The sequence below is a fragment of the Tenrec ecaudatus genome, chromosome 8 (assembly GCF_050624435.1).
Source record: "Tenrec ecaudatus isolate mTenEca1 chromosome 8, mTenEca1.hap1, whole genome shotgun sequence".
NCBI classification, from domain to species: Eukaryota; Metazoa; Chordata; class Mammalia; order Afrosoricida; family Tenrecidae; genus Tenrec; species Tenrec ecaudatus.
The window spans coordinates 22,259,216-22,403,394 of record NC_134537.1 but is presented as its reverse complement, the minus strand read 5'-3'; the positions used below and the strand labels follow the sequence as shown (position 1 = coordinate 22,403,394).

The 144,179-nt window shown below is 39.2% G+C and overlaps 2 protein-coding genes, 1 long non-coding RNA gene and 2 pseudogenes across 9 annotated transcripts; 4 read left to right on the top strand and 1 right to left on the bottom strand.

Moving 5' to 3' along the window:
• Window positions 1-33,939: 33,939 nt before the first annotated feature.
• On the top strand, window positions 33,940-42,953 carry DNAJC19 (DnaJ heat shock protein family (Hsp40) member C19). Of its 5 annotated transcripts, XR_012785712.1 has the most exons (8): window positions 33,940-34,080; window positions 34,847-34,898; window positions 34,994-35,067; window positions 36,077-36,156; window positions 36,746-36,816; window positions 37,420-37,497; window positions 39,329-40,451; window positions 41,389-42,953. XR_012785712.1 is itself a non-coding variant. In XM_075556089.1 (7 exons), the coding sequence occupies exons 1-6, from the start codon at window positions 34,078-34,080 to the stop codon at window positions 37,488-37,490; spliced, it is 351 nt and encodes a 116-aa protein (XP_075412204.1). In that variant the 5' UTR covers window positions 33,940-34,077; the 3' UTR covers window positions 37,491-37,497; window positions 39,329-42,953. The 5 variants fall into 5 exon arrangements, 4 of the variants coding, with proteins under 4 accessions (XP_075412204.1, XP_075412203.1, XP_075412202.1 ...); XM_075556089.1 differs by having other exon boundaries at window positions 39,329-42,953; XM_075556088.1 differs by lacking the exons at window positions 39,329-40,451; window positions 41,389-42,953 and adding an exon at window positions 37,753-39,322.
• A 2,653-nt stretch (window positions 42,954-45,606) lies between these two features.
• On the bottom strand, window positions 45,607-114,328 carry FXR1 (FMR1 autosomal homolog 1). 3 transcript variants are annotated; one of them, XM_075556086.1, is made up of 18 exons: window positions 114,172-114,328; window positions 82,451-82,503; window positions 81,266-81,359; window positions 72,738-72,809; window positions 72,176-72,324; window positions 71,833-71,926; window positions 71,103-71,219; window positions 70,105-70,275; window positions 67,151-67,229; window positions 62,801-62,910; window positions 58,140-58,226; window positions 56,118-56,175; window positions 55,968-56,030; window positions 53,057-53,260; window positions 51,268-51,468; window positions 50,295-50,375; window positions 47,369-47,460; window positions 45,607-46,649 (listed from the first exon to the last, which is right to left on the bottom strand). In XM_075556086.1, the coding sequence occupies exons 1-18, from the start codon at window positions 114,220-114,222 to the stop codon at window positions 46,479-46,481; spliced, it is 1,947 nt and encodes a 648-aa protein (XP_075412201.1). In that variant the 5' UTR covers window positions 114,223-114,328; the 3' UTR covers window positions 45,607-46,478. The 3 variants fall into 3 exon arrangements, with proteins under 3 accessions (XP_075412201.1, XP_075412200.1, XP_075412199.1); XM_075556085.1 differs by lacking the exon at window positions 50,295-50,375; XM_075556084.1 differs by lacking the exon at window positions 50,295-50,375 and having other exon boundaries at window positions 55,968-56,175.
• LOC142454572 (large ribosomal subunit protein eL37-like) lies at window positions 107,016-107,326 on the top strand (annotated as a pseudogene).
• LOC142455652 (U2 spliceosomal RNA) lies at window positions 108,820-108,981 on the top strand (annotated as a pseudogene).
• Window positions 114,329-114,340: 12 nt separating the features above from the next.
• On the top strand, window positions 114,341-135,401 carry LOC142454803 (uncharacterized). The gene is made up of 3 exons (XR_012785711.1): window positions 114,341-114,885; window positions 115,511-115,644; window positions 135,176-135,401. It is a non-coding gene; the product is annotated as an uncharacterized LOC142454803 (long non-coding RNA).
• Window positions 135,402-144,179: the final 8,778 nt, after the last annotated feature.

The window sequence follows — 144,179 nt, the reverse complement described above, 5'->3', positions numbered from 1 at the left end:
GTGATCCAAAATTGATGGTGAGGAGGGTGATGGAGGCCTGGTCGGGCTTGCTCAGGGCAATATAACCAAGAGGAATTACTGAAACCCAAATGAAGGCTGAGCATGATAGTGGGACAAGAGGAAAGTAAACGGAAACAGAAGGAAACAGGAGGCAAAGGGCATTTATAGAAGTCAAAATATAGGCATATACAGATATAAATATATTTATATATGACAATGGGGAAATAGATCTATATGCATATATTTATAGGTTTAGTATTAAGGTAGCAGATGGACATTGGGCCTCTACTCAAGTACTCCCTCTATGCAAGAATACTTTGTTCTATTAAACTGGCATTCCATGATGCTCACCTTCCTGAAACAATTGCTAAATAAAAAGTAGTACATAAGCAAATATGGTGAAGAAAACTGATGGTGTCCAGTTATCAAAAGATATAGCATCTGGGGTCTTAAAAGCTTGAAGCTAAACAAGCGGCCATCAAGCTCAGGAGCAGCAAAGCCCACATGGATGAAACACACCAGCCTGTGTGATCACGAGGTGTTGATGGGATCATGTATCAGGCATCAAAGAACAAAAAATAATATCCTTGTGAATGAGGGGGAGAGCACAGTGGAGACCCAAAACCCATCTGTAGGCATCTGGACATCCCTTACAGAAGGGTCACAGAGAGGAGAAGAGCCAGTCAGGGTGCAGTATAGCACCGATGAAACATACAACCTTCCTCTAGTTCCTTAATGCTTCCTACCCCCACTATCAAAATCCCAATTCTACCTTAAAATCCAATTAGACCAGAGGATGTATACTGGTACAGATCAGAGCTGGAAACAGGGAATCCAAGACTGATAACCCCTCATGACCAATAATGAGAGTAGAGATACCAGGAGGGGAGGCTAAGGGGAAGGTAGGGGAGAAAGGGGAACCAATCACAATGGTCTACATATAACCCCCTCCCTGAGGGAAAGACAACAGAAAAGTGAGTGAAGGGAGAAATCAGACAGTGTAAGACATGAAAAAAAAATAATTTATAACTTATCAAGGGTTCGTGAGGATAGAAAGGTGGAGGAGGGAGGGGAAAAAATGAGGAGCTGATACCAAGGGCTCAAGTAGAAAGAAAAGGTTTTGAGAACAATGATGGCAACAAATGTACAAATGTGCTTGACACAATGGAAGGATGGATGGATTGTGGTAAGAACTGTAAGAGCCCCCAATAAAAGTGAATACACATAGAAGGAGCACACGGGTCAGTCTGTGTGATCCAAGAAATGTAAATAATATCCAAATCTGGAGGAGGAATAGTATCAGAGATTTAAATTCTGAGCATCTAGTTTGCAGAGGCTGTGAAAGACACGGGAAACCCCAAGTCCATTTGCAGGTTCCTCATGTGGTGAATCTTCTCTGACCACAGTTTATGGATGTGAATGACCTGGCTTGAGAGAGACAGCCCATTATGATGACTTAGCCAAGTTAAAATGCAACATTTTATCAATTGATCTCCCCTTTGACCCACTTTAAAGTTGTTTCACTTTTTAGTAGTATCTGTTTTCCTTTCAACTGAGGTTTTTTCTATGTTTTATATTCTTTTTTTTCTTCTTGTTTTTTTTGTATGATTTTCTCTATATGAAATCCAGGACAGTTATGGATTAATAATTACATTGAATACAAGAAGGAAGAAAATGTTCTAAAATTGATTGTGGTGGCGACCACACAACTTAATATAACAGAACCGTTTAATTGTATTATATATTTTTAATCATTTTATTGGGAGCTAGTACAACTGTTATCACAATCCATACCTCCATGCATTGTGTCAAGCACATTTGCACATCTGCTGCCATCATCATTCTCAAAACATTTGCTTTCTACTTGAGCCCTTAGTATCAGCTCCTCATTTTCCCCTCTCCCTTCCTGCTTCCCCCTATCTCATGAATCCTTGATAATTTATAAATTATTATTTTGTCATATCTTACACTGTTTGGTTTGTGTTGTGTTGTGTTGACATGTAAGCTGAAGCTAAGGTTTTTGCAACTAGGGAACATATTCAAAATCACATACCACATGGAGTGAGCTTGAATGAGAGCCCCGATCACTGTCTTGTACCCCAGTTCTCTTTCTGTGAAACTTCTTCAGAAGTGTCAAAGTATTCAAGAAAGAAACAGGATGTCCCATCGATAATGTTCTGGACTGCCAGGGGATCAATCAAACCCCACGTGAGCAAAATGGAACAGTGCTCCGTAGGGTTTTCAAGACTGGGACCTTTCCGAAGCTGAGCGCCTGGCCTACCTTCTGAAGTGCCTCTGAGTGGGTTCGAACTGACAACCACTCAGCTAGAAACCATTTGTGCTACCCAAAGACTCATCATCATTAACTCTGTTTGAAAGGTCTCAATGAAACATGGAACTGGAAGGGTGTTAAAACACTGCTTGCAGATATTTAATGTTGCTGCTAGGTGTCACCGAGTCACTTCTGAGTCATGCAACCCGAACCCGTGCCAACCTCACAATTGCTGTTGTATTTGAGCTCAGGGTTGCAACCATTGTTTCGGTCCATCTCAATCAGGGTACTTCTCTTTTTCCCAGATCTTCATTTCTAGGGGCTGGCCTCTAATAATAACATGTCCAAAGTACACGAGATAAAGTTTCACCATACTTGCTTTGAAGGAGCATCCTGGTTGTACTTCTTTCAAGACAGATTAGTCCTTCTAGCAGTCCAAGGTACTTTCCAGATTATTCTCCAGTACCACAATTCAAGTACATCCATTCCTCTTCTGTCTGCCTTATTCAAAGTCCAACTTGAAAATACATATGAGGCAATGGAAAATTCCATGGCTTGTGTCCATTGCACCTTAGCCCCCAAAGTAACACCCTTGGTTTAAATACTCTATGGGGTCTTGTACAGCAGATTTATCCACTGCGACACTTTTTTTCCCCCTTGACTGCTGCTCCCCTGAGTATTTTATTGTGGATCCAAGCAAGGCAAAATCCTTGACAACTTTATCCTTTTCTCTATTCATCATGATGTTACCTATTTGTCCAGTTGTGAATATTTTGGTCTTCTTTACATTGAGTTGTAATCCATACTGAAAGCCATAGTCCTTGATCTTCATCAGCAAGTACTCCAAGTCTTCTTCACTGTCAGCAAGCAAGGTTGTATAATCTGTATATTATAGGCTAATAAGCTTATCCCGGCTTATAGGGTCACTATGAGTTAGAATGAACTCCACACAGTGATTTGGAGGGGAGGGGGGAGTGTGGCAGTGATCCCCACCCCCAACCCCACCGCCATGTCTAGATAATTCACTGGGGAGGTTGGATGAAGTTGAAGATGGGCTAATTCATGGGCTCAACATTAAAGAGTTTTAATTAACTTTTACTATTTCTGAGACACAGTCATGTCAAAGAAAACAATTAAGAAGTAGCATATGCAAAATGCCTGTCACAAGTTTTAAGAAGACAAACCCCCTCACTCCCCTCTAGAAGCCCACTCAGTGGGTAGGCCTCTGGTTTTCACGGATGCTATCACCACTTCAGGCAGCTGCAATTGTGAACAATTGCCATTGATTCTTTGGTCACATTCTTAAAATAGGGACATTCTAAATAAGTGCGTTCTTAGGTCAAATAACAACAAACCCCACAAATGGAATATTTTTAGTGATCTTCAGAAAGAGCAAACAGTTAATCTTTTCTGAGCATGGGCTATGGTGGGCACTCTAAATGTAGTCTGTTCCTGCCAGTCGCTGCTAGTTTTCACAAACTGTGATGATAAACTCTGGTCTTCAAGGCTACTATGGAGCTGGGGAGACAATGATGTGAATATGGCAAATATGTGAATATGGCCACAAAACTCAATGTTCTCTCTGACAGTCAGATATTTTTGGTTTTGTTTTTCCAAAAAAATATTCTTCAGAAGGTTGCAAACATTTAGCTAATTTACAGAACTCTGAAAAAATTGATTTTTACGGTTTTTGCCAAGGTACCCATTGTTTTGTTGTTGTTGTTGTTTTAAGGTACTGTGTTAGACATGGTTCTCTAGAGAAACAAAAACAGAACGCTAATATTTTACATATATTTATATAGATAGCTGTATAACATAAGAAATAAATAGTTAATTAAAGTATAAAGCAGTACAAATGGCTCAATGCAACTCACTCCTGTAAGACAGTTGTGAAACACTGGCAGTCCTTCAAGTCTTCAGGACCACTGGGTTGTCCTCTGTAGAGCAATTTAGGCTATCCGGGAACAGGCAGCAAACAGCAAGGCAGGTCCCCAACAGTCCCCAGCTCAAGAGATGTAAATTCCAATAGTGTAGTGAAGAAGGTCTTGAAGGAACCTCAAATTACAGTGACACAGTCCACGGGTGAGGTGTCCCACAAGTAGTGTAGCTTGCAAATTGAGACAGAACAAGCAAGGCAGCTGCACACTGGTGTGATGATCCAAGAGCAAGAGAAAAGAGAGGAGAGGCTTGTCTGACCCCGAGGTGTAGAAGGGACCAGTTATCAGACATCAAAGAATTAAAAATCTTATCAGTGGGTGCCCACCTTCCTGATACGATCACTGAAGACAAACGTGTGCATAAGCAAACGTGGTGAAGGAAGCTAATGGTGCCCAGCTATCAAAAGAAATAGCATCTGGGGTCTTAAAGGATTGAAGATAAACAGGCGGTCATCTAGCTAAGAAGCATCAAAGCCCACATGGAAGAAGCACACCAGCCCGTCTGAACACGAGGTGTAGAAGGGACCAGGTATTAAGCATCAAGGAACAAAAAAAATCATATCATTGTAAATGTGTGAGTGCAGAGTGGAGACTCAAAGCCCAATGGTAGCCAACCAGACACCCCCTTACTGAAGGGTTGTGGGGAGGAGATGAACCAGTCAGGGTACAGGGTAGCAATGATGAAACATATAACTTTCCTCTAGTTTTTAAATACCTCCTCCCCCCAACACACACACACACACACACACACACACACTATCATGATCCCAATTCTACCTTACAAATCTGGCTAGACCAGAGGATGTACATTGGTACAGATGGCAACTGGAAACACAGGGAATCCAGGACAGAAGACTCCTCCAGGACCAGTGGTGAGAGTGGCAATGCATGGAGGGTGGAGGGAATGTGGGGTAGAAAGGGGGAACTGATTACAAGAATCTGCCTATAGCCTTCTCACTGGGGGGATGGACAACAGAGAAGAGGGCAGGGGGAGATGTTGGACAGTATAACATATGACAAAATAATAATAATTTATGAATTATGAAGGGTTCATGAGGTAGGGGGAGTGGGGATGGAAGGGGAAACGCACAGCTGATATTAAGGGCTCAAGTGGAAGGCAAATGTTTTGAGAATGATGATGGCAAAAAATGTACATATGCACTTGACACAATGGATATATGCATGGATAGTGATAAGAATTGTATGAGCCCCCAATAAAATGATTTTTTAAAAGAAATGTGTGGGGGTAGGGAGGAACCTGGAAAACCACTTGAGTCAGCCTGAGATATAAAGTAGACTTCTCCCTTTTTTTTTTTAGTCACCAAGTTGCTGGTTGATCTCCCCGAGGAATGGTCCCATAGCTTGGACTTAACGTTGGTTTCTGCTGCTGGCAAATGGGGCACTCAGCAGTGGCAGTGGCCAAGTCAGCCTTGGTGAGTGGAAGTCCATGTTTCTGTGCCCACACATAACCTCCATCCCTGCCACCATGTCCACTTTGTACATGTGCCCATTGGGCAATAACAGGAGTGGCAGAGCAAAGAGGAGGACCAGTCTCCACAGTGCGTGTCATCTTATCCACTTGATTATTAAAGTCCTCCTCTTCAGAGGTAACCCTTTGGTGAGCGTTCACATGAAATACAATTACCTTCACTTTCTTGGCCAATTTAGACAGGTCCATCTACATACCTCTTCCCCACACCTCCTTGTCACCAATCTTCCAATCATGGTCCTTCCAATTACCTGACCATCCAGCCAAGCCAATAGCCACAGCCTATGAATAAGTATACAGTCTCACATCTAGCCATTTTTCCTTGTAGGAAAACTGAATGTTCAGGTGCACTGCTCGAAGTTCTGCCCATTGGGAAGATTTCCCTTCACCATTGTCCTTTAGGGAGATCCCAGAAAGGGGCTGTAGTGCTGCTGCTGTCCACTTACGAGTGGCACCTGCATATCATGCAGAGCCATCCATAAACCAAGCATGACTTTTTGTTCTTCAGTTAAAGAATGGTAGGGAACTCCCCAGGAGGCCATAGATGCAGACTGGGAGAAAGAAGGTAATGTGACAGGAGTGGAGATCGTGGGCATTTGGGCCACTTCTTCATGCAGCTTACTTGTTCCTTGAGGTCCTGCTTTGGCCCAATCTTGTATATACCACTTCCATTTAACAATGGAGTGTTGCTGCGCACATCCAACTTTATGATTACGTGGGTCAGACAATACCCAGTTCATGATAGGTAATTCAGGCCTCATGGTGACTTGGTGGCCCATGGTAAGGCGTTCAGTTTCCACCAAGGCCCAGTAACAGGCCAACAGCTGTTTTTCAAAGGGGGAGTAGTTGTTTGCAGAGGATGGCAAGACTTTACTCCAAAATCCCAATGGTCTACGCTGTGATTCACCAATAGGGGTCTGCCAAAGACTCCACACTGCATCTTTAGCTACAATTGACACCTCTAGCACCATTGGGTCAGCTGGATCATATGATCCCAGTGGCAAAGCAGCTTGCACGGCAGCCTGAACCTGTTGAAGAGCCTTTGCTTGTTCTGGGGCCCACTCAAAATTGAAGGCTTTTCATGTCACTTGATAAATTGGTCTAAGTAGAACACCCAAGTGAGGGATATGTTACTCCCAAAATCCAAAGAGGCCCACTAGGCAGTATGCCTCCTTTTTAGTTGTTGGGGTGGGGGACCCACAAGCAATAGCTTATTCTTCAGTTTAATAGGAACATCTCGACATGCCCCACACCACTGGATGCTTAGAAATTTTACTGAGGTGGAGGGTGCCTGAATCTTCCTTGGGTTAATTTCCCAATCTCTTGCATGCAGATGTACCAATGAATCTAGGGTCTTTGGTACATCCTCCTTAGTGGGTCCAATCAGCATGATGTCATAAATATAATGGACCAGTGTGACATTTTGTGGGATAGACAGGCAATCAAGGTCCCTTCATACTAAATTATGGCACAGGGCACAAGAGTTGATGTACCCCTGGGGGAGAATTGTGAAAGTGTATTGATGCCCCTTCCAGCTGAAGGCAAACTGCTTTTAGTGGTCCTTTGAGACTGGTATGGAGAAGAAGGCATTAGCCAGATCAATAGCTGCATACCAAGTACCAGGAGAAGTATTAATTTGCTCAAGCAATGAAATTACATCTGGAATGGCAGCTGCAATTGGAGTCACCACCTGGTTAAGTTTAAGATAATCCACTGTCATTCTCCAGGATCCATCTGTCTTCTTTACAGGCCAAATAAGTGAGTTAAATGGTGATGTGGTAGGAATCACCACCTCTGCATCTTTCAAGTCTTTGATGGTGGCACTGATCTCTGCAATTCCTCCAGGAATGTGGTACTGCTTTAGGTTTACTATTTTCCTAGGCAATGGCCATTTTAATGGTGTCCACATAGCCTTTCCTACCATGATATCCCTTATTCCACACTTCAGGGATCCAACATGGGGGTTCTGTCAGTTACTAAGTATGTCTATTCCAATGATGCATTCTGAAACTGGAGAAGTAGCCACAGGATGGGTCCAGGGGTCCACTGGACCCACAGTGAGGCGTACCTGAACTAAAGCTCCATTGATAACTTGACCTCTACAAACCCCCACTCTGACTGGTGGGCCTTCAAAATACTTTGGGTCTCCTGGAGCTAGTGTCAGTTCCAAGCCAGTGTCCAGTAGTCCCTGAAAAGTTTATTTCCTTTCCCGCGATGAACAGTCACTCTTGTGTAAGGCCACAGGTCCCTTTGGGGAAGGCTAGAAGAAAGACTAACAGTATAAACCACCCGGTCTCCCCCTCATTCAAGGGGTTGTGGGTCTGTAAACTGGCTCGGGTCTGGGAATTGATTGATTGATTGTGACTGCCTATTCTGCTGTTCACTTGATCTAGCATTCTTCTGCCTGTATAGATCATGTAAATATTTAGTAGGCTTCCCATCTATTTCATTCCTAGGAACACCGTGGCTAAGTAGCCAATGCCATAAGTCCACAGGAAACAGGTTGCTTTGATTATAATTGAAACCTTGTTGTCTTTTATAACCACGCCCACCCTGTCTTTGTTGATTCAGTGCTGACACCTGCCCTCTACCACCACGGGGACCAATCAGCCCCATTGTGGGAAAATATCGGAGTTCAGTTAGGGAAGTTACCAGTGTTAATCCTGGGGCACATAAAATAGCAATTACAGGAGCCTTAAGAGATGCTGGGACCCACTTCACAAACTTGTTCCTTATGGTTGTGGTAAAGGGTATGTCCTCAGGACACCCCCTTTTTGGATCTATGGGAATATCCTGATAGGTCCATTCCAACGTAACAATTTCCCCAAGCTTTTGGATGCCTTCCTCTACAGTGTTCCAAGTTAGGTCAGGTACCTCAAATTGGTCTAATCTACGCCATCTGGAAGTCCATGCTCCAGCGAACCAACCAAATAAAGAATTAGATCCTCTCTTAGCTTCTTTTGCAGAGACATTGAAAGAAGAGTCGGTGCTTAGGGGGCCCATATCCAGAAACTCAGGCTGGTTTAATATTACATTTCTTGTGCCCATATCCCACACCCTTAGTAACCATTCACAGAAATATTCCCTAGGCTTCTGCTTGTACGTATTTGCAAACTTGAGCAGACCTTTGTGAATATAGCATGCTTCTTTTTGGGTAATCATCTCAACCTCACTTTTAGGAGCTTTCTGAGACTTTAATTTTAGTGACAGGTCTAGAGGAAATAATGGGTAGTGAGGGTGTTTTCCGGGTGCTCTCAGCAATATCTTGTAAGGCATCTCCCTCAGGCAATGCTACAGATGCAGCCCCACCTGGCATTTCTGTTTGAACAGTTTGGCTACTCTGCTCAGGTGTGGATTGTTTAATTGATACTGAACTAATACCATCAGCTGGAGGGGGGTCGATCTATTGACTGGGGTGAGTCAATTGTTTCTAGGGGCTCAATATCCTCCTCTTCCAGATCATCAGCCAATATGTTCCCATCCCGTTTCAGGGTCCTAACTTTTGTGATCAATGCTCTCACTTTGGTATCAGACACTGCTCTGGAGCTGCAATTCAGCTGACACTGTAATTCAGCCACGCACATAATGAGACTGACTCTGGACCTGGTTCTCAGCAATGTCAGCTCTATTACCAGAGGAGAGAAGACTCTCCTTTGTAGCACAGATGGAAGCTTTCAAATCTGTTAGCCTGCACCTGAGGCATGCTTCTGAGGCTCTGAGACCATCCCTCTCCTTAATCACACTTTCCATTATAAGAAGAACCAGCCAACCAGCTTCCCTATACTTTTCATCCTGACAAAACTCCTAGAAAATGTCAAAGATATGATCACTCAGAGCCTCTCCTTTCAGCAGCACCTCATCTATCGGTGGTGCTACTGTAGGTATTCGCTCTGCTATTTCACACCATGGGTTAGTAAGAATGGAAGACTTATCCATGCCTTTGGGTATAGAAATAGCATTATCAGTGTTGTTAAGATTAATCAGAGCCAATTTAAGAAGCCCTTATTTATGGTTTTATTTCTCTAGAACCACTCTCCGTACAAATTATGTTAGACAGGGTTCTCTAGAGAATGCTAATATTTTTATATATTTATATAGATAGATGTGTAACATAAGAAATAAAACATTAATTAAATTATAAAGCAGTACAAATGGCTCAGTGCAACTCACTCCCAGAAGACAGTTGTGAGACACTCGCAGTCCTTCAAGTCTTGATGGCCACCGGGTAGTCCTCTGTAGAGCAATTCAGGCTATCCAAGCACAGGCAGCAAACAGCAAGGCAGGTCACCAAGAGACAGCCAGATGACAGGGTCTTACAGTTCCCAGCTCAAGAGATGTAAGTTCCAATAGTGTGGCGAACCTGGCCTTGAAAGAACCTCAAATTATAGTGACACAGTCCACGGGTTATGTGTCCCACAGGTAGTGTAGCTTGCAAATTGAGGCAAAGAACAAGCAAGGCAGCCGCACACTGGTGCAATAATCAAAGAGCGAGAGACAAGGGTGGTGAGACTTGCCGAGCCATTTATCTCTCTGCCCGTCAATTAATCCCACATGTGTTCATTGGCCATGTTGGCACAATAAACGTTAACTATCTCAGTGCCCCTTGTTTTTATGGTGAACTAGGACTTGGCAATCTTTATTCTACCATTCAATCAGCCAAGGTAGCCACTCAGGTAAACAGTTTGAGATCTCCTGAAAAGATTCAACAAGAGGACCACATCACTCAGAATTCCACTCATAAATACATTCAGAAGAGAAGCAAACACATGTACATGCAAAAATGCCTTCAAAACTTCATAATAATGTTTTTCATAAGTCCAAGAACAAAAAACAAAAGCTCACTCACTGCCATCAAGTTAATTCTGATTCATAGCAACCCTATAGGGCAGGGAAAACTGCCCATGTGAGTTTCTAAGACTAGCTCTGTCTTGGAGTAGAAAGCCTCAGCTCTCTCTCTCTCCCTCCAGACGTGGCTGGTGGTTTCAAACAGCTGACCTTGTAATCCACAATCCAACCCGAAACCACGCCACCTGAGCTCCTTCAGCACAATTTTTAAAAAGCAAACAATCCATTCCATCAAATGATGATTTTCAAAACCCTGTGGTATGTCTATACAATGGAATATTATTCAATAATTTAAAATAATGGTTGAAATTAGTCAAACACAAAAGGGAAAAGAGTGTGTGATCCTATTCATATGTAATATCAGTTATTGTTAAATGCTATCAAGTTGGTTCCAGTTCTTAACACCCCTACCTGGTCCTGCATCATCGTCATAGTCGTACCTAGGTCTAAGCCATTGTTGCAGCCCCAGTGTCAATCCAGGTCATTAAGGCCTTCTCATTTCCCACTGCCGTTCTGCTTTACCAGCATGATGTCCTTCTCCAGGGACTGGTATTCCTGATAATATGTCCAAAGTACATGAGAGGAGCATTCTGGCTGTACTTCTACCACAGATTTGTTTGTTCTTTTGGCATTCCATGGTACTTTCAATATTCTTTGCCAACACAGTAGTACTAATGCACAAGTTTTTGTTTGGTCTTCCTTATTCAGTGTCCACCTCTCATGTGTATATGAGGAAATTGAAAATACTATCACTTGGATCAGGTGCACCTTAGTCCTTAAAGTAACATCTGTGATTTTCAAGATTTTAAGAAAGTCTTGTGCAGCAGATTTACCTAATACAATGTGGCTTTTGATCTCTTGACTGGTGCTTCCATGAGCACTGATTGTGAATCTAAGCAAGACAAAATCCTTGATAGCTTCAACATTTTCTCCGTTTATCATAGTGTTACCTATAGGTCCAGTTGTGAGGATTTATATTTTCCTTGCATTGAGTGGTAGTCACACTGGAAGCTACAATCCTTGATCTTCATCAGCAAGTGCTTCAAGTCCTCCTCATTTTCAACAAGCAAGGTGTGTTATCTGGATATCGCAGGTTGTTAATAAGCCTTCCTCCAATCCTAATGTCACATTCTTCTTCGTATAAGCCAACTTCTGTGATAATTTGCTCAGCATACAGATTGAACAAGTATGGTAAGAGGATGCAACCCTAACTCACAACTTTCCTGATTTGAAATCATGCAGTATCCCTTTGTTCTGTTTACACAACTTATTTTAGATCCATGAAAAGATTCTCCATGAGTAGAATTAAGTGTTCTCAAATTTCCATTCTTCTTAAGACCATCCAAAATTGGTTATGATTTATACAGTCAAATGCTTTTGCATAGTCAATAAAATGCAAGTAACCATCTTTGTGGTATTCTCTGCTTTTAGCCAAGATCTATCTGACTCTGCAATGATATCCTTTGTTCCACATCCATTTCTGAATCTGGCCTGAACTTCTGGCAGTTTCTTGTCAGTGTAGTGCTGCGACCATTTTTAGGTGATCTTAAGGCAAAAAATTGGCTTGCATGTGATACCAATGATATTGTTATATTATTTAAGCATTCTGTTGGGTCACCTTTCTTTGGAATGGACACAAAGATTAATGTCTTCCACTCAGTCAGCCACGTAGCTGTCTTCCAAATTTCCTGGCACAGATGAATGAGTTCTTCCAGGGCATCATCAGCTTGTTGAGACATTTCAATTGGTAATCCATCAATTCCTGGAGCCTTGTTTTTGGCTATTTCTTTCAGTGCCACACCTTTAGTCCTTGCTCAGATGCTCCCTCTTAAAATTATGAAATCTCAACTCGTTCTTTTTGGTACAGTTAATCTGTGTATGATTTCCATTTCTCTTGATGCTTCCCCAATCATTCAATATGTTATCAGAATATGGAGAGCGAGGGAAGGTAAAGTCATGCCTGACCTCTGCCTGGTGAGGAGTATTCTTCTTCTCCCTCCTGAAGCTGGAGGAGGTCAACATGGCTTTCCTGTTCAGTCATGAAACACATTGGGAAGCAGAATTGGATGGCAGTTGCACAACATGTGAATGTAATTAATACCACTGAACTGTTTATTTTTAAATGCTTAAAATTTTTATATGTTTTTTTCTATATTACCATAATGAAAAGGAAAACCTATATTATTTTAAAGGTTAAAAAATTATATTCTCAACAATAAGATTTAAATAAAATAATAATAGTTTAAAAAGAAATGCAATGATGTACTGATCCATGCTACAAGTTGTATGAACCTTGAAAACATTATGGTAAGGAAAACAAATCCATCATAGAGTACCCCATATTTGTACAACTCCATATGTGACGGTTTCATACATGAAATCCAAGATTGATGAACCTATAAGGACATCAAGTAAAATAAGGGCTTGGGGAGCAGGGGATATAGTGGTGCTGGTAGTGGGGTAAGCAGATGAGGTCAAGGAGTCCAGGAAGGAAAATAATATTTGGAGCCTAATTGTGGTAGCAATTGTACAGTACTGCTTGATGTCTTTGAACTATAGAATGATATCAAATATGTATTAACTCCCAATTAAAGTTTTTAAAGGAGTATATATTTGTCTAACTCAATATGTGAGGGGATTGCAAAAAGTTCAGAAAATGGAAGTGTGAAAATGAGCAATATTTTCCATGAATTTTTGAAGCTGTCTCACATATGAAATGTTCAGAATAGAGAGACACACAGACAGAATACACAAGATCAGGCAGTGATTCATTCTGTTTCACATAAGGTCGCCATGAGACAGAAGTGAATCAAGGGTACCTAATAGCAACCTGAATTGTTCCGGCACCCCCAGGGAGCATCACCCACTTTGGCAACCACTGTTGTAATGCAATCTACCCTTGCTGAGCAGAAATCATTTCAAATACTTAAACCAGTATTGTCATTGTTAACCCTAGCTCTGCCCCTTACCTGCTATGTGACCTGGGCAATGTGTTCTTTGTTTCTGTACCTCACTTTCTTTATTTGTACAATCATGATAATAATTCAACTGATGGAAATCTGAGACTTAGATGAACATACGATACTGTCTGTTGTTGCTAGGTGCCAGCAAGTCGGTTCTGACTTACAGTGACCCTATCTACAGAAGAACAAAACTCTACTGCAAAGCCAAACGCAGCCTCACAATGGTTTTGAGAGTGACTGCTGTAGCTCCTGAGGCGATGTGTCTTGTTGAGGATTGTCCTCTTTTTCACTGACCCTCTACTTGGTGTAGTGGATAAGCATTGGACTGCAGTCATCATAGTCAGCAGCTAGAAACTAGTAGCCGCTCTCCTGGAGAAAGACTGGGCTTCCTACTACCATAAACAGTCACAGTCTCATAAAAACAAAGGGAAACTTCTACCCTGTCCAATAGAGTGGCTATGAGATGTCATCAATTTGATGGCAGTGAGTGAGTTTGGTGGTGATTTTTTTTCTACTTTACCAAACACAACGTTTAGCAGGCGTTGGTCTCTGTCCAAAGTACATAAGAGGAAGTTTTGCCATCCTCACTTCCGGCTGTATTTCTTCCAAGAAAGATTTACTTAATCTTTTGGAAATCTGTGGTACTTTCAATATACACCATAATTCAAATGCATCGATTCTTCTTCCATTTTCCCAATTCGATGTCCAACTGTCACGAGCATATGAGAAAACACCATGTCTTAGGCACACTAGTCGTCAAGGTGACATCCTTGCTCTTTGACACTTTAAAGAGGTCTTGTGCATTAGATTGGTCCAATGCAATGCATCCTTTGATTTCTTGACTGTTGCTTATATGAGCTTTGATGGTGGATACAGCAAAATTAATCCATTGACAAGCTTGGACCTATAATCATGTTTTTAATTAGTACACTTGTGAGGATTCTTGTTTTCTTTACATTGAGTTGCAATCCATACTGAAGGCTGTAGTTCTTGATTTCCAACAGCCAGGGCTCCAAGTTCTCCTCCATGTCCAAGGTTGTGTCATCTGTATAGTGTCAGTTCTTAATAATCCTTCTTGCAGTCCTAATATTGTACTCTTCTTCTTATACTCCAGATACTCAGATTATTTACTTACCACACAGATTGAACAAGTAAATACTTGCTTGTTGACTTAAGTTATTAATGTAAATTAATATTCATTATTCAACTTGTATGCAGAATTAATCATGTATCTTATCTATATAAAACATACCTGACCCTAGTAAACATTCAATATATATTTATTATGTTTATATTTTGATTATAGTATAATAAGGATTGCAGCCATCAGTATGGACTACATGGACTACAAGTTAATGTAAAGAAAACTAAAATGCTCACAACCAGACCAGTAAGTAATAGAGAAAGATTGAAGTTGCTAAGCATTTTGTCTCGCTTGACTCATGGAAGCAGTAGTCAAGAGATCAAAGGATGCATTGCATTGGGTAAATCTGCTGCCAAGACCTCTTTAAAATGTTGACATGCAAGGATACTACTTTGAGGATTAAGGGACATCTGGTCCAAGCCATGGTATTTTCAATTGTCTCATAGACATGTGAAAGGTGGACACTGGATAAGGAAGTCTGAAGAATACTGGATGGATGGCTTTGAATTATGATGCTGGCAAAGAATATTGAAATTATCATTAACTGCCAAAAGAACACAAATTTGTGTTGGATAAGTACAGCCAGAATGCTGCTTTGAGGCAAGGATGAGGAAATTTGTATCACATACATCGGACATGTCAGGAGAGACCAATCCCTGAAGAAGGACATCATGCTTGATAAAGAAAGTAGCAGGGTAGCAAAAAAGAGGGACATTCTTCAACAAGATGGATGGACACAGTAGTTGCGTCATTGGGCTCAAACGTGAGAACAATTGTGAGGATGTCACAGGGATGAACAATGTCTTGTTCTACTGCATATAGGGTTGCTATGGGTTGGAACCAACTCAATGGCACCTAACAACAACAACACTATTATTATTAGTATGTAAGCATGCTGAACTCTGCTTTAGAGCAAAATATTTAGATTCAGATCTATCAATGAAGTGATTCGATTACACGATTCTTCTTTGTATGTTGTTGTTAGGCGTCAGCATGCCAGTGCTGACCCACAGCAACCCTGTGCACAACAGAACAGGCGCTGTCAGGTCCTGCACTGTCCTCACCAGGCTTCCTGTGCCTGAGCCCATTGTCACAGCTACTGCGGAAACCCTTCCGAGATTTATCCCTTCATCCTCTCCGAGTATACACATAGAATGTTCCAAAGGCATATAGAGCCTTTCCAACATGGACTCCTTATGAATTAAAGTGAAATGAATTTGATTGATACAGACAATTCATGAAAGGGTTGTATTGCATTTCATTTCCCATGATTGTGTGACAGTCATCCTACTGGAACCAAGTTGAACCCTTTCTCTCTCTCTCTCTTTTTTAAATCATTTTATTAGGGGCTCATACAACTCTTATCACAATCCATACATACATCAATTGTGTCAAGCACATTTGTACATTCATTGCCCTCATCAATCTAAACACATTTTCTCTCCACTTAAGCCCCTGCCATTAGGTCCTCATTTTTTCCTCCCTCCCCACTCCCCCCTCCCTCATGAACCCTTGGTAATTTATAAATTATTATTTTGTCATATCTTTCCCTGTCTAGTGTCTCCCTTCACCCACTCTTCTATTGTCTGTCCCCAAGGGAGGAGGTCACATGTGGTTAAAAACTAAAGAGAAAAGGAAAGGGCAGATTGAGTAAATAAAATTATATGCTTGTACTTAGTTGAAGTCAAATAACATTCAAGTTTGCTGTACACACACACACACACACACACACACATACACACACACTGGAAATTGGTTGAACGGCTGAGTCATGATGTGGCACTATTAATTCACAGATGCCAAATTCCAAGAAACTTTTCTCTTAAAATCCATGATCCAACTCAACTTGTAATCAAACCAGAAAATCAAACCCACTGCCAATATGTCTATTTTGACTCATAGTGATAGGGTTTCTAAGGATATAAAACTTACAACTGTTGGTTTTATTTTAGCTATACAACAACATTCAACTAAATAAAGTAAATTATTTTAAATTTTATTTATGTTTAATTAGCCAATTTGATTTAATTTTGTAAGAGCTATAAACATAGTGCATGCCTAATTTTTTGTTTTAAACACTTAAATAATTTACATCTAATTGCTTAAGTCATCAACATCAGGAATCTAAAGTATTGTATCCTTTAGAAACAGGCTTTACATTATTCAAGTTTTTAAAACAATGACATAGTTTAACATGAACCAATAATTAGGGATTTTAATTAGCTTCTTAAAAGACTTACTGTATACACCTGATTTTTAATACTACTGTGGTTCCACTTTCATTCATTAAAGTGGGGGTAACTTGAGAATTATTCTGAGTAATCATTTCATTAAACGGAAAACCTAAGAATCTGGGGGATGAGGGGGAACATCCAGTCCAACCCTTTATTTTACAAGCCAAGAAGTTCAGAGGCTTTAGAGTGACTTGCCTATGGTCACCCCATAAGTCATTTTATGAGTGGGCTAAAACCTCAGATCTAATCATTGCATCCACTGAAAAATCCCTAGGATTGTGAAAATATCTCTTAATGATAGTAATGTTCTAACTCAAAAGCTTATTGTTCTAAAATTGATTCCTGGACACTGTTCTGGCTACATTCTTTAAGTACAAAAGAAAAGCAGCATACTGTTCTGGAGTTATACAATCAGATCTCGGGGCTGACATTATTGTAATTGCCTGGTCCTTGCGTCAATTGGCAGCACATAAGCCATTAAAATCAAAAGTATGTAAGGAAGCAAGAGGATCTTGGCAATGCTTAAATGCATTGAAGAAGAAAAGTCAAATGTGAATTGATCCATCGTGGCAGGATTCCTTTTAAGAGAGCGAGAAAAGTCAAGTGACCAAGGAAATTAAAAATGTGTCCTAAATGAATGAAAGGTATGAGGAAGTGGTAGGAGTAGGCAGATATGAAGAAACAGTAATAAGCAGTTGAAGCCTCTTCACGGCAATGAGGGTATTCAAGATACATTCGAGATTCTATGTAAGACAGAGGCATTGAAGTGATTTAAAACACCACACTATAATAGTAATTCCCTCTTTCTCCTACACTCAATCTGCGTGGCAGTGCTCAATTTTTATTTAAACGGAATTTTTAAAATTAATGACAATTTCCAAGTAGCAGGCACGATGCAATTAGAAACACAAAAGAAAAGTCTATTCAGTTTGCTAAAAAGATTTTAGAAAGTAGCCACCATTCATCTGTCACTTATCTTACTGTGATGCTGGAAGCTATACTACTGGTGTTTCCCAAAGGAGCAGGGTCCCTTATGCTGGACAGCTTTCCCATAGGAGCGGGGTCCCTTACGGTGGACAGCTTTCCCATAGGAGCGGGGTCACTTATGGTGGACAGGTTTCACATAGGAGCAGGGTCACTTACGGTGGACAGCTTTCAGCGGAGCTTCAACACTCCAGCAGACTTAGGAAGACGGACCTGGCAATGTGCTTCAGAGAAACGTGTCCGGTGTAAAGCTTGTGGATGTCTGCGTAGAGTGGGGCAAGATGGAACCCTCCGATTGCGAGCACGCAAGTCCCACTAGAGCAGTGGCTCTCGACCTTCCTCGTGCTCAACCCTTTCACACGTTCCTCCCGCGGGAGGGACTCCCAACCATAACATGATTTTCGTTGCTACTTTATCACTGTCATTTTGCTACTGTTGTGAATCACAATGTAAATATCTGATATGCAGGATGTATTTTCATTGTTACAAATTGAAGACAACTAGACATCATTAAAGCATCGTGATTAATCACAAAACAATATATAATTGTATATTGGAAATATTTATGTGTTTCCCGATGATCTTCGGCGACCCCTGTGAAAGGGTCGTTTGACCTCCAGAGGGGTCGCGACCCACAGGTTGAGAACTGCTGTCCTAGCGAAAAGCTGCCTTTTCAAAGAATACTTGACCTTACTTAATGACTTGGATGAACTGAAGTTTTTTAGGAATGTTTTTCAGGAAGTTGGTCTGCTGACCTAGGGAGCTTGAGCTGGATGACACCGGGTTGAGGCTGGAAGCCTCAATGGTAGGGCCCTTTGGGCATTTATTAGCAGACCTGAAGCTTTGTAACATGCATGGTAAACAACCACCCTGAGCATTTATCACTGGCATTACAATTTGTATGTTAACTTCCTTAATAAACTCTTTATTCATGATTTTTTTCTGTTTTTCTCTGCAGTCATTGCAATGGCTATTGGGGGGAAAAAAAACAAAAATAGAGAATACTAACTAAGTCAGTGTAGCAGTGCAATAATGAGCTGAGATTGACTGGTATTGGCTATTTTAAATCAGACAGTTAGTTATACGGTCTACTACGCTCAGAATAACCAACTGAGGAGAAATGGAGCAGCATTCATGGTCAGAAAGATGTATCTTGAAGTGCAACATTGTCAGTGTTAGGATAATATCTATATGCCTTCAAGAAATAAACATTAATATGACTGTTACTCAGATGTAGGTACAAACCAATCATGTATTAATATCAAAGATGAAGAAATTGACATTTTAACCAATTTCTGCAGTCTGAAATGAAGGAACATGAAAGTAAGATGCATTGATAATTCCTGGTGATTGAAATAAGAAAGTTGGAAACAAAGAAAAAGGATCAGACAGGGAATCCAGGGTGGATGATACCTTCAGGACCAAGGGTGTGAGGGGCGATGCTGGGAGAGTGGAGGGTGAGTGGGTTGGAAAGGGGGAACTGATTACAAGGATCCACATGTGACCGCCTCCCTGGGAGATGGACGGCAGAGAAGAGGGGGAAGGGAGACTCCGGATAGGGCAAGATATGACAAAATAACAATCTGTGGATTATCAAGGACTCGTGAGGGAGGGGGGAGCGGGGAGGGAGGGGGAAAAAAAAGAGGACCTGATGCAGAGGGCTTAAGTGGAGAGCAAATGCTTTGAGAGTGATTAGGGCAAAGAATGTGCGGATGTGTTTTATACAATTGATGTATGTATATGTGTGGATTGTGATAAGAGTTATATGAGCCCCTAATAAAATGTAAAAAAAAGAAAAGGGAAAAAAAGAAAATGATTAGGGCAAAGAATGTACAGATGTGCTTTATACAATTGATGTATGTATATGCATGGATTGTGATAAGAGTTGTATGAGCCCCTAATAAAATGTTTAAAAAAGGAAAACAGAAAAGAAAAAGGATCAGGAGTTGGTGGGGGCGTGTCTTATAGATAAAAATGATCATGGAGATTTTTCACAATAGGATTTTGTGGGAGCAATGACGGAGTCTAAACTGCAATTACATTTTTCAATAACACAAATGGCAACATTACTTGTGGACCTTGCCAGGTGGAATACTCAGGAATCAACTTCATCTGTATTAAGTGACACAAGAGAAGCTTTGTATCCTGTCAGAATAAGACCCGAGGCCAACTGTGGAACAGGCCATCCATTACTCCTATTCAAACTCAGGTGAGTGCTGAATAGAATTCAATAAGTCCATGAATGAAAAATATAACCTTTAGCCTATCCTACCTGAAGTTAGAGACCATCTCAATAGTAGATTTAATGCTATGAACACTAATGACAAAAGACAAGTTATGGATGACAAAAATAATACATGTATGAAAAAATCAAGAGGTCATTAAAAAGTGCAAAAGGTCATGAAATGTGCAAAGTCAAAGAGCTGGAAAACCCATGGAGAAGAAAATGCTCAGCATTTCTCAAAATGAAAGAACTGAGAGAAAATGTCAAGCCTGGAGTTAAAATATTGAAGGATCTACAAGTAAAATCTTGAATAGCACAGAAATCATTAAAAGAAGAGGGAAGGATTATAGTCACTTTACCAAAAGCTATTGGTCAACACTTAAATAACTCAAGATAGGATCAAGAAAAAGTGGTATTGAGGGAAGAATTCTAAGTAGCATTGAAGACATTAGTGAACTCAAAAGCCCAGGAATTGACAGATCAACTGAACTATCTCCACAAACCAATGCATTGATGGAAGCACTCACTCATGTATGCCACTATACTTAAGACAGCTACCTCACCCACTACTGGAAGAGGTACATATTTATGCCCAATAAAACACAGAAAATATTCAACAATATCACTAATATCACAAGCAAGGAAAATTTTGCTGAAGATGATTTTTAAATGTTCGCAACAGTACAATGAAAGGAAGCTCTCAAAAATTCAAGATGAAACCAGAAGGACATGTGGCACAGGGGATACCTTTGCTTAAGGATCTTGGCTCAAAGCAGAGAATACCCAAAAGATGCTTACTTGTGTTTTATGGACTATTTCTCTGGTTCCTTGCGGTTTCCTCAATCTCCACTATTATGACCCCAGTCCTGCCTTTCACTGTGGGCTAGACCAGAGCATGTGCACAGGGACAGATAAGAGCTCACGACGCAGAATCCAGGAAAAAAATGGGGGTAATGAAACCAGAAGGGTCGGGGGAAGGTGAAAGAAGAGGGGAGGAAGGGGGAACTGATCAGTGATCCACACATAACCACACACACACACCCCTCCAGGGGGATGAACAACAGAAATTGTGGAGGAAGGCAGATGGAGACAGCAGTTGGTATAAGGTATGAAAATAATGATCATTTATAATTTAACAGATGTCACGAGGGTGGAGGGAGAGAAAAAAGAGGAGCTGATATCAAGGGATCAATAGAAAGTAAATGTCTAGAAAATAATGATGGCAACATATGTACAAATATGTTTCATACAATTAATGTATGGATTGCTATAAGATCTGTAAGAGCCCCAATAAAATGATCTTTTAATTAAAAGAAAAGAACAGCCAGAAAGTTCCTTAGAAGCTAACATGGTGAGACTTCCTCTAACATACTTTGGACATGGTATCAGGAGAGATTGATCCTGGAAAAGGACATCAAACTTGGTAAAGAAGGTCAGCAGAGAGAAAGAGCCCGGATTGGCACAGTGGCTATAACAATAGGCTTAAACATAACAATTGTGTGCATGGCACAGGACCAGGCAGAGGTTCCTTCCTGTGTACACAGGGTCGCTGTGGATCAGAATAAACTCATCAGCACCTAACAATAACAGGCTCTGCTAAAATAATCCCGTTTCACCTTTTCTGGCTGGGGAATCGTGACCTAAGACTTCTTTAGGGGGCTCCCAAATCCTTGAGGCTGACCTAGACTTGACATTAACACTGATTTCTTGTTAACCATCTTGTGGAAGTGAAATTCCTGGGAAGAGATCCAAGGGATAGTGATAGGTAGTACATACTACTGGGATTCTCGTATCCATGGACTGCTGAGTCCAGAGCACTCTTCCATTCTGAAGACTTTGCATTTCACTAGCTGTACCATGACTAAATGCATCTGTCACAGCATGACATTATTGACACCACTGTCTGAAGTATCTGTGCTCAAAGAACATTCTCTAATTTAAGTAGTATATGCACTCAGGAGTCCTGGAGCTGCAGTGGTTTCAAGTTGGGCTGCAATCCCCATGGTCGACAGTTAGAAACCACCAGCAGCTCCGTGGAAGAAAGACTGGGCTTTCTACTCCTGTAAACAGTTACAGTCTCAGAAACCCACAGAAGGTTGCTATGAGTCAGCATTTGCTTCACAGCAGTAGGTATCATACGTTTAATCATTTGCTGAACTGCCAGGCTGCTTAACAAAGTGACCAAACAATTTTAAATTATAACCCATGGTGCATTAGAATTATGGGTTTATTTGTTTTCAAATCCTCACTAATATTTGTTAACTGAGTTTTATTTTAGTCTTCCTAGTGAATGTCACTTGTCTGTCAGTTTGTCATACAATGGTGGCTTGTATGTCGCTGTGATGCTTGAAACTATATAAATGGTATTTCAAATACCAGCAGGGTCATCCGAAGTGAACAGGTTTCAGCAGAACTTCAAGCCTAAGAACAGACTAAGAAGAAAGACTAAGCTGCTCACTTAGGAGGAAGCAGCCACTGAAAACCTATGCATAGCATTGGAACATTGTCAGATACTGGAGGTCTAAGGAATGGAAGCAGAGCATTGTCAGAGAAAGTGTTGGAGGATGGGCCCCTCGGGCCTAAAGGCTCTCAAAATGTGACTGAAAAGTCGTCACCTCAAAGTTGCATTGACCGTGGTGACATGGATGAAGTAAAGCCTGAAGAACTGATGGAAAACAACTCAGAAAAAACAGCTGCAAAAATTTACTAAAAATTGAGACTTGGAAGGTCCTATGAATCTAGGAAAATTGCAAGTTGTCAAAAGTGATTGTACGTGGATTGAAAAGCAGTTGTGCTGACCGAACATTGCATGGTTTAAAATCAGGAATGTGGTGTGAGAGTTGTATCCTATCATTCTACTAATTCAATCTACATGATGAGCAAATCCTCAGAGAGGCTAAATTATATGAAGAAGATAGTGGTAGCAAGATTGGAGGATGGCTTATTAACAACCTATGATATTCCGAGGACATAACTTTGCTTGCTGAACTTGAGGAGGACTGGAGGCATTGCCGATGAAAGGCAAGGATTACAGCCATGAGTATGAACTGGAGCTCACTGTAAAGAAGACCCAACCCCTCAGAAGTAGATTGATAGGTGACATTATGATATATGGAGAAAGATTGAAGTTGTCAATGACTTTGTCTTGCTTGGCTCCACAGTTAATGCCATGGAAACAACAGCCAGGACATCAAAAGACTAGTCACATTGAGGAAATCTGCTGCACAAGACCTCTCTCGAATGTTGAGAAGCAGGAAGGTTACTTTGAGGACTAAGGTGCACCTGACCTAGGCCATGGTATTGGATGAGATTCACATTATAATCATGTGAAAGTTGGACACTGAATAAAGAAATTGAAGAATGTATGTGTTTGAATTGTGGTTCTGGTGTAGAATATTTAAAGTACCATGGGTTTCCCCCAAATATATATATATATATATATATAGTGAAGGCTGGCCAGAGTGATCCTTAGAGCCAAGGATGGCAAGCCTTAAAAGACTTTGGCCATGTTGTCAGGAGAGACAAGTCCCTGGAGAAGGACATCATGCCAGGTAAAGTAGAGGGACAGTGAGAAGAGGAAGACCCTCAATGAGATGGAGTGGCACAGTGGCTGTAACAATGGGCTCAAGTGTAGGAACAATTGTAACGATGATACAGGATAAGGCAATGTTCTGTTCTCTTGCGCATGGGGTCACTGTGGGTTGAAATCTACTCAATGGAGCCTAACAGCAAGCAAGCAAATGTGACATCAGAAAGCACTGATCCAGTAGATAGAGTAGCTAAACCAACTGGAAGAAGTGATGAAATGAAAGCATCGTGTAGAAAATTTCACAGGTCAGCCTGTGAAGAGAAAGTATCTGCATGTTGTAATGAAGCAAGCAAAGCTCTGGAGTTCAAAAACCAAATGGGCATTTCTCAAGCTGAAAGAACTGAGGAAAAAAACAACAGTTTAAACCTCAGGTTGCAATACTGGAAGATTTTATGGGTAAAATATTGAACAATGCGGGAAACATGTAAAGAACATGGGAAGAATATGCACAGTCCCCATATGAAAAAAATATATTGTTAATGTTCAACCACTTCAAGATATTGTAGCATTGCGTGAAAAAAAACTAACTTGCACTGAAAGCGTTGGTGATTAATAGGGCCCCAAGAATTTGTCAAAATATTCACTGAAATGTTGCAGCAAGCTAATGAAGTATTAGAAGCAATCATTCATCTATGCCAGTGGTTCTCAAACTTCCTAATGCTGTGACCCTTTAATACAGTTCCTCCTGTTGTGGTGACCCCAAACCATAAAGTTATTTCTTTAAAAAAAATCATTTTATTGGTGGCTTGTACAATTCTCATCACTATCCATACATACATCCATTGTGTCAAGCGCATATGTACATTTGTTGCCATCATTCTCAAAGCATTTGCCTTCTACTTGAGTCCTTAATATTGGCTGCTCATTTCCCCCCTCCCTCCCCACTCCCCCCTACCTCATGAACCCATAAAATTACTTCATTGCTACTTCATAACTGTAATTTTGCTACTGTTATGAATTGTAATGTAAATCATAATGTGTTTTCCGATGGTCTTAGGCAACCCCTGTGAGAGGGTTGTTTAACCCCAAAAGGGGTTGCGACCCACAGGTTAAGAACCGCTGAGTCATGCCAAGAAATTTGGAAGACAGCTATGGATTGAAAGACCAATGTTTGTGTCCACTCTAAAGAAATATGACCAAACAGAATGAGGAAAACATAGAACAATATCATTAATATCACACTACAATAAAATTTTTCTGACAATAGTTCAACAATGGGTGCATGATGAAATGCTTCCAGAATTTCAACACAGACTCAGAAGAGGATGTGGAGCAGAAGGATATTCTTTGGCTGATGGGTCTTAGCTGAAAATGCCACCAAAAAAAAAATGTTTATTGACTTTTCAAATAGCTAGATTTTTAAAAATTAAATCATTTTATTGGGGGCTCTTATAACAATCCATACATCAATTGTATCAAGCACATTTGTACAAATGTTGCCTTCATCATTTTCAAAATATTTTCTTTCTATTTAAGCCCTTGGTATCAGCTCCTCTTTTTCCCCCCTCCTTCTCCCACCCTTACTGCCTCATGAACCCTTTATAATTAATAAATTATTTTTATTTTCATATTTTACACTGTCTGCTGTCCCCCTTCACTCACATTTCTGTTATTCATCCCCCTGGGGGCGGGGGGGGGGAGAGGTATACACCAATCATTGCGATCAATTCCCTCTTTTTCCCCCTTTTCCCCCACCTTCCCCTATCCTCATGGAATCACTACTCTCATTATTGGTCCTGAAGGGTTTATCTGTCTGGTCTAGCCATTTTTGTAAAATAGAACTCAAGTCATGATAATGGGAGGCGGGTGAGGAAGCATTAAAGAACTAGAAGAATGTTGTGTGTTTTTTCAGTGCTATACTGCACCCTGGCTGGGTTGTCCCTTCCTTGTGACCGTTTTGTCAGTGGATGTTCAATTGTCTACAGATGGACTTTGGGTCTCTATTCCAATCCCCCTCATTCACATTGAAATGGTTGTATTTTTGGGGTTTTCTGATGTCTGATACCTGATCCCATCAACACCTCATGATCATACAGGTTGGTGTGCTTCCTCCATGTGGGCTTTATTGCTTCCTTGTTATATGGCTTCATGTGTAACTTCAAGTCTTTAAGACTCCAGAAACTATAGCTTGTAATAGCTGGGCACCATCAGCTTTCTTAACCACCTTGGCTTATGCATCCATTTTGTGTTCAGCAATCATGTTAGAAAGGTGAGCATCATAGAATGACAGGTTATTAGAACAAAGTGTTCTTGCATTGAGGGAGGATCTGAGCAGCTAGATCTTACTAATCTATGGTAATACTGTTAACAATGGAGTTCCAGAAGACTTAACTGTTCTTATACAGAACCTGTGCATAGACCAGGGGATAGTGGTTTGAACAAATCACGGGGATATTGTATGGTTTGCATTCAGGAAGGGTGTTTGTCAGAGTTGTACTATTTTCAATCTATATGCTGAGTAAATAGTCCAAGGAATTGGACCATATGAAAAAGAGTATGAAATCACTATTGGAAGGTTTGCAAACAACCTGGAAATGGATATGAATTACAATGCTGTCTGTGACCCAATAATATCTATTCACCTACAAGTACAGTTAGTACGACTATTACTCTAATTTATGCACCAACCACTAACGCTAATAATGAAGTGGCTGAAGAATTCTACCACCATGTTCAGCCTGAAATTGATAAAATGTGCCATCAAGATGTATTGATAATTATTGATGATGAAATGCAAAGAAGTGGAAACAAAGGAAAGTATAGTAGTCAGAAAACATGGTCTTGATGATAGAAATTAAACTGAACATCATATGATGGCCTTTCACAAGACCAATGATCAAACTGACTACATCTAAAGGGAGTGGCGATGGAGAAACTTAATATCATCATTTTCTTGCCAGTTGTTGAAGAGCTCTGGTAGTGCACTGGGTTACACATTGAGGTGCTAACCAGAAAGTCAGTGTTTCAAACCCACCAGCCACCGGGAATAAAGGTAAGGCTGTCTACTCCTTAAAGATTTAACGTCTCAGAAATCCAAAGAAGTTCCATAGGGTTTCCATGAATAGGAGTCAACTCAATGGCACACGTGTCTGTTTATCGGGGGTTGTTCTCAGTTCTGACAGGCCACGCTCAGATTCTAGTCACATAGGCTTCCCACTACATGGCAGCCTACGGCTTCAAAACCCACAGAAGAATCTCTCTACAGTCTGCTATTTTCTTCCTAATAATATGTCCAAAGTAAGCAGGTGAAGTCTGGCCATCCAACTTTGATGTCTTACAGAACATCATGCAATTACAGGAGTGACTATCTCATTATATTTGTGATACTTTATAAACCAGCCAAGAGAACAAATATTCCACCATATTCACAGTGGAGACCACACTTCAGGGGAAGGAATCACGCACTGGGCGTGGTAATCTTGATGACCATTTTATGAGTTGGCTTACTACATTATGCATGGAATGGTGGGAGGGGAAAAAGAGGACAGGAAGAAAGAACTGAGATGACAGAGGCCCAATTGCAGGCAGGTGTGGAGAAAGAGGAAGATAAGGAAATCCCTCTATTAAAACTCTACTCCTCTTAATATTTTTAGGGGGTACTATTATTTATATTCATTTCTTTTAAAGAGTTTGAATGGCTAGCTTGTTTGCATTTTTAAATGTTTTGCTTCATTGTTTTGGGCTTTCTACTCCCAGAAAGAGGTGCTGTCTGGGAAATTCCTACAGGGTCGCTATGAGACGACACTGGCAGTGTGTCAGTATGTGTCTGTTCAAGTACTGGCGGTATAATGATCGAAACACTTGGCTAATCAAAACACTAGCAGTTTGAACCCACAAGCTTCTACGAAGGACAAAGATTTGAAATTCTATGGGCAGTTCCTTCTAGCCCTATAGAGTAGTTACGAGACAGAATTAACTCAACAGCAATAATATCTATTCTAAATAGCTCCTCATTTTGTCTTAATTTAGCTTATGATCAAGGTATTACTCCAAGTAGACTGTAACCTGATTGAGTGACATCTACAATAATCTATTTATTCATATTTGTAACAAACTGAAATATAATTACTCCATGCTTTTATGTAACTATGCATAAGTAAAAGTATGATGTTTGTAACTCTTAGGTGCCACAGAAGTCAGTTTCTATGATAGTAATTTTCATTTCTTGCATCATGATAAACCAAGCAACAACTACTATTAAAGCCCATGATCTAAAAAGTTGAAAAGTAAAATTGAAATATGTCAGGAACAGAATCCATACTGAGTTCAGGCTTCTAAGCCTGTGAAAGATCTGAGATTTGTATTTATCTTCTCCATTGAGGCTCCCTCAGAGCCTAGAGATGCCTTACACATAGTGCTCAAAAGCAAAATATCTAATGGATCTTTTCCATCCATTACATGGCCTTTCTGGTGCACATAGCCTTAAAGAATATGGTGGAGGTACTGTGGAAGAGCTTGAAAGAGCTGAGAAAGCGATTTTGTGTTTTTCTAGAAGTTGTTGTTGTTAGATGCTGGTGAGTCAGTCCTGACTCACAGTGAACCCATGTATGACAGAACAAACCTGCAACAATGGCCTCAAAAATAGAAACAACTGTGAGTGTGACACAGGACAGGGAGGGCTTCTCATTCTTCTAAGCACTGTCCATAATTTTCATGATCTGCATAGTCAAATGCCTTTGTGTGGCCAACAAAACATATATATATATCTCAGATACCCTCTGGAAGCTATAATAATTAATTCATTCACATTATAAGTATTGCTTGGGAGTTCCTATGTTTATGACACTACAGTAAACATGGTAGGGAGTAAAAGAGTATGAGACATGATGTCTACTTTGGAGGATCTTCAGTCTAATACACATGATAACTGTTTACCAATCCTTTCCGTACAAGACTAGATGTGGTAAGTGACACGGTAAAGAACAAACCAAATTGCACAGTTCAGAGAAAGGAGACATAAATCACCCTAGACTGGTGGTTGGTAAATTCTGGACCATGAACAAACTCATTCTGGACCTGTTTTTATGGCCCATGAGCTAAGGATGGCCTTTACATTTTAATCAAACAAAGAAGATAGCAAGAACTGTGTGTGACCTGTTACATAAAACAGTTTCTGAATCTTTACAGAGTGCATTTGCAGACACGTGCTCCAGAGTGCTTTACAGAAAGTGCATTCGGCCTGGGCCTTTAAATGATGGACGGAGATGGGCTGGGGCAAGGGTGCTTTGGTGGTAGGGAACCACATGGATAGAAACACAGGGGAGAGGGGACTGTGGACCACATGTTAAGAAGAGTGAAGACAAACTGCATTTGGCAGGGTATTTGAGGTTTATGAGGAAGAGAATGGTTGTCTCTGGCAGGCGACTAAGGAGGCTGACTTGGTAGTAATGGAGGACATTTAATCAGGGGTCCTCAAACTATGGCCCACAGGCCACATGCGGCCCACTGAGGACATTTACCTGCCGCCAGGTGTTTTTGCCCCGTTTGTTTTTACACTTCAAATTAAGATATGTGCAATGTGCATAGTAATTTGTTCATAGGTTGTTTTTCTTTAAAAAACTATTGTCTGGCCCTCCAACAGTCTTGAGGGACAGTGAACTGGCCCCCCGTTTAAAAAGTTTGAGGACCCCTGTATCTAACTGCTCTGAAGCATTGCATGGGACTTCTGCAGGGGCTTCTCTTCCAAAAATCAGAGTGCGGATGGCTTCTCACAGTAGAGTCTAATAGTAACAAGATTTAATTGATAATTAGCCAATTCATAGTACAATTCGAATCCCACACCTGATTCTGGCCACCAAAGAACTCCTGCTGGCAACGGGTGTCCTCTGACCTGCAGCCTACTTGGAGCGCCGACTCTGAAACTAGTGCTTAAAGATGCCTTGCTTTATTCTCATCTCCTGGGCTATATAGCCCCTGAAAGCGTGATTCAAAATAAGACCTCACACAGACCTCCAAGTGTAGCTTTATTTCACACACACTATGTTATTAATTCATGACACTATATTATTAATAATATTCAACAAGTCCCAGGCCCGCTATTTCACTCTCATTAGTGGCAATCTCCAGCAATCCAATAATTGTGCTTGTCTGTCTGGTCCAAACACAAGATGCACTTACAGACTTTTCTCTTGGTCAGTCCCATTTACTGACAGCTCCGTAGGAAGATCTCTCCTTATTCAATGCATAAAGCTGCTGCATACAAGTGGAGCTCTTACTACTGCAGAAACAAAACAATAAGGAAAGGCAGGATAAGATGGAATGCAATGGAGGGTCAGTTGGGAAATCTCAATTAGAGAAAAACCCATTGCCTTGAGCTGATTCCAACTCACAGAGGCCTCCTAGGATAGAGTAGAACTGTCCCGTGCGGTTCCCAAGACTGTAATCTTCATGGAAGTCAACTGTCACCTCTTTCTCCAGTGGATTCAAATCTCCACACTTTGGGGACAGCCTAGAACTATAACCACTGTCCCAGCAGGGCTCCTTGAGTCTATCCCTACTAAAATTTCCCCTTTAATCCTGAGTGCCTCCATTTTTTCATCCTCACAGCCAGAGAAGTTATCCCAAAATGCAAGCTTCCTGGATGCTGTCACTCTGGTCAAGCACATGGCAGTTCTGCTTGACTCTCGACCCACGTGCTCCAATCTGAAGAAGGGCAACACGCTTTCCTATAACTGGGAAGGAAAGTCAAGAGTCAGATGGAAACAGTTGCTGTGGGGAACAGAGAAAACCCAGTAAGGAAAGGAGAGTGAAAAGAACAGGAGGTCTTATTACGGTCATAGGTCAGGGTGTAGTCGCCTTACATGGATGTAAGCAGGACCAGTAAGAGGAAAGAAGCCTTTTCCTCCTTCCTTCCCAGAAGCTTCTCCTCTTCTTTAACACCCTAAGTCATGCCCATAGCTATCTTCTGGCCTCCTTGCTATAAATCTCTTTTCACTTTTGCTTTCTTTCCCCACCCAAATGAGAGTCGTTCATGTACTAGATATAACACTGAAAGAGCTCTTGAAAACACCTCATAGAGGAAGCTGTCCATTAGAGCTCACTGTGATCCCTTGGCAAGAACATTCATACTAAAGGATGATTGGCAGGGTCCTTGGTGAAAAGGAGGGAAAGAGGAGACAAAAGGCTGGGATGGAGGAAAGGGAAAGGTTATTGAATACTGTCTATCTTTAGGCCAATAGTGTTCACATCTAGCAATATGTAAGCAGATGTTTACCAGAGATTCCCAGGGCTAAATGTCTGTTGGCTTTTGAATAACTTAAAAATAAAATAAAATCACAGTTGCCAACGAGCTACTTCTGACTCATGGCAACCTCATGCGTGTCAGAGTGGGACTGTGCTCCATGGGTTTCTAGTGCTGATTTTTCAGAAGCAGATCACCAGGCCTTTCTTCCAAGGTCCCTTTCGGAGGACTGGGACCTCCAAGCTTTTTGTAAAGAGCTGAGCACATCAAGCACTTGAAACACACGGGCCTCCTTGAATGACTTGCTGTTGTCGTCGGGTGCCACTGAGGTGGAGCTGACTCCTAGTAACCCGTATGTAACAGAACAAAGCATCGCCCAGTCTGGCTCCATTCTCACAATTGCTGTGTTTGAGTTCATTGTCGTGGGCCCCTATGCCAATCCATTTGGTTGGTGGTCTTCCTTTTTATGGCTAACCCTCTGGTTGACCAAGCATGGTAATTCTTTTCTAGAATCTGGTCCTGCCCAAAGTACATGAGATGAAGTATCAGTAGCCTCTCTTTTAAGGAGCATTCTTGCTGTACTTCTTCCAAGACAGACGCGTGTGTGTGTGTGTGTGTATGTGTGTGTGTGTGTGTGTGTGTGGCGGTTCCTGATTGTCTTGCTCTCAGTTAGCTAAAGAAATAAAACCAGTGAAACCTATATATGTATATATAGAGAAAATTTCTACCCAAAAACTGGCTCACAAAATTGAAGAAACAGACAAGCTAAAAGGCCTCATGCTAGGCTGGAGGTTTCTCTGGACTCTAGTCGCTGCAGGGGTTAATGAGTCCAAGGTCGGCAGCACAACAGCATTGTAGCTGCAGAGGTGAATTAATACAAGTTTGGCAGGTTAGGATGGTGGCTGCTGATGATTTCCAGGATTGGCAAGCAATATGGCTCACATTCAAAGAATTAGAGGTCAACAAACCAGGTAAAAGATCCAGGCCCAGCAAAAAAGCAAGCAAGCTTTTCCACAGCATCTACTTTTATGGAAAGCAGCTGATACCATAGAAGAAATCTTAGTATGGGAATTAATAGGTCATAAATGCTGCAGTTTCAGTGCTGTCCTCTGAAGTGCATTCTTCGGGGGGGGGGGGATTTCGGTATGTGTTCTACATTGTAGGGCTTTTCATTTGTTTTTAAAGAAAGATTGAGTCTGAAGAATTGAAAGCACCTTCCATTTCAGAGACAGACTCAAACAGAATACTTTTGTAATATGTAAATAATGTACAAAATGAAATGGTTTTTTAATATTAAGAACTGAAACGTTAGAGTAGTTCCAAAAACAGATGAAATGATAAGGTGTTCATTTGTACGTAACTACATCATTCGTAATCCACCTTACAATCCTCTACCTGACAGAAAGACTCTTCATATCCCTAGACTATGGTCACAGGGAATTCGTCGGCGGATTGATCCATAGAGAGGATGCTGCAAATGGATTTTGAGCTTCCACTGTCGTCCAGAGCCTTCTGCAGAGCTCTGATACCATTCCCTCTCTGGGTGCTCCTAATGAAAAAATGTTATTTCGTTGTAAAAAGCATTCTTAGTTGAGAGGATTTTGAAATCTCCTGATCAGTGGTAATCTCATCCTGCAACACTGAAAACCCAGACACATTCACACAAGGTTCTGTCAAGTAACATGTTTAAAAAAGATTATTGCCAATAAAAGGAATTACTAAGCAAGCCCTGGGATACCCTGCGGCGTGTCCGTCTTTACATTAGCTGGTGGCGTAGCAGGTTAGATGTTATGCTGCTAACTAAGCACAAAGTGAACAATCCAGAACCACAAACCATTCCTAAGAGAATAATGAGACTTCCTACTTCCATAAAGGCTGACAGTCTCAGAAACCCACACAGGGCAATTCTACTCTGTCCTATAGAGTCTCTGTGAAGTCCAGGCCCACAGAGAATTAGCATGCTTTAGATCTTATGATTTGTTAGGGTCCAGAGAGAAGGTACACTCCTGAACACACACACCACCACCACCGCCCCACCAGCAGAGGTAAGCCAGTTTTATTAAAGCATAGTCACTTAGAATGAAATGAAGCGAGTTCCTCTCACCAGGTGAAGAAGGGCCTCGAGCAAGGGAGATGCCTGTAGTTTTTAAATGGCATTTTCAAAGGGGCTGGGGTTGCTGCTCTGCACAGGGTCAAGCGACTTTCTAACCAGCCATTGCATTCGTCCTTGGGTCTCATGAACGGTTTCTTTCCGCTGTATCTGGGCTGTGGCTCTGGGCCCACATGCTCCAGAATTATCTGAGTACAGTCGTCCTGTGTCAGGATTCTCACCAGAGTCCTTTGTTCATTCCGTTAGCAGGCAGAGCCGAAGACTTTGCTCTGTTCCTGTCAGTCTGTCTGAATTGTAATCCACTTGATGACAGTTTTTAATGAGTATTACATGTTGCCTACAAGAAGTCCACTTTACATATAAGGATATAGATTATGTAGTGGGCTACTGTACATTAGTTTGGCTTCAGAGAGCTACTTGTTGCTGTAGATTGCTGTAAAGATACAATCGCCCTTTACAATTACAGGAAGGTCCCTGAGCAGCGGCACCAACCGAAAGGCTGACAGACTGAACGGAGTGACGGCAGGGCAGACAGCAAGCCTGGCGCTGGGCTTCCTAGGCTTGGGATCAGTCAAGCAACCCCAGTACTACTTTTCAACACACGAGGTCGTCAGGAGTTGGAATGCACTCCCTGTCCAGGGTTTGGGGTTTTAAGTCTCTTTTTTTTTTAAGGGCGATTATAGACAAAATAAATAGGAAGGCAAGTAGCGAGAGAAAACTCGTCCAAGAAAAGTCGGCCGTGTAAAGGACAATCCTGCAAGCACACCGCAAGGGCTCCGACGCGGGACCGGCGAGAGGGACGCGGACCGGAAAAAGCCCACACGCTCGGCGCCCAGAAGCCTCGCCCTTCAGCGCGGAGAGAAGGCGAGCCTCCCACGCGCCAGCCAATCCCAAGTCGAGTTCTGCGCCCGCCCCCTGCGTGAGCGACGTCTCTCCGCCCTTCAACCCCCGTTTGCGACAGTTTTCCGGCTAGCTTTGCAGCCGGTGCTGGTGCCCCGGCGGTTGGGACTTGTCGCTTTCCGGTAGAGACGCGGGGCAGGCGGCTCGGGCCCCGGGGCTGGCATGAGCCGCGCGCCCAGCGGGGGCAGCGCAGCCGACGCGGAGCCATGGTGAGTGCGGCCTCCGGGCCGACCCCGGAGACCTCTCTGGGGCGGGACTGAGCGACGCGTGCAGGGCCCTGGGACGCCGCGGGCCGAGGCTCGGAGCGGTGGGCTAGCCACACCCGCGACTTTGTGTGTGTCTTAACCTCGCTTCTGCGAAGGTCTCTAAGCCCCTGGGCCGTCGTGTCCCCTCGCAGCCGGTTAAAGGCAGACGCTGCCCGGGACGCCGAGAGGAGCGGAAACTCTCTCCATTCTACCTGCATTCACCTTGACGTCCTCGCGGCCTAAGTCCAAACGCTTGGCCCTTCCTGCCTGTCTCCTGCGGACCTAGAACTCTTCCCCCGGCTCCTGCAAGTGGTGATGCCAAAGGCACTCCGAAAAACCAGTGTTCTTGAGCCCACGGTTGTCTTTGGAAAGGCTTTATCAGAACCGCGCGAGAACCACCCGAACTCGGTTCTCGATTTTCCAACTCAGCCCTGATCTAATTTGGGGACTTCCATTGCCCGGGGTTGAAAGAAGAGTTTTCAAAGGTAGCCATCACCCATGTCATTATTTTGGAAATAAGTAGACTTACCATCATTTTTCCGGAGTGAAAATCCCAACCATCAGTGGTTTCAGGATAGGTCGATAGTGGTTTCAAGATTGGGCAGGATAGGTCCGACACCTTAAAAGTTTTACCCATTGAGTTCAACCTTGTCATGGGTTGAGGTTGGGTGCACAAGGAGCGTGCGGAGGCAAGGCTCAGCTCACTAATGTCCACTGTTTCCTGTGCCAGGCCAGCACTGTGGTGGCAGTTGGACTGACTATTGCTGCTGCAGGATTTGCAGGTGTGTTTGGTTTGAGGTGGAGGGCTTGGGGAGGTGGGCAAGAGTTTGCAGTCAGGGAGATGAGGTTTTGTTTATTCTTTTGCTTTTGTTTTTAGGCCGTTATGTTTTGCAAGCCATGAAGCATGTGGAGCCTCAAGTAAAACAAGTTTTCCAAAGTCTACCAAAATCTGTAAGACTTCCTGAACTTTTTTTTCAATTAAAGAGGGTAAATTTACAACCTTCTCCTTTGGCCCTTTCTGCAAGACTAGTTCTGAGCTCAATAGTGATAAAAATCAACGTTATGACAGTATTTGTGGGAGGGGTTGTTGGTAGCAATTCTGGTTTCATGTCAGTGTGGGTTCCCACAAAGGATGTACTCCAGTATCTTCTCTACATTCTTGCCCTCTTCCTTGCCTCTGCATCACATCAGTGAGGCATGTTGTCATCTGGCTTGATGTTCCTATTGGCTGGCCTTGTGGCCTAACTCCCTATGTGATGCTGGGGTTTGCTCCAGTGAGACATGACTGGTTGTGATGGTACCATGGTACGTACCTTCGTGGGCACAGTTCAGGATGAGTTTGGCTGTGATAGCCTGTTCTGTAGGTCATTGTTTTGTGTGATTGAATGTGGCAGATGGTTGGCTTTACCAGCAGCTTTCTGAGAGAACCTGATTGCCTTATTAGTTACCCTGAGGCTGTAATATCCTTGCACCACTTGCCTCAGGAGACCTCAAAATCTTTTCTCTTGAGGAACTTCGTTTTGAAACAGTGTCTCATATTCTGAGAGCAAACTTTCACCCGGACTCTGTTCCAGGAGAGTCCTGGTGGTGTAGTGGTTACACACGGGGCAGCATGGTCAGCATTTCAAAACCAGCAGCAGCTCCATGGGGAGAACTGGACTTTCTACTCCCACAATTGCCCATAGAGGGTCGCTATGAGTCAGCATTGACTTAATAGCAATGAGTTTTGAGTTGTTTGTCCCAGAACTGATCTTGAGTCACTGTTCATTTGTCTTACATTTCCAAGACATTTTAGAGTGTCTAGAAAAAAAGTATTTTATGACATTATTTGTTGCTACTTGTAGATACATGTGAATTTGAATTACAGGTCTCTGAAATGGCTGCTTCGGTTCTCTGAACATTACAGGCATTTCCTTACCTGCTTTTCCATTTCTTGATGTTTTCCTATTTCCTCTTACAGGCCTTCCGCAGTGGCTATTACCGAGGTGGATTTGAACCCAAAATGACTAAACGGGAGGCAGCATTAATTCTGGGTGTAAGGTATAATGATCCCTAATGGTTTTTTAATGTTTTTCTACAATTTTAGGGATATAAAGACATCTAAGAAAACATTCTCTCCTTAACTAGAGGGCATTAATGAGGCATATTGCTCCCAAAAGGTGGATCGTGACTCTTCAGTGCTGGTGCTGAAAGGATTCCTTCCATGTCACTGTTAAAGCTCTAGGCATTCCCTACAAGGTCCAGAGAAAGTTCATTTTATTAACAAACGTACCAACAGTGCTCAGTAGTATCGATAACCAATTAACATGTCCTATGATAGAATTCTGCCTTCATTTTAGAATACTAAGTAGGCCTACCTTTTCTGTAAAGACTAAGGAATATTTACCAGTTCAAGTAGGTTTTTCAGAATGTATTTTTAAAGGAGTTCGAGTGTCTAAGGAGCAGCTAGTTCTGATTCAAATATGCATCTTCCTTGTATTGCAAGAAAGAGGTTCTTAAGCTTTTCCTAATGCCATGCACTGATTTACTGGTTTTGTACCACCATTAATTGACTTTTAGGGACGGGTTTTGTGTGTGTGTGTGTTAGTGTTAAACAGACTAAAGTAGACAATACCTTTTTTTTAATTAGTCCTACTGCCAATAAAGGAAAAATAAGAGATGCTCATCGACGAATTATGCTCTTAAATCACCCAGATAAGGGTAAGTAGTCTTTGAATTGTTGTATATTCTCATGAATTGAGAAGTTGTGGTTAATGGATTGAGGTTTAGCTGTAATTCTTGGTGGTATTACAAGAGAAACAGTCAGGTAGAAGTGTGCTATCTCCAGAATGGATTGCTTTTAAATTTTTTTTGGTGTCTTAAAAGAATAAATTCTGAATGAATGTCTGTTTACAGTATAATGAGCAGATCTATTTAGGAAGTAGTAATGAGCATTGTCTTGATATCTGCAGTTCTGAGAAATGTGATTTATAATACTGACAAAGTTATAAACCCTGTTACTATGGTTTTATTGTCTATATTCACAACTGAATAAAATTTAAAATGTAACTTCAGCATCAATCAGACCCTTTGGAACTAAAGGCGTAGACATTTACATAGAATGCCATTGACTAGTTTCTAATACACTTACTAGTTTCCTACTTCCTTGGTTTTGATGAAAAGCAAACAGATTTTGCCCGAGTACTTTTGGAAGACTCCTATACTTTCATTTCTTCTAATTTCACTAATTGGGTAAGCAGTTAGTAGGAGTTTCCTCTAAGCAGACATTAAGATCTCTTTAAAACTTTTTTTTTCTTCCTGTAGGAGGATCTCCGTACATAGCAGCCAAAATCAACGAAGCTAAAGATTTTCTAGAAGGCCAAGCTAAAAAATGAAGTAAATGTATGATGAATTTTGAAGTACCTGTTAGTTTATATGAGTTGACTTTTTATAATAAAATGCCTCAAAGCTTTGGTTTTTAAACAATGGTTTAGCATAAATTGAACCAAAATCGCGCATGTGTATGTGTGTACACATACATGTAAGTTTAAATTTGAGTCTTACCTCATATTAGACTAACTTGGAATATATAAAGGTGGTTATAAATGTATACCACTTGAAATTAGTCATCTAGCAAATCATTTGGTTTCTTTGTAGAGCTGTACTGATGGGTTTTGAGACTAAACCTTTATGGGAGCAGCAAGGCTCGTCTTTCTCCTGGAAAGAACATACTCTACGGCCGTGGGTTTGGTCCGCCTCGGTGTATTCTACACTCAAGGCTAAAAGAACATACTCTTCTTTTCAAGGGATCCCTGGGATACTGGAAAACTGACAAGACTTGAAATTGTAGGTCCTGTTTTGAAATAAAGTACTTACCTTATAGACCCCGGTAGAAACCGAGTTTTTCAACACATTCTAAAAGTAGTTTTTGTGGTAAAATTAGGTGCCATGGCTGATTTCAGATCTGCTTATACTCGAGTATATACGGTACATTGTACGCAACTCTTCAGAAATTTCAAATTCACTGCCATCAAGTCAATGCTAACACATGTCGACCCTGTAGGACAGGGTAGAACTGCTCCTGAGTTTCCAAGGCCAACTCTACGGAATTGGAAAGCTTTATCATCAGTGTGTCTGGTGGTTTCAAACTGCTGACCTTATGGTTAGCAGCCTAACATGTTACCAGCCCCTTCAAATGACTCATTTGATTTTTTTTAAAATGAAGCTTTACAAAGGTCATCACCAAACTTAACCTATTCCTAGCCTTCATTTTACATTAAGACATGTAAAACGGTATTTTGTGCATTTAATAATAGGCATCTGTCAGTAATGTGTAGGTGTGAAGCAAGAGTAATGCTGGCACCATGGTTAAAGTTATGTGCCAACTTGGCTGTGCTTTGTTTGGCAGTGCGGTAATAATGTAGTCCTCCATTTTGTCACCTTATGAAATCACCTTTTTTGTACAATGCCAATTTTTACATAATGACCAGATCTTTGGACCTATCAGTCAGTAAGTGCAGAGGTGAATGTATTATCAAAACTGAAATGTCTTCCATATGAAGATATCAGCTTGGACTCTTAAAAATAAGCACGCTAATAAAAAGACATTTGAGGACAAATGGCTTACAGAAGGACCAATAGTATAGTGTCGTAAGGCTCTTAACCACAAAAGGCATTTGCCATCAAGTTGGTTTTGACTCAATAAGCTCAGAAGGCAGACTAGAACTGCCTCAGGATTCCAAGCCTGTGATCTTTAGAGCTAACGGCCACCTCACAGAGCTGAGCCCAGAGCAACTAATGGGCCCACACAGCCAACCTTTCTGTTAGCAGCTGAGCACTTTACGACAGCACCCGCCTCCTGTTTTAACTGGACAACCTGTATAACAAGTGACTTCAGTATTACAGTACGATAATGATTATTGTATCTCCTCAATTATTGATAGAAAGCTCATGGAATTTTGAGGTAATAGTAGGAGTAATGAGTGCTGGGCTGTGGTACAGCTTGTCTCTGCTGCTTTAAAAAAAATCTGTCATGTTCCCATTTAAAATCTGATCAAGTCTGTTAGGATTTAGAGTGTGATGAAACACTAGCCTAAGCTAGCCAAGCCTTTTCTGTAGGGTAAACATTTTAAATCTAGAAAAAGCATCATGGTAGGTGTGAGTTTTTAAGAAGAATGAAAACCCATTTTAACACTAAAGAGCACAGAACTAATTTTTTTTCTATTTTTTTTAGGCGTAATCTTTTTCAGGAAGAACAATGAATCTGTATTTCACTGAAGGCTTAACGTAACATTTTCTTCAGGAAAAAAACTGAAAGCTATAGATTGTATTGTAGAATGAGTATTAAAAAGCCTTCATCTTTTTATTTTTTAATGAAATATTATTTAATGCTAGTATTCATTGAGTACTTGACGATATGTGCAACCATTGTGCTAAGCATTTTCCTGTCTCAATAAAGCAGCTCCTTAACTATTTTGTGAACGGTGTAAGTGAGGAAAGTGAAATTAATGGAGGTTGGACAAGGATGAACCGCCCCTACCCCAGTCTATCTCGGCTCAAAGCACCTTACTCTTAACTTGGTTCACAGTTCTGGGAAAGCAGCTCCTACATTGAAAATAAAAGCCACTTAGGCAAAATGCTTCATCTAAAATATGTTAAATTTAAGTTTTTGGTTGTTTGTAACCAAGATGCTATTAGATTTGTACTGCTTCCATTACTGAGCAAGTATAAAGTAGATACAATGCTGGCCATGTGAATGCCAATGAGGATTGAACTCAATTCAATGTGGCAGGAAAAATAAACATCTGTAAACTTGATGAGAACCTAAATATTTAGAATGTTTTGCTTTCAATTACCAAAATACTACTGGAATGAGAGCTACCTTGAGTAGCAGAAAATTTTTAAATAAGCTCTGCTTTTTATTGATGCAATTAAACAGGAAACTTAACTGCTTAGAGCTAACTCAATGGAATAGGAAGCACTTCTGTTAACTATCCCTGACCTAATGATTAATTCGTTAAGTATTTACCTGGAACCTGTTAATTACCTTAGAGCTGTTTCAGTTAATGTAATGTTTCCATGACTTTTATACTGAAAACAGCTTATACGTTAAAATAATTTCTCCTAAAGCACAGCACTCACTGAAAATATAAGAAATTTGAGATGCTCTATACTGTCTCATGCTTTGGACACATCAGGAGACACTTCAGTCACTGTCACTGAGTCAGTGCCGATTCACTGCAACCCTGTAGGACAGAACTGCTTGCTCCTTGAGTTTTCAAATCCCAGCCCAACGCATAAACATGCGCCACCTTGGAAAAAGGCCATCAAGGCTCGGCTGACTGGCACTGAAGGAGGTAAGTCATCAACACAATGACATTGTCTTGTTTTACACAGGGTCCCTATGACTCAGAACTGACTCAATGGCACCTAGCATAGTGGGGTTATGAAAGAGTGTCGAAAGTAATTGATTTGTCTTGGTTTTCCGTTATTTTTATACACAGCCTGGTTGGAAATAGTCAGGGTAGACACATGTACATCCCAAAGGCAACTAGTCTGCATATCATACTCCTGGAAATGCTTGGGAATATGGATAAGTGTACCCAGTGTCCCATTTGACTGAGCTCTTTACAACCAAGAGAGTGCCTTGCAATTCTGTACTTTGAATAGGTTTCTTTGAATTGTAATAGTTCTCCAAGGGCATTTTTATGTACCTCATGTCTACTCAAAAGTAGTAATACTCCCTTTTAGAAAACAAAAGTTTTAATACATCTTAAGTGTATTAAATGTACCTTTCTCATCTAGTAGTTAGGGCTGTACTAGATGTTTGCATACTTCATCTCTACAGTAAAAAACTCTCCTTTTGAACAGATTAAGTTTAATGATAGTAAATCACTGTCAGCAATTTCCTACTTTAACCTAACATCTTTAACCCATTTTCAGTCCCTGGAGTGAGTTTCAAGTTAGAAAACACTTGCCCAAAACATTTGATATGCCAACTATTTTATTGCAGTCATTCCTGAAAAGTGAATTGTTGGCACTAGAGAAAAGGTTAAAAAAAATCCAAAACCATCCAAAGAACTAGTTGGTAGGACTACTGGCAACCTGAGGCCCGAAGGAAGCAATCTAATTTCAGACATGTGGATGTCAGGAAAAGGGGTAGAGGACTCCCAATTATGATCGAAACGATTAGGAAGAATTTATAACATCTTACTCTTTGCCTTTTGTAATTTCATTGTACTTTAAATTCTGGAAACTTTCTAGGAATGTTTAAAAGTGTATTTTCTGCTCCAGATCTGATCCCGCTACACCAAGGCAACACACTAAGGGGGTGCAACAGAACAGCAGGGGAACAGAGCAGGTTCCCAGGGAATTCCCAAGGTGGACTTTGGGGCCAGGGCGTGGTGCCCTAACAGACTGGACTAGAAAACACTACTAAAGGCCAACAAACAGTCCTTGAACTAACTACAATCTTTCCTTTCTTGTGTTTTGTTGTCATTGGTTTGTTTTGTTGTATAATGTTGCTTGGTTTTTTGCTCTGTCTTGTTTTTGTGCATGTTATTATCTCTGCAGATCTGTCTAAATAAGATAGACTGGATGAATAATCTGGAGGAGAAAACAACTGTTTTCTGGGGGACATGCGAGGGGGAAGTGGGGGGAAAGGTAGTGCTTGTAACAAACTCAGGGACAAGGGAACAGCAAGTGATCCAAATCGGTGCTGGTGAGGGTGTAGCGTCCTGGTAGGGTATGCTCAAGGGTAATGTAACAAAGAGGAATTACTGAAACCCAAATGAAGACTGAGCATGATAGTGGGACAAGAGGAAATCCTCGTCAAAGGAAATAGAGGAAAGAACCAGGGAGGCAAAGGGCATTTATAGAGGTCTAAATAAAGGCATGTACACATGTAAATATATTTATATCTGAGGATGGGGAAATAGATCTATATACATATGTTTATAGATTTAGTATTAAGGTAGGCGGGCACTGGGCCTCCACTCAGGTACTCTCTCAATGCAAGAATACTTTCTTCTATTAAATTGCCATTCTATGATGCTCACCTTCCCAACACAACTGTTGAAGACAAAGCGGGTGATTAAGCAAATACGTTGAGGAAAGCTGATGGTGCCCAGCTATCAAAAGATAAAGCGTCTGGGGTCTTAAAGGCTTGAAAGTAAACAAGTGGCCACCTAGCTCAAAAGCAACAAAGCCTACGTGGAAGAACCACTCCAGCCTGTGTGATCATGAGGTGTCGAAGGGATCAGTTATCAGGCATCAAGACCAAAAGAATCTTACCATGGTGAATGAGGGGCGGGGGAGACCAAAGCCCATTTATAGGCCACTGAACATCCCCTTACAGAAGGGTCTCGGGAAGGAGATGAGCCAGTCTGTGATGTAGCAACGATGAAACATACAACTTTCCTCTAGTTCCTAAATGCTCCCGCCCACTATCATGATCCCAATTCTACCTTACAAATCTGGCTAGAGCAGAGGATGTACACTGGTACAGATAGGAACTGGAAACACAGAGTCCAGAGCAGATGATCCCTTCAGGACCAGGGGTGTGAGTCATGATACTGGGAGGATGGGTTGGAACCTATTACAAGGATCAACATATAACCAACCTCCTCCCTGGGGGATGGACAACAGAAAAGTGGTGAAGGGAGACGTTGGACAGGGCAAGATATGACAAAATAATTTATAAATTATCAAGGGTTCATGGGGGGAGGGGATAAATGAACTGATGCCAAGGGCTTAGTTGTAGAGCAAATGTTTTGAGAATGATGAGGGCAATGAATGTACAAATGTGTTTTATACAATTGATGTATGTATGGATTGTGATGAGTCCTATATGCCCCTAATAAAACGATTAAAAATGTACAATTTTCACTTCAACCCCAGACTTGCTTCATTACAACCATAGATTTTCAACTGTCTTTAGTAGACTAAGCTCGTTGTCATAACAGTCTGTCAGAACACTAAGTGGGTAAATCAGCTATGCTACTTTCACCAATTGGACCTGATGCATTCACCTACCTGTCCGAAAGGTATCGGCAGGGTTTTGTTACTGGGAATCTACAGAGAACACACATGTTGCTGCGCTCCCAAAGTAAACATAGCCATACCTACTTTGCAGCAGTAAACATACCGGTACCTACTCAACCGCAATCCTTCCTGGGCTACCCAAAGTAGATTACATACAGCAGCTATGAAACAAGATTACGGTTTAGCAGATGTGATGGCAACTCTGTTCCCACAAGGAATGGCTGTCACGAGAGGGCTATGGACTAACGTTAGAACACAAACTTGCTTTTCATTTTGCTTTGTTTGCTACCTATCAACTCTGCATTTGCTGTTCTGGCAGTTTTGACTCCTGGTGACCTTATGACAAAATGAGAAGTATGCTCCATAGGATTTTCCATTTTTTTAGATCACAAACCCGGTCTCTACGGGCACCTCTAAGGGATTCAATCCTCTAAACATTTGGTCAGCAGTCATGTGCTAACCATTTGCACTGTTCTCGGGATTTGTGTGTTTTCTTGAAAATTCATTCAGCTTTGTCTTAAATGGTGTCCCAGATAAACTTCCATAAAGTTCTCAGTTTGGAGTGTCACTTCTCCAACTCCAAATTTATAACTAAACTATTAAAAGATTTTGTGTATCGCTACTAGTAATTTCACCAACAGTGGTTGACACATCAGTTTATATAACAATTTCAGACTCGCTGCACACAGGCCTTTCCACACAGGCCGACTCTTCACCAAACCAAGTCCGACTCCCAAGGTTTCAGGAAAGGCAGATCATTCTGTGCATGCAGTCTCAGTTCCTATTCTGAGTCGGGTCATGATCCATATATGGTTTCAAATGTATATGCTGAAGCAATATAATTAAGTGGCACAGGAACCTCTCAGAAAAGATCTTTTGTTTAAAGTGATTCACCTATTGGGAAATTCACCCACAGCAGTATCTTACTTAGAAAAGAAAGCAGCCATGTCCTCAAGTGCTCAGGCACACAAACCCACCATCCTCCCCACCACATCCCCAAATTCATTCCCCTCAGAGTTAAGTTTGGAAGGCTCAACAGTTGCCTATAATGCAGCAGTTCTCAACCCATGGGTCGCGACCCCTTGGTGGGGGGGAGTCAAAGGACTCCTAGGGATCGCCTAATACATCCTGCATATCAAATATTGACATTACTATTCATAACAGTAGGAAAATTAGTGATGAAGTAGCAACGAAAATAATTTTATGGTTGGGGGTCACCACAACGAGGTATTAACCGGTGGTGGCATTGGGAAGGGTGTGAACCACTGCTCTAAGGAATGGACCTTTGACTTCTAAATGTAACCATGTGCTTTTTAATTTAAAACTTACAAATTCCAAAACTTGCCACAATATTGAGTTTAGTAATTTGTAATGAAATCGTAACACAATTTCCTAGGGTACAGTTGTTGCTACTTTAAGGACTGACCAGAGGTTCTGCATTCCTTTCCTATTCAAATGGAAATGACTTCGTGACTGACTATTCAGAGGAGGAAATGAGGTCACGTTTTCTTACAGCATACTTACTAATTTGATGATTTAAATTCTTCTGCTACTTTTAATATGGAGTCCAATCATGGAAGAGAACAAGAAATGGTTAATTTTGTTTCTAGCTTTGATATATTTAAAAACCATTATGTTTGTGGGTATTTTTTGAAATTACTGAACGTCTTCATGCAAAGTGAGTAGGACGTATGTTTAATACTCAGCTCCTAGGTGCCATATGAAGATGAATTTAAGAAAAAGCATTTCACGTTATCATGTCTTACCCACATAAGGAATAAATTTAAGGGCTAAGGTTAATATACTGATTGACCTGGCAAGTTCTATATTTTTAACAAACTTTATCTTCCAGTTCCTGTAAGCTAACAAAAACTACATTTTCATATACATAAACAATCATGTTCTGGAGCAAAACCTTCCTCCAAATTAGTAATTACTTGACTTTACCTCAGAAATAGTTGCATGTTAGGTTTCGCATATCATTTATTCTGTAGAAATAAAGTTTAAAATTAATTTATCTGGCTATAGTAACTATACATAAAATTCTGATTTTTAATCATGATTATTGGTATAAGCTTTAAATCTTGATAAAAGAAAAAGCCAGTAGGTGGCCTATTTGTTCCTTAAAGTATTCATTAGCACTTTTTAAAATTCACCTTTAATAAAACTCAAGCGATAAAATTCTAGCTTATATCCATTGCCTTTTTTCAAAAAACGCTTTTGATTATTTTACAAAGATTTCTTTATAATGGTCAAATACTCGATCAATTCTTAGTCACTCTAGTCTAAAAGGCTGTATTTAAATTTTCAGAAGGTTCATCACAAAATGATTAAATGGCCTACTACTATTTTCATCCTGTTAGCACATATAAATGCTTAAGAAGCAATCAAAGGGTGCTCATCTAAGCCTCTGGCTCCAACTATCTTGCAACCGTAAGTGTAAAAAGTAAAAAGTTATAAATCAGCAAATGGAAGATCAAAGTTTATTTACTACCTGCATACAAAAACATATTGCACATCAAACAACCAAAATCAAAAAGAAGGGGTGAAAAAAAAGATAATCTACTGAGGACTAACATGTACTTTTACAAAGAATACACCTTCTGGAAATTGATCTTTTCAGTAGTTCAGGTTATATCTGAATGGACATGACTAATTCAGCTTAGTGTTTAACTAAAGCTATGTTTGATTTTTAAATACTGTACACTTTAATAAATAAACCAAACAGAGCCTCAATGTAGAACAGTCACTGCCAAGATCGCCCCTTGTCCCTGCAGATGAGTTTAACAAATGTATTCCAGTGGTCTGCAGCGTTTCCTCTACACACAGCATTTAAAACACACATAAAACAGACCAGCTTCCAGCCTAAACTAATGGAGAAATTACAATTCAGTGCAAAATATTTTAGACTGCATTTCATTCTAGTTTTCCTCAGGTGAAGAAGTGGTTGCATATTATTAAAAATGTAACAAAAGCAGCTAATGCTTTCATAAAGAATATTACTGTTAGGGATCCCACCCCGCCCCACAGCCCCCCACCCCACCCTCCCATCTCTGCCATATTTTGAAAACAAAATAACATTTCCTATAGCCAGCAACTTTTTTTTAATGTTACATATACTATTCTCAAGGCACATCTGATGATATATTTTATAACACAGTAGGTGTCAAAGTATGTTTAACATATGATTTCTTCAGGATCCCTCCCCTTTCTGAATTCCAAATGGAGGAACTGAAAGTGCGGTGTAAAGACTGGCGATCCGTATTCTATCTTTGGCAAGCTTGTACAAGCACTATTGTAAATGTAATGTAAAAGAACTGTAAACTAAGAACTTCTTCAGTTTATGAAACACCATTCAGGACTGCTGCTTCTTGAGTAGTTTCTTCTTTTAAGGTATTAATCTTTTCTTCTCCTGGAGTACGCTGTAGCTTAGCAATTTCATCGCCAGAAGCACTAGCTGGGCCATTTAGTGCCTTTTCTGAAGGACCATGCTCTTCAATCACATCTTTTGCCTGCCAAAGGGAGACAACTCTTTCAACTTATTTATAACTGCAATCTATAGCCAAGGAGGAAAAGAGCTACACAAACATTAAATAGGCACTACGGAATTTTAGCTGTATACATCACAATGGGTCAAAGAATTAAAATGTTCTTAAAATTCAAAACAAACACCAACGCTGGCCTTTTCAGCGCTCTCTCTAATGCTAAGTAGTACCCAAACCACAAGAAGCCTCATGCCTGCCTCTTTACTGAGAGAAACCTGGAGCGGTTTGTAGTTACTGTAAACCACTGGGAAGCTAGCTCACCATGTAAAGAGCCAGTGTCTGAAGCAAATAATCACCTGTTTTACCACTCTTGTAAAGCTCCTCACATGTACTGTCAAAGCCCCTTAAACATTTAAAAGTGCGGAAGCTTAAGGGTTTGTCACTACCACTTAAAGAGGTATGTGTACACTCACACCACACTCCTACTGCCCCCAATTAAGTCGTTTTTACTCCCACTATCTTTGAGCAGACGGAAACTTAGAAGTGCTATTTAAGATTCCAACTAGAAACTACCTTAACATTTCAGGCGTGCAAGTCTTGTACCTGGAGCTGAGAACAAAATCAAGAATCTTTTTACTAAAAATATTACTTTCCTCTATTTGGGAAACACAGCAAGTTAAGAAGTCAAAAATAAACCTGAAGCATTAAAAAAAGCAAACACCACCTACAGGTTAAATTCTCCTTACCATTTCTTTCTTGTTTTTAGCCAAAGTTTCCCTTGGGAGGTTTCTTTGTCTGCTCTGAGACTCAGCTCTAGAAATATAATCTGCAACTGTGACTGTTAAAGATGAGAAAACAATTACACGTGTGGGGAAAAAAACACTTCCGAAGGTTATGGATTAATGAACAATTTTACTATTAAATTAATGGTAGGTCACCCAATTTCAAGCTTTTTTTAAGCTTGGGTACCTTATCTCCAACCAAAAACAAAGCTTAAAATATCTGCCGGCATCTTATTGCTGACAATAGAAAATTTCAAGCTGACAACTGGGAAAGCCTAGGGTTGAATACTCTTTCCCAAGAACCCAGCTATTTGCTTCTGATTATTGTGGAATAAATTTGGTGTCAACACTTAACCAAAATTACAAAATGCAGTGTTCTATTAAGCCCAGAATGTTTCCAATTAGCTGTGGGAAACAAATAAATGTAGTGCAATTGTGGTATGATACACTTCAGTTTTGTAAAAGACTGCTTTTGCTTTAAAATATAAATATATTAGGGGTATGTTTCTTCATGTCCATACCGGAAAGTAGTTTGAGTTAACTAAAACTATGAGCAAACTAAAAGTAACAAAATAACCACTGTAACAATGTGAGCATGGAAGGCCAGAGGGAATTCCGAGGCTACTCTGTTCCTTCTCCATTTGCAGTTTCCAGAGGGAGAAGCAGAGAAGTGTACAGGTAAAGGACTAACCCAAGCAAAACCAAATGTTTTACCAGCAGCCCAGATGCCACACGCAATCTGCTCCATGGGTGCGCTAGACTGGCCCCGCCCTTAGAAGACTGCCTCAACCCTATCCCTTCTCTCTTTACCCTCAGTTTGGAATTCAATCACTCGGGCAAATGTCAAAATCATCTTGTCAAAGATAGTATTTTCTACCTTTGAAGTAACTTCAGGTATGTAAAATAAATTACATTTTTAATTACTCAAGCGAATTGAGTAAAGCATGAAACCAAGTAATTTCATTTACTTAAAATCACTTGGAATAGCAGATAGTCCACCATGGTTAAATTAGATAAAAATGATGCAGTCTTCTTGAAGATTAGAAAGTTGGGTAAAATTCATAGTTCTTTTAATTATGAATTAATGCCAAGCTTTATAAAATCCAGAACTTTCTAGGAAACTCAATCTTTTAAATTATGATCAAACATAATTTATGCACATATTTTTATTAGAAGTACTACTATAAAGATGTTTTGCATCAAACTCTTTTTCCTTTCAAATTTGAAGAAACTAGGTGTACTCATTTGTAAGTTTTATAGTTGTTTAGCCATTGTTAATGAACTTATAAATACATTTACAAAACTGAAGAGGAGAAATTATTGTCATAATCTATTTGTGTCTACGTCCATGGTGGCAAAACTGTCTGAAAATAGCTATCATTTTGGAAGCAGCATAATGAATTGGTTTCACAGGTCTGTCCTTAATGACATCTGAGAAATTCATCAACTTGGAAACTTTACTAAATAAGAAAATAAATCTTTCGCTATATTTATCTACTATGGTACATTACCACTGCGCAAATTAAACAGCAAAATCACAACTCTGGTTGATTCTGAGAAACAGGTTTATAACTAGTCCTTTAGGACCCTTAAAAATCAAAACATCACCCAGTGTAATTGTTTCTATCTAAAATACAAGCTATTTTGTGTACCTTCATTTGAACTCAAAACACCATGCATAGGGCCCAGGTAAATAACTATACACCAGTGTATTGTAGCATTCTGATTTTAATAAAGAACATCCACTGCTTTATACTAGGGCCAAACAAATTTGTTTCAAAGCTAAGACTATTATAAAGGGCAAAAATAGGCGTCTGCTGCAACAAAGCAACCATGTTATATAGTTTGTGTGCACTGTCTTGGTCATAAGCCCCATCCAACTAATACATTGCACTGTAATTTATGAAATATATTTTTATTCACCTTTTGATGAATGACTATGATCTACTGATCTAAAACTTAATTTCTAACACTACAGATAAAGGAAGAATAGGGAAAGAAAGTAACTTTCCTGAATACTTCTATCTTTAAAATGTTTCAACTATCTTTAAACAAAATAGGAACACCTTTAACCAGTTCCCAAATCTCTCCTTAAGTACACTAAACTTTTAATTACTCTTTAATTGGGGTAAATACATGCAAGAATTTTTGATTGGGAAATAAGGAAAAAATTGATTAGTTTGAAAGGGGTTTATTTCGGGCGCACACATTTTCTTCATTGTGAATATACATAACTATACACAGGAAATGGAATTATGCTACAGACACAGCAAACAATTTCCTCTGAAGTTACTATGATTTATGACGACTTAAAATTGACATTCTAAAACTAAATCGGTACTATTAATGTGAATAGTTAAGTAGGTAATAAGGAAAAAGGCATTATACATAATAACAAATGAAAGTATAACATGCATTCCTCTCTTATTAGGAAAAAGACACTTTCAAGTACTTTCTAATTTTTTTTTTAACTGGCTAATACAATTCCCACCAAAATGAGGTGCTGAATTCAGACATACTAAACAGGCACCATGCAAAAGCTGCCCAGCCAATCAACCTTAATCCCAATCTACAACACAGTCCCTGGGATGGCAGTCCCATTTCAAGTGTGGCGAGCCTACCAAGTGATCAAAATAACGATCTTCACATTGAGTATTTCCAGGTAAAATCTGAGACACGACATTAGTCCAATTAGAAAGGTTACTAAGCATTTACACTGTGAAGAATGCATTTTCTTAATAGTAGTCTTATTAGTCGAGTAAATAATTTATGCAATGCAAATATTGAATGTTGATGCACACATGTGCATATGTTAAATATATTTAAAAAGCAGACACATGACATTTTTCATGCTTGTGACCTGATGTTGTCAACAAGTCACACAAGTTACCTGGCTGTCTATCTTCTGCCTGACCCCTGAAACGACGCCTGCGGCTACGATTGCGTCGCTGGGGTTTTTTTTCACTATCATCTGTAATTGCAAAGTTTACCATGAACTACTCTGACATTAAAAAAAAAAGTTTCTTAAAAAGCCTTCCTTCAGTTTTAAGAAAAGGAAACCAAAATTTTAACTAAACACTGAATGTAAAGCATATGATTACTGACAAGAAATAATACTTTTCATAGTCTTAAGCATTTTAAACAGATTGAAAATGAAACTAACAGGATGTTTAGAAAATTTACGGTTATAAGGAAACACTGACTTAAATTACTTAAATTACCATGATTCAGCAGATTAAAGTTTTCTTGTCCAATACAATTTGATTTCTACCAGAGTTAATGCCATTTCAGCCCTTTGGAAATAATGCCAACTCTTTTAATAGATGGGAACTTCACAAGTGACATTCCAAATTTTAAAATCTACAAGCTGAAAGCCCAGTTTCAGTTTGGAGACAGAAGTGTTAAGTGTCTTGAACAGTCTGAATATTTCTACTGAACTAATAGCACCAAATTCCAAACTCACTGCCATCAAGTCAATTCCAGCCTGTAACAACTGTAGAGTTGCTATAGGCCTGAGCGTTTCTGAGACCGTAGACAACCTTAAGGGAGCAGAAAGCCGCATCCATCTCCCATGAAGCGACTGGTGGGTTCAACTGTTGTGAACAGTCCAATCCATAATCTACTATGCCATCTGGGCTCCTAATAATAGCAAAGCCATTTTAATAAACCCTCCCAATTAAAAATAATGGAAATAATTAGTTATGATAAATAGAACTATACATTTAAGACAAACACAAAGCTATCTACACATTGAAATAAACACTAGGAAAAATTCAATTTGTGAATTGCATACTTTCTAGTGGGCGCTTCATATACTGACAGTATTATATAATGTGTGTCTTTTTCCTGAAGTGTTTACATACCTAGCCCATTTTCATTAACTGAAGCTGTATCAGATTCAGTCATTCCATCCATCAGAACAGCATCTTCATCAGTCCTTCGTCTACGAGACCGCCTACGACGGTTAGTGCTGTGATGAGATTCGCTGGCATCAGTGTCTGCAGTCTGATCTGATTCTGTATTATCAAGTAAGCTGTATGGATTGCTGTCTGGGTCTTTGAGCACTATATGCATGTCAGAGGCAAGAAATATTTAAGAGAGCTGCAGTTAATATAGAACTGTTATCAATTAACAATAAACAAACTTCAATTTTCCCAACAAAAATATACTGTCTTCAAATAAATCGTTTCCTGTATCACCATTTTCCCTGGAAAATAAGGATGATTAAATATGGAAATACTTTAAACGGTGATGGGAAAAAATGAAGATAAGCAGAGCACTCAGCCTCACATTTCTGCCTTCTTTTGACAATGTATACTACCAAACGGAGTATTACTACATGCCAGGTTTACATTCACAGTTCTAACTAATCCTGCCCTATGGCTTATGAAACATTCCACTATAAATTAAATTATCAGAAAATGCCCTTATGAAGTTTATAGGGACTGCGGCTTTTTCCTATTTCCTCCTGATACTCAACTTGCACTCCATAATGTATGATAAGACAGAAACATTAACTGAAGCAGTCAAAATAAGCCCACACAGGGAATACACGAAAAGGTTGAAAGTCTGTTTAAAAGAAAAGGGAAATGTTGAAATGAATGCTGACAAGTACATCTCGAGCAGAACGAAGGTGAGGTAGAGTCAGTGAAGAACAAATTTTAAAATGCAGAATTTGTAAGAAAAATACCCATCTTACCTATGTGCATTTATTGCTTCCAACAATCAAATTATAGAAGAAATTCAACTAATCACGATTTTTCCTAAATTTCCTTTGGTAACGGCTAGCAAGCTAGCAACTTTGTAAAAGACTAGTAGGTAGAGTAAAGTACATTTATTTTGCAATTCATTACACAATATTATAGACTTTAATGCAATAGTGCTAATATATTTCCCTGGAAGCCTAAAACTAGAGCTCAAAGAACTGTCTCTGTGGAACTACAGAGAACTTTAAAATATCCTCCCACGTTTCTGTAATTTATAAGAACATTTGGCATATATGTAACGTAAGTGCCTGTCCTCTATAATACTTAAAATACTATATAAACTTTGATATGGCAAGGAGTATTATAAACATGGTTTCCTTATGGTGGTATACAATAATGGAATGCTAAAACTACCCCCAAGGTACCAAACATCCCTGGCAATTCCCTCTCACTCATAGTCAACCTCATGTGCCCAGTTCTTTATAGTTCAATTTCTCAAAAAAGTAAAACTTCCTTAAAAACAGATGATTCCATAATTGTCATTTGGAAAGTAGTTCATAGTATAACAAAACTCCTTTTCCATTCACTTTAGGTAATGAAAGCCTTCATTATTAGAATTCTCTAAGTACAACACAGTAATGTGTGGCTCTCATCAATTTTAGAAAATATTTGCCTAAGACTCCAAACACTAAAGAAATAAGTATCTGACCTTCAACTGCCAATTAGAACTTGTGACCCAAATATTCTAGGCAAGATTTCACTGGACAAGAAAATACTTTCCCCAAGATTTCTTTCCTATATTGCAAAAACGGTCCACTCTCTTCCACAAAATAACAAGTGGAAAGAGAAACTGACAAGTATGGGTAGCTCTAGGAGATGCATTAAACTTGTATATGGCTACACTGTTTATTAAAAATGGACACTGACAAAGTATATAAAAGACTACCAGAACTGATGGAGGATTTGCCACCGCGTGGTCCACCACGACCTCGACCCCCTGAAACACTTCTGCCTCTTCCTCCAGGGCGCCTCCTGCTGTCACGCTGATGCCGGCTTTCTCGGTCATCTTCTCCTGCTAATGACCAATCGCTCAGCTCATCTTTACGTTCCGATTCTGTTTCAGAGGGGTTAGACAGCTCAGAGTTTGTACCTTGAGAAAGTAGAGAACATAGCCAAATGATTTCCATGAGGAAAGGAGCTCGGAATTTTCAAACTTATTTCATAAAGGTTTAAAAAAAACAAATGTTTATTAGCTGCTTCAAAGAATGCTAAAATTTCATATGAATATAAAACGGAAAAATAAATGTTAGTATATACAATTAGTATAGCTATATAACATGGTTGATAAAAAAGGAATTTTTAAATGGGCTGAAACGTAATTAATGAACCAATTATAGAAATATAAACTATTATATATACAAATGACTTAAAGTTATACAAAAGTTTTGCTCAGTTTTAGGTTTTAATACTATATATTATTAATTACTATGTAAAGCAAATTTCAATGTATTCACAAAAACAGTTTAACTGTAGAGGATATTCAACTACTGTTTTATTTACTCTAGGTACACCTTACTTTCGATGGTGTCATAAACTGCAAGTGTTTTTTAACAGTGTGCACAAAATAAGCACATTTTGTCCAAACAGTCTATAAGAAGATTGTATTATAGAAACTTTCGAACAATTGTTATAAAGGCTACTTTGAGAGATAAATTTTAAGATGACATGTAGTAGAATGGAAACAATGTGAAAGATGAAAACTCGGCATGCCGTAGGAAGTTTAAAGACCATTCCTAACATTCGGATGACCGAATTTGGTAGTAACTTTTTCAAAATTTAAAAGCGGCAATGATTTTGAAAGAAGACTATAATACTATCATATTGCAGTTTAAAGGTCTTTAAATATTTAAAAGCTACAGATTTTAATATACCTACAATTTTGTTATGTTATATTGTAAATGAAGTTTATGACCCAATCAACATCATAATCATTTCCACCTCTCAAGTCTATAAGTCCTAGGATGGCAGACTTCATTTCCTCCTCTATCTTATATTCAAATATATGTCCTTTAAAGCCCTGTTCAGTTGGTAGTGATGGAAGAATTCAAACCGATTTTGCCCCTTACGAAAGAGATTTGTATCTTTTTCAGTGATCACCTACATTAGACTTAATGGCTCTAAGGACATTTTCTCACATCCAAGGTGCCATCAATTCTAAAACATCCTGATTTGTGTGCCATTTAGATAGAGGAAATGTTGCTAAGTCGGGTTTTATCACTAACTATAAGCAAGATACAAATTTCAGATGATACAGTGGGAACAAGATATTCCTTATAGGCTAATGTCACAATCATCAAAAATTCTTTGGATATTAGGTGTAGAAGAATATTTATAACCAGAGTCAAATGGTTTTCTTTTAATCCCATTCAACAGTTGCTTCAGAAAACACAAGTTATTCATTCTGCAAAAACTCAGAGGTAAGAGTGCCATCTACTGAACAATTTGCATAGCTTTTTTTCAATCCAGATGCTATTCCTTGAATATGCTCATATAAATCTTTCATTTTTGACAAAAGTATTTGCCCAAGGGTGACTTCTCTATAGGCAGGCTCCCTGCATAGAGATGAAAATTCTTCAATGGGTTGTTTTCATTATAAAAAGTCAAATTTGATTTGATTTACTTATACAAATAGTGTATACCTCAAAAAAGAATCTGAATTATTAAAGTGTTAGTTGTCATTAGTATTAAATATCTTATCAGGAATACTACTACAATGGCTTGCAGTTCTTGCCTTTGTGCTAAGAATTTGTTATTAATTCATTGGAATTTCACTGCAATAGCGGACTAACTAAAATTAAACAAAAACAACACACAAATCCAAAATCTGATAATAAAGGGTACAAATAACCTATTTCTGGAACAAATGAAAGAAAGTTAAAGTTACATATAACTTTACAGTCATTAGTTGACCTTCAGTAATACATGCAACCTGGACCTGAAGTCGGCACATTGTAAGCTTGTGTGTATTTTTATTTTGCCTAAATGCTCTTTAATATTGAAAAAGATTTATGATTTTGCAAAACAGTTATGATGAGCACAGGTGAGTGCAGAAGAGAAAGGAAAGGAAAGAAAATGAGGTCACTGCTAAGATCCAAGTCCGAATGTAGAAAAATGGAACAACGCCAAAGCTGAAGAAGAATAAACAAGAATTGAAGATTAGAGAATTGTCAGCTGCCCCCACTGGCCTTTTCCTACCTGAGTTACACCCTAGCCCTATTCTTCACAAGATGCATTTTTCTTAATGTTCTTTTATAGTACTGTTAATTTTTTTAAGCCCCCAATTTCGTGAAATGCTGCACTACACAAATTGATTCCAGATATAGGATGTTCATATTCAATACTGCTAAATAAGCCAATAAACAATTTTAAAAGCTAGTAAAGATTTGGTATAAGCAATCTTGGCACAATAAATAGCCTAATTTTTCATTTTCACTTTTCTTGGGAGGGTACACTAAAAATATAATTTCTAGCAATATCACCATTAAGTTTTTATTGGGATACATGTAAAATTATACTAGGAAATATGTGGAAATAAATTATATGTTTATTCTAAATGTTTACAATAAACATGATCACCAACTATTAACAGAAACATGATCATTTCATGACATAGCTGCTTGAAAGTTATAGTCATTAATATACAACACTGTTCTTACTACTAAGACATTTATTTGTAACTACTATATATTGCCCTCAAAAACAAAAATATTGACAAACTAAATAAATAAGGATACGCAAGGAATATGGAAGCACCTAAACTAGAATTGCCACCACCAAAAAGAAAAAAGTGCTATTACCATAACCGGAGGTGTAATTAGGGCCCCGACGACCTCTGCCTCTTCCACTATAAGACCTAGAACCTTGTACAGAAGAGACGGTACTTTCATCAGTAGCATATCCTTTTTCTTTTTCAGGCCCTCTGGTGGAAGAAGGTCTAAAACCCATACCAATCTGTCGTAGCTGTTCATCAATCTGCAGCCGTTCCATTCTTAGCTGTTCTACTTCCTTTAATCAAAACAAAAGAGAGTAAATGTCTTACCTTAGAGCCTAAGAGCTGATGAAAGAAGCTTGGTCAATGATTTTGCTAAAGAAAGCAGAATCCACTTAATATAACAAAATTTAAGGACTGACTTGCTGATTCAGTTCAGTACGTATTTATTGAGTGCATGAACCGACCATACAAAGTGCTGGAAGCATGTAACTCAAGAGAAGGCCTTGACACTCAAGGAGAGGCTTCACAGGCTTTAAAATCACCCAGTTAATAAGTGCCCTTTACCAGGATGTTTGTTTTGAATGAGTTAAAACCACTGAGGTACAGTAACAAAAGCAGAAGAGGCTTGAAAAGGTTCACAGAAAAATGGAATTAAAACAGAGGTTCTCAACCTTCCTAATGCCGCGACCCTATAATACAGTTCCTTATGTTGTGGTGACCCCCCCCCAACCATAACATTATTTTCGTTGCTACTTCCTAACTGTAATTTTGCTACTGTTATGACCCCTGTGAAAGGGTTGTTCGACCCCAAAGGGGTCGTGTCCCACAGGTTGAGAACCGCAGAACTAAAAGGTCATTGGAATTTTCCCACAAACTTTTTGATATTAGCCTCTCTGCAACTGAGCCATAAAATTAAGTAGCACTAACAAGCTACTTCCCATTAGTGTAGTGACACCTGAGTTATGACCTAGATAGACTGGTGGACTCAATCATTAAGAAATGAGGTTATCACAAGATGTGAAAGTAAGATGTCTACAGAAAGCTTTTGGTTAAATGCTGATAGACAATGCATGGGCTAAAATGCTTGGCAGAGTACTAATTTATTACTTATATAAATGGCTTCCATAGAAAATTAAGCCCCGTACCAGGGATGGTTTGAAGATATTAAGGAACTCAGGCGGTGTTAGTTATTGGAGGTCCACGGGGGCAGTTCTACCCTGTCCTGTAGGGTGCTGTCCTGTGACTTGATGGCAATGAGCTGGGTTTTGTTTTTCATACTTTACCCTGGATTATGTGTGGTGGGGTAGGAGTAATTTTTTTTTCCCTGAAAAGGCAGCAGTAGGCCAAGTAGTTTGGGAACCTATAGTTCAGTCTCAGAAACCCTATGAAGTCAGAATCAATTCTAAGGCAGGGATCTACTTTTTGGTGAGCTCTAGATGTTAAGGAAAAATGTATGAGACTAAAAGGAAATAGCAAGCAATTTAATAGAGTACTATATATATATATTCCATATAAAAGAAACTAGTCCAATACCCACAATCTATTTCCATGGAGTCAACTTGAACTCATTCAACCTAGAAGGCAGAGCAGAGCTGCCCTGCAGCAGGGGCAGTCCCAAAGCTGTACATGTTACAGCGATAGACGGCCACTTCTCTCACTCCTGAGCTGCCAACTGTGCGGCAAACACCATGTCACCAGAGCTCCTAACTAGTCCAACAGCAGAAATGCAAGAATGGAAGTAAATAGAACATTATGCTAGCAACAAATTACTTAATAATGTACATACACATCACGTTTTCTCAAGCCAACCCTTGCTCTTCAGGTAGCAACTCATACGAGTATTTTAATAACAACAAAGATAAAATGTCTGTAGTGATAATGTAGCTTAAATCATATAATATCACAATGACTAAGAAGTCCAACAATACTCTTTCTGGTTCTACATCTTACTGACATGTAAGGTATAAAAGAAAAAACAAAATGGATCCAGTAGAAAAACATGCAGATCCATAAGTAACGAGAACCCAGCCAAAGTACAGGAACAACAAGAGTGCCTGCTACTTACACACTAAGAAATGCACACACTCCAAGGGAAGAATGGAAACTATGCATGAGGCCACTCATTTGGTTAGGGCAAAGAGCTTTTCAACTTCATAGATGCAAAAACGGGAAAATCTAAGAGAATGAACTTTACTAAAAACAGTGATAAAGTTTGAAAATGTGAGGCATGAGAATGGAATGCCATGAACATACAAACCTTTAGATAAGCAATATGATACTCTAAGAGAACTTGTACATTTCCGATGCTTTCTTTAGTGCCAACAAATACAAATGGAACCATCCCCTACAAGAAAATAAAGCTTTGTCAGTGTTTAGCATCTTCACAAATTCTGGCATGAACTTACAACATTCTAATACATAACTTAGAAAACACACCCTAAAGCATACAACCGTTTCTACTAGTAATCTTCCATACTAAAGAGACTGCTAACATCCATCATCTGAAGGACCCGGATTTCCAGCACTTCATTTTATGTTTAACTCAATCATGTTTAACATTAGGTGTACAAAAATTTTACAAACATGAGTCACACTATACAAAGTTGTTTAAAGGGTTTTCTAGATTTCTAATTCAATCTCACCATCAAAGTATAGAAATCAATGTTTCTTTAGAGACACTCCTTCAAACTGGCATGAATTTAGACTAGATATATCAGCTTAATAGCAATGATCTTAAAAGATTATGAAGTAACTCAACCAACATATTGCAAACATTAAGTGCTCAGGTAAGAAAACTCTGAGTTTGATTATTAGTGAAAAAGGTGGGCTCACACCTTAACAAATGCATCAGTAGAAAAAAAAAAATCACTCAAGTATTATAGCAAATCAATGAATTAACCCATATCTGGGTATTTACTGAATTTTAAAACACCAAAAGTTTAAAAACTGAGAGAAGTCCGGATCGATTTCATTCTCATCTTCACTTTACAAAACAATTTCTGACAGTTATTTAAGCAGACTGGCTTAAGAATTTTTTGTTTTAAATATAAATTTAAGTGCAGCTTAAGAATGTCAGGTTCCATATATTAAGTTGTAATTTTATTTCCAAAGAAATGTTTTTAAAATGAAAAGGAAGAAAGGTAGCAGGCTGGGTACTAAGAGGTTCAACACAGAATCCAGCTATCCCAGATCTTAGTAAGACTATTAAGACTGTTTAGATATGATCACAGTGATACAGGTACGAAACAGGGAATCTAACTTCAGACACTGAGGAAGCCATGATCCTATTTTCTCAGGAATTAAAAATTAGCTATAACATTTGAGGTAAATAAAATTCCCAATTCTGGAAGTTACTTTGCACTCTACAAACATCGCTTACTTAATGCTGACTAAAAAGTCAGAGGTTAGAAAATAGAGGACTCAATATCAACCATTTTACTAAAGTTACAACATTAGTAATTAATAAGAGCTAATTTCATAACTAGGCATATAGCTCCAAACACTAAAAAAAACCCAACAACATTGTCAACATGTCAGTTCCAACCCTGGGCAAACCTATTGGTTATGGGCTAGAAATGAGCTTCAACGGGCTTTTTTCAAGAGCTAATCTGTCCAGAAGCAGACTGTTAGGTTCTTCCCCCATGCCACGGTGCTGGATGAGTTCAAGCTGTCAACTGTTCAGTTAGTTGTCGAGCACAAATCCTTTAAACCACTCAGAGACTTAATTCCAAATCTCAAATTACTTACTGCCAGAATCTATGCTGAAATAAAAGATAAGTAAAGCAAGGCCCCAGTTTTAAAGACAACCTAAACTCAGACACCACTATATGTCTACAATAATCTCACTGTGTATTCTTAGTGCTGTGACTAAGCCACAGGATATTAGAGAGAATATGAATCGTTCTGCTCAAGGTTTTAGAAATGTTAGGAGGAGTCCTAAGAAAATTAAAGAGTTTTTATCAAGTACCTAAAGAAAGGAGTTATTCCAGACAGATAGACCTGCAAGGAATAAAGTAAATACAATGCTTTGATCTTGAGTAAGAGCTATTATCACCAATAATTACCTCCAAAGAAAAGGAGAGTTAAAAGAACCTCTTAAAGAAAATGTATTTTCTACAGTAGTTTATTGGCTATTGTAAGGTCATACTAAAAACTAAATGATTATTGAACAGAAGAGTTCATTTCTAAGAGTTATTTCAGTGAAATTTCAAGGTTTTCTAAAAAATGCTTAGAACTGATCATTTAGTTAAATGACATGGCAAGAATCAAACACTCCAGCTAAAAATATAACTAGATCTGTAATTCCTGATAAGTGATACCAAGTAAATTACAGTTGAAGAGAACACATTAAGAAAAATTAAACGACAGAAGAAAATTATGGGGAGGAGTCTCAAGATGGTGTCCAGGTAGCATCACCTGCTCAGTGCTCCCACTGTTAAGATTGGAAAATTCACAACTAAGGAGGCCACCCCTGCGAGGCCAGTGCTAGAAATAGAATCCCAGTGTCCTAGGGTTTGTAGTTCGGACCTCCTCTTACGATTTTCACCCACAGAGCACTCCGAGGGCTCACTGCTGTGCTCTAAGTTCACCGTGTCTGCCTGTGCAAGCTCTCCACATCCCTCACCAGATCCAGAAGGGCAGCGCCCGACACCCCTTCCTGCATCCGAGATCGGAGCCCTGCCAGTGTGCAGTAATTTCCCCAGACTGCTGTCTAAGGGTGCTCACAATCCTAGGCCCACATACACCCTCCAAAAACTAGCCACGTGAGCCCACTCCAGTTCTTCTTTCTCTGCGAACGCATTACAGGGCTTGGCCCTCCCCTCGCCACCCAAGAACAGAGAAAATGTGAATGAGTTTTTGAAGGAAGTGGAAAAAGAAAATTTTGCCATATATGACATATAAAATCCAGAACGATAAAGTACATTACTATATTATTTAAACAACAGTTTAAAATTTTTAAAGAACGGGAAAAATTTAAGTTGAAAGAAACATTTTTGACACATTTCTTTCACAGGGAAATGCAAACAATTACACCTTCTCCTCTTGCTATCTGGAGTTTTCGCGTTTATAATAGTAAAAAGAAACCCACCATCCACCTATTCAGTGCATGAACAGGATGTGCCTGCCAAAGAGAGAGTAATGTTGGCCATGATAACTGAGCTCTGTCACTTGGCCTGGGCCATGATGCTCAGTGGCTTTATAGTTAGCAAGTAACAATGTAATTTTGCAGCTACATAATGATGTAGTCGATTCTTCTAATGTCGATTTGTTGTGGACATCCTGAATTTGCACAGTGCCACTTTTTGCAATCTGGTCAGTGGAACCTACTCATGTCAGTAAGGGAGAACAGAGTTTACGATGAGCACGGCACTTCTCATTTTAAGCCTTCTCTCAAATACATCTCCAAGTCACGGGCGGAAGCTCCTTATAAAAGTTAAACTTTCTTGAAGCTATGCAGGATTAATCACTAGCAATAACATTCCAAGCTACAATTATTCAAGTTTATAAAATTAATGAGTATTTTCCCATTCAATTTTAGGTGATACATCATCTCTATATCCTAAACAATGAAAAGGAATAAAAAGAGTGGCTATTTTAATGGATTTGTTTACAACATTATTACATGGTGTGATGATATCCATATTTTTCTTTCTTAAGGCTAAAACCCTACCCTTTTTTCTTTCATTTTTATGAAGAATGATTCTAGTCAATGGAGTAATGTAAAATTCCCCTAAATAATACTCTATGGTGTAAAATTAAAGAAGTAGCATTTTGCTTTCTGGACAATTTGGGGAATATGCTTGCCTATGGTTCAGGCACACAAAATAAAGTCAAACACACAGCACTTTTTCTATAAATAGGAGTACTAAAGAACAAAATTAGAGACAAAACGTCCACACAGGAGGAGAGGGTATAAAAGAAAAGATATTCCAGGAAAATTAGGATCAGAATTAATAGTAACACAAGTTTAAGGAATTTCAAATGACCGATGCTTTCAGGTTTTATAGTGAAAACAGGGAGTGTGGTTATGATGGTGTGTCAGCTTCGCTGGGGCATGAATCTTTGGCTTAGCCATGATGTACTAATGTAATGTGCTAATTATATAACAATGTAATCACCCCATAATATTGATAATTGTCTGATGGGCTAAGGGAATTAGATTAGAATGCCTAATCCTTACTCAGCCAGAGTTTTGAGTCTTTGGTAAAGAGCGTCTCCCTAATAGACTTGGATTGAACTGGCAAAGAAACTCTATAGCTCTTTGTTCGCTCTACAGTCTTCTTCCTATTTTCAACATCTAACCTCTGGGCCTTGGAACTTGCGCCAAGTGGCTTGCTATACGTACACTGCCTGCTAATCTTGGGTTTCATCAGCCTCCGTAGCGGAAACCAACAGCGTGCTGTTTGACTTGCTGGTCTTGGATTCATAATTCCCTGCATCTAAATAAGTCAGGAGAAGCCTCCAGTCTAACATCTAGCCCACATATGTACTTCAAACTTGCTAGTTTCTTGATATAACTATGCCCTCCAGCCCCCAGCCCCAGTGCAAGCATGCACACAAGCACACTGGTCAGTGCGATCTATAAAGAGTTCTCTATAACAGACTATCTTGGTAATTCCATAGCCTTACATAACAGAACATAAACCAATACTACAGTTAAGCTTTCGAAGTAAAAACTTTTTATTTTTTAAACTGCCTTTTCTACTGATGTACTGGAAAAATCCACTAAGAAACCAGGCCTCACATAATTGAAAGGCCAATTGTTTCCTAGTTGTGTGAAGCACATTTTACAAGGCACAGAACAAAACTGAATTTAAATGAAAGTAGCTCATTAGATATAACAGTTTTAAAAGCAAAATAGAAAATAGTTAAGAATAGGGAAAACGGGCAACTTAAAATCACATTTTAATGACTTACATCTTCTCTGGGTAGTTTATTTTCATTGTCTCCTTCAATTCTCACCCGAACCACGCCAGACTTGTCCACAATTTCCTGTATTACTTTGCCATTTTTCCCAATTACTTTTCCTTTAATAAAATAAACATAGTAATCAATTAAACATCAACATTCCTATCCGTCCATCAACCACCAAGATTAATTTCTAATCAAATAAGAACCCCCAAGGAAAAATCTACCTTTTTACTATTCACTCTCCAGACAACTGACGGATCTAATACTTTCTCTTTACTATGCCTTTTATTAATTAGGATTACAATGCTCCTGACATGTTTGATATTTTCAAATATGCTATATGTGCTATACAGCATTTGTATTTTTAAAACCTTTAAGAATTCTCAAACACTTTGAAAGCCTAAATTTAAACATGAAAGTTAACAAAAACTTTAATTTGGTACTGATTTTTTCTATTATGCATGACTGGTCCATCACACAATTAACAAATGCATCCATCTTAATTTTTTTGTTTCTATTCTTTCAAGCTATCTGTGACCTGAAGATACCGTCAACCCAACATTCGCTTCAGTAAAAAGTTTACATGTAGTAAGTACTACATTTCACATCAAGAAGCCAAGGGTACAAAGTACTTCACAGCTAGATGTAAGCAAATGCCATGATATATAAATACCATGATATATGATATGCTCACTGTCTTAGGTATGGAAACACTGTAAAATGACCTAAAATTCAAATTATTTACCTTCTTCACACTTTACTTGTGAGCCTGTCAAATAGCAGTTCTTAAGTATCCAATAATTAAAGGGAATACTAAAGGGGGGGAGAGCAGAAAATACTCTTCCCCTAAGAAACTTGCTATCACATTATTAAATCAATACAGTTCATACAGTAACAAAGAATTACCTAGTGGCATCTCGTTCTGTTACCTAGTAACAGAATATTCAGGTAAGTTTCACTTTATGGAATGGATATATTCTACTCTAGATATTCAATATATCTATTCCATAGAAGTGTACACACGCAATTATTTTTATTAAATGTACAATTTATAGGCACAGAAAAAATTCCAAATCCACACGCCAAAAAAAAGTTAATTCTGGTTGAGAGATGGTTTCTGGAGAATTTTTCTATTGAAAGCTTAAAAAATGAGTTTCCATTGAAGAATAAGGGGGCAATAGCAATAGTAAACTGGTCAATACAGCAAATGCACTGTGCTACTTAGGATTTTCTTACTTTTACATTCCTATTCCCATACCTCGTTCCCCCTCAATAACCCTAAATTTAAAATATCATCAATTGAACAGGAGAAAAATAAGAGTTGGAAGTTATTTGCATGTTCTCTATCTGAGCCGCCTAGCAGCAGCAGTATGAAAGTAGCAACCACGGATCCTGCCCAAGGCGCACAAGGAGAAATGATGTCATCCCCATTTGCCCATACTCTTCCTTCCCTCCTTTCTTCTTGTGAACTATAGCCGATGGTGAGTCAACATCCACCACCATTCTCTGAGGCCCTTGGCAGAGCCGTCCCTTCCTTCAAGTTTTATTTAGCCTCACCAGGAACCAATAATATGAATTGATCGTTTATAGTTTAAATTCCAGGTATACTAACAAATTGGAGCAGACCTGTAGCATAAATTCTAAAGGGACAGAGTAAAAAAGCAATTAAAGAAAACTTTCACAAGTTGGAAGGTTTTAATACATTTTCAAGTAAGAGTCCACATTATTTTTTTTCTTCTGATTTGAGTGGTGGGTATGGGCATCGCCCTTTAACTCATGGAACCGGAATGCAAGGCAATCTTCTCTGTAACTTACCCACCAAGTGATCCTCATTTCCTTTTATTTCTTATTTCTCCTTTTTCCCTCTTAACTTAGACTACGAATTTACTACTTTTAAAAAACTATTTCAACCACAAAACATTCTGAAGGGAGATGTAGTAATTTATGGATGGCAAATCAATGGTAATCTTTCTATCTCTCCAGAGTATGTCACAGTTACCATAGTTGCTGCTTCTGTTTATTTCCTATAGAGCATACACACACACAAGCCAAATAACAAAAGACAACCAAGACAAGCTGGAGGTAAAAACCGGTGTGGGGAGAGGTCAGAGCTTACAGACATCTTACAGACATCCTCCCCGAGGGCAGTTAGTCACCAGACTACAGGGTAGGCCTCTAGGGTAGTTAGTCAGCAGACTATATGACAGGCCTCTCTCCCTGCTACTGGGGACAATAAACTATTCCTCCCTGAGGCCTGCGACCATGCTTTCTCACCCTACCAATAATGATCTCTATCAGTTGAGTCAGGGAACAGGGCAAAATGACTCTGTGACATCCAAAGTTAAATTATCCGCCTATCTTATCACATGTATTGCATGTTATGTCCCTAGACCACCCCCTCTCATTACTGTATTACCTATGGCACAACCCCCCCCTGTGATGTATGTACTCACCTGTAATTAGGGGGGTTGCATTTCCCTGGAGAATAAAAAAAGCCTGGGCTAACATTAAAGAGGAGACTCCCCCTCCACGTGGACCAACGAGTGGGGCTGCGGTGAGCATACTACCATGAATTGTGTCTGACTCCATTTATTTCAACACTTCTATCTCTCATGCTCTCTATAACTTTACTATGATCTTTACTTATTATCGCTGTACAATTGCGCCTACCGGACCCGTAATGATGTGTTTGGGGCTGGCTTCCCCTGACAGACAGGTATTCACATAGCTGCAATGATATATGAATGAAGAGTAGAATCAGAGAATATACCCAATTTCTATTATTTTACTTCCAAAAATTCTTCAAGACCAGTCATCTTCCAGAGAAATCCTGAATGGGAAAAAAGCCTAACATCTTTACACATACTATCCTCCAAGTCAATCTTACACAAGTGAGGAAATCTTGTAAAAAGAAATTATCTTCTACCACAATGCTAGTACGTGAGAGATGAGCACGAGTTAAGACAGACAAACAGAGGTACCACCCACTGCCCACCCCAAAAAGCTGCATCTGTGTCAAGTGACTTCAGATGAACTTGAGAAAACATTTGACAGCCTTTTGTACTCAACCTTTAGAAAGTTAGGCAAAATTCTTGGTTAAATTGAACATTTCAACTTAGCGCTCCATTTCAATCTACAATGGACAACTTTACATACCAAGAACTGATTTAAAAAAATTGAACATGCCATATTATACTTGTGTATAAGCCGAGTTTTCCAGAACATTTTAAAAATGCAGTTTTTGTGGTTAAATTAGGTGCCTTGGCTGATATTCAGGTCGGCTTACACTCGAGTATATGCGGTAACATCAGTGGTTTATCAAGATGTTTGGGCAGAACTTAATGCTTTTTATATAGACAATGACAGCTGAATTCCATAATTGTCCACTATTTGTGACTGGCTGAAACAATCAAATGTTTATAATAAAAACTGCTTCCACGTATTAACTGCTTTATTAGGTTTAACATTCAGAATTATTGCGTAGAAATCTATTTCAAAGGCATAACATGCTTAATTATGTAAATGGCACCCAGGATCTGAAATTATTTCCTTAAATCCAAAAATACCAATGATATACTGTAGGCAACAAAACTTCACTGCATTTTATGTTGCTATTTCTTTAATTACATGTTAAAGATATTACTGAGTATTTAACACTTAATCAAGCTTTCCCATATCTGAAACCCTCTTTAAAATGAGGGCTTATTAAAAAAGAAAACTATTAAATAAATTTCAAGTTATAAAGCTCATTTATGTATAATGTTAACCCACTGGCTTCATGTCTTGCATTGATGGTACCACAATCGTAATTGAAGGAAACCTCCCTCACAGCATGGCCACCATGTTTCCTGCTGCCCATGGTGTCTTACCTGATTCTATGCCTTTGAACACCCATTTATTATTATTCAGGGCCTACTGTGTAGAAGATTATTACCCTACTGTTAGTCCATTGTTATTTTTTTCTGCACTAAATAAAAGAAAAGAATTATCACAAACACCTTCTCAAAAAATACTGTCACAATTTTGACGGACATATGAATGATAAAAAGACATTAGGGAATCAGAAAAACCAAAAGGATAAAAGGGCTTAAGAAAAACTATAGTGATAAACTTTTACCAAAATTATGGGTCACATAAAATAGATTATCTTTTCTTCTTAACTCATGACCGTAAGAGCTACATACAATATGTTATCACCAAATATTGAGAAGAGCTATTTTTATCTAACTACTCTACCGTGACAAAATAGAATAAGGCATCACACAACCAAGACTAATTTTCCTTAAGTTACGAACGAAAAGATTTTTGACATGATGGAAAGATTTTTAACTTATTTAAACATGTAGAATTACCTACCAACAAGATTCCTAGGAACCTGAATAAAATCCTCCACAAATTCCAAGAAGCCTCTAGCCTTTTTAACAGCATCGGCACTCTGCAGAGAGGAAAAACAAACAAACATGAAATGCACCCCCGAAGCAACCCATACCCCACAGCAGAAAATCTGAAAAGTATCAAATATGAATTATTATTGAGTAATGTTTCAAGTAATTCATGAAGTACTTAAGAGAAAATAATAATCAGACTAATATTTCAAAGGCAAAAGGATAATAAAAATATTAGTATTATTAGAACCCTGAAAGGTTAGAAATCCCTAGTTCTTTTTAAGCTGACAAACTTAAAAAATTACTTTTATTACATAGCTACTGAATAGGCAAATTTTAATCTAATCTTAAATATCCTGATCCATACTCTCGTGTTGTATTTCTTTAGCTAACTGCTAAAAACATGCACTATTCAAATGATCTAATCCAGTGTTTCCCAAAGTGGAAGAGGCTGCCCCCAGGGGAGGAAGCACTGGACCACTCCAGGGGCGCTGCAAAAGCAGATGCCTACACTTTACCCTACATTAGAGGCTATACAGTACAAGAGCTTTCGTTTGCCAAAAGGATGGGTGCTAAGTGGTTTTGTTTTGTTGTTTTTAATCTGAAAAGTATGCAATAAGCCCAATAAATTTGGGAACCTATAGTCTAAATTATTTGCTTCCCCCGTCCCCCAAATCACCCTCATCAAAAATCATGACTCTCAACATGCATTTTTGTTAAAGAACTGTTCTTACTAATAAGAACATTAAAAGGCATAACCATTAATGGGTTCAATTTTAAAGGACTGAAGAGTCAGGAGATCTTTAGAGGAACACTCAGTTTTCAAATAACTGCTAACTTCAGCTTTTAATGTTTGCCTACTAATAAATAACCATAGTCCACATTTATTATGTTCCATGTATCACACATTGTTAAGAACTTTTAAAGCTTTATTTAGTCCTCATATGAGAAAACTTAAGTTTAAATTGAAGTGGCAGAGACAGGATTACAATACAGTCAGGATGGTTCTCCAACAGTAGTTCTCAACCTTCCTAATGCTGCAACCCTTTAATACAGTTCCTCGTGTTGGGGTGACCCCCAACCCTAAAATTATTTTCCGTGCTACTTCATAACTGTGATATTGCCACTGTTATGAATCAGGCAACCCTGGTCCTTCAACCCTAACTCCCCCCAACAAAAAAAGGGGTCGTGACCCACAGGTGGAGAAGCGCTGTTCTACAACATAAACCATAAAGGTTCCCAAACTTATTTGGCAGACTACTACCTCTTTTACTGAAAGTATTACTCAGAGCTCCCTGGCAATTAAACACTTTTGTGCTGCGGCACACAGGAAAGGATAAAATACAGGTGTGTGTCTGCAATACCTCCTGGGTCATTCCAGCACCCACAGGTTATGGTATCAGCCCTGACCAACTACTATGGTACTCGGCCCACCTGTAAAGACTTCAGAAGTACAGTTGGATATGAAGTCACAGACAAATGCTTGAACACACAAAAATCAACTCTTAATATAGACTTAATATGGTCTCAAGAAAAATTTTAAAGTAGTTCCCTACTCTGGAGATATTATAGCTACAACAAATCTCACCACCACCTTTTTTCTTTTATTTGGTGGTGCGCTTTATCGTTAGTAGTGAATGCTACATAAGGGGAACCTTCCAAAATTTCTGGGACCTAGAGATTTGGTATGAAAAGATAATGAAATCGTTCTGTGAACGTTTTCACAGAAAATAATGCAGAGTATTTATCTCCTCGGGTGTGTTCACTCATAATAAATGGTAATGTTGATGACTTACTGTTCAAAACACCGCATTACAGCAGACAATGACCTAGTCTGTCATGACAGCAGTTTGGGCATCTTTATGAGTAGAAAGTTAGAAAGTGTTCAACTCAAAAGGCACACCACAACCGCATGGTGCAATGGTTTGAGTTGGGCTGCGATCTGTGTGGCCTGCTGTTCAAAACCGCCAGCAGCTCCGAGGGAAAAAGACTGGGCTTCTACTCCTGTTTGTAGTTACAGACTGGATGGATGAAAGTGAGCTGAGTAATGACATCGGACCACAGAACTGTGCACAGATCTGACAGCCATTACAACTCTGATTTCAGTTATTCCAATGATGCTCACGTTACATAAGACTAGGCCTACAGTCTGATTTTATTCAGAGAAAATGTATCACCCATACTTCCCCCACCCCTTGGGATCCCAAGTAATAGGCACCATTGTTTTCTGAACTGACTTATCAACTCTGAACTTAACTGGACCCTTGGAGTCCCTAAAAGTCACCATTTTGGACCTTACTCTTTATCATACTGGTAAATCCAAGAATATTTCCCTGTTACAATATATTTCATAAAATCATCTTCATTAGCTTTAATTTTGCTTGAGGCACTGATGGAAAAATCAGCTCGCCAAAACAGCTCACCTTTGTGAAACGCTTTGGCACAGAGAGCAAACCACTTACTGGGGGCCAAGATGTTCATTTAAAATGTCAAATGTAGACCATATAAGACCCCACGTTCAGTACTAGTTTTTATTTCAGCCACATTTCATTTGTCAAGCTTTCAAGTCTTCCCTGTCTTGGCTTATCTTCGAAGCTTGGCAAGTCTTCCAAGCTCCCTTAATGATACACCTGAAAACTAATGCCTTATGTGAGACAAAATTTCCAACACCTTGCTGCAAAGCATCAATAATTTTGGGAGATATAAATGTGGGTTTTGTCAAAAATTCTCATAGAACAAAAAGTATCCTTTCTTTGCAAAGCACCCTCAGGAGGCTAAGGCCAGTGTAATTTCTGAAAGTCTTGTGTGCAGTCCTAGTCACGGAGGCATGTTTACACACACTGTTTTTCAGAAGCCCACGCAGACATGAACAACCTTTGTTACAGCACAGCGATTAGCCAAAGGCGACCACCGAGAGCAGCTTACCTCTCCATAGATGCGAAAAGTTCCGGTATCTTCATCGAGTTCAATGGCTGTAACCCCAGGAACCTTCCTTGCTTGCTGTATGTTGCTACCATGCGTTCCGATTGCAAGGCCCATTAAATCTTCTCTCACAACAAATTCCTCATGAAAAGCTGCTGCAAGTTGTTTTGTGCACTATTTAAAAAGAGTAAATTATATAATTTATTCTAATTGTTTTAAATGTCTCTAACACTTAAGCATGGTGATAGGAAACAGTAGTTCAAAGACAATCAATTTTCCTGAATTATTAATAGTCAGCTCTCCAAATGACTCCTATTTCAAAATTCACATAAATTATTAATGGCAGTGACAAATGTGTTCTTATAAGACTGGGAAAACCTCAATTTCCATAGGTCAAGGTAGTATGCACTTGAATGTACCCACACAATTCCACACTAGTAAGGAGGAAGGGATGAGGGGTGGGGTTGAGGACAAACAGGGGGAAAGGGTAAGATAGCATGCCCACAGAAGGAACAATTATCCAAATGGTATGGCACTGAGGGAAAGGCAAACACTAAGGCAGTGACGGGCGACTAGCTTTGTTTATTACGAGATGCCCACTTTTCAGTCCTGCTCTCCTCTAAAACAAGAGCTGTTAGAATACAGCAGTTACGGAGAGAAGCGCGACACGACTGAAGAGGTAGTAAAGGAGATGCTTCAGGAAGTAGTTAAGGTTAAGGGCTGAATATAGAACTAGCACTATAATTCTGAATAATCCTTTTCCATTTCTAAGCTCTTTGGTAATTGTCATCCAATCCTAATCAAAAAGTTACTGAGCATTTAGTAAAACAAAAGGCTATGCTTAAGAAAACAGAGAGAAACAACTCTTAATGACTACCCAAAAAAAAAAGTCTTGAGTTGCTTTATGTAACCCTCAAGTAGTTTAAACAAAAAAAACAAACAAATAATGTTCATTAAAATGGGATACCGAAGAAGAAAATCTTTTTTAAGGGTAAACTCACTTCTAAATGCTTTGTGGCCTCTTCATTTCTGGACATAAGCATCAACTTGGTACGAATACTTCGTAAATGCATGTCACTCAAAATATTTACTCTCTTCACAGTTGCTTCACTGGCAGACTATAAACAAATTAATCATTCAAAGCTCAATGATTTTTCAAAATAAGACAAACACAATTTTCCATAGACACTTTGGTAATTCTCATCTACCACCCTTACTCCCCTCACATAACACCATCTAACACCTATGCCACAAGCACCTTTGCTCTCTTTATGAACTCCCAAACTATTTAAACGTTATGAAGAATATGAGGGCAGGGGCCAGTATTCCACACATTTAAGATGGTTACAATGTTAAGAATTTTATTTTCCTTCTCACTCAAGAAGAGATGACAATAACAATTAAAGTTGAAACTTTTTCTCCCACACTGCATTAATACCATCATTTTACACCAATTTCATCTTAGCTTTTGCCTTTTGAAATATCCACTTATGAAATCTGTACTATATCCATCACCAAACTCATGGCCATCAAGTCAATGTCAAGGGATAGCAACCTTACAGGACAGAGTAGAACTACCCTTGTGGGTTTGGGAAGCTATCTTTATAAGAGCAGAAAGCCTCACCTTTCTCCCCGAGCTTCAGGTGGGCTCAAGCCACTGACCTTACAGGTAGCAGCCTCACACAAAATACACTATCCTCACCAGCAACCTAAAATAAGGGGCCACCTTACCAGGATCATGAGCTGTGTGGTTTCTGGGTGGTAAAAGATTCTGCATGCTCCTACTGCTTTCTTAAAATCTTTATGTGCATTCTCATTAGCACACCTAAGAGAGAAATTAATTCATGGTTAAAGCTTCAGTAATAGATTAAACTTAGCGAAGAGTTGTAATGCAAACCCAGTATTTCATTTTGACATCTCCCATTAAAGTTTTTTTTTTATATAGAAGATTTTCTATCAGAAAGTTTTTATTGGGTGTTGGGGGGGTGGGGGTAGGGAAGAGCAGGGATTTTTTGTAGCACAGAAAAAATGTATCATTAATTTGTAAAACAATTCAGTAAACAAAATTACTCACGCCGCTCTCAAATCCTCAGGTACATCCACTGTGCATTTAAAGAAGGTATTTTTTTTGACAGTTTTATTTTGATTGACAGGTCGAAGTCGTTCAAATGTGACTATTTCATTGTAAGTGGCATCACAAGCAGCATACTCAATGACATAAAACTAAAAGACACCAAAATACTTTAAAAATCCTATGGGAACATAAATAATGCTCCTCAAATGAAGTGCTAATTACCTTATTCATCATAACAAGCAGACCCTCCCCCTGAGGCATAAATTAGGAAGCCGAGCTTAGTCATAGCAATATGATTTGCCTAAACTGATTAAAGGTTTTTAGAGGGTGTGAACCCTGTTGGTCCTCACATGCTGGAAATAAGTCTCCAGACAACAGCTTTTGTGTTTGAAAACAGAACACAAAAGGAACGGACGGCCTAATGAAGTTTTGAAGTGTGCACTCAATTGTTCCAGAAGGAGGCTTTTGAAACAAAACTCAGAGTTAAATTAATATTTACAGAAACCAAGAGTTGAAATGTTTCCCTGGAAACACATTACAAAGCCAAGTTAATATCACTTACTTCTCCTTTCATCATTCTAACTTTAGCCAACCACCATCCACATGGTTCTTGGTCATTTGCTCTTGAATAAACCTTTAAGAGGAAAAATTCCATTAAACTAAAAAACAATGTTAATCAGCTTTTGTCACAAGAGCTAGGCCCCAATAAATATAAGGATGGCAAAAATATTGCCATACTGAAATGGGATATACTGACCACAAATTTAATAAAAATGGTATGTACAATTAAATACCACAATTCAAAATAAAGTAGAGCCCCTTTTTTAGTAATTTGGAAATCAATAAATTCTTTCATTATTCCAAGTTCATGGCAGTTAGTAAACATAAAATCGTATTTTAAAGAAATGTTCAACAGGAGGTTGTTTTACACACATAGTAAAAGGCCAGGGTCTTTTCTGGATTTGTCAACACTTTTTACCAAAATTAAGAGTACTTTCCAGAAAGCGATAAACCCAATTTTGAAATTTCTCCAAATATATGACATTTAAATCTGTTTGTGAAGGAACTTAAAATACACTAAAATTTTAGCTGAACAAAAATGATATAATCAATGTTATTAACATGAGGTTATAAAAGTTTTCATTAAATATTAGAGCTGACTATGATACAGTAGCATGTTTCACATAAATTCAATACATGAAAGATGGGAATAGAGTAGTCTCAAAAAGGACCTCACAAACACTGATTTTAAGACCCAAGACTGTTCTAGCAGAAGAGTTTGGAAAATCTACCAATGGGTTTTAAAATATACCAAAGAAATAAATATAAACAATTATAGACAGGCATTCAAGGTGGATTTGGGAATAACCTTGGGATTAGGGAATCTTAAAACTGCACATGAATAAACCGTATTATTAAAAAGAACCGCGAGAAAAAAGGGAGTTAAGAGGAGGAGGAGGGATGATACATCTCATCAAGATCCCATGAATTCTATTTTAGCTTTTTACTTTTCCTTAGGAGCAGAAAGAACTATTCTGAAGGATTCTTATTCTGTGAATTTTAGTTCTCTTTTGGAGCCCCCAAATGTAGAGATCTTATTTTTCATATATTTTAAAAACATTTCCCGATCTCTCCAATATTCTTATCAATATTTCCAGCTATATTTGTGGTTGCAGGACACAGCTGAGGTTATCAGAATGTTTTTACTTTTCATCATTTATTGGACAGACAGTATTTTCAAATGAAGGTCTTTCATGATTGCTAGAAAAAAAATGCAGAGGACTGCAGCATGCTAACGATACAGAGCAGTGGTTCTCAACCTGCGGGTCTCAACCCCTTTGGGGTTGAACGACCCTTTCACAGGGGTCACCCGATTCATAACAGTAGCAAAATTAGTTGTTAATTAGCAAAGAAAGTAATTTTATGCCTGGGCGGGGGGTCACCACCACATGAAGAACAGTATTAAAGGGTCACGGTGTAAGAAGGTTAAGAACCACTGATATCGAGCAAATACCGTATATGCTCGAGTATAAGCCACCCCAAATATTAGCAGAGGCACCTAATTTTACCACAAAAACTGCATTTAAGTACATGCTGGAAAAACTTAGCTGATATACGAGTACATAAGGGAAGAATATTGGATTATGTAATAGCCAGATAATATTCTAACTTGAAAGTTTATGAATAGTGAATTATTTTAAAGTAAAAATACAGTATTCTCAATTACTCAATGAACAAATGAGATCAATTGTCAAGCAAAATTCTGGGTCAATAACCTGGATCACTCCATTTATCTAAAACACATGAGAGTATTCTTTAATTTTTTTATTATATTGCTGCATCAAATTTTATTTCCTCTAGTTTGTAAGACCGAAAAAAAAAAAATTCTAGCGGAGGGGTTTGTTTCCAATGGATTCGTCAAATCCAAATAGTTACAAACAAAGCATTTGGGGGCTTATCTTCATATTAAGACTACCAAAAGTTCAAAATATTCTTCGTACAGTACATTCTAATCATACAAACTAAAATGAAATAGAATGAGCTAGAACTTATTAGAAGAATTTACCCACAGTGAACACATGTCCTCAAAACAGCAACAAAAAAAGGAAAGGCTGGATTTGTCTTATTTCCATTTTGATTACAATGTCCATTTTTTATTGCATTATCCTTTTGTTTGTCTTGGGATTGTTTGTGAAATGATGTTTAAAAACAGTAAGAACGATAAAAATGGTCTAGTAAATGGCAGTGTCCATTTTTCCTAGTAGATGAAGAGCTAAAACGAAGACAATGCAAAGAACTAGAGTGGCAGTATTCATCACAAGCACTTCAAACCAATCAGATTGGAGTAACATGGTTTGGACCAGATATAACACGTTTATGCCTCAAGTTTCTTTGACTGAAAAGATGGATCCAAGCATTTCACCCACCACTCATTTGTCAGTTTGGCGTACTGTGCTGGCATGCATGTTGATGGGATACTGCAAGCTGGGTCACTTATATTTCAAACGTGAAGGGGAAAAATGGTGAGATTTGTAAAGGGTGCCTCTAGAAGACAAAGCCTAATATGACAAGACAGTCAAGGACCTGAAGTCCAAAGGGAAGAACACGCCCAACATTCCTCAAGGTGAAAGAATTGAAGCAAAAAATTCAAGCTTTGAATTGCAACATTACAGAATTCCATGGGAAAAATACTGACCTACAAGTATCAAGAGATATAAGCAATACTGGATCACTCTTTGAAACATCCAACCATTTCAAGATATAGTTATGTGATCCAGAACTGATGGTACTGAAGGAAGAAGTTCAAGTTGAACTGAAGCCATTGGCAAAAAACAAGGCCCCAAGAATTGAAGCATATCAATTAAACTAGTCTATGGCAAGAAATCAGAAATACTGAAGAAAAAAAGCAAAACAGACCAGTATTTGTGCTCATTCCAAAGAAAAGTGACTAAACAGAACACAAAAATTATCACGCAAGATCATTACAACCACATTCAAGTAAAATTTTGCTAATATTACAATTATCATGCATCAATTATTCTTCAGTCTTCATTTTTTCATTCTCCAGCTTCACATACATATAAAGCAACAGAAAATACCATGGCTTGGATCCAGTGTGCTTTATTCTTCAAAGTGACATCTTTGGGTTTTTCACACTGTCCAGAGATCTTCTCTACAGATTTGCCTAATGCAATACGCCATCTGATTTCCTGACGGCTGCTTCCAGGAGCACTGACTGCGAATCCAAGTAAAATGAAATTCTTGACAAATATCATCTTTTCTCCATTTATCATGACATGGTTTTGGTGTTCCAGTTATTTGTTTTCTTTACTCAATTCTGACTCATGCCAATGCTCTAGAACAGGGCAGAACTGCCCTAATGAGTTTCCAAGACTCTACTTAACAGAGTAGAAAGCTTCCTCCTTCCCCTCAAGAGCAGCTGGTGATTTAGAACTGCTAGCCTCGCAGTTAACAGCCCAACATATAACCCACTACACTAAGAGGGCTCCTTGTTTTAATCCTTAGTGAAGACTGTAGTCTTTGGTGGCAATTAGTACATACTTCAAGTCCTCTTCCCTTTCTACACGATAGGTTATGTCACCGACATAGCCCACGTCTTTTTTATCAGGCTTCCTCCAATCCAGATGGCTCTTTTCAGTCTTGCTTCTTGGAATTGCTCAACAAACAGATTGAATACATTTGGTGAAAGGATACAAACTAATGCATACCTTCCTCGATTTTAAGCCACTCAGTGTCCCCTTGTTTTGTTCAAATGACTTCTTCTTGATCTTTGTATAGGGTTCTGTTAGAGGATAATTAAATATTCTGAAATTCCCGTTCTCTGCAATGTTATTCAAAATTTATTATGATCCACATAGGGCAATGCTTTTGCAGAATCCATAAAACAGACATATATCTTTCTGCTATTTTCTACTTTCAATCAAGAGTCAAGTGATATCAGCAATGATATCGCTCATGTCATAGCCTCTTCTGAATCTGATTTAATTTTCTGCCATGATGTACTACTGCAATCATTTTTTAAACTGTCTTCAACATTTTACTTGTGTGTGATATCAATGATACTGTTCAATAATTTCTGCTCTCGTTTGCATCGCCTTTCTTTGAAATGGGAACAAATATGGATTTCTGTTAACATCATAGAAGCGAGAATGCCTAACAAACACAGGGATAACTGTTTCAGATTACATGTTAGAGGATAAATACATAATATTAAGTAAGGATCATGGCCCAGCCAAGATGAAACATGTTTTTCAGGGACACAATTTAATCCTTAACAGCCTATGTCACAAGAACATTAACTTGCCAATTTTCTTTCACTAGTGACACTAAGTAAGGAATTTCACGGTTCAAAAACCTTTGAAATTTAAAATTTAAAATGCCATGTATACTCATGTATAAGCTAAGTTTTTCAGCACATTTTTAATGCAGTTTTTGTGATAAAAATTAGGTGCCTTGGTTGTTATTCAGGTCCGCTTATACTCAAGTACGCCAAAAAGCCATGAAAAAAACCAAAAACTAATGAAGGCGTATAAAATAACCTATCAGCTTGAGAAGTCAATGCGTATACGTTAGCATAGATATGGTCTAAATGTACACATATCCTTGTGATGTAAATATCCATCTACAGATATGGGGAGGCTCCGAGTGTTACGAATAAAGTCGGTATCTTTTAAATTCTCCTTTTACATAAGCTTTTTGAAGCTTCATATTTTTGGTGGTACAGTGGTTATGCATTGGGCTGAGATCTACATGGTGGGCAGTTCAAAAGCACCAGCAGCTCCACAGAAGAAAGACTGGGCTTTCTACTCCCATAAACAGTTAGTCTTGCAGACCTATGAGTCAACAGTGACTCCATCGCAGTGAGTTTGATTTTGTTTGGTCATATTTTTAATTTTTCTCCTGCCCCCACAAATAACTATTGTTCGTGTTTCATTATAAATAGAACATACTATATAAACAGCTCTTCATTTTTATATCACATTAAACTTTATGACCTACCATATTTTCAGAGTTATTGTACTTAGCAAAACCAGCCAGAAAAGCAAATACTTACAAATGGCTTCCCTATAGCATTACAAACTATGACGCTAATTCAATATACTATAATTTCATCTAATTCTCATAAACTGGCTGGAATGAAACAACTAGCAACCCAGCAAACATAATATTTAAATTTAAAAGTTTTAAATGAAATGAAATGCCAGTACATGCTAATTTCTGACTCACACAAGAGTGTAAGTTTCATATGGTCAAATCTAAATAAATGACAGAAGAAAACTCAATGGAAAGTTCTACCTTGTTCATTTTTGTTCTAAATTAATTAGTAATGACTAAATTTATGTCATTTATTTCATCTTTGGAGGAAAGGTTCTTGTTGCTGCAAAAGAATGAGTTTGGAACAAAACTGATCACACCCTGTGAATACAATGGGATGCATTAGAGAATAGTAATCAGAACAACTGAACCTAGTTATCAACTTCTCAACCTTCAGGATATTTATCTTTAGACAAGTTAATAAACTATTTGGTACAATATATCCAAGGCCCTCAAAAGATCATTATGTTAGACTGAGGTAATCTGTTCACAGTCTGTCAGTGCTGCTCTTGGACAATTTGGCAGGACCATGTGTCTCAATAGATTAGCAGTCATATGATGGCGGAATTTAGCACTGATACAATAATCCCACATCCTGTGATCTGATGTTCAATCAGTTGTAAGGCAGTTAGGGTGGGATGCAGCACCCTTACTCAGGCCACAGCCCTGAACTGATGAAAGAAGATTTGCCGTGGAAGTGCTCCCTGCATCACTTTGGATCTAAAAGAGCTAACAGGAATGAGAAGGGAGGCAGAGGGACTTGACAACCTGATTACCACCCCAGAAGAACAGGGAGCGGAGTCCATCTTTGGAACTCAGAACCCCATACTAGGGACCTACCAGACCCAGGGGAACACTGACACTTAGACACAGAGACACAACCAAGCAACACTAAGCCTACACATGTCGCAAGAAACAAGGACCTTTCCCCAAACGGGACAGAAAGACTTTCCCTAGAGCTGGCGTCCTGGCTTCTGGCCTTGTATACTGAGCTGATTGATAAAGCTGGTTATTTGTCATAGCAGCAATACATAATGAAGAGTGCTATGTGCAAATTGAAGGATACTGGTATTACTAACATAGTTGTCAAAAGCAGAGAAACAAGACTGGTTGATAACTTAAATAACTGATACACAGGTAGCCCCTAACTTATACAGGGCCTGTTTTAACTCTTAGTTCGGAGTCAAATAGTACCAGACTTTTACATTTTTAATGGCCTTTTATGGTCAGTATCTTTACAGGTGCAATCTTTGAGCATGTCCAAGTGAACCTCTAACAATGATAACATCAGCAAATTACATACTGCAATAATGCATGTAATTCTTATAATCAACAATAAAATGCACCAAATATAAATAGTAAATTTGGTTTGTTATAAATTGAATATTTTGCTAAATCAGAGATTCCCTGTATTAAACATAGAATTTTATGCAACGAATTACTCTGAAGAAGACAATCAATTTAAGTGTATTAAAAAGCAGCATGTGTAGTGTTTATGCGCTGAGCTGTGATCCACATGGTCAGCAGCATGAAGACCAGGCTTTCTACTTCCATATATAGTTAGTCTAAGAAATCCACATGGGGTTGCAACGGAACCAGAATTGACACCATGGCAGTAAGTGTTTAGATGGTAGATAGACAGATAGATAATGTTTTATAAATGCTGCAGAAATCCTAAAGATACCATTTTTAATACCCACACAGAAAATTGCATTGATCTCTATACACAGAAATATAAATTCTTTCATGTAGTGATTTTAAAACTGCCTGTGAGAACACAACAGATTTAGCCATAGTGGGAGGGCAAATATACTTACACTAGAGAGTCTACTTTACTTTCTCTAATTCGGAATCATTTCGTTTTCTTTATTAAGCTCTATTGCTTTTAATTCATAAGGAGGAGATGACTTCAAAAAACAAAGCACCGACAACTAGAATTCCTAAACACTCCAGGTCAAATGAATAGCTTACTAATAAATAATGACCCCCCCCCAAATAAAATTAATTCATGAATGACAAACAAACTTTTTTTCCTGCTAAGTACCGTAAATTTTTTAAGAGTTGAAAAAGTAAAAAATTAACATCTTAATTTCAGATGATTTTCAAAATGTTAAAAAACAAACTTTATAAAAACTGAATTCCGAAATATATGGAAGTACACTAAAACACTGTGAGACCATTAATTTATAAATCAATCCATCTCTTATATTGTCATGCTGGTGAGGAGGAACAGAGAGGATGATCCAGGAACACTACCCCTAAGCAGCTCACCAATGTGAACAACAGCCTCTTCATCTGTTTATTTACACTACCAAAAAGAGGGTAAACTCAACTCACTGTCAATAGGACAGGGCAGAACTGCCCCTGAGAGTTTCTAAAACTGTAAGCCTTTAGGAAGAGGAAAGCCCACCTTTCACCTTTGGAGAAGCTGGTGGTTTCAAACTGCTGACCTTGCGTATTGAAGCATAACCACTATGCCACCAGAATCCCTCAAATGTAGTATGTGAAGAACCAACGAAAAGAAGCATAAAAAGCACTCTCTCCAAGTTTGTAATTGCAGAACATTTGTAAATCTAAATCACTCTTTATGTGCCCCAACTCATCACAAACTGCAGAAGGAAAAAACTAGAAATAATCTGAAAACATCTTGTATCCATCCACACAGGAAGGCATTAATTAGAAGATGATGTTTAACACAAAGGGGGGAGAGAAGATTGTAACACATTCTGTGTCATCTAAATCTAGTGACTATGGTAAGAGTGACCGCCAACAGCTTCACGGCTGCGATCCATGCTGTCGGTTAGGTGCTATCCAGTCTGTCCCCACCCATCGTGACCCCACACAACATGAAATGCTGCCGGTCCGGAGCCACCCTCACAATGGTGCTTACATTTGCAGAAGCCCATTGTTGCAGCCACTGTGCCAATCATGTCCTGGAGATCTACCCTCTACTTTGCCAAGCATGATGTCCTTCTCCAGGGACTACTCCCTACTAACAACATATCCGAAGGAAGTCAAACCAAGTCTCACCATCCATGCCTCTAAGGAACACTCGAATGTACTTCTTGCAAGACAGAACCCATAATACAAAGTATTCTACTTCACACTCCATATTCTGATTTTAAACAGTCACTCTGCCACTTTGTTTCCACATCAGGTTCCTCAAATGGGTCACTATGCATCTGTGGAATCTCTCATTCAAGGACTTCCAGATTTCCAGTTATCGATCTAGTACACCCACATTTTATAAATTCAGGTCTGTTTCAATTTCATTGTGTTAGCTATGACTGAAATTCAAACTGGTTTAATGTCTTGATTTTTTGCTTTCATTTGCTTTCTGTAATTTAAAATCTTTCCACCTATTTCTAGGCCACTCAAAACAATGCAATATACTATTATTTCACGTTGTTATGTAACAATTTTCATTATCACTATCATTTTTTAAGGCACAAAAATAACCTTTAAAATACCTACCTCTACTTCATCTCCTTCACTAATTTCTTTTTTTATATCAGGTGGTGGTGGTAATCTAACTTCATTAAATGGAACCTGGCGTTCTGGTTGCCAACTGAAAAATTGGAAAAGACACCAATTAAAAATAGCTTATTCAATGAGCCCCCAATATGAAAGCTATAGGAATACTACAAACCTCAATTTATCGTTTATCTTTTCCTTAAGGAAAGCCACTTTCATTTATGTATTTTTCCAAGAAATTAGTTAAGCTAGAATATATTTTGTAAAATTCTAGATGAACTTTGTAAAAAATGAAATAACTGACACTACTATTAGTAACTACACATAACCTTCCTAATTACTTATCTTAAACATAGAACAGTACACATTTTCACAGTAAAAACTGAAGATTTGTTATGTTTTATCTACAGAGCTGCCAAGTAGGTAGCAGTAGGATCAAATTATTTCAAAAAATTTTACAATTACATGAGACCAGTCAAGAAGGAACATATGAAGCAGCTGTTGAGCAGACACCTTTTCTCTAAGTGACTAATAAACAGAACAATTCTTTCTGACCTTTAATTAAATGTTGCTCCTTCAGAACCCTTTAATACAACATACTATCTTTCCCATATGCAGAACAAAACTTTTGGACTACCTATTCGTTACAACAGCTATAAAACTGAAATCATTTCTTATTAATACTAAGCAATTCAAAGATGACTTTCTTATTCTGACCCATTAGTTGCCCCTGCATTGGTTCCAAACTGCTTGGTACTGCACCATCCTCCCAATCACTGATATGCTTAAAACCAATGTGCTGCTGCGGAAGATCTTCCTTGATACTTTAGCAAGCATGATGTGATTCTGCCTACTAGTAGAATTTGAGGGCCTTCCACAGTATCATCTCAACATTTTGGGTAGTTGTTTTTTAGTTTTTAATTCAAGTATGTGATTTCATGTGTGCCATGTATTTCTGCATCAACTAGCAAGCGAGTCCATGTATTTGGTAAAATGTTTGTTTTTTAAAAAGTGATGAGTAAATTGTTAGCAGAAAAATTACATAAGGGACATCATAATGAACTCATAAAATAATGAAACAATCAAAGACCCCGTCCCAGAAGAAAAATAATTTTTCCACTGGCAATGGGAAACACCAGAAAGAAGCATATCTTTAAAATTAAGATCTTAACAAAAAACACTTACTTATTTTCAAAGACAACTGTGAGAGAATCTTCATGAACATCTTTGATAAATCCCTGCAAAAGATAAAAATGCTGTTAAAGCTCATCAGTACGCAGCCAAACATTAAAAAGATTGGAAATGCAGAGACAATGTGAAGTACTTAAAATAAGCAAGGGTTTCAGACAGTGCAAGATATGACAAAATAATAATTTATAATTATCAAGGGTTCTTGAGGGAGGGGGTATGGTGAGGGAGGGGAAAAATGAGGAGCTGATGCCAGGGACTTAAGTGGAGAGAAAATGTTGAGAATGATGAAGGCAATGAATGTACAAATGTGCTTTACACAATTGATGCATGTATGGATTGTGGTAAGAGTTGTATGAGCCCCTAATACAATTATTTTAAATATATAAATAAATAAACAAGAGTTTAATTTCCATCTCCATCATTTAATAATGACTTATGAGACATTTTCAATATGAAGGAAACCTCAAAAAGTTCCTGGAAATCTTTCATATCTTGGAATTTAATATCTCCACTAATTTTTGAGGCCCCCTTCATATTATCTTAGAAAGTTATTTCACTTCTTTCAACTGCAATTTTCACAAAGTATCCCCTAAATCAAAATGAAATTTAAAAATGGAGTAAGTGCATGTATATCCTGGAATATCACAGGTATTAGCTGATAGTAAACTGAGTTAGGCACAAGTTAGTTCTCTGATCACACACTCAGGCTGTCAGCCTTCCGGGATTCATATTCCAGTTCCACCACTCTTATAACCTTGAACATAGTTTTAACTTAACATGAGTTGGTAAAGATAGCATGCTTTGTGGAATTATGAAATAATTCCTATACAGCAATGTATCAGACAGAGATTAGGTACTATTTTTTAGGACATAGATATTAAATTTCATAAAATGCAGGTTGAAAACTAAACTTTGCCATTAACTAATCTTATTTCTCCTAGTACATCTCTTCCCCCTTCACTTAAAAAAAAACTGCTTTTATGAGTACCTTGCCTCAAAACCAATTTAAATTTAATATGCGGGTTAGTAAAAAAGTACTATTACTGGGAGGTTCCACTTCAAACATGCATGGGGTTTTATTCTAGCATGTCTATTATCTGCCTCCATAATCAGTGGATGGCTGCAGCCAAGTTCTCTCAAGGGGTGACAAAACTGTAGCTTCCAAAGGGATATTGTTGGTTCAATTAAATCCAAGGCAAAGAGGTCAGCTCAAACAATGAACTTTTGAAATTCCTATGTGATAATCTTGATATTGTCTCAAAGGACACATATAGGATGATCACTGGACCTTATGATATACACATTTAAAAATATGGAAGCTGACCTAGTGAAGGAAAAAAGCCAGGCAAATTGCACCAAGAATTTTTTTTTCTGATCACGATAATGCGCCTTTGAGAGTGGTAAGTGCTGGCTGTACTGTAAGAATTTTGTTGGGAAACCTTACCTCAGCCCTAATCTTGCCCTTCAAGATTTCTTTTGTTCACCAAATTCAAAGAACATTGAAGAGAAATTATCAAGTCTTTCAAAGATCTCAAAAGTGCAATTTTGACATGAGTATAAATCAAAGAGCAGATTTCTTCCAGAGTTAGTGAGATGGCAGCACTGCAAGGTACACAGCATAAATGCACATTATCCTAAATGAAGAACTAGTTGTGAAACTATACCTTCGCATTTCTAGTTTTGTTGAATAAGTGTTTCTATAATTTTATAGCAATAGTTTTTCACTTATACTTGCCATATATGCTTAATGAAAATCAATGGTCATTTCCTAGCCATAAAATTAATTACAAATTTTGTCATTCTTCACTATCGTTTGATTAATTCCTCACTATCATTTGATTAATATAGCTAAAAGAATTCACAGTATCTGGTAAACTTAAGAGAAAAAACACCTTGGATGTTGAGTAAGAAAATTACTCTAAAAGACTCATCATTTAGATAAAATACTTCTACTACGATGTAACAATGAATAACTTATACAAGCACTGATTTATACAACACTTAAAATTACTGTGTCAGAACAGAAACTCAACCCTAGTCGTGTTCTCCTGCACCCCTTGAGCCACTGGCATTTAGGTGGAGATTTTTTAAAAAGCATAGCCACTAAAAAACGAATCGCACGCAGGTGCAGTCACACAGCGCCACGGGAAGAATTGTGCCCTCCCAAAAGTATATGTTGTAAATCCTAACACCTACACTGTGGAGAAGATACCTTGTGGGTCAGGGCTAGGCATTTAGGCTGCTAAGTGAAAGGTTGGAATCCTGAGCTTCACAGCCACTACATGGAAAAGAGATGTGGTAGTCTGTGCCTAGAAAGATTTCAGCCCTAGAAATGGGGCAGTTCTACTCTTCCAATTTGGGGATCATTTGCTGGATTATTAAGGACTAAGATGCACACTAGACAAAAAAGACAGCCAAAATGGGGGTGGGGAATTTGTCATGCTTCAAAGTTTGTGGCAAAATAAAACAACAGAATTTCTCATGAACATTTTTAAGCCCCCTTATACACCACATGGAGACTAAGACAAGGGTTTTCCCAAAGGGAAGCAAGTCATATACCCGAGGGCTGGCAACCTTGAATTTTTTAGGTGTTTAAGAGACCTACCTACACTGACAAATTAAGTTTCTGTATGTTACAACTACCTACTTGTGATTTTTGTTCAGAGCTCTGGATAACTAAGGCTCATACACCCACAGAGTACTTGGGTGAAATGTGACAGATACAAACACAATTGCTTATATCACTTCCTCAAAGGTCCATTCAAAATCCCTTAAGAGCGTGTTTAATGCACACTTAAAGGGGGAAGGGGAGGGCACAAATCGACAAATGTGCCATAAGCACCCCTCAAAAAAGGGCATCTACAAACCAAATGAAACAGGAAGGCTAAGATTTATTAAACAAAAGTTAACTACTACTAATATAGAGTTCATAGAAAAATATAAAAATCATAGAATTTCCCCACAAATGTTTAGAAACCCCCTAATATTTAAATACTTCCTCTATGTGAAATAAATGGAAAAACTATCTTTAACAAATTATCAAATCTAAATGATGGACCTTAAAAAAAAAAAAGCTCATTGCTATCAAGTCAATTCTGACTTATTGGCCCTAAAGGACAAGTTAGAAGTACCCCCTTTGGGTTCCCGAGACTGCCAATCTTTATGGGAGTAGAAAGCTTCGTGTTTCTCCTGGATTTCCAAACTGCTAACCTTGAGCAGCCCAACAGAAAACCACAGGTTACCAGAGCTCCTCAGTAGCAGGCAGTAGCAGTCATGTAAGGTGTAGCTGTGTGTGTGTGTGTTAATCTGCTTTCTTTTGAGTTTCCCACTGCCTATTCTAAGGCTCTTAAAAACTATGGATAGACAAGAAAGAGGGAAAACCCCAAAGAGAAATCAGCAGACGCGCGCGCGCGCGCACACACACACACACACACACACACACACACACAAACATCCACTGCTATGGTCAACTACAACTAGTAACAATCTCATGTTACAGAGCAGAATAGTTCCAGTTTTCTTGACTGCAATCTTTACAGAAGACAGGTAACCGTATATACTCAAATATAAGCCAACCCAAGTATAAGCTGAGGTACCTAATTATTACCTGGGAAATCAGAAAAAACTGGATTGACTCCAGTATAAGCCTAGGGTGGAAAATGCAGAAGCTACAGGTGAGTTTCAATAATCAAACCATGAAAATAAAATTACTAAAAATAGAGACATCAGTGGGGTAATGTATTTAGATATTTATTTTAAATAAAAAACATAAATACAAGGGCAACGAGTCATTTAACATTAGTAAATCAGCACAGTAAGTAGAAAATAGGTTCATCAAAAACAATAAGGTATCAACAATGATACCTTAAGAGTACTACTCCCTGAGCTCAATCAGCAACCAAGCTAAAACGTAGAGTTAAAATCCTTCAAAACTGGATTCCTCATCATCATCCATATCCCAAGGCAGAGCTACACAGCTGGTGTGAGGTCATCACCATCACTGCTGTCATTTTCATACAAAGCGCAGTCTTCACTGCCATCCATAGCATTACTAATACTACATTCCTGGAAGGCATGTGGCACCATGTCTTCTGGAATGTCTTCCCCTGCATCTCAAACCCACTTTGCTATTAACTCTATGTCAGGCTTCATGAGATTTCCTCCTTTTGTTAGTCGGGCTTGACCAGATGACATCCATTCATGCCACATCCATCGCACATGGTCTTTAAAAGGCTTATTCAAAGATACACATCATAGGACGGCTCTGATTGGTTAGAAGTGAGTAAAAAAACATTCAAAGCCCTGCAGTGTCAGCGGGGCTTTGAATGAACAGCGGAGAAATGGCAATCACCCATGAGATAACAGGTGCTTGTCCATTACATGGGGTTGGGGGGGAGCGAGGTGTTACACCTTGCTGGGGTACCACTGACCCGTATATAAGCTGAACCCGTTTTTCAGCACATTTTTTGTTGTGCTGAAAAACTCGGCTTATACACCAGTATATACGGTAATTTTTCCATCGCACAATTAAGTTCCAACAATCAATTTATAAATTAGTTTTATAAATTTATAAATTAAATTAGTTGTTTGTACCGCTCAGGGGTCCTAAATAAGCACTATAAACCCAGACACTCTTTGGAACTAAAAACAAAAAAAATAGAAATATAGAGGGTAAGAGTTGTTATAGTCATTGTTAGATGCTCTTAACTCAATTCTGACTCATAGTGACATACCTGACATAAAAAACCCTGCCTTGTCCTGCATTATTTTCACAATTGCTATGTTGCACCCATTGCTGTAGCGACTGTCAACCAATCGGATTAAGGGTCTTCCTGTTTTTCACTTAGCAGGCTGACTTTTGATGTTCTTCTGCAAGGACTGGGCCCTCCCTCTCTATAAACCTGCCCAAATCACATGCTCACTTCTAAGAATTCTTGCAGCACTACTTTCAAGATAGTTTGTTCTTCTGGTAGTCCACAGCCCTTTCAATATTCTTTGCCAACACCATACTTCAATGAGCTGAGTATCCCTTATTCGTTGTCCAGTGTTTGCATACAAACAGAAGGACTGAAAGTACTAAGGTTGGTGTCAGGCTCACCTTAGTCCTCAAAGTGGACTTTGCTCTGTAACACTTTAAAGAGACCCCATGCAACAGACATGCCTAAGACAGTTTGTCTTTTGATTTAATGATTGCTACTTTCACAGGTGTTGATTATTGACCCAAATAAGAAGAAATTGTTGCTAACGTTGCTCCATTTATCATGGTGTTACTTCTTGGTTTGTGAGATTTTTGTTTCCTTTACACTGAGTTGTAATTCATACTGAAGGCTGCAATCCTTGATCTTCACCAGCAGGTGCTTCAAGTCCTCACTTTCAGTAAGTTGTATCACTGCGTATTTTAAACTGCCAATAAGCCTTCCTCCAGTCCTGATGCAGAGATCTTTTTCATACAGTTCACGTTCTTGACTGAGTAAGTACGGAGAAAGAATATAAAGAATCTTGACACACAACTCTCCTGATTTTAAACTACAATGTATACTCTTATTCTGTTCAAATGACTGTCCCTTGGTTCGTGCACAGGTTCTGAATGAGCGCAAACATGTCTGGAATTCCCATTCTCAATGTGATTCAGTTTGTCATGATTGACGCAGATGAGTGCCTTTGCATAGTCAATACAACACTTACAGCCAAGATCCATGCAACATCAGCAGTAATATCCGGTGTTCCGCACCCTTTTCTGAATAGTACTCTGTCAATGCACTGCTACAATCATTTTTGTATTATCTTCAGCAAAATTTTACTTGCCTTTGGCATTACTGATATTGTTGGAAAATGTCCACATTCTATTCAGGCGCCTTTCATTTGGAGTGGGCACAAATAAGGCCCAGTAGGTGTCTTTCAAATTTCTTGACACAGGCAAATGAGCACATCCAGCACATCCGACCTCTTAAAATGGCTGAATGCTGATCAAGTTCATTTTGGTACAGCGACTTCCTATTCCTTCCATCATCTATCGAGGCTTGAGTTTCAGCTTTGCGATATGCTGAGGATGGTTTTTCTTTTTAAACTCTAGGTCCTTGTACATTCCTTTACGATACTTGGTCTGCATTCTTAAGCTAGCCTTTACATTTCATTCAGCTTTTACACCAGTCGTTCCAATCACTTTGGTTTCTCTACCTTTCAGATAGTTTCAGAGTCCCTCTGACACCCATTTTCACACTTTTCTTTGCTGTCCTTTTAATGAGCTTTCACGTTCATATATGACATGCCCGATCTTGTGTTTGCTGTTGTTGCCAGACAACATCAAGTCTGTTCCAAAGTACAGGAAACACAATGCCCAAGGGCTGCGCCATTATCACAATGGTTTGTTTGAGTCCATTATTACAGGCCACTTAGAGCAATTCTTTTTGATGGACGTTCTACTTTATCAAGCATGGTGTCCTATCCAGCAATTGGTCTTCCTGATAACATGAGTCAATTCATCTTCCATGTACTCCATCTGTCAACGTGCACCATGTATAGTTGCTGGTTATGTTGTTGAAAAGGTATGTGTCACAATGAAGTCAATAATCTTGCAAAATTCTATCATGTGCTGTGCTCGCCAGCTTTGTTTCTATCACCAAGATCACATACTTTCCAATTATTAATCCTTCCTCTTTGTTTGGAATTTTCACATTCCAATCAACAACTATCAATCCACCTTGATTATGGCTTTGATGCATTTTGGAATATAAAATTTGGTAGACTTCGACTTCTTCATCATTGGCTTGAATTGGTGGGTAAATCTGAGTTAACTGTTGTTGCTGCCGGGTCATCCTTGCAAGTATACATGGATATTGTCTGATCATAGAAAGAACCATCACTTGAAGATAGATCTTCACATGGAATCTTTGATGCTGAGTATAATAATATTCCCTTGCAGTTTGTCCTTTTCTGGCATAGTTACCCACATGAATGCCCAATTCTAAATGGTCAATGTCAGTCCAATGATGCTCACTAGGATATTGATCTTTAAGCATTCTACGTCATTTTTATAACTTTCAATTTCCTTAGATTTCATACTGTGTATTTTTAATAGCTATTTGCAGCTGCTTCTTATTTTTAATAGCTATTTGCAGCTGTTTCTTATTTTTAATAGCTATTTGCAGCCATTTCTTATTTTGAGTCTTTTTAAAAAATCATTTTATTGGGAGCTCGTACAATTCTTATCACAATCCATACATACATCCATTGTGTCAAGAACATATGCACATTTGTTGCCATCATCATTCTCAAAACATTTGCCTTCTACTTGAGCCCTTAATTATCTGCTGCTCATTTTCCCCTCCCTCCCCACTCCCCACCTCATGAACCCTTCATTATTCATAAATTATAATAATAATATATTGTCATATATTACCCTGTCCGACATCTCCCCCTCCTTCTTCTCTGTTGTCCCTCCCCCAGGGCGGAGGCTATATGCAGATTCTTGTAATCAGTTCCCCATTTCTTCTGCACATTCTCTCCAGGCATCGCCACTCTCACCACTGGTCCTGAAGGAGTCATCTGTCCTGAATTCCCTGTCTTTCCAGTTGCTATCTGTGCCTATGTACATCCTCTGGTTTAGCCAGATTTGTAGGGTAGAACTGGGATCATGATAGTGGGGGCGAGGAAGTATTTAAGAACTAGAGGAAAGTTATATGTTTCATCGTTGCTACCCTGTACCCTGCCTGGTTCATCTCCTCCCCACAATCCTTCAGTAATGCCATTGGGCTGAGTCTCCACTCTACACTCACCCACATTTTCAATGATATTTTTTGTTCCTTGATGCTTTATACCTGATCCCTTTGAAAGCTCATGGTCACACAGGTTGGTGTGTTTCTCCCATGTGGGCTTTGTTGCTTCTGAGCTAGCTGGCCACTTGTTTATCTTCGAGACTTTAAGACCCCAGCCGCTCTATCTTTTGATAGCCGGGTACCACTAGCTTTCTTCACCACATTTGCCTTCAGTGGTCGTGTCAGGAAGGACACTCAGTGACATGATTTTTAGTTCTTTGATGTCTGATAACTGGTCCCTTCTACACCTTGTAGTGAGCAAAGCTGGTGTGCTTCTTCCATGTGGGCTTTGATGCTTTCCAGCTAGATGGCCTCTTGTTTATCTTCAAGCCTTTACGACCCCAGATGCTAGCTATCTCTTTTGATAGTCGGGCACCTTCAGCTTTCTTCACCACATTTGCTTATGCACACATTTATCTTTAGCAATTGTGTCAGGAAGGTGTGCATCCTGGAGTGCCAATTTAATAGAACAAAGTGTTCTTGCATTGAGTAAATGCTTGAGAAGAGGCTCAATGCCCATCTGCTGCCTTAGTACTAAACCTATAAATATATTGCACATAGATCTGTTTCCCTAATCATATAAATATATTTACATATGTACATTCAAGTCTTTAGACCTCTATAAATATCCTTATGTCACCTAGTTCTTTCCTCTATTTTGAGTCTTTACCAGCAAACGAAAATTCCAAACATTTTATACTATTCCCATCAATAAGGTCACTCCTACTAAGTACAAAGTCAGCAGTTTGAAACCACCAGCGGCCCTGAGGGAGAAAGAGAAGGCTATTGGCACACATAGATGTACAGCTTTGGAAATCCAAAGAGTTCGTTCTACTCTGCCCGTCAAGAGTTGTTATGAGTCAGAACTGAGTCAATGACCATGAGTTGGTTTGGGTTTGGTTTTTTTCCAATATTGAGGAGGCATCAATTTTTCAGTTGTCTCAGTTGTGTCTGATTGTCTTCCAACCAGAGGGGCTCATCTTCAAGCACCATGTCGGACTATGTTCTGTTGGTGTTGGTATTCATATTCATTAGTGACTACTTTTTCAGACGGGAAATGCCTCTTCCTTCCTTCTATTTTATCTTAGTCTAGAACCTCTGCTGAATCCTGTCCATGAAGGGTGACCCTGACCCTGCTGATATTTGAAATACTGGTGGCATAACTTCTAGCAACATGCAAGCCACCACAAGTTTAATAGATGGAGCTAAAAATAAAACATCACTTTTTTTTAGTTTAATAGTGTGCAATTACCAATCTCAGGTGGCACAAGCTCTAACCAAAAGGCTGACAATTCAAACTGACCCAGCAGCACCAAAGGAGAAAGATCTGGCATGGTGATCTGCTCCCATAAAGGCTGGAAAATTCTGTTGACATAGTTTGTCCCACAAATTCATTTTCACAATTAAGGCACCAGTAAGTCTACCTGAATTATACTGTGAGGTTCTTAGGAAATATTCAAGAAACATAATTCCCAAGTTCATAAATATTAATTAATAAAACATTTTACATCAGAGGTTAGTCCTATCTTCAATTTTTATTAACAATGATTCAAACAAAACCAAATTCACGGTCACTGTGTGGATGTCATATCATAGCAACCCTATTAGGTCAGGGTAAAACTGCACCTTTATGGGAGGAGAAAGTGTCTTTGTACCTCAGAGCAGCCAGTGGCTTTAAACTGCTCGTTCCTGATTAACAGTTTAACAGCATAACTACTACACTACCAGGACTCCATTAAGACTCTCTAATCTTTGCCAAATAATTTCCTTAGCGTTTGTAAAGCTTCAGAAATTAATTTTCATTTAAATATAATGTATACAAGTAAATTGGTTCAAACTGAATTCCAAGCTAGTAGAAAATTCTGCTTTTCCTAGTAATAAAGCCCCTTTTTGATCTAGAGTAATATTTACACTACCACAAACATAAACTCTGGTCTTATGTGGGTATTTTTGCCCCACTGACAAAGTATGAAGAGAAAAGACGGGGGGAAACCACATCTCTGAACACCTATTCTTATTGCTAATGTATCTTTGGCATGAGATTAACGAAAGTAAGCACCTGACGCTCAGTTCTTAAAATTGAAATTATTATTTGTACTGCAATGAACAGTTAGAAACAAATTCCAATCACGAATCCCTAGATTCAACAGATAAAAGAACATCCAAAATCAGAAAAGAGCAAGGGGATACTGAGAGGTTTTAAATAAGGAAATGTGCATCAGGGTTGTACTCTGTCAACATTCTTATTCAATCTGTATGTTGAGCAAATGATGTAAGCTAACAAACAACAATTAACTGACTTTCTAGATATAAACAAAAAGCAGCTGGAACATTTAAAATTTTTTTCATAGAATAAAATCCAAATCAGTTGTTGAGTAAATTCTATGTCATGGCAAGCCCATGTGTTTGTTAGAGTACAACTGGGCCATAGGGTTTTCCTAGTCCTAATCTGTACAGAAGCAGACCACCACACCTTTCTTGTAGAAACTGTTGGGTGGATTTAAATCATCAATCTTTAGGCTTATAGTTGAGAACAAGCATTTACACAAGCCAAAGACCTTCACTTAAAAGAGCAATCCAAAACCAGAATCCAAGAAATGCACTCAACTCAAAATGTACAGGATCAGTTCCACAGCCCAGGGGCCCAAACTAGATGGTGGCCAGTTACCACTAGCAACTGTTCTGAAAAGGATCACATTACAGTGTCCTGCATAGAGTGAGAAAAAGGTGGGACAAAACTTAAAATGAACTAGATCAAAGCATACTTAGTCAGATAGTCTTAAGGAATGCCTACAGCCCTTAGGTAATTGTTCAAATCTGAAACTGAATATATACGTACACACACATGGCACCCCGGTTCAATGTTCAGTCAAACAATAAGCAGGTCTATAAGGTAAACAGTAACACTAGTGAGGCGCGCACATACTTTAGAATAATCAACCATGTAAGATCAAAAGGGCAACAATAATCCCAGCAACGGTTAGGAAAAGAGGAATGGAAACAGAAAACACAGGGAGCAAGTAGAGTAAGTGATGGAACTTTGAATAGATTGTAATGAGTGAAAGATTATGAACTGCTGACTGTAAAACATAATAATCTGCTCTGTAAACCATCACACCTAATTTACAGTGTTATTTAAAATGTGCAAGACCTATATGCAAAAACCTTTGAAACTAGTAGTGAATGTAAATGTAGTATTCTTCCCAATCATTGTAATCCTGATTATGCTGGATCAAACTTGAGACTTGGTCAGTTGACTTCCTTCTACATCCAACCTGAATTTGTTCTAGATGCAAGAATCTCTTGCTTGTTCTATGATAAAATCTTCTTCCCTGGATTTTTAAATATTGATGGTGGTCCTATTTTCTTACTCATTATTTGTATTTTTATCTTTTATATACTATTGTTTTATCCTTACTATTTCATTTCAGTTTGTTCCATATTGTTTCAGTTGGGTTTACCAGCTTGTGAAGCACAGAAGGATCAAATGCATAGATATAATAACTGACACAAGGATTTGTAGGGGATGTTAGGGGGAAGGGTTCAAGAGTAAACAATGAAGGTGGGAAGAGGAAGGGAGCACTAGAACTGAAGGTGATTACACAATTCATTTTAAAGACAATTTAATGGGTGGAGGGGGAATACTCTGAAATTGATTGTGGTAATGACTGTACAATCCTCCTTGAAATGACTGAACTAGCGAATTGTGTGATATGTGGATTAAGTGTCAATAAAACTGTTAAAAAATAAAGTCTTCCTATAAAAATCAAACCAGAATACTAAGAGGATCTACTAAATGCATACTGTGTGAGAAAGGTCATGAAAAGTGGAGTTAAAGATAAAGGAATTTTTCCACCTAACTCTTGAAGCCCCTTCTAGTCAGTTCTGTTGAAGGCAGAGGAAGTTAATCGTAATAAAATTATACCAACATTGAATTTAAAAGCGACCCCCACAGCAGCACTCAAAAAGAAACTTAAAATGGGAACAAGATTATCATGAGCACACTAGCCCTACTAAATGGTAAAATCATGAAGCTAAAATACTTAAGGCGAACAAAATAGCTATTTTAGAAGAAGATAGAATAATCTCCAGAAATTGTCCCAAGTCAATCAGAAATTTTAGAATCACTGAGGTATAGTAAGAGAATAATGCTGCTTTTATGTAGTATTGAAACGTGAATAATCACTGAGAGAAGGTATTTAAAAAATGGATGACTACCCAAAATAAAATTTAAAATTTACACTTTTTAACTCAATAAATATTTTAGAAGCTTGAGCAAAAAATGTATATAAAGGGTGTGGTGAGGAAGGCCTTTTCTAACTAGAAAACAGAACCCAAAAGCCAAAGAACAAGTTTGATAAATTTACATTACCAAATCCTAAACAGATAATGTAAACAATAGCACAAACAAGACTAAAACAACAATGTACAATGTACAACACTGGACTGAAGTACTTTCGGTATACAATATTCTCAGATGAGTTTGTAAAGCCAACAATAATGATATCGACTATATCAAGTTAATTAACAGCAAATGGTTGTCATTTTCAAGCCTAAATAGCTAAAATGCTAGTATAATTTATTCTGAGCTTCACTTTTTCCTCCTTTTAACTTAGAGATCCTTCTTATCAAAACATTTGTTTTATAAAGTACTTTGGCAGTTGTGAAGTAGGGGCTTAAAAGGCCCACAAAAAGATGAAGGTGCACAGGACATCTGCTACTTAAAAGTAGGTTTCTCAAGTTAATAGTTATCATATCATAAAGGAACAGAGATTCTAAACGGTTTTTAGGCAGGGAGAACCACAGTATGAATGCATTTCAGGAGTGAGATATTGAGTAACTTTTCCCCATAAATTCATTCATTCTGAGTTTTGACTATATTTATTGGAGACCTTTCACACCCCCTCATTTCAAAGAAAGGGGAGTCGAAACCATATGCACATCTATACAGTCCTAAAAGTTTCCATTTCCTCGGTTATAAATACTAAATTTAAAACCTTATTTTCTGTCTGGAATTCTATTTATTAAATTTTAATGGACTACAGGAAATGTTTATGTCAAGACACTTAATTTTAAATTCTAAAAGACCTCTGGTAGCAAAACAAACAATGCAATTCTTGTAAAAAGCTATTTAAATCAAGGTTCCAGAATAAAATATCGAAATCTAGTTCACAAATGGAAATGCAGTTTGGACTTGAGTTAAAATAAAAATGTAATGTTTCAAATTTGATCAATCTATCAAAAACCTTTACTTGATTTGTGGCTTAGAAACCTATAAAGCGAGTAGCATCAGAACCTGTCTAACTACAGGGGCACTAAAAAACCCAACTCACTGCAATCCAGTCAATTCTGACTCATGGTGACCCTGTAGGATCAGGTAGAACAGGAATACAAATTATGCAAATCAAGATCTTAAGGCCAAGCTGAAATCTCCGACGTGGTGGTCAAATATCTTCTAACCTTTATTTGGACACCAAACATCCCTCTTTCCACAGCTCTTATTTCCAGGTAGCAATGGTCACACGGAACTCACAGACCTTACTTACAATGACGTGATTAAAGAGCATGGTACAACTAGGAATCAAGATGAAAAAGCACACAGGTAAAACTGCTTTCAGGTTTGGACAGTTCTTACAGCCTCAGCTCCTCTGGAGCCTAACAAGCCTCCTCAAAGCACTCTCAGGAAATGTTTTCCTTGGCCCTGATGTCTCTGCTATCTCTGCTGCGGGACCCCCTGTATGCCCATTTCAGGTCCTATTACAACCCTTGTTTCTAAAACCTCTGTGGCACTGATTGTATGTTTACCTGTATCTATAAGGGTAAGGGGGCTTTAAAAGTTGTGGGGAAAACACCATTTTTGGTTCTCTTGGCAATTGGTTTCTTTTTCTTAACAGTTTTATTAGTACTTCATCATCTACATGTCATACAATAATTCAATCACATCAATAAGAATTGTACAATTGTCATATTCAATTCTAGAACATTTTTTCTTCCATGAACTCATCATTATTGATGTGTTTTTTCTAAATGTGATAAAACCATTCTCCAATTCCTAACTTCTATTTGTACAATTCAGTTCCATTTATAATATATACTCTGTGATATAAAACAATTATTGATATCCTTTTCCAAATATTCCACCACTATTAACATAAACTCAATGCCCCCTAAGCAACCCCTTCACCCATAACTGTTGATCATGTTTGGTTTCTTTTTCTTGATATTCACAGATCATATCCATGATTAAATCACTTTCTTTAATAGTTGTATATACAGCATCACAATCAGTTCTATTGCTCCCTCCTCCCACCACCCATATTCAAAACATTATCTTTCAACTCCATTTTTCTGCAAACTTTTTGAAGCCCATAATATATGTGTCTGTATATACATTAAGAAATGTCATAGTGAGCCCACCTGACTTTCCCGGCTTCAGTAGGGAGGAAAATCCAAATCCACAACAGACTAAGGCCCATTGTCATGGGGCAAAGATCACACAAGCCTTCACCCTCCCATCACGCTTTTACCTTATTCTGACATTGTCCTCTTACAGGAAGCCCTGGTAACATAGTGGGTCTGTGTTGGAATGCGATCCCCAAGGTCAGCATTCTGAAAGCACCAATGGATCCGTGGGAGAAAGGTCTTTCTACTCGCGTAAACAGTTAGTTAGTCTCCGAAACACAGGGGCACTTCTACCCTGTCCAATAAGCTAGCTCACTATGAGTATCAACTGGATGGCAAATAGTTTGGTTTTGGTTTGGTCCCTCTCACATCATTCTACTTCCCTGCTGTGCTCAATAATCTATTACAATGACACATGGAACTCTCAGACATACTACCATTGGGTTTTATTAAGGACATTAACCGATCACAAGTCAGGATCTAAAAGCATTATAAACAGTATCTTAGAATTTTTTTTAAAGTCCTTCTATCTGAAGTAGCAACTCCTGAGTCACGCGCTATCCACCTCTTCCCTGCCGGCTGATAAATGTCCCAAGGGCTGCCCACTCTGCAGGCCAGCATCAGCTCTCCTGTCTTACTTCATGCTGCCGAAGCGCCTTAGACCTCTGCTGTCTCTACCACTTCAAAAAATATCACACAAGCACACCACTCTTCTTTCTGGATGTTCATGGGATTCCTGTTCCTGCTTCTGAGATGGCTCATTTTTATACCCAATAGAAAGGTAAAACCGACCAATCTGCTAGTTAGAATTCTACCTTTTGTGAGCTCACTCCATTCACTGGGTGGGAATTTTAAAGACTATGAATAGAAGAATCACATCACATGCACATGAACTGGAATCTTGGTAGTAATACTTTTTACTTACCCTGCTATGGGTGGGTGCATGCATACAAACACTCCTTGTCAGTTTCAAAGTATGGTCTCTCCCAGGAGAGGGCCACAACTAAACGATGGCACTTCATTTACACAGTAAGCAAAACCTAAGGCCCTTGATCTGAGAGGAAAAGGCATGCCCTTGTAAGATGATACAGGAAATTTTACTCTAGCACCAGTCCCCATGTTCAATGTAAACAAAATTCTATCAATTAAGAAATCAACCTTGGAAGTTGTACTATACTCACATAAACTCCTAATAACTTAAATTCTATGTCATGGATAAATGATTGTGCTATCAATGGATTTGCCTTATACTCTAAGGGACAAGTGACATTTTATTTCTTGTTTTTTATTTGGGGTTTTTTATGTTTTATATGTTTTTGTTTTTATTGTTGCTCTTGTTGGTTCTGAATTGTTTTTGTGATATGACCACCAAAGTAAACCAGAGTCATTCATTAACCCAAAAAGAAAATATTCTAAAATTGATTGTGGTAAAGATTATATAACTCTTCTTGATGTGGTTGAACTATTAAATTGTATATGTGGATGAAGTGCCAATTAAACTGTTTAAAAAAGAACCTACTGCTCTTGAGTACATTTTGACAGCTACCTGGTCTGCCTCTTCAGATCTTGGAGTAGTAAAAACCTTTTTTCTAGCAGACTCTCCCAAGCAGCAGCTGTTGGTTTGAATTGGTGACTTGGTGGTTAGTAGCGCAAGCTCAACCAACTATTATTCTTCCAGGGCCCCTTTCACTGAAGCAGACTGCCTCATCTCTCTCCCATGATGGAGCAGCTAGGCGGTTTAAACAGCCAGTCTTTTGGTGGACAGGTGAACACTTAACCACTGTGACACAAGAGTAAGCAGCAACACCTCATTTGGAATATTTCAATCTACCTGGACAAAAGTAACAAGCACTGAAAACTAGGAGAAAGCTAACAGAGTTGCAGGAACAGTGGGGAACACTCTCAAACTATTTTGCCAAAGAAGGCAATAGGCAACATAAAAAACTTATTTCACTAAAGAGACGCCTGCAAGCCTCTGAGAACATTCCCATGAAGTTCATTAAGAACACAACAGCCCAGTCAAGAAAAATTCCTTTGAATGAAATTAATTTAAATGTATCTATTATTTTAGATTTTTTTTAAAAGAGCCCATTAGTGCCTTATTATTGCAATATACTTAAGGTCATTGTAAGAGGAAGTCTGAAAAGATACATTTATATTCCTTATAAAAGAGAAAAACATAAAAGACCTTTGTACAAACAATTACCAAAAGGAATCAGAACCTTCATGCAGTTTGAATTCTCAAAGTTGAGTTTCAAATAGAAGCCAAGATCACAACTTTTAAATACATTTCAGAATCATGTTAAAAGAGCCTACTAATTTGGCAATAGATAGGAGTAGGAAATCGTACAACCGCTCTTACTGCAGGGCAGTAGAAACTAAACTTAACCCAGGGACGTGACGTTTTTAGTTAACTATAACCTCAACATTCTAACCTACAAAAACTTTCATAGAGAAAGTAAGGGACTCATCAGGAATCAAGCCTCTAATTCATTTTTAATTATGCCATTATTTAAAGAGTAGCTCTCAGCGATCCTATATAAAAATGAGCAGAACTTCCGAGTATAAAAGGAAAGATTTCCTTTTTCTCTCCAGAGTTAGTAAAACAGTCAAAAACAAATGTGTTGCCATTTTTGTTACCTTGCAGTTTAATTACGGAAGCAAAGTTGTGTTAAAATGTTGTATTCCTAGAAACGGACTTAAGTTATATAAATAATTCTCTATATACCAGAGGGAATTGGTTTAGGTTGTTAAAGGCTGTTTTTTAACTCTCCGTTTTCACTATTTACATCATTTAATATCATTGCTATAGTTAAATTGGATGACAATAACTACCCTATAAGAAGGAAAAACATTCTAACATAATTTAAATGAAATTCATCGCTTCGGGGAGGCCGCCCCTCCCCCCGGCTTATTTTCAAAAACTGCCACAGGGATTCCGCAATCGTTTTCCCCTGATCATTATCAGTCTCTTTACTGATTACTTTCCTGGCTCTGTGAACCTTCCCAGGATATCGACTGTAACCATTAAACATCTGATAGAAACTTCTCACAATTGATACCATCTCACAATAGCAGGCAGCAATATGGCACTCGGGAAGCATCATTGCTTAGACATGCTCAACTTTGGCTTCCCTGTCATTTCTGTTGCCCATGACTGCAACCTCTTGACATTTCAGTCAGCAAACCAATAAAGGACCATTTTAGGAAGGACGGAGGTTTCTTACCAGAAGGCTGTAGTGTTGACACCTTCTGATAAAATCAAGAAAGCACCAGCATCAAAATGTGCAGAATGGGTGAAAATTCTCGGAAGAACCCCTGGAGCCCTTTCAAAGTATGCTTGTGTCACCAACGCTCTCCATGGTACTGAGAAAGGTACTTGAGAAGAAACAAACATCTGAATGTAAAGATGTTTTTAAGCAGTGCTTAGATTTTGAGTATATAAGTGCTTAAGGGAGATCTTCAAGAAGCATAAAAAAAAAATTTTAAGAACTTAAAAACTCGAAGAGGAAGCCACTGCTGAGCTTGCAACATTCTTCTTTTAATGATAGCATGACAATTACAATTGATATCATTTTAGATAAAATAGTTTCATGGATCTTCTACTAATTTTATAAATCTGTGTGGGAAAGCAATCTCTTCTCTGAATTCTTAAATCCACCTCCCAACTATACGAAAGTCTTCACTCATCTCTTACTGATAGACCTTAATCCATGTGGGTGGTAAAAACATCTGCTGATCTGCTTCCAAAGGGTCAGTTTACAAAACCCTATGGAGCAGTTCTACTCTGTACACATGGAGTGGCTGTAAGTCAAACTGGACTCTAATTCACAATCTTAGTCATCCTCTATCATAACCATCAAATCAATAATCATGACAATTCTACAACTGCAACGTCATTCATGCTTGATACAGTGGTTCCCAAGTATTTTTTAAGTATAAGAATTGCGTTTTATCTTCAGAAAATGTGATGAACTTCACATGATTGGTACATACTGTGAATGCTGTAGTTATACTAGAAGTTAGACAGGTTTAATTTTTTACCAATGAAGAGGCTGAGATGAATTTATATGAAAGGGAGAATAAAGCCAAAGACCTTACAGGATTTAACAACTTGAACTAAAGAGAGAATTATTAGAATTAGTCTGTTTTTTGCCACAACTTTACTTCAGTAATTAAACTGCAAGGTAACAAAAATGGAATATACTTGTTTTGTAATGTTTTACCAATTCTGTAATGAAAAAGAAAATCTTTTATTATAACTTTTATATTACGGAAGTTTACTTAGTTCTATAGGGTCACTATGAGTGAATCTTGTTTAAAATGGATAGCCATAGCTGAACTTCAAAGACTGCTGACAAGCTCTTCTTTAAAAGTATCTTAATAAATTAAATGGAATATTTAACAATTCCTAAAAGAGAAAACTCCAAAGAATATTAAATTTATGGATTTATACTGGCTTATATAAATTTGCTTAAACCGTGCTATAGTCTCTACCCTTAGACATGACCTAGTAAAATACTTTGGGCCCCAATGTGTACAAGCTATGGTTCCCTTGGTTAAATTTCAGCTTTAATACATGTAAAATCTCGTGTAAGAATTAAAACATAAAACAACAGGGATGCCAATAAGAACCTGTGCAGTATCCTGTACCTAGAGCACAGCACCTGAATCCATAAAATTCTTATAAATGGCACCTATTACAATTACTTGACTTCCAAGTTAACCTAAAAAACTCACAACAAACATGAATGCTGAATACTAGTTTTGAGCATGAATAACATATACACACACACACAGATTTATCTTACTAAATAAATCCAAAACTTATTCTTTGGCAAGACTAGTCCCTATAGAAGGACATCATGCTTGGTAAAATGGAAGGGCAGTGCTAAAGAGGAAGGCCCTCAAAGAGATGGATGGACTCCCTGGCAGCAAGAAGCTCAACAAGAAAAACTGAGAGGATGGCACACAACTGGGCAGTATTTGTTGTGTTATACCTAAAGTTGTTATGAATTGGAACTAACTCAATTGCACACAACAGCAACAATTATATTTTACAAGAACAAAATTCATTTCATAACAACCCAATTTTACCATGTAGAATCTTTAACCCAGCAAACCACTTCTTAAAATTTATCTACCACCAGGTACACAGAGGGAAAAAATAATCACTGAATGTTTAATTACAAAAAATCGGAAAAAATCCAAAAGGTGTGAGGTTAATAAATCATTGTATAGTCAGAAAATGATATACAATCGTGAAGAAAATCATAACAGATCTACTGATTAAGAAGTCATCCTTTAAGAATACATATGTTTCTAAGGTATTAAACATTTTGAGGATAATATAAACTACTTGGGCAGGAAGTAGTAAATAGTTGTATTAATACCTTCTGTATAATGAATTCCAAAATACAGTATTTCGATAATTTTAGAATGATTAACATTACCACAGAAACAATTAAACAGGGAAAGGGCAATGGACTGGAAAGGTCTGATAAAGAAAAACCGTTTTTCAGTCTCCGCATTTTCTAAGAGTTATTCCAGCTAAAATTGCTACACAATTAACATAGGTAGAATTCTCAAAAATCAAAAAGAGTGCCTAAATACTTCCATTTCTACTGAGAGGAAAGATACTGCTTTTCCCCCTCTAATAAATCATTAAAGCTACTCTTTTGTGACTTTTCTTTCATTGTTTTAACTGCCTGGATTAATGATACAAGGATGAGTACTGGATTCAAACATTAGGGGGACAAAGGGAGGGAACATGTCCAATTTCAGGAAATTGCTTGAGTATAGCACAGTGCAAACAGTCCTGATGATTCGGGAAACAACTCTTAATATTTTTTTTAGTCTTGTAAGAACAGTAGGAAAAGATACAGCCCAAAAGACAAAGACTAAGTATTAGGGTATTGCTAGTATTCAATGAAAAGGAATTAAAGGCTTAAAACTTAAATGGCAACGAAAAGGAGGATTCCTATTGCCTTCGTTTACTAAGAAAATTAAACGTATCAAATGTTCTTCTTTTACCTGCCATTGGGTGGGCTCTGCCTCCCAGCAACCCCACAGTCATGGACCAGCGCACCGCCAGGCTGGGAGCCCCCTCACAGTTCTGCTAGTGCTGCTGTAGCCGTGAGGTCAAGCCAGCTTGTGTGGGTCTTCCTCTCGTTGAACTTCAACCAAGCGCCATGTCTTTTTCCAGGACTGGTCTCCCTCAGTAACATGGCCCAAATTATGTGCATCTAAAAACATCCTTTAAAGTCCTTCTCAATTTTAAAATGTTATATGAAATTAGTGTGTAACAAATACCTTAATAATGGCTAATGTTTATTTTGCAAGACAGAAATGAACCAGGCCCCAGGGAATCCCCTCTGACAAGGAACTAGGGAAATGACCAGAACCTTGCTAACATGCAGAATGTACTGGAAAGTGGACTACTGCAGGTGTACTTATACTCGAGTATAACCGACCCAAACATGAGCCGAGGCACCTAATTTTACTACAAAAGGTGCATTAAAAATGTGCTGAACAGTGGGTGTATGTTTGTGTGTGCACACACCTGAGATAATCTTGATCCTGATGAAAACTTCACAAGGAACAAATACATGCTCCTTTACCAACACTACCTGTAAACTTCATCAGCTATTACTAGGAGGACTTTATTCATCCTCCAGGTACAGATGGACAAAACCTACTGAGGCTAGGGTATGGTATGAAAGACATGGAACAACTCTAAGTAATCTTTTAATTGTAAAGATACATAAAACATAGGCCAATTCATCCTTTGTTGTGTACAATCTGGTCATATTCAATTACATCAATCTTGTTATACAACCATCACCCACAATTGTCCAACTCCACAACAGTAAGTTTGGTTTTGCTTATACATTCAATGTAATATAAACGATGACTTCTCCCTTCTCTCCATTACTCCTGCTCTATCATAAGCAATCTTGTTTTAAAGATGGTAACTGTTAAATGTATTTTAGATGTACTGTTCATCAATTAGCAATAGCTTTCAGCCTCTTTCCACTGCCTGTCCGTGTCATAATATGTTATCTTTGCTATATGGGGCATCAAAAAGTTTAATGGCCTTGACACCAAAAGGCCTAGAGGGTTGCCTGACTATCACTAAAAATTTCTCTGAAAGGTGTCACATTACAAAATTCTAAATAGAGTGAAAGAAAGACATGGAACAAAATTCAAGATTTAAAAAGAAAAGGAAAAAAGGCCAGGATTAGTTGTCTGATAAGAGACAAATGGAACCCTGGAGACTACGGCCTTTAGGTCTGGAAAAAAAACTCACCTCTATGGCTCAATTTTCAGCCAGTCATCAGGCAGTTCTATTAGAACAGAAACAACTCTAGGAGAGCTTGGCACCAAACCAAACCAAACTCATTGCCACTGAGTCAATTATAATTCATAAAGACCCTATAGGACAGGCTAGAACTACCTCCATGGGTTACCATGATGGTGTGCGCTTACAGTATGGGAGTAGAAAGCCTCATCTTTCTCCAGCAGAAAAGCTGGTGGTTTTGAACTTTTGACTTTGTGGCTTGCAACTCAACTTGTAAGTCACTACACCATCAGCCAGTTGAGCGCAATCAGAAAGGCAGCATTTCCCTAACAAAGTCCAGATAGGTTAGGAAAGGAATGGAAACATGAAATACAGGAAGGACATGAAATCAGTGATATTTCATTGTGGGAATTGCAATCAAAAGAATAAAACGTGTATAAATTGTATGGAAAACTGATTCGCATGAACTGATCTGCTCTGTGAACTTTCATCCAACCCACAAGAAAATTTTTTGGGAAAAAAACCCGCAGTAAATAGTAATAGAGATTGACAAATTTCTGCTAGAAAATAAAAAGGTGATGGAAAAATGGAATTTAAAAGTAACAGGAATTTTCCCACAGACTTTGAGACCCCTCAATATGCTGCTTGCTAGGAGGGATACAGTGGGTATTTTCACTTATCAGACTAGGAAAAAAGGACTGGTATCTACTACTAAAACTGAGCTAATGAGAGCCCTGTGGATTATAACAGATAGAGTGCTGAAAGACGAAGTCCTATAAAAGTAAGGGAAGCATGCTTCTGATTATGAGCAGGGTGTTGGGCTCAGTGCCGTGCTTCATTCTTCTATGTTCAAGGGGAACATTTTGAGTTGAAGTCTATGCTAACAATGAAAGGATAATACAATTGTGAAGACATTGATATGAAGGTAAATATATATATATTTATAAAGCAATGTTTGCACTGTTTAATTTTTTCTTTTTCTAGCTACCCCTTATAAAAATTTTAACTTAGCCATCACAATAATTTATTCCTACTTATTATTAGGGAAATACCTGTCAAAGATCATAATATCATATTAAATATTTAGTAAGATTAACAAAATTATTTCTATTGTCACTGAGTCCTACCTATTTCAAGGATGATAGCCATTTTCAAGATTTTTGCTGTTTATGAGTCCATTTTTTGGACTCATTGAAATTACCTTCCTTTTCAATTCAAGCCCTCTGGACATTCTAACCTATCAACATAATGCCCACTTCTACCAATAAATACACATTAAGAGAATCTCAACTCCGTCATATAGCAGATGGAAAAAATATACAAACAAAAAAAAGGTAAACAATGACCTCATAACTCGTTAATACAAGTGCTAGGGCTCTATCATGAAACACAGCCTTCTCTTTCCAAGGCAAAACAAAACAAGGTATTTTGCTGTATCCTCAACACTTTAGCAAATAACTCAATTACTGGGTTACTCTTTCCTCTCTACTTCCACACTAAAACATACACTGATTGCCTTGAGACTTGTTTTGAAGATCTTCTAATGCTACCCCCTAATGCAGTCCATTTAAAATGTGCTGCTCTGAAGAAATGCTTCCCAAAGCGATACCACCTCTTGGGGGAGCACAGGAATGATAATGGGAGGAGGGCATGGGGGCGTGGGAAGAGAACCTGCAAAAGCATATACCTATACTTTATCCTGGATTATGGGCTATAAGTATGAAAGTTTTCATGGTTACAGGTGCTGAGTAATTTGGTTTTGCCCCTGAAAAGCAAGCATAGGCCTTGCTTAAGTTTGGGGATCAGTAATACTGCTCTGTGTTCCAGCTCAGCAATCTTGTGAAGTTAACCAACAATGTCAGTTTCCTATATATGTAAAGTGGGAATAAAAATACATAATCTATTCTTTGAGTTCTTAAAAAAAATCAGTAAACACATGTAGATGCTTAATAGAAAAATCTAGTAAATAACAAATGCTTATAGTACACTATTACCTTACTCAAAATACACAAATATTTGAAGATCCAGAAAATAGGCAGATGCATAAAAATTAAAGTATAGAATAAAGCATATTTTCTGAATGGATATAAAGTTAAGGCCTTGGCTATATATGGAGTTTTAGAAGTTCATAGAAAAATGGCTGTTCTCCCCAGAAAACCATTTTATTGGGAGCTAGTACAGATATCATTCCACATAGTTCATCACAATAAGTAGTGCACAACTGCTACCACAATCAGTTTCAAAACATTCCTTCCTTCTTGAACTCTTTAACATCCGTTCTCTTTGACCCATGCACACCATGAAAATTTTCAAGGCCCATCACATCTCTAAGTAGATGAACCTTTTTTTGCTTTTCAATTTTCAAATTTTTGTAAGTGATTACTTTCAAACTTTAACATTAAATTAGGCTTAAGTAATAAATAAGAAAACTATTTCTGTAACTACTGTAAGACTTTCAAGTTTGCTTTGTAGTCAATTACACAGTTTAAGCAGAAATTCCAAATTTCTCTATGTAATAGGACCTGAAATTTTATACGTTTTCTTAGAACACCTAGAAACTTTTCTCCCAATAGGCCAGAAACTGAGTAACTTGTATTCAGCTTGCTAAAAATTCTGCCCAAGATTATACAAGTTTCAATTCTACTGAAAATGTTATTATCATATGCATCAGGTAAAAAGCACATTCCCTGATTATGAATGGGCACAAGGTTTGGTTCTGGGTGATAAAAAGGTTCTAGATATACTAACAGTCATTGAATGATATGTGTATATCCAGTGAACTTTATAATGTTTATACTTTTTATAGTACTTATTTTAATATTTGGGAGAGAGATGAGGCTTTCTACTCACCTAAAGAGTTAGTCTCAGAAACTCACAGTGGCACACTACCCTGTCCTATATAGTCACTAGGAACTGGTACCACCGTGAAGGCATTGAGTTTGGTTTCTGAGTTTTTTACTGTAGTATTTATTGATCATTTATGTCTGATGCATCTTGGTTGAAAGCAGAGAATACCCTCTTTGGTGTGAGCCGCAGAAGCGAGATGACCAAGGGAACGTCATCCTTCAGAAAGCGTCGCAATAAGATGCACACCTTGAGCCGCCGCTGTGGCTCCAGGGCTTGCCATCTCCAGAAGCCGACCTGTGGCAAATGAGGCTGCACAGCCAAGCGCAAGAGAAAGTACAGCTGGAGTGCCAAGGCTAAAAGACGAAAGACCACCGGTACTGGTTGAATGAGACACCTAACCATTATATTCCGCAGATTTAGGCCTGGATTCCATGAAGGAAACCCAAGAGGGCAGCTGTTGCAGCGTCAAGTTCATCTTATGGATTTCAGCATTTAGCTGTGCAATAAATGTTCTCATATTGAAAATGTATCTGGTGTTTGCAATCAAGTAAGCTATAGTATGCGTGGATTAGAATTGGTTTGGTGAATGAGGCCACTTAAATGTGCTGGGTTGTAACGGTGCTTAAGGGGAAGATTTTCTAGAAGGCAGCATAGCAAGAGAGGAAAGGTAGGACTTGAACAAAAATAATGTGTATTAACTACCCAATAAACAAGCTAAACATGGGAAAAAGAAATAAGAAGCAGAGAATACCAGGAAAGATGTTTATCTGTGTTTCACTGACTATGCAGAGGCATTTGACTGTGTAGTTCATAACAAATTGTGGATACCAGTGCAAAATGAGAAATCTAGAATATTAATTTTTGCCCATGCAGAAGATATACAAAGAACAAGACAATACTCCATGGTTTTTTTTTGTTTGTTTTTTTTTTGTTTTGTTTTGTTTTTTTTTACTCCATGGTTTAAAATCAAGATGCTGAGCAAATGATTCCGGAAACTAAACTACGGTATACAAACTTAGCATCAGTATTGGAAATGCAGCATCCACCTGGAAATGCAGATGATACAACTTTGCTGACTGAAAAGTGAGGACTAGACGCACTTACTGATGAAGGTCACAGAATGCAACTTTCAGTACGGATGACAACTCAAGGTAAAGAAACCTCAAATACCCTTAACTGATAGCAAAATCTTTACTTACAGCTCACATACTTTGGACATATATGAGGAGGCAGTCTCAGGAAAGCGGCATCATGCTTGACAGAAGACCCAGGGAAACATAGGAAGACCCTCAGTAAGAACTGACAGGATGACGGTGGGAGGGGAAGTGAGCACTAGACCTGCAGGCGATTACACAGCTCATTTTAAAAGCAATTTAATCTTGGGGGGAAAGAAAAGAAAAAGTTCTGAAATTAACTGTGGTAATGATTGTACAATTCTTCTTGATATGATTTTTTTAACTATTGAATTATGATATGTGGATTAAGTCCCAATAAAACTGTGTAAAAAAAAGCAATGACACAAGTCTCACCAACCCTGGCCCTAAGAATTCTATTTGCACTTCTTCCAATACATATTTGTTCTTTTGGCAGTCCATATTTTCAATATTCGTCTCCAGAAGCATAATTCAAATTCATCGAGTCTTCTTCAGCCGTCCTTATTCAATGTCCAACTTTCATGTGCATAGAAGATAGGTTTTGTGCAGATTTACCCAATGCAGTAGTATTGACTATGGATCCAAGCAAAATGAAACCCTTGACAACTTCAATCTTTTCTTCATTTATCCAGTTGTGAGGATTTTGTTTGGGGGTTTCTTAAACATTGAGTTGTAGTCAACACTGAAGGCTGAAGTCCTTGACCTTCATCAGCAAATGCCTCAAGTCCTCCTCACTTTCAGCCAGCAGGTTTTGTCATCTGCATATTGTAAGTCATTATAAGACTGTCTCTCTAATCCTGAGAGCACATTTTCTGCATATTGTAAGTCATTATAAGACTGTCTCTCATCGCTTCTCGGCCTTTTGGCTAAGATCAAGTGTAGTAAGACTGTCTCTCTAATCCTGAGAGCACATTTTTCTTCATGTAGAACTTTTCTGATTATTTACTCCACATACAGATAGAGTAAGTATAGTAAGAGGATACACTCTTTCCTGATTTTACACCTTTGTTCTGTTCCCACGATTGCCTCATCTATATACAAGTTCCACATGAGCACAATGAAATGTTCTGGAACTCCCATTTTTCTCAAGGGTATCCACTGTTTGTTATGGTCAACCGTCAAATGCATTTGCACAGTCTATAACACACAAGTAAACATCTTTCTGGAATCCTCTGCTTTGAGCCAAGCAACTTCTGACATCGGCAGTATCCCTTGTTCCACATCCTCTTCTGAAACCAGCCTGAACCTCTCTGGCAGCTAGCTCCCTGTCACTGTACTATGGCAACCGTTGTTGGTTGATCTTGAGCAAAATTTTATTTGCATGTGATAATGATATTATTCTGTAATTTGAGCACCCTATTGAGTCACTTCTCTTTGGAATGGGTACGTTTTTAACTGATGCTTTCAGTGCAGTGTGAACTTCTTCCTTCTTTCAGCTGCTCATATGCGACTTCTGTATTCTTCGAAGTAATGGTCTGCTAAAAGACAAGCACACCTTGATCAAAGCCATTTCTGTCGATATGCGCCATCTGGGACAGAGAGAGAAAGCGCAGGATCATTTGGAAGGGTACATCCAAGATCTGTCTGAAGTGATGAAGGCCATCAAAACCAGATGCACCAGAAACTGCAGCGTGGACACATAAGACAGAGCTGAGACCATGGAGTACCTTCTCACCTGGCCCAAGACTATCAAACTGTAAAGACAAAGCAAAAGGTAGGCTGGCTTCCTGGTCCATGAAGGCAAAAGCCAAGGGACCATGTAGCTAAGAACCTGAGGAAGGGAGACTGACTTGACTGCTGGCTGAGCAGTGGCGTTACTATGGACCAGTGACTATGTCCGCACCATTTGATGATCCTGTATTAACTTCCCTAATAAATTCCCTTAATTGTGGGGGGAAAATATTTAGAAGAACTACACAATGCATGGAACAAGCTCAAACAACTCTGAAGACCAAGCAGTATTTGTTATACAGAGGATTGCTTTGAGTCAGAAATGGCTGGATGGCACCTAACAACATTCTATTTCAATAGACATTCATGACCTTAGAAGACTATCCATGACCTTAGAAGGCCTGCTCGCATGTTGCTCCTGGTAATAAAAAGCTATAAAAGGTGTTTTATATAAAATTATTTCCCATTATCAAATGTTTACCAGGATAACTCAGTGAGCAGAGCATCAGACTTTTTCTTCTGAGGGTCCAAGATTCATGTCCCTGTTCGGGCATCCACTCTAAGTAGTACTAGTGATTCTGTGTTAAGTATTGATGCATTAACCACAAGGTTAAAACAACCAGTCACTCCATAAGAAAATGAAGCTGGCTGGTCTAGAAAAAAAATAGTTCCAGAAACCCAAGATAGAGTAATTATGAGTCAGAATTGACTTAGTGGCAATGGTTATTGTGTTTTATCAAGTGTTTAACTAGCCCACTGCTCACTCTCCCGTCCCCATAGATTTACAGGCCTGCAAACTGCTAAACAAGTTGGTTTTCTTTTAATCCCTGTAACAACTATAAACCCTAGAGCAGTGGTTCTCAACCTGTGGGTCACAACCCCTTTGGGGGTGGAATGACCCTTTCATAGGGGGTCTCCTGATTCATAACAGTAGCAAAGTAAGTTATGAAGTAGCAATGAAAATAATTATTTGGTTGGGGGGGTCACCACATGAGGAACTGTATAAATGGTTGCAGCATTAGGAAGGTTCAGAACCACTGCCCTAGAACATCATTAGTATGCTATAATTTGTGTAAATATTTTTGAGAGGGGGCTGAGCTAATTTTAGGAAAATTTTGAAATCTTCAATTGGTTCCAATTAAATTGCAAAATGAAGCTTGAGTTACACTAAGCAAAAATCTAAGCATCCGCCTTCAAGGCATGCATGAAAATATGACTTCCAGGGCAGGAACCCGACAATGGTCATTCAGAGGAGGAAATCTGAATGGCTAGTATACTGACATCGATGGTTTAGGGAAAAGGGAGTGGGGCGGAATGCATCAAAAGTTACCGGTTATTAACTAAGGTCAACGTTAGCTCATTCTGAGTGTTTCCAGAATTCCTTCACTGACCATATAATTACCTTTAAACAAAATTAAATTTTTCGTATGCCAAGTTAAATGCAAAATGCTACGAAGTGTTGCATGATTTCATGCAATAGGATAATCTGAAAAAAGCAAACCTACAGGCACACAGATCTTATGGAATAATTTTGCCCGTTTGATTAGACTGAGTCAAAGAGTTCAAGAGCAAAGCTGTCACTCTGAGGCTCAAATTGCACTTGACCCAAGCCACAATACTTTCAATAATACATGCAAAAGCTAGACAGTGAATAAAGTAGAATAGAGGCATTTGAATTATGGTGCTGGCAAAGAATAGCATATATGCTGTCTGAAGAACTACCAAATCAAGACAGCAAGAATGGTCCTTGTAGAAGGCAGGTTATACTTTGGGCATGTTGTCACAAGGAGAACATCATGGTAGTTGCACTGGTGGGTTCAAAGGACTGCAGTGTAGGAGCCCCAGGAGCTCCTACTGGGCTGTTAGCCCCAAGGTTGGCAAGGAGTTCGTGTTTTTGGTTTGGTGAGGATGACACAGGACTAGGCAGCATTTCTAACTATTGTGTACATAGGATACCTGTGAATCAGATACACTCCAAGACACCTAATGGAGTTGGGGAAAAGGAGATGTTGACTACAGAAGTGCCTGAAGGAAATTTTGGAGATGGTGAACAGTTCTGTCTCTTCCTTGTGGTGGTGGTTATACAACTGTAAAGTTTGTCAAAATTCACTGAAGTGTGCCCCAAAAGAAACAAAAGTTTTGTACCCACTAATGAACCTCAATTTTACAAATCAGATTAAATAATAAATTGCTTGTGAAGTAAGCAATTTTTTCCAAGTAAGAACTTTCATGGGATAAAAGATACTAAAGATCACTGAAAATGCTTCAAGCTTTCTTTAAACCAAAACAATGGGCCAGAGAAGTTTGTCCAGGAGTATAATGCTACATAATAGCAAGCTGACGTGCCTATTTGTTTATTTCAATCCCCAAGTCTTTCCACTTAACCATTCTCATTCTTTCTGACCACAATTTCCACAAAAATCCTTGTATAAATGGATGACAGAACACAAATTTAATTCAAAGGCAAATATTTTAGTGTACACAAATAGATAATGGAGGGAAAGTAGAACCCAGCAGATTTGCAGAATATGCAGAGATCAATAATAAATACCTTAGAGTTCTAGAATAGGCCACTTGATTCATCACTAATTGATTAGGGGGGAAAATACCATCAGAAACTACAGTACAGTCTGTAAACAATCTTCACTAAAACATTCAATTGATGACGCTGAAGAACTATGTTGAAGCAAGCTATCAACATAATTAATAAAACATACAAATACATTCTATTAAAACTGAAATGTGTTCTACCAACCACTGGTCACAAAATAATTTGCGTCAAGTAGCTTGATCACTTTCTATTTTTAAGAATATGTAGGAAAAATATGCGTACATCTATTTACTACACAAGCAATGTAAAAGCAAACAGTTCTTGTTTGAAACTTTCCACGAGGGAAAAGTATTGATGCAAAATGAGGAACCTTCTTATGTGGTCTTCCCAGGGAAAAGGTGAGCCCATTCTTTGTGTACTGTGCCCAATCAATCATTTTCAATTGTGGGGGGAAGCAGCCACTAGATTTTAAAAGAACACAGGGATAGAACTATTGAAATTCCACCTGGGCCCTTTGTCTGACGCCAAATTTTAAAACGTAGGCTGTTAATGACGCTAGTTCCGCATTTCTCACCAAGCAGTTGTTTTTTCGTTTGACCACGAAAGGGGATTTAAACTTATAAAGCGCCTAAGGGGATTCCTTAAGTGACAGCTGCGAATCCCCACACCATTACCACGTGACGGTTAAGCCAAATCCACGGAGCTAATCCGTGAACCCAGAAAAAAGAAAAACACGCTGAAAATAAGAAAACACGAAAAAGAAACCCCGTGGGATACAAGGTAGACTGAAATGAAACCCGGCGAGAATTCATTCTGCGTACGCACAATCCGCTCGTGTCCGAAGGGCCTTCATAAAAATAGCCGGGGCTCGCAAACATTTGAGATGATGGCTTAGCGAAAATGACTGACAGACAACAGCTGTGGAGATTGTGTATTGATCTTGTAACGTCCTGGCATCCTTCGGGAGGATCGCGAGCAGGGGGGCATTCTGATGCCCACAATAAAACTATCGGGCTTCCGTTTTCGGTTACCGCGCTCCCACAGTGGAAGCCCCTTCCCCGCTTCCCTCTTCCCCCCGACCCCCCTTCTGTTTTCCAGTCCCAACCCAGGGCAAGGATCTCTTTCCTACAAAAGAAAACGAACGGGGGGGAGGAGGGGGGAACACCGCGTGGGTTTAAAAAAAAAAGACAAAAGACAGCACTCTCCCTCCAAAAAACACACCGTAACCAACAGCCGCCAACCAGTCGCCTCGCCACCTGTCTCCCCAACCCGTCCACGTTCGTAAGTCGGAACCCCTCGCGACCCTCTCCCGGCTGCCTTCCCTACGCGGGGGCCGGACGGCGACGCCCAATGGCCCAGGCCACAAGTAAATCGCATTTCGCCGCCACATTTCAGGGTTTTCTAGGTGTCCTCTACGAGCTCAACCTTCAGTTCCGCGCTTCAGCCTTTAGAGGCGGAAGGAAAAAAAAAATCAACAAAAACGGAGGGCCCAAAATCCGGGTCGAAAGCTGGATTCCTGAGATTCCGCGACGCCCCCCAGCGCGACGCCGGGACGGGGAGGGGGGAGGAAGGGGGAAGGCGAGGGGCGGCGAGTGACCACCCAATCCCACCGCCTCCCCCCTCGACGCCCCCGGCCTGCTGCTGGGAGCGCGCCGCCGCCGGGCCGCCGCTCGCCCCGCCGCCCCCTCCCCCCGTCAGCCCGCCGCGGGCCGAAAGCAGGCGCCTCCCGAAAGCAGGTCGCCCGGCGGAGGGAAAGCACGCCGTGCCCAACGTGTTGTTCCCACAGCTAACGGCGCCCGGGCCCCCGAGACCGTTAAACCGCGGGCGGAGGGAGACGAAGCCCGGCGCCGGGGGGCCTTGGGCTTCGGCCTGGCCGTGCTCCCCGAGCCCAGCCCTCCCTCCTCAAGGCCGCCGGCTGCCCCCGAAGCCCGCCGCGGCCCTCACGAGACCCCGCCGAGTGGCCCAAGGGACAGTACCTTGTAGAAAGCCCCGTTGGAGCCGCGAACCTCCACCGTCAGCTCCGCCATGTTGGAACCGCAAAGGCCGCCGGGAAGAGATTCTAGAAACTTTCCAACCCGAGGGGAGGAGGGGGGAGGGGCGTGAAGCAGGCGGGGGAGGGACGGGGAAAACAGGGCGGGGATGGAATCTCCGGCACCCCTGGGGTCCCACCGTCCGGCCCCGGCTCGCCCCGGCGGCTCTCTCCGCGCCTGACGTCACTGGGGCGGGCTCCGCCCGCCGTCGCCGGCGCCCCGCGAGCCTCCCGACACAATCGGCGCGACCCCCGCTGACCCGCGCCGGCGGCCCGCCCCCAGGCCCGCCGCCGGGGTCTCCCCGGCCCGGAGGGCGCCTCGCTCCGCGCCCGGCATTCCGCCGCCCCGGGGCGCCCCCACCTGCCCTCCCGAACCGGAACGGCCTGGGGACTCCGGGGAAGCGACGCCCCCCGCCCCCCCTGAGCCGCCGGGCACTTGGGGGGGGCGGAGGGGGAGAAGGAAGGTGGCTGAAAATTGTACACCCTGTGGCGTCCCCCGTTTCGGACCCCTCCCTTTGCGTGACCTCGGCCCTTCCGCAGGTGCACACCCCTCGCAGTGCTGCCGGGCAGGGCTCTGCCCCCCAGCTGTCAGCACTTTAAGTAAAGTCCGTGTTTGCCGCGCAGCTTGGAGGTGCCCGGACCTTCGCGGGTGCTTAATTAGGTTAGTACCTGCTAGCAGAAGTAGGGACGCTTGATACGACGAGGCCACGTCTTTCCCCAGTTTCCCAAGTTCCCCAAATGCGAGCCAAGTGCAACCACCTTGATTACCCCGACCGACCCCACTACCACAAGGGTTCGAAAGGAGATAGTTTCACTTTTCTTTTGACAAACTCACAGAGAAGCTTTTCCCCAAAGCTAGCCCTTCAGAAAGAATATTCGTACTTTTTAAGTTATACTTGTGTTACGAATTTGACAGAAAAAAAAACTTTAAAAAAAAACCCGAGGAGGAGAAACGATAGAAATGCGGGTGAAGGGAGGCAGCAGTCGGTGTAAGATATGGAAAAAAATAATTGATAATTTATCTAGGGGTGGAAGGGGAGGAGGGAGGGGAAAACAGAAGCTGATACCAAGGGCTCAAATAGAAGGTAAATGTTTAGAAAATGATGATGGCAACATATATAAAAATATACTTGATGCATTTGATGTACAGATTGTGGTAAGAGCTGTAAGAGTCCCCAATAAAATGATCTTGAAAAAAAAGAGGTCTATTCATATTAACCCTATACATAGTTTCAGAGGCTTCTTATGTCTTTATAGAAACAAACATATTAATCTTTCTTCCTCAGAGAAGCTAGTGGATATGAACTCTGACCTTGCAGAACCCAACATTACCACCAAGGCTCCTTTTCGGGAGGGAGAGAGGTCCTAAATAATGCACACATTATTTGATCAACGCTTGTATGTATCAGCAGTTCCCACAGTAAGTAGTAGCTTTTTATACTGGGTGCTCTATTGTCATGTACATGATACTCTAAAAAATTGTTGAATATTGTAATAGGGGAAAAAATAGCCATCTCAAGAGCTTCCTTAGTCCAACACTTTATTTACCATTCTCTAGTGATCCTCTAGAACTATAATGACCTTTGTTTTGTGATTGTTAGGGAACTTCAAGTCAGTTCCAACTCATAGTGATGTATGCACCACAGAAAGAAACACTGCCGGGTCCTGTGCCGGGCTCTCAGTCTTGCTTGAAGCCATTGTTACATCTACCTCATTGAGGGTCTGGTTCTTAGTCACCGGCCCTCTGCTTTACCAAACAGGATGTCCTTGTCCAAGGGCTGTGTCATGCTTACAAATGTTGTGATGTTTGAGCCCATAGTTGAATCCACTGTGTAAACCCTTCTCCTTGACCCTGTCGTAATGGGTCCCTGTGAGCCAGCATCAATGCAATGGCAGTGAGGTTGGGTTTTGTACATTTGTTGCCATCATAATTTTCAAAAACTTTTTTCTGCTTAAGCCCTTGGTATGAGCTTCTCATTTTTCCCCTCCCCCTCCCTCCCTCATGAACCCTTGATAATTTATAAATTATTATTTTTTTCCGGTCTTACACTGATCGATGTCTCCCTTCACCCGCTTTTCTGCTGTCCATCCCCCTGGAAGGGGGTGATATATGTAGATCATTGTGATCAGTTCCCCCTTTCTCCCCCAACCTTCCCCTTCCCCTCCTGGTATCAATACTCTTAATATCTGTCCTGAGGGGTTTATCTGGCCTGGGTTCCCTGTGTTTCCAGCCCTTATCTGTACCCGTGTACATGCTCTGATCTAGCTGGATTTGTAAGGTAAAATTGGGGTCATGATGGGGCTGGGGGAGAAGCATTAAAGAACTAGAGGAAAGTTGTATGTTTCATCAGTGCTATACTGCACCCTGACTGACTCGTCTCTTCCAAGTGACTATTCTGTAAGAGGATGTCCAATTGTCTACAGATGGGCTTCGGGTTTCCACTCTGCACTCACCCTCATTCACATTGATGATTTTTTGTTCTGGGTCTTCAATGCCTGATACCTGATCCCATTGATACCTCATGATCACACAGGCTGGTGTGCTTCTTTCAGGTGGACTTTGTTGCTTCTCAGCTAGATGGCCGCTTGTTTATCAAAGTACACTTCTAATGAACATTCTGGCTGTACTTCTTTTAGACAGATGTGTTTGTTCTTCTAGAATTCCATGGCACGTTCAATATTCTTACCATAATTCAAATGCATCAACACAATGTCCTACTTGACTTCCCCTCACTGACTCCCCCCAAAAAATACAGCTTGATTGACCCATAATTCATGTACCACTATTAGAGCTTAAATTCTGAGCACTGGGTTTATGGGAGGCCATGGTTTAAAGTGTGCGCCCTAAATTCAAGTCTGAGCATTCGCATGGATTCAGCCGCCACTGAGTTCTTTCTAACCCCTGACCAGCAGTGTACAAATGTTTTTGCCCTTGGGTGGAGTGATTGGCTGTGACTCTCTGGCAAGCCCAAAGAAGGGGGGCAGTTTTGCCCTCAGCAAGTTGCCTTTGATGGAAATTGGAGCACTAGGTCATGAGTCATACTCCTGTACAAGGTGGTCAGAGGGCCCTGAACCAACCATGTAAGCTTTTCGCGTCTGCAATAGAGAATGTATTCTAAACATCATCTCTTCCTGCTTCCACAGTCCCACTTGCAACTGTGATTAATCCATCTGCTGCCCAGCATAATTTTGCTACAATGTCTTTTATTCTTTGTGTCCTGTTTAAGTAGTCCATGCAAATACTTGGACACATTATGCCCTTGTGCTGATGGTCTTCCCCATGCAGATGACTTGTCTTTGTCCTATCTTTGCCCTGTTGAAGACATCATAAGTAGGTCTCTAGAATACATTTGAATGTGGGGTCTCTTTTCCCCTAGAACACACCACATCATTCACCAACTTACAATAAATAACCCATTGGCTTTTGTGGTATTTATAAAGGGATTCCACGATGATCACATCCGTTTTGAATATTTTTATCACTCCAAAAAGAAGCCCATTTCCCCAACCCTTCATGCCCTAGTGTACTTCCTGGCTTTATGGATTTTCTTACTCTGGGCTTTGCATTTGAGGGAACTCGTACAGCATGTGGTCTTTTGTGATTTGCTGCTTTCAGGTACCTTAATGTTTTCAAGGTTCATCCATGTAGCATGTATTGGTGTGTTATTTTTTATTGTCAAATATCCACATTTATTTATCAATTGATAAGCTACTAATAGTTTGGCTATTATGAATAATGTGCAATGATTATTTTTTGTACAGGGGGCCTTCAAAATTTCATTGGAAAAAGTACATTCTTTTTAAATTCCATTTTTTCTACAAACTCTTTGAAGTCTCTTTGGAAAAGTTTAAGAATGAACATATGTTTTTATTTCTTTGGGAGCTAAATTTAAAAGGAGAATTGCTAATACCAATTGTAAATTCATGTTTAAACTTTTAAGGAACTTTCAGTCTATTTGGCAAAGTGATTGCATCACTTTATATTCCCACAGTAATATATAAGAATCCTAGTTTTGCTTTAGGGACTTCCTTTTTTGCTTTATTTTTAACATGTTACCCTCCTCTCTTCCTTCTCCACTTCTTCCTACTTCTTCTTTTGGTGTTTCAGTTTTGTTTTTGGCCTTGGATGTATTGTTTTATTTCCTTTCTCAATGTGAATGACTTCAGATTGGACTGGGAAAGCTACATTGCAGCCCATGCCAAAGCATCCCGTGTTATCTGAACTCTGGCCATCTTCAGGGCTTACATATGTAATGCATTTAAGTTGGGCGCTATACAACACTTTACTTTCTTTGCCAGTAGGGTTCAAACCAGTTCTTCCCACACCAGAATATGCAAAGTGTCAGTACCTGGAATGGTGGCTAGGACAGAGTAAATTACAGATGAACACCTGCCAGAAACTTTCATTTCCTTCTTAGAAAACAAGAGTAGTATGGTATAACAATCACCTCTCTTGAATGGCAGAGTAAGAAGTAATCCTGCACTGCTCCAAGATGACAGACAACTGCACCTGCTACCCATAATCCTGGCACTACACCTAGTCCTCACTTATCCACCACCTCATTATCCGACACATCACGTTTCTAACATTAGTAAGTGAGTGTTCTATAATTTATCTTCTTCATGATGTTATGTATAATTTGTTATGATCCACCAGCTGAATGCCTTTGCATTGACAGTCAGTCAAGCATAGATAAACATCTATCATTCTCTGTTTTCAAGTATGACGTGTCTGGTATTCGCAATGATACCCTTCATTCCATGCTCTCTTCTCAATCAAAATAGCAAATTTTGGTCCATTTCAGCTCACTAATGCCTAAGATATATGAGAGGGTACCCCCCTCAAAAAAAAACACAAAATTGCACTGGACAAGCAGAGCTTTCATAGTATGCGTGTTTCCCATTAAGTAAGCATCGTGTTTCCCATTAAGTAAGCATCAAGCAACTCACTCTGAGTTAGTGCACCCAGAGGAGCTGCCTGGGAAGGGTCTCTGGTTGCAGTGAATTGTTTTGTAAAACCAGTTTCCCTGAACCCTCATTTTTTGTGATGGCCAATTTCAGAGACCAGCGTGTAGTTGTGGAATTGTGTTTCCTGCTCTGAAAAAAATGCCGCAGAAACTGTTATGATGTTGAACATAGCTTCCAGTGACAGTGCTATGGGAAAAACTCAAGTGTATGAGGGTTTTTCTCATTTCAAAAAAGGTAAAATGTCGATTGATGACAAACCTTGTTCTGAATATCTGTCAACTTCCTGAACAGATAAAAATGTTGACTCATAGTGGATTTGGAGTTAATTCCACCTGGTCAGACTGTTAATCCAGCTTATTTAGAGGTTCTTAAAAGATTAACAAAGTCTAACCAAAACGGCCTGATTTATGGCAGAGGTGGAGCTGGTTTTTCCACCAAATAGTGCAGCTCTTCACACAGCCATCTCTTGTGCCAGTTTTTGGCAAACAAAACAAAACCAGCATTCCTTTCTTGCCCCACACACCGTAATCACCAGACCTTCCTCGTATTTTTTTTTTCCACAAATGAAGAGGAACATGAAAGGGCAGGGATTTGACAACATAGAAGAGGTAAAGAAAAAGACGAGGGAGGGTGCTGTCAACCATTCAAACAGATAAAGTTTGAAAAATGTTTCTAAGGATGGAATAGCAGATTTGACAAATGTATTAAGTGTAATGGAGAGTACTTTGAAGGTGATAAAGTGGTTTTGTGGGAAAAAATTATATAGCTTTGAAAAAATGTTTCCATTTTGGGGGGTATCCCCTCATTTCATTTTTGATGACTTCCCATTTTCCAGGTTCATTCTTTTTATGTTGCACATTCTAATTATTAATTGGCAGTTGCCATTATTCTAATTTTGAATGATACCATATCAACAAAACTCCATCCACGTCAGTAAGATCAACGTCATTTTGAAACGGAAGCCCTTCCCAGTTTTACTTTGACTGCTTATCAACTTGAAGGGCTCCTCTTCTGGCACTTTTTATCAGGCAACAATTGGTTGTTATTTATAAGGTTTCCAATAGCCAATTTTCAAAATAAATTGCCAGGTTATCCTTCTGCGTTTCTCTTAATCTGGAAGCACCACCGATACCCCGCTTAATAGTCTCTGTTTTACTTCTCTATTTCCTAATACCCATTGCAATGGCTACATAGAACTCGCCGACCAAATTCATGATTAAAGGGTATATTAAGGAATTTCAAAAGTTGTAATGCCAGTGAGTAAAGCTCAGAGTTGACTTGTTCTTCAGGACATGTTACAAAGTCCTGTCAAGTCTGTTAATGAGTGTGCAAAGGGCAGATTACTCTGATGTAAGCCTTAACCCAAAGGCATTCGGCTTTAGCTACATGGATCAGCAAGCCCAACTTCCTGAATTACGTACCCAGAGGCACCACACTTCAGTGAACCACAGCCACAGACACTCAGCACAACATCTGTGAGTCAGCATGTCCAAATTCCCCAATTAGAGTCCAAAGGCACCTCACTGCACAAGCCAACCTCCTGCAAAAAATCCCGCAGCTTTACTTGCTTGCTGGGTTGGGAAGTTCCCAATCTGTCCCATGCTCTGGAGTGGGAAACTGACACTGAGGGAAATATGACCAAGACTATATTCCCTAACTTATGACAGGGAATTTGGAAAGCTAATATTCCACAGTGAAAAACACCACTTTGGTAAGTTGGAGATAAAGTCCAAGTACATTATCCTGCTTTAAATATCACTCCCACAGATTCTCCCCCAACCGCTATGCTGCCTTAAAGTGAGCGCATGGTTGATTCTGTCTCCCGACAGAAGCAGACATTCTTGTTACCTTCTCCCGCCACGGCACCCATCCCCCATCATGCCTTCCCCTAATGTAGGTATTGGGTTTCCTCACCTGTGAGCTCAGGGACTTCACTGTGACCACCATCACCTGTGACATGTAATTCCTGAATATGCATGTCATGTGGCCCCCTACAGTCCCAAGACAGTGAAGATGTGCTCTCTCTTCTCCCACCTCTACGTGGACCATCAAGAGGGGCTGAGGTGAGCATGATACCATGAAATGTGTCTGACTCCTTTATTTTATCTTCTCTCCTATTTTCTATGACTTCACTGTAATCTTTATGTATTATCATCGTACAATGCACCTATGGACCCTGCGGTTGTTGGAGGCTAGTTTACTCTAACCCCTGGCTCCTGGTTTTGTTGAGGCTCCTTTGATGATATAGGCTGTCTGCTGCATCCAGGAGGTTCACTGCACAGGGACCTCAGGTCCACAGGAAGAGCCCCACTCAGGGATCTTGCTGGCATTGAGATCCCTCCTCCTGATTATCAAAGGACTCATTTAATACACAGCACGATGGCACTCCAGGAAATCCTATTCAAAATTACTTACTGGTGGATACTATCACTATCTCCCTCACCCTCCACTTTTCTTTTTTTAATGAGACCCACGCAAGAAAAGGGGAGTTTGATCATTTGATGGGAGTTAGAGGTTTTGCCTAGGAGAGCAACATTCAGTAATTCATTGCATTTGCAGGGGTGTCTTAAGTCAGCCTCTTTTGTGATATAAAAGAGATAAAACATTAAGAGAGAGAAAAAACAATAAAGCAGAGATGAGACGAGAGAGGTGCTAAGCCACATGAAGATCACCCAAGAGCAGAATTCTGCTCAGAGACAAGGCCCTTCCTCTGGAGTTGACAGAGAGAGCTTTCCCTTAGAGCCAGCACCCTGAATTTGAATGTTTAGCCTTCCAAATGATATTTGAGAAAATAAATTTTTGTGAGCAGACAAATTACCATTTGCTAAAATCATGCATTTATGGTATTTCTTTATAAGCAGTTCTCTTTACTAGAGAACTCAGGCATGCGCTATGATTATTCTTGTTGTTGCCATTGTGTCAATTCCATGTGTGCAGAGTAGACGTGCGCCATAGGGTTTTCAAGATTGTGAACTTTTAGAGGCGTACCGCCAGGACATCTTCTGAGAGACTCCCGTCTTGTTTCAACTACCAACCTTCTGGCCAGTGTTAGTACTTAAGCATTTACATCACCAAGAAACTTCTGCAAATTGATGAGCCACTCAAAGATGGAATGTATGTCACTCTCCACAGTCCCGACAAGAATCTAATCTACTGCATCAGGCTCCCCATTTGGCTCACTTCACCTCCCATTCTAGCTCTTTGACTTGTAATTTTCCCACTTCAAGTATAATTCTGCTTCACCCAGGTCAAACTGGCCCAAAGCCCTGCAAAGAACAAAGTGTTTTAGTTATTATACTAATTGTATGGTCGACCCATTAAACATCAAATAAAGCAAAACTGTGCCTTTTAGAAGACCGTTCTCCTGCTATTAAGCATATGAATTCAACAAAACTTAAGAGTTTAGAGAAGAAACTCTCGCTTGCTATTTATTTACCTGACTTGCCTGGCCACACAGTCTTAAGAAAGCCTCAAACTCTGTAGGTATGAAGTACTGAAAATTGATTACCATATATTATATAAATCTGGGATCTGTGATCAATAGTTTCTAAAATCTTACCTGAGAATATTTTCTAGAGTGTATAGGGAAATATATGGTCTTTCCTATTCTAGAGTTCATTGGGTTTTGTTCTTTATTAATGTTATTATTACTAAGCTATTCTTTTTTAAGTGAGTTAATTTGGAATAGTCCTGGATGTACAGAAAGTTGCAAAGGAGATAAAGTTTCTGTATACCCTTAGCCAAACCTTCCCAATTGTTAACATCTAACAGTATGATAAAACATTTATCTAAACTAACAAATCAATATAGATACTCATAACGCAATTTCAGACTCACCCATAATATAATAATTTTTAAGCCTACCATTAGTCAGCATGTGCTCTGAGTCTTTGGTCTGTGACAATTGCTATCTTTCCTTGGTTTTCATGACCTTGGCAAGTTATGAGGAATACTGGTCATATATTGTAGAATATCTATCAATTTGATTTTGTCTGTTAACTTACAATTAGACTGTACTTATTAAATGAATCTGGAGGAAGAATACCAGAGAGGGCATGGACTCTCATCCCATCACCTCAAGGGGTACATAACACATGTTGTTAACCTCTCTCATTTGATGAAGGTAGATTTCTCCAAGGTAAAGTTGTTGTTCCTAGGTGGTGCTATGTCGATCCATCTCATGGAAAACCTGATTTTCACTGACCCACTACTTTACCAACCATGATGTGCTTCCCCGGAGACTCATCTCACCTGACAACATGTTCAAAGTACTTGAGATGAAATCTTGCCATCCTTACTTCTAAAGAGCATCCTGGCTGTACTTCTTCCAAGACAGATTTGTTTCGTCTTCTAGGAGTCCATCTTACTTTCAATATTTTGTGCCAGCATCATAATTCAAATGCATCAATTCGCCTTCAGTCTTCCTTATTTGATGTCCAACTTATAAAGTTGACTATACTGTGTTAGATCACACTGTGTAAGGTCATATCATAGGAGATTACTAGGCTGTAGCAGCCAAACCACTGAAAATCTTGAAAATCAAAGCTATAAGGAGCTATCATCTATCCTGACCCAGTCAAGTTGATAGAGAAACTTCAATTAACACCGTCTAGAAATTCTGCAGAAAGGTATTCCTCTTGGGTGACCCTGCTGACATTTGAAACACTGGTAACATAACTTCCAGTGTCACTGAAATAAACAAGCCACCAAAGTACAACAGACAAGTGATGGAAGTCAAACCCATATGTGTTAGGCCGGGTTGACTACATAAACAAATCCAAAGGCACTCATATATGTCTAAGAAAGAACTTTATATCAAGAAGTAGTTATATATCAGGAAAACATCCCAGCCTAGTCTAGGTCAAGTCCAGAGTCCGATACTAGTTCATAAATCCCTCTTCAGACTCATGCAGCCATAAGGAAAGATGCAAAATTCAGGAAGATCAGAGGCTAGTGGTGAAAAGTCTTGTGGATCCAATGGCTGTGGATGCTTCACAGGGCTCACGCAGCCTGGTTCGTTGGCATGAAGATGAAGGCGGGGAGAGAGAGAGAGAGAAGGTTCCCAGGACCCTCCTTATGAGAAGGTCATGCCCACAAGGAGGTGTCATCAGACTGTGACCTAGTTGACAGGCTAGGATCCGCCCCTACACTTCCATAGCTTCATGTTGACCCGAAATTATATAACTAGCACCATATTTTATATCCTAGGTTATAATGCAGTACTATTTATCTATGTTTGCCGAAATTAGTCCACCTATGACCATTAGGAGCTCATTAAGACTGGCTCCTGTGTCCTTTTCACATAACACCATTGTCCCTGCCTGGCTCCCATGGCTTGTCCACGAGTATTTCCTTGATTTATATGTCTATAAGATAATCCAGATTCCATCAATATGGTGTATGCACTACAATGAACCTCTCACAACAAAGACCTGAGAAACTAAATAAAAGAGACACGCAGAAAAACGTTTGAATCCCAGAACGCTAAGTGGAAAGTTGAGGAAACAAACAGCACCAAGTGAAGGATAAGCACACCTTGATCCACAGGAAAATAGAGATTTGTGAATTGATGGTGACCTGCTTGCTGGTGTGGCCATTGTCATGCCAGGTAAAACAACACGTAGAATGAGAAAGTTGAGTAATCATATCCAAAGGGAGCACAGTTATTGGCAAGCAATTCCTGAAATAAACCACAGAGTAGGCAGGGCATGGCCAAGGACAGGAAACCTTAGAGGGAGAGACACGAGAATATTACAGATTTGTGGCTAGGGCATCAGGGGGAAGTACATCTAGAGCTAGGGTAAACAGACTGAGTCATCTGAGTTTTAGTGAGGAAGAAAATGTGACAATGTGGGGAAGTCAAAGGGATGAACAGAAGGCTAAGTGAGAGCTCCAACCTCTTCTATCACTACAAGAGGGGAAGGAGTCATATGCTCCCCTGTTTGCCCCCCACCTCCTCACCCCCACATTCTCTGCAACCTGGCAAGTAGCAGGAATCATGTTCTTGTAAGGCTACCAACTGCCCCACTATCACCATAAAGGCAGGAAGAGTGTACTTCCACACTCCCTTAGGCCACCATTCACCCTCAGTCACCAACCCAGCAAGCAAGTCACATGCCCTTGATCATTAACCTAGAGTGGCAGCGAGCATGGATCCATGCTCCTACACATACCCACATACTCCTGCCCATTGACCTAGCCAGAACAGAAATTGCTCCCACTTTCCCCTCCCTCATTCACCACGTAGCACACTCACTCCCACTTGGTCAGTTCCTATGTGACTGTACCAACAGACAAGGCCCAGACAGCATTCTTTCAGCTACCCTACACACCAGCAGAGACCCATAGTCACACTGCCAACTGCTGCCCATTCACACAGACAGGTTGTGGGCCCCCCACTGCTGCCAAATGGGTGACCATCATAGCATACTCACTTGCCCATGCAGATTTATAAAAAAAATAGAAAATCAGGACAAAGTGTATAAACATATAATTCATCAATGAAATAATAATTCAGTGCCTTGGAAACAACAGACAATTTCAAATCATATAAATATGCAAGGCAAGATGACAAACAAGCTACTAAAATAAAGTAACAGAAAATGTATGTTTTAGACTGGGTTCTCTAGAGATGCAACACTAGTGAAGTTTATGAATAGATAGATAGATAGATAGATAGATAGATAGATAGAGATTTATCTAAAGGAAATAGCTCGCATAATTTTAGAAAGTTGTAAGTCCCAAATCTGTGGGACAGAGGTCAGGCTGGAGGCAACTCCTGACTAACTTAACTATAGGTTCTGAGGATCCCCAGAACAGTAGATTAGATATCAACCTATGGAGGCTGATGAATCCCAAGGTCATTGAGCAATAGGGCATGGCTCCTGGTCCAGGAACTGAAGATCAGATGATGGAATGTCGGGTGCAGTATCCAGAGTGAGCAAAAATTACAGCGCTTTTCCAGGGACATCCATGTATATTGTATGCAGGACCCACTGCTAAGGAAACTCCTTCTCAACTGATTGGTCATAACATACCTCCTCATGGAAGAGATTATATAAATCTGAGGGAGTAAGTACTAAATGACATAACTTTTGAACTATGTTGTAACTGTTAAACCACTGAGAATCATGGCACTGCCAAGGTGACAGAGCTTAACTATCATACTTTTCCAAAGAAGAAGCAGGATGACCTAATAAGGAATCCACAGACTGGTATACAGGATCCTCTAAGAGACCATGAAAAGCATAGAACCACCCCCCATCCTGCCAGAAAACAAACAAAAAACTAATAAACTTGCAGAAGAATTCTAGAAACAATCGAAGGAAACAAGACAAAATAAAAAATTAGAAACTATACAAATATAACAACTAAAACTCCACAAGATTTACCATGAAATTTTAGAAATTAATAACTGGTTGGATAAAATAGGAGTGGAATTGAAGCTTTGGAAGACAGAATGAGCAAAATAGAGGGGAAATTTTTTTACTCTTAATTTATTTTAAGAAAAAAACAACAATTTTATCCTTTCACAGTTTGAGAGTCTGAAATCAGACCACTACCTCTATGGGAAGAGTTTCATTCCTTGTTGGTTCTGGGGGACAGTCCTTGTCTTTTCTCCACTTCCATGGGTTTAGTATTCCCATGGAAATATCTACATGCCGCAGTATCAATCTTCCCCTGGTTTTAGGGGATTCTCAGTGCAGTGCAGGGAGCTCAGGCCCAAATGATGTGCTCTGGTCTCTCCAAACTAAATTCACTGAGTCAATGCTGACCCATAGTGAATGGCACACACACACACACACACACACACACACACACACACACACACACCATGGGTTTAAGACTAGCTCTTTACTGGAGTACAAAGCCCAGGCTTTCTCCTGCCCACAGAGTTGCTAATAATTTTGACTGTTGTCCATGTTGATTGCAGCCCAACTCTTAACTACTTCACCACCAGGGGTCCTTTGTTCTACTCTAGCCACTGTTTCTTGGTAATACTGAGTTCCTTCTGCTCCCTTCTCTGTTCTTTTGTCCCTTGTAAGATGATGCAGGCACTCCTCGGGAAACTCTCCTTACAGCATTAGATGAGGACTGTGATCCGAGTAAGGGTGGTGACTTCAGTAGAGCCATGCATGATGCATCCACTCCTAATCCTCTCCTTAACATAGAAAACATAATACGATCCTCTTTGAGAATCATAGTATTGCCTCATTAACTAGGATTACAACACATCCCAAAATGGAGTAAAAGTACACAATACTATGGTTTTATTAAATTTTGTGATATGCTGCTTAGCCAAATTGACACGTATTTTGGGGCACACAATTCAACCCATGACAAACCTTAAACTTAAAGATATATATAAGCTAAAATTCAAATAATGCAAAACAATATACCAAACAAATTGTAACCAAAAAAGATCAAGGGTGGCAATCAAATAGATAAAATAGACCTTGACGCAAAAACCAGCCCAAAAGAGAAAGAACCATACTATCCAGTGATAGAAGGGTCAGTTGACCGGAGGTCATCACCAAAATAAACTTTTCTGCGCCTAATGACAGGCTAAGAATGACATAAAGCAATATCAAGCAGTATTGAAAAGGGAAATAAATAGTTCAGAAATGATAAACTTTTTAAATACACCACTTTCAATGAAGATAGAACAGCAGGAAGAAGTCAAACAAATATACTGGGCTTTATAGAATACTCCACCCCACAGCAACACAATACGTATTCTGTTCCTATTTACTTGGGTCATTCTCCAGGATAGAGCCCACGTTAGGTAACAAAAAAGTTCAATAAGTTAAAAAACATAGAAATTATACAAAGCATCTTGTCTGAACAGAAGTTGATCAAATTAAATCAATAACAAGAATATGGAAACTGAGTGACTTTTCACTTAAAAACCCAAAGACGATAGAAGAAATTAAAAATGTTAAATGCCTACAGACAAATGATTATGAAATACAACATACCACAACCTATGGGACACTGCCAAAGCAGTGCTCAGAGGGTAATTTGTAATAATTAGCACGCATAATGGGGAGGGGGGGCAAAAGTAAGAAAGGGCCAAGATCAACACCTTTACTTAACTCAAACAAATAGTAAACGTACACCACAAGAAGACCCACAGTCACTATACTAAGGGAAACCATATAGATGGGAGGAGATATAAATGAAACAAAATAACACTAGCCTGAACAATAAGATTAGAATATTAAGAGCTAGGAGGCATAGGACATTTATAGAGGTCTAAATACAAGCATGTGCATATGTAAATATATATGACAATGGAGAAATAGATCTATGTGCATATATTTATAGCTTTAGTATTAAGGTAGCAGATGGACATTGGACCTCTACCCAATTACTCCCTCAATGCAAGAACACTTTTTTCTATTAAACTAGCATTCCCTGATTCTCACCTTCCTGACATGATCACTGAAGACAAAGTGGGTGAATAAGCAAATATGGTGAAGAAAGCTAATGAAGCCCGGCTATCAAAATATATAGCATCTGGTGTCTTAAAGACTTGAAGGTAAACAAGCGGCTGTCTAGTTCAGAAGCAACAAAGCCCACATGGAAGAAGCACCAGCCTGTGTGATTACGAGTTGTTGAAGGAATCAGTCATCAGGCATCAAAGAACAAAAAAAGATATTATTGTGTGCTCACCTCCCTGATATGATTACTGAAGACAAATGGGTACATAAGCAAATGTGGTGAAGAAAGCTGATGGTGCCTGGCTATCAAAAGATATAGCATCTGGGGTCTTAAAGGCTTGAAGATAAACAAGTGGCCATCTAGCTCAGAAGCAACAAAGCCCACATGGAAGAAGCACACCAGCCTGTGTGATTACGTGGTGTCGATGGGATGAGGTATCAGGCAACAAAGAACAAAAATTCATATCATTGAACTGGACATCACCTTACAGTAGGGTCATGGGGAGGGGATGAGCCAGTCAGGGTTCAGTGTAACAACGATGAAACATACAACTTTCTTCTAGTTCCTAAATGCTTCCTCCCCACCCACTATAATGATACCAAATCTACCTTACAAATCTGGCTAGACCAGAGGATGTACACTTGTACATACAAGAGCTCGAAACAGGGAATCCAGGATGGCGGATCCCTTTAGGACAAGTGGTGAGAGTGGCAATACCGGGAGGGTTGGGTAAAGAAGGGGAACTGATTATAATGATCTATATATAACCTCCTCTCTGGGGGATGGACAACAGAAAAGTGGGTGAAGGGAGACAGACAGTATAAGATATGACAAAATAATAATTTATAAATTATCAAGGATTCATGGGGGGGTAGCAGAGAGGAGGAAAATGAGCTGATGCGAGGAGCAAATGTTTTGAGAATGATGAGGGTAACGAATGTACAAATGTGCTTTATACAATTGATGTATGTATGGATTGTGATAAGAGTTGTATGATTCCCCGAATAAAATTATTTTTTAAAAGATTAGAATATTAACAAACTACTAGCCAAATTGACAAAGGAAAGAAATGAAAAGATACAAATTATCACAATAACAAATGAAAATAGGTGCCATTATAGTACAGCCTACAGAGATATAAAGGATCAAATATAAAATGAATTTGAAGAGGTCATAAAAAATCTCCTGGCCCAGAAGGTCTCAGTGGAAAATTCTATCAAACATTCCAAGAAGAGTGGACACCAATTCTACTGAAAATATTGGAGAACACAGAAAAAGAAGCAATACTTCAAAATATATTCTATGAAGGCAGCATAACTTCAAATACCAAAGTCAGGCAAATACATCATTAAGCAAATGAATAAATCCTAAAGGCCAGAATAGAGATACAACCATTCTTAACAAAAATTTAGTCAAGAAAATTCTACAGCACATATATATACACATACAGACAGACACACACATATCTTTTGTTAGGCACCATTGAGTTGCTTCCAACCGGTAGCAACCCTATGTACAACAAAACAAAACACTGCATAGGTTTGCACCATTCTTAAAATTGTTCCTTTGTGCCTGAGCCCATTGTTAGCCACAATGTCGATCTACCTCATAAGAGGGCCGTCCTCTTTTACTGCCCCTCCACTTTACGTAGCATGATGTTCTTCTCAAGGGATTGGTCCCTCTTGACAATATGTTCAAAGTATGTAAGACATACACACATATATATAAATACATCACGGCATCATAACCAAGTAGGAATTATACCAAGTAGGCAAAAGTGGTTCAAAATTTGAAAACCAACCCATATAATTCACTACGTTAATAATAAAAAAGGAGGATAATCATATGATTACTTGAATCAATGCAGAAAAGGAATTTGATAAAAACCAATGTCCTTTTCTATTAAAAGTCTCAGCAAAGTACAAATGTGCTTGGCACAATGGATGGATGGATGGATTGTTGTAAGAATTGTACGAGCCCCCAATAAAATGATTTTAAAATTTTTAAAGTCTCAGCAAAATAGGGCTAGAATAGAATTTCCTCATAATAATTAAGGGCATGTAAATAAAACCAACAACCAATATTATCCTTAATGGAGATGAACCAAATGTATTTCTCTTGATAATGGGAGCTAGACAAGAATGCCCTCTGTCACCACTCTTATTCAATATTGTCCTTGAATAAAGCAATAAGGTAAATAACTCAAAGCAAACTTATTGTTAGTTGATGCTGATATAGCAACCCAATAGGACAGGATAAACCTGTTCGTGTGAGTTTCCAAGACTGTGATAAAGGCATTGTTTAAAAAAAAAAACACAGAACAAATATTGGCAAGTTTGTGGGGCTGTCAAATGGAACAAGTACCTCTGAGGAAAGCAGAATAATGCTTCCTTAAACAGTTAGACCTAGAAATGCCATAGGACCCAGCCATCCTACTCTTCATCTGTATCCTAGAGAAATAAGAGCTGAGACCCAAATAGACATAGAAACACCCATGCTCATCACAGCATTATTTGTAATAGCGAAAATGGAAATAACAAGTGTCCATCAATGAAAAATGAACAAAGTGTGGTACACACATACAATGGAACACTATGCAAAGAAAGGATAATGAGTCAGAAAAACATCTCACAACATGGATCAGTCTGGAGGGCATTGTGCCAAGTGAAATAAGTCAATACAAAAGGACAAATATTGCTTGAGATCTCTATTATGAAAAGTCAAGAGAAGATGTACAAATAAAAATAAAGATTCCTTGAGGGCTAAAAGGGATATGAAGAGGTAGGAATGAAAATTACTCAGTAGTCAGCATTCATGTGTCAATTATGTGACCCAAAGCCAACCACTTCTGTTGTGTTTATTCTGATTTTATTCCAACTCATAGCGACTGACTTTATAGGACAATAGAATGGCTCGCTAGAGTTTTCTGGGCTGTCAATCCTTATAGGAACAGAAAGCTTCATCTTTCTCCTGTGAAGCAGCTGATGGATTTAGTAATTGACAAAACACAGTTCATAAATGAACCCGCATTTTAGTCTGATAAGTACTGCCTGGAGTCTTAAAAGCTTGTGGCTGGCTATTGAAGTAGTGACTTACATTCTTCCAGCATAAATCAGAGGAGAATGAAGAACAAGGCTCAAGGAAGCAATTAGTCCAAAGAACTAATGCCCATATGAACTATAGCCTCCTTCAATCTGGCACTAAATGAACCAGTTGGTGTCCAGTCACCACTACTGACCATTATGACCATTGCTGTTTTGATTTGATGCATCTGATGACTAAAGATCATGAACATTTCTTCATTAAGTTTGTTGGATTTCTGAATGTCTTCTTTAGTGCCTGTTTAAGGTGTCTACCCATTTAAAAATTGGATTATATATCTTTTTTGTAGGAGAGTTAAAATTTTCTTCATCTTAGATATTAGTTCCTTGTCGGATATCCATATTTTGTTATGATCCACACAGTCAAATGCCTTCGCATAGTTGAGCAAACACAAGTAAACATTTTTCTGGTACTCTCTGTGATACATCCCTGTTGCATGTCCTCTTCTGAATCCTGCCTGAACCTCTGGCAGCTCCCTATCAATGCAGGGCTACAACCATTGTTGGATGATCTTCAGCAAAATTTTACTGGCATGCGATATCAATGATCTTGTTCTATAGTTTGAGCATTCTGTTAGATCACCTTTCTTTGGAATGGTACAAATATGGATCTCTTCCAGTCAGTTAGCCAAGTAGCCATCTTTCAAATTTCCTGGCAGAGAAAACTGAGTGCTTCCAGTACTTCATCAGCTTGTTGAAACATTTCCGTGGGAATTCCAGCAAATTCTGGAGATTTGCTTTGACTAATGCTTTCAGCGCAGCTTAAGTTTCTTTCTTCAGCATCATTGGTTCTTGCTCACATGCTTTCTCTTAAAATGGTTGAATGGAAACTTTTGATATCGTTCTTTTTGATGCAGGGACTGAGTACTCTTTTCATCTTTTAATACTTCCTGTATCATTCAGTGTTTTACCCATAGAATCCTTCACTATTGAAACTCAAGCCTTGACTTTGTCCTTGAGTCTCTTCAGTTTACCATATGGTGGGCATGTTCTTCCCTTCTGTTTCTGTAATTCTGGGTTTTGGTCTTTACACAGTTCATTATAATTCTTGGCTTTGTCTTCTTGAGCTATCCTTTGAAATTTTCTATTCAGCTCATTGACTTCATTCTTTCTCTGCATTTTTATCATTTTATTAGGGGCTCATACAACTCTTACCACAAGCCATACATATATCCATTTTGTAAAGCATGTTTCTACACTCATTGCCCTCATCATTCTCAAAACATTTGCTCTCCACCTAAACCCCTGGCATCAGCTCCTCATTTTTCCCCCTTCCTTCCAGCTCCCACCTCCCTCATGAACCCTTGATAATTTACAAATTATTTTCTCATATCTTGCCCTATCTGATGTCTCCCTTCACCCACTGTCTGTTGCCTGTCCCCCAGGGAGGAGGTCATATGTAGATCCTTGTAATCGGTTCCCCCTTTCCAACCCACCCTCCTTCTACTTTTCCGGTATCGCCACTTACAGGACTGGTCCTGAAGGGATCATCCACCCTGGATTCCCTGTGTTTCCATTTCCTATCTGCACCAGTGTACATCCTCTGGTCTAGCTATATTTGTAAGGTAGAATTGGTATCATGATAGTAGGTGGGGAGGAAGCATTTAGGAACTAGAAGAAAAGTTGTATGTGTTGCTACATCACACCCTGACTGGCTCATCTCCTCCGGAGACTACAAATGGGCTTTGGGTCTCCACTCTGCACTCCCCCTCCTCATTCACAATCATATAATTTTTTGTTCTGATGATGCCTGATACCTGATCCCTTCGAGACCTCATGATTGCACAGGCTGGTGTGTTTCTTCCATGTGGGCATTGTTGCTTCTGAGCTACATGACTGTTTACAGTCAAGCCTTTAAGACCTCATTTGCTATATCTTTTGATAGCCGGGCACCATCAGTTTTCTTCACCACATTTGCTTATTCACCCGCTTTGTCTTCAGTGATTTTGTCGCGAAGGTGAGCATCATAGAGTGCCAATTTAATACATGGAAATATTCTTGCATTGAGGGAGTACTTGAGTGGAGGCCCAATGTCCTTCTGCTACCTTAATACTAAACCTACACATATTTGCACATAGATCTATTTCCCATCCTCATATATATTAATATTTACCTATGTACATGCCTTTATTTAGACCTCTATAAATGCCCTTTGCCTCCTAGATCTTTCCTCTATTCCTTTGACTTTCCTCTTGACCCACTATCATGCTCAGTCTTCATTTGGGATTCAGTAATTCCTTTTGGTTACATTACTCTTGATCATGCCCTACCAGGCTTCCTACACCCTCCTCACCACTAATTTGGATCACTTGTTGTTCCCTTGTTCCTGGATTTGTTAACACTACTACCTTTTTCCCCACCTCCCCCTCTCCCAAGTCCCTCTAGAACTGTCAGTCCCATTGTTTTCCTCCAGATTGTTCATCCAGCCTATCTTATTTAGACAGACCTGCGGAGATAATAACATGCACAAAAACAAGACAGAGCAAAACCAAGCAACAATATACAACAAGACAACAACAAGCCAGTGATTAAAAACAAACAAACAAACAGAAAGCAAAGCTTGTAGTTAGTTCAAGGACTGTTTGTTGGCCTTTAGGAGTGTTTTCCAGTCCAGTCTGTTGGGGTACCACGCCCTGGACCCAAAGTCCACCTTTGGCATTCCGAGGGGACCTCTCCACTCTGTTCCTTTGCTATTCTGTTCCACCCCCTTAGTGTATTGCCTCGGTGTGGCTGGATCAGATCTGGTGCAATTCCCACACTGGGTCTCTGGTGTTGTCCCCTGTGGGGCTATGAGTCAGTGAGGGACGTCTTGTCTCATAGTGGGGCCGGCCATGTGGTCCTGAAGGACTGGCTGCTCTAATCGGAACATCATCCTCAAGGCCTGTTGGGCCAGATTGTGCTCCACTTTCTCCCCCTCCCCCTTCATCTGCTCCTGTATGCTCCGATCAGGTATGTCCCTCTCCAGGACCGGCAGATTCAGTGCTGTCCTTTGAAATAAATTATTCTGGGGGGAGGGGCGGGTGTCCACATAGTAGTTGGGATTGGGGCCAGTCCCTTAGGATTCTCAGTGTTTAGCAGTTACAATATAGTAATTGCTCATGGAATGACCTAACAATGTAATCACCTCCATAATAGGATCTACTATGAGCAGTCATTCAGTTATAGGGAAATTGGGTGGGTTAAACACTGTTATTGGGATCACAGCCCTGATATAATCAATTGAAAAAAAAGTTTCCTGAGGGTGTGTTTTTCTTGAATGCAAGTGGGTGCTAAGGAAAAGCTTACTTGCTTTTTGCTGAGTCTAGAAATTGCATATGGTTTATTGTTCTCTGGCTGTTTGGAACTGAGCCAATGCCCCAACATATTGCCTACTGATTCTGGGAGTCATTAACAGTCTGCCTTCTGATTTGTTGACTATGAATTCATTTGTCTCTCTAGCCACCAGTATGCCTCTTTCCTGCTGAATTTAGGCTCATCAGCCCCCAGAGATAAATGTGTCAGAAGAAGCCTCCAGCTTAATACCTAACTATGGACTTGGATTTATTTGTTTCTACAATGGTGTGAGCCATTTTTGTGATATACACTTCTCTCTCTTTCTCTCTCTATATGTGTAAATGTACATAAACAAGCTTCACTGATTTTGCTCTCTCTAAAGAACCCAGCCAAAGACATGAACTAATTAAGCTTTATATACTCTTATGAGTGTATAATGTGATTCAGACATTTTAAATATGATTGATAAGCTAAAAATGGTGTATTATTATCATTTTTTCCTCATTTGGTCATTAATTTTCTTTTTTTATCATTAATCATTGTATTGGGGGCGGGGTTCTTTTAAATATAAAAACAAGCCATCATTCAATTGTATCAAGCACACTTGTACGTATGTTGCCGTCAATATTTCCAAAGAATTTTATTTCTACTTGAGCCCTTGGTATCAGTTCCTCTGGACATTAATTTTCTTGAAAAAACACTGATTATCTTAACTACTAATTCTGTAAAATATTTTGAAAGATAATCACAGATGATATGTTCTTTGCAGTACTTGCTTAATATAAGTACTAAGAAGTAAAACTACTTAGAGACACAGGTGAAATATTACCATTGCCTTCTTCAATTTCTTATATGAAAGAAATTTTTAAAATGAAAAAATGGGAAATAACTTTCAACACTTTACTATCTAATACTCTCAAGAGTTAATAAGATGGTAGAGGGAATTGGTTTTATGAGACATATTTTTAAACAGACCATATAATTTCATAAAGATATGAAATGTGCTTCAAAGAAAATTATTCTAAAATGCTATAAAGCACTGGAGTACCACAGTTCTGGTAAATTATGATAATAGGAATTGGCTGTAGCCCATATAATCTGCATGTAAATTTGGTTAAAATTGTTTTTCTTTAAATGTACACTTGGTGATATTGAGAAAAAGATATTTCACTATGAAACACATTAATATCAGGTAAATGTCATTGGACAAAGTGAAAAAGAAGCCGTCTTTTGATTGATGGTACATCATTTTTTGTTATTTTAGCTTTGATGACCCTTTTGTCTTGGTTTACTGTTTTGCTTGCTTGCTTGTTTTTCTTTAGTGACAAAAAGTCTATTCTCCATGATTATATTAATAATACAGTTGCAGTAATGATAATGATATACAGTTACCACAAAAATATGAAAATACGATGGGGGTGGCGGTATTTGATTTAATCCACTGAATAAAACTATGTTCTTACCCATACATGAGTTCATTTTTCCTCTGCCAGGCATTACTTAGTACATTGGTGAACTTAATCAGTGTAATGAAAGGCAGGTTTTCATGATGACAAAGATAGGAAGCGTTTCAGTTCTCTCTTTTGAATGACTTTTGAAAAAATTTTAATGTTTTTAAACTTAAAAATAATTGATTCTCATAAACCAGTTTTAAATTCACTCATCAAATAAACATTTCAGAAATACAGTAAGTTAAATATTTGAGTTAAATGCTAAGTATAGAAAGAATGAAAGACATAATCCAGTTTTTAAATGTCATATTCTTTTAGGGAGGGGTGTGCTATGTCAAGGAGTCCTGTGGTGTAGTAGTTATGCATTGGACTACAGTCAGCAAGGTCTGTAGTTCAAAACTACCAGATGATCCTCAGGAAAAAGACAGGGATTTCTACTGCCATAAAGAGTTACAGTCTTATAAGTCCACAAGGGCAGTCTACTCTGTATTGTAGGGTAGCTGTGAGTTGTCACCCACCCAATGGTGTAATGCAAATATATACAACAAAATATTCACCAATTCAATAGTTTTTAGTGAACAATTGAATTACATTGATTACTATGTGCTTTGGTTATTTGTGTAACTCTTATTTCTAATTTTTCCTAATTGTTTACCACCATAGATGTATATTAACTGCCCTTCAAATAGCCCTTCCCATATCTGGTCACCACTAATAAGCTTTGGTTTCTATATATATGCCTGCTTTGTATAAGAATGGTCTGTCTTTTGTGAAGACCGATAGCTCAGCAAAATGTGTTCAGATTTATCCATATTGCAGCATAGATCAGGACTTCATTTCTTTTTATGGCTGAGTAAGATTTCATTGTATGTCCGAGGGGGGATGCCCCTAAAATGGATTTTTTTTCAAGCGATGCATTAAAAATTTTTTTTAAAGAAACCAACTTTATCACCAGCAAAGTCCTCTCCATTAAACCTAATACATTTCTCAAATCTGTGATTCCATTCTTGGAAACATTTGTCAAACTCATCTGTCGGGATGGCTGAGAGTGCCTTCCTCGGTTTTCTTTTCTTCGCCTCTTCTGTGCCATCAAATTATTATTCTTTCATGTCCCTCTTCAGTCTCAGGAACAAAAATAATTGTCACAGAGTGAGGCCAGGTGAGTAAGGTGTGTTTGGCAAGAGAGGCATGCTGCTTTTTGCCCAAGCACACTGAGATTGCCGTGTAAGCAGTTGCATTTTCATAGTGGCAAACCAGTTTCCGTCTGCCACAAATCATGTTGTTTTTTTTGTCACACACTGTTATGCAATCTTTCCAGGACTTTTAAATAGAAAGCTTGATTAAGGTCTGACCTGCTGGAATGAACTCCAAATGCACTCTGAGTCGACGTTTCCATCCATTTGGAAAGTTGATGGACATCCAGAATGAAGTTTGTCATCAATCAACATTTCACCTTTTTTCAAATGAGAAAACCACTTGGACACTTGACTGTTTCCCATAGCGCTGCCTTTGCAAGCTGTGTTCAACATCACAACCGTTTATGTGGTATTTTTCCCAAGCAGGAAATAAAATTTCATAGCCATAAGTTGTTCTCTTAAATCAGCCATCACAAAAAAGGAGGTTTGAGCAAAACTGCTTTTCCAAAAAAATTCACTGTGATCAGAGAGAACCTTCCTGAGTGATGCCACTGGGTGCACTAACTCAGAGCAAGTTGCTCTGTGCTTGTCTAGAGGGGGAAACCATGGACTATGAAAGTTCTGCCCAGCAGAGTTTTTCCCCAGTTTTCTGAGTGGGGTACTCCCTCATATATATTCCACATTGTACTTAGATATTCATCTGTTGATGGGCATGATGATTGTTTCTACCTTCGGGTTATTTGGAAACTTGCTGAATGAATTTGAATATGTTTATGTATACACTCTCACTTTCACTTTTGTTAGTTATTAAACCAATTCCAAACCAATTCTGCTGCTGTGGAGTGAATTCTTCTTTTTAAAATCATTTTATTGGGGGATCGTACAACTCTTATCACAATCCATGTATCCATCCATTGTGTCAAGCACATTTGTACATTTGTTGCCATCATCATTTCCAAAACATTTTCATTCTACTTGAGGCCTTGGTATCAGCTTCTCATTCCCCTACCACCTCCATCACAAACCCTTAATAATTTATAAATTATTATAATTTTTTCATGTCTTCCTCTGATGTCTCCCTTCACCTACTTTTTTGTTGTTCATCTTCCTGGAAGGGGGTTATAGATAGACCATTATGATCGGTTCCCCTTTCTGTGGAATCAATGTTGACTCATAAGGACCCTGTACTGTAACATATTAATAATATATGTATATATGTATAATAGTACGTCCTATAGGATACCACTGTAATTGTTAAGTAGACAGCCACGTCTTCCCCCCCACAGCTGCTGATAGCTTCAAACTATTACCTTTTTTATCAGCTGAATGCTAAAAGAATTTTTTTAGAATTAGGATTGCTAAATCATATGGTAATTCCCTGTTCAATCTGTGCAGGATCTGCTATCATATTCTTTTGATGGTTAAATTGAAAGTTCAAAGTTTTATTTTGTCACTCATCCAAAGAGGAAAAATAGGAAGAAAAGACGATATAATGCAAGTATTCTAAATTTCCTTTGAATTTTCCAGTTAATAATGAAATTGTGCATAGGTTTTTATTTCAAGAAAGTAATCCGTATTCAAGGGTCATGTAGTTTGTTTAAATGATTGCTTTGCATTTATCATGAGAAATATTGAGAAAGGATTAAAAAATGGTTAATATACCCAAACGGTATTTTTCAATTCAGTTCCCTTGCTGAACATTCCATATAGATTTCTTTCTTCTTCTGAGTTTGCTTTGTAAATTCTTTTTCTACCTTGGATAGGAATAGAGAAATATCTCCTTTTTGACTAAGAATAATCTCTTTAGCAAAAAATATGTCTTTGGTATAGTAACATTTTTGGAGGATAATAATTAACTTGTAGTGGCTCAACAAAAAGTGGTAACTGCATTTCAGGTTCTTGCTAATCCTTCATTAAAAATTCCAATTTCTAGGAAAATATATTGTGACTGTGATTTAATCTTGTTGTTTTGTTTGTACTATTATTGTAATAATTACATTTAAAGGAAAATATTATTAGTCGTAGATTAGAAGAGTGAAATAAATAATCAGTATCTTAGGGTATTACAGTACTAATATAATTTTTTGAAATAAAACAAGTTTAATAGTAAAAGTTAAATATTATGAAGTTCCAACTTTGACTCTTCACTCACTCCACTGTATTAGATTTTTACTCTCAGGTATTGTCCAGGCACATGTGGGTTATAATGTTAAGAAAGATGGACACCCACCCCAAACCTACTGCCATAAAGTTGATTCCAACTCATAAAGCCCTTTATGACAGAGTAGGTTTCTGAGGCTTGAAATCTTAGGGATGTAGCCAGCCTCATCTTTCTCTCACAGAGTAGCTGGTAGGTTCAAACTGCTGGCCCAAAGGTTAGCAGCTCAATCTATAACCCATTATGCCACCAGGGCTCCAAACATACAACCTTTGGGCTATAATTGGTCAGAAAGAGGAACCATTCTACAAAAATCATTCCTTTTCTTAACAGCTCTGCATCCATCTCTTTTACATTTTTAGACCTCATTGTAAATCTGTCAGCAAGAGAAATGTTGGTTTTGTAAAGTTTGGAAAACCACTAAAGGTGAATTACTTAACACTGATCTCCTCATTCTCATATTTACAAATTTTTGAAGTCAATAAACAATTTAAAAACTCACATAAGCAGTGCTTTATAAAGCCACCTGATTTTTGTATTATGCTGCAAGTATATAAGCGATGACTGTGAAACCACCCTAACTTGAACTGATCTCTTATGTAATGTCTATATTGGTTTTCACTAAGTTCACTGCTGCAGCAACTATTTTTGTCTAACCTCATGGAATTCATAAGCTGCCTTGGTGGCATAGTGGTCAGATACACAGCTACTAACAGAAAGTTGCCAGCTTGGACTCCCAGCTTCTCTTCAGAAGAAAGACGTGGCAGTCTGCTTCCATAAAGATTTCACCCTGGGAAACATTATGTGGGAATTCTACTCTGCCCTATAGAGTTACTAAGAAATTGGAAATAACTTGATGGCAACAAGTTTTGTTTCCTGTGTTAAAGCTTTCAACGTTTGTGCAATTGCGTGAAACTGTTACACAAAAGGAATAAGAAAGAATCACTTCATTCAGTTTACAATCTAATTGAAGGTATAAAATATTTTTATATAAAAATCATTACATGAAATATAAAGGAATAAGAGTATTTGCTAAGGGAAACATCAATAAATATTCAATACTATACTTGCTTTCAAACTTTTGTTGTCATGAGACAGGTTAACAAATTTAGTTAAGATTAAAGATTGAATTATGTAGGTGCCCCCCTGCCCGCCACCAGAAAAAAAGCCCTAGCCTATGCTATAATTTCATTAGAAACAGAGGTAGTGTAGGGTGTGTCTTATGAGTCAGCCTTTTCTGAGATATAAAAGAGACTGAACAAGAAAGTGAGTGGAGCAGAGATGGGGGAAGATTGATGCCAAGCTATATTGCCATCTCCAAGGAACCAGGAAGCAAGTTGGAGATTTAAGGACCTTTGCCCTGGCTGGCACCGAGAGAAAGGCTTCCCCTAGAACTGCAACTCTGGATTTGGGCTTCTTGCCTCCTAAACTGTGAGGAAACAATGTTCTGTTTGTTAAAGCCTCCCGCCTGTCATAATGCTATTTATGTCATAATAGTGTCAGAGAACTGTACTGTTACACATACATGTAGATACCTGAAAAAAAATTTTTTTCATGGATCACTGTGTACTCTAATTTTCAGGTTGTCTGGTTATAGTTTTTATCTCATCTTATTTCATTTCATTTTATTTAATGGAATAAAAGTTTTAAAAGTCCTTCCCGAATCCATCAATTAAACCGAGTGTATGTATGGTCAATAGTGAGTCATGATCTGCCATTTGGAAAACATGAATATTGTTTGACTACTAATAACATTCTTTCATTTATCTGATAGCATACCTACTACCCTTTCCCTGTTGATCACAAGCATTATGGAAGATATATAAAATTAATACTCAAAGGCAATCACTTGGTATGAGGCAGAAAGAAATTAACAGGAATAAATGTGGAAAGCCTACACGCATATAGGGATCAAAGACGACTAACCCAAGGCCTTATGTGTCACACTGCCTTAGTGTTGTCTGTTTTACTTCTCTAGTTCCTAATGCTCATTGCAATGGCTACACGGAACTCCGACAAACTTCGTCATTACAAGGTTTATTAAGGATGCGAACAAGTGCCCGTGGAAATGTTCAGCCTTGAATTATCATGCCCTGTTACAAAGTTCTGTCAAACTACAAAGCCCAAAGGCTAACTCCTCTGCTCTGAGCCTCAGCCAGGAGGCTTTCAGAAGCTTCGTGGAGCAGCAAACCCAACCCCTGGAGTTTAGTGCCCAGAAGTACACCATTCCATTTTTCACGCTCGTGCACAAAAGCACTGCGCTTTCCTTGCTTTGTGGGTTCAGAAGTCCATCACCCTTTTCCATGCTCTATCTCCTAGTTATGCTGCTGCTCCTTTGATGGTATAGCTGTCTTCTACAGGAGTAGAAAGCCTCATCTTTCTTCTGAGGAGCAGCTGGTGGTTTTGAGTTGCTGACCTTGAAGTTATCAGCCCAACACATAACCACTATGCCATCAGGGCTCTTTAGCTGCTCTCTAGATTCAAGAGGTTCATTGCACAGGGATCTCACGCCCAGAGGATGACTCCACTCATGGGTATTGCTGGTAATGAGATCTCTCTTCTTGCTTCTCAAAGGACTCATTTTTTTTACACAGCCGGATGGCACCCCAGGGAATCCTGTTTGTAATTACAGGTGAATCTGATCAGTATCTCCCTCCACCTTATTACCGACCCATGCAGGGAAAGGTAGTTTGGTGGGTTAGGAGAGCCACACTCAATAATTCACTGCCACTGCAAATGTGAAATATGCAGAAGTAACTAAAGAGTTAAGGGAACGGAAAAAGTAAAGAAAGCATTTTCCTTAGGAGCAGGGAACATCAGTTGGTTTTAAATGAAAGAAGAGCAGAATTAGAGATGCAGAGGAAAGAAGAGCTTGGGGTAGACAACTGAGAAGATGTGTTTTAAGAGGTGTGTGTGTGAGAGAGAGAGAAGATGAGAGGAGAGGAGAGAAAAGAAGAGAAATTTGATTTAGGCCTATCATCAAATTCGGTAGTCAATTTGAACATTAAACAAGTGTGACATGAGAATCCCACCCATACCATAAAATTAATTTCTGGGACTATGTTGTCTGCCTGAAGTTTGTGGATTTTGTCCTGCTGTTTCTATATGAGGTTTGTTAGGTGCCATCTGGCAATCATATGCACAACAGAATGAAACAGTGAAAGTTCCTTGTGATCTCACAATAGTACTGATGGTTGATGTTGAGCCCATTGTTGCAGTCATGTGTCAATCCAGCTTGTTGAGGACCTTCTAGTTTGCTGCCCCTCTCCTTTACTAAGGATGATGTCCTTCTCCAGGCATGAGTCTCTCCTGACAACATGTCCAAAGTACGTGAGATGAAGGCTCACCACCCATATGTCTAAGGCCCATTCTGCCTAAACTTCTTCTAGGACAGAATTGGGTTTTCTTTTTGCACTCCCTGGTATTAACTGAAAGAGTGGCAGTTCCAATCTGCACAATGATTCTGCTTGAGAAAGATTTGGCAATTTGCTCCCATAAAGAGTAACCCAGACCAAACTCACTGCCATTGAGTAGAGGCCGACTCATAGTAACGCTATAGGTCAGGGTAGAACTGCTGCGTTTGAATCTCTGAGACTATAGCTGCTTAAAGGAAGAGAAAGTCTTTTCTTTTTCCCTTGGAGCTGCTGGTGGTTACCGAGTACCAAGAAGACCCTATGGTAGTACACTATTACATGGGTTACTATGAGTTGAAATCAACTCCTTTGCACTTAACAAATACAAGATTAAAGATAGATTAGCTTCAGTTATAACTTAAAAATATACTTTAGGTGACTCTGATAGCACCTTTATAGACACATCCCACCATTTGTCGGTCAGCTTGTCTAAGTGTGGTGGCTTGTGTGGTCCTGAGATGTTGGAGGCTGTCACTGGCATTTCCAACACCAGCAGGGTCATTCACACTGAACGGGCTTCCACACAGCTTCCAGACTAATAATAGACCTCGAAGAAGGAATAGGTTGTGCACTTCTGAGGCATTAGCACGGAAAACCTTAGGGACAGCATTGAAACGTTGTCAGATACTGGAAACCCTCAGGAGTAGAAGCAAAACATTGTCAAAGACAGAGTCAGAAGATGAACCCTGCACGTCTCAAGACCCTTGAATGTGACAGAGGAAGAGCTGCCTTCTCAAAGGAGAGTCGACATAAGGATGTGAATGGAGTGTAGCCTTTGGGACCTTCCTTTGCAGTTGAGACATGACTCAAAATGAGAAGAAACATCTGCAAACCTCAATATCTGGAACTTGGAATGTATGAAGCGTGTGTCTAGGAAATTGGAAGCATTGGCGCTTGAGTTGAAAGATAGTGGAGAGTCAGGAAAGTGGCCAGATTGGAGCAGGTATGTGTTTCCCTGCAGAGAAGCAGCAGAAACAGAAAAGAGCAGGATTGGATAAGAAGACAATGATG

Excerpts from the sequence above, each read along its gene's own strand:
- DNAJC19 (XM_075556089.1), top strand. Across the intron at positions 34,899-34,993 it reads TGCTGCTGCAGGATTTGCAG|GCCGTTATGTTTTGCAAGCC; the intron begins GTGTGTTTGGTT and ends TTTTGTTTTTAG. Across the intron at positions 36,817-37,419 it reads CTTAAATCACCCAGATAAGG|GAGGATCTCCGTACATAGCA; the intron begins GTAAGTAGTCTT and ends TTCTTCCTGTAG.
- FXR1 (XM_075556084.1), bottom strand. The coding sequence starts at position 114,222 with ATGGCGGAGCTGACGGTGGAGGTTCGCGGCTCCAACGGGGCTTTCTAC. Across the intron at positions 72,325-72,737 it reads TTAGAATGATGAAAGGAGAA|TTTTATGTCATTGAGTATGC; the intron begins GTAAGTGATATT and ends GGTGTCTTTTAG. Across the intron at positions 70,276-71,102 it reads AGGCCACAAAGCATTTAGAA|TGCACAAAACAACTTGCAGC; the intron begins GTGAGTTTACCC and ends CTTTTTAAATAG.